The sequence below is a fragment of the Jaculus jaculus genome, chromosome 4 (genome assembly GCF_020740685.1).
Source record: "Jaculus jaculus isolate mJacJac1 chromosome 4, mJacJac1.mat.Y.cur, whole genome shotgun sequence".
Classification (NCBI taxonomy): Eukaryota; Metazoa; Chordata; class Mammalia; order Rodentia; family Dipodidae; genus Jaculus; species Jaculus jaculus.
In genome coordinates this window covers 50,687,338-50,831,516 of record NC_059105.1, presented here as the reverse complement: position 1 = coordinate 50,831,516, position 144,179 = coordinate 50,687,338, and the positions used below count along the sequence as shown (strand labels likewise).

At 36.7% G+C, this 144,179-nt stretch overlaps 1 protein-coding gene across 1 annotated transcript; it reads left to right on the top strand.

The window, feature by feature from the left end:
• The first annotated feature begins 92,116 nt into the window (after nucleotides 1-92,116).
• On the top strand, nucleotides 92,117-130,892 carry Col3a1 (collagen type III alpha 1 chain). The gene is made up of 51 exons (XM_004660266.3): nucleotides 92,117-92,303; nucleotides 102,294-102,493; nucleotides 102,696-102,746; nucleotides 103,159-103,272; nucleotides 104,845-104,925; nucleotides 106,662-106,715; nucleotides 107,144-107,197; nucleotides 107,974-108,027; nucleotides 108,720-108,773; nucleotides 108,938-108,991; nucleotides 109,605-109,658; nucleotides 110,063-110,107; nucleotides 110,245-110,298; nucleotides 110,685-110,729; nucleotides 111,318-111,371; nucleotides 111,743-111,841; nucleotides 112,313-112,357; nucleotides 112,480-112,578; nucleotides 112,769-112,822; nucleotides 112,940-113,047; nucleotides 114,045-114,098; nucleotides 114,618-114,716; nucleotides 115,026-115,079; nucleotides 115,224-115,322; nucleotides 115,606-115,659; nucleotides 115,771-115,824; nucleotides 116,145-116,198; nucleotides 116,828-116,881; nucleotides 117,174-117,218; nucleotides 117,754-117,852; nucleotides 117,930-118,037; nucleotides 118,212-118,265; nucleotides 120,178-120,231; nucleotides 120,325-120,378; nucleotides 121,215-121,268; nucleotides 121,890-121,997; nucleotides 122,244-122,297; nucleotides 122,595-122,648; nucleotides 122,801-122,962; nucleotides 123,074-123,181; nucleotides 124,077-124,184; nucleotides 124,867-124,920; nucleotides 125,006-125,113; nucleotides 125,580-125,633; nucleotides 126,292-126,399; nucleotides 126,672-126,725; nucleotides 126,835-126,942; nucleotides 127,623-127,917; nucleotides 128,795-128,982; nucleotides 129,314-129,556; nucleotides 130,478-130,892. The coding sequence occupies exons 1-51, from the start codon at nucleotides 92,219-92,221 to the stop codon at nucleotides 130,622-130,624; spliced, it is 4,401 nt and encodes a 1,466-aa protein (XP_004660323.2). The 5' UTR covers nucleotides 92,117-92,218; the 3' UTR covers nucleotides 130,625-130,892.
• Nucleotides 130,893-144,179: the final 13,287 nt, after the last annotated feature.

The window sequence follows — 144,179 nt, the reverse complement described above, 5'->3', positions numbered from 1 at the left end:
TGAATTTTTGCTCAAGATTACATATTAACATATAGAATGGGCAATTATGTACCCTAATATAGTTAAAGAACACTGGATAGAAGTTACAACATTAATAAGTTAACTGTGTAATTCTAAACAAAGGACAAATTCTCTGCTTCTATGTTAAAGTTATTTGAAGATACTGAAATATAATAGCATAATGAATAGGTCATTGAAAGGGCAAGTCAAACTTTTCCATAAATTCAAGTATTTTTCCACTTCATCAAAAAGTAAATATTGACCTACATACTTTAATTGTATGATTTTGCCTCAAAAGATTCTCCATCTTGTTAGTTAGATAACACTTGTACAAAAGCAAAAGTCTAAGATCAATGATATATAAGCTTATTTTCATACCTGTTAACCAAAATTCAAGACTAAACTCATTGTTTTGCCTGCATATAAAATAGTCATGGGTGTGGGATACCTACAGAGTTAATTGAAGGAAAATGAGCTAATGTACTCTAGGGAGGCAACCATATTATAATATCTAACATATTTTGGCTTGTGAAATAATGATTGATTTAATAACACAATAAGTGAAGTAACATGAATATAGAAAGCCAATGTCAATCAGAACTTGTTAGCAAGATGTCCGACATGATATCTCTTAGAACAATCATTTGCACGAACAAGCACCATGATTGACAGAGTCAGAATGTAGTCAATATAATCCAGAGATGGTTCAAATGAACAAGTACATCTTAAAAACCAATTTCAATGTGTATTACAGATGATTGGGTGTTTTAGATAACTTCAAACAATTCATGGCTGCCCTGTCTATTTGTAAAACCTCACTGGTCTATTTTGTTACTGCAGCAACTGGGTCCATTGTCACACTCACCTTTGATAGCAGATGATTGTGTTCAATGCAATCATATCTTTTAGATGGAATCTGAGGAAGTCAAGTCAATATATTTGGAACAATACAAAACACTGATCACACATAGGAGGGACAAACAGAGAAAAGAAATAGTCTATAGAGTCTCTGATGACTCAATTGGAACTAATTAAATCCTTAGGGATTACAAGTAAAACTCTTAAAATAGCTTGGTATTTTAATTTGTCAGACATAAGTGAAGTAAATTAACACAATGATGAAATCAGATAGCACTGCCAGTAAAATTACCCACTGCCTGCTCCTACCCTTTATTCAATTCTAAGAAAAAATGTGATAATGTTCAGAGTTGAAAAATAATTATAATACTCTTACCAGTATGGCAAATACACTAAGAAATTAGATGTATTTCTAACAATAATAATAGATCAATTCTTCTTATAAGAATTTATTTATTCTCTTATTCTTCAATAAGAGAATGGTTTTATAATTTAAAACTTCTAAGAGCTAACATAAATGCTTTATAACAGTATAAATAAAAAATATTAAATTTCATTAACTTCTTTTGTCAGAAGTTAGCCACTATTATTACAAAACATTCATGGTTAATTTCAAGTCATTAGCTTTATACTTAAAAAGAATGTAGTATAAAATAATAGCTGAGATGTTTGAAAATATTTTTAAATTAAATGCTATATCTATAAACTAATGATGGTAGGTCTGACTTCCTCTTCTATTGTATTACTTTAGAATTGAGTTGTCTAGTAAAACAAAATCTGTATTTGTGAACACTAAAGATTCTAGTATGTAAAGGGACTTAAAACCATTGTTTAATTTATTTGTAAATTATATTGCCAAATGATAATTTTATTGGGAAAACAAATTTACAAGGTTTACATGTTAAGGCAAAGAAAATGCATGTTCTTTATAAGTTATTTTAGCTAGTAAAAAGAAAGAAAATTGTTGTACTTGTATTTTAGGGTCTCTACAAAGTAACATATAGACCACAGAGTCTATTGCCACAAAAAATTCTCAGAACTAGTCAAAATGCATGAGAATACTGCTATATATATAGTGTATTATATATAAGATCTCAGGATTACTTTAACTAAAAAAAATCTCAAGGCTGGAAAGATGGATCAGAAATTAAGAAAACATGTTTGAACAGCTGATAGCCCTGGTTCAATTCTCTAGTACACATATAAATCCATTTACACAAAGTGGAAGGTGTGTCTGGAGTTCTGTTTGCAGTGGCAAACAGATAGTATGTTTAATGCAACCATTCTCTCTCTCTCTCTCCCAAATAAATAATTTTTTAAAAATCCCAAGTAATATTTTACCTACTCTTTAAGCCATATGTAATGTTCAAATATAGGACTTTAATAGGAAATAACAAATTTTCTCCATCCAGTGATCTAAACTTTGCTTATCGACTGAATTAAGTATTTGTCATTTTATCTAAGTTGATCAAAATCCCCTTACAATAACAGGAGAACCCCTCCAAAAAAGCTTTTTATTTTTATGGATACAGAATCAACTGATGATAAGACATTAGTACAAATAATACATTTGTTTTAGTTCTCTACATGGGAATCACTACTGAACATTACAAATTTTATTCTATCTTAATATGCCCTTTTATACTTGAAATTAAACATCATCTTTGTAATATAGCAATAAAGTAAATATATGTAGAGTAACTAAGCTCATATTCTTCATCCATCTGTTGGGCCACTGGTCAATAAAATACTTCTGTTCACAATCCTGACCCAAGTGCTAGTTATACCAATGCTGTGGAATCAAAGAAGGTCTTTCAAGCTCCACTGGCCAGATCCCTTGCTGAATTCCCTGCTATTTATGTCCTCAGATTTCTCTTGCTTTGTCATAACTCTTCAATCTTTCCTAAGACTATACATAATACCTAAAAACATGTTTTTATAAATTGGATTTTGATTAGGCCAAACTGGGTAGGAGTTTTTTCAGACTAATAACTCTAAGAAAATTACAGCTCCCAGTTTGTATGCACATGAATATACCAGTCTATATACAAGAAATTGATATAGACTACCACAAGATAGTTTTGTTGATTTGAAATAAAGTTACAAAAGCAAGAAGGAAATTAATTTTTATGAAGCTTTTAGCAGACTCTTCAAACATGGGATATGCAGATAATCATGCTTACTTTCTTCCTCTCATTTTTTCTCCTTTCTGTCTTTCTTAAAGAATGTCACTAGATAAATACTCTCCACTGTCCTTAAACTTGTGATTCTTTATGACATATGTACAGTTCATACTGTTTGGAAAAATCTGGGTCAAATATGCATTTGGTACAAAGCCTACTGTTATTTGTTGAACTGATTGCCTAAGGAGTTATTTTTTTTTCTGTAAGAAGGTTTTAATCTTTAGTCTATTTAAATTTTTCCAAATTTCGTAAGTCTAAGACAAGAAATACTAATTACTAATTAAAACCATCACATTCATTACATCTTTGTTTCTGTGTACCATTTTTAAAATCAAATACCAAACACCACTAAAATAAGTTCTGTGTTTAAGCTGCATTCAATGTCCCACCAAATTGCTAGTTGAATAAGAAAGCTAAATATTTAGATTTGTCTTTAAATAATACTTGAGACACATTTTCAAGATTAATGTTATAACAGAATTCATACTAAATTCCAGAAAATAATGCAAGATATAGAAATGTGCAGTCGGGACACATTTAGGTTGTTACTTGACAGTCCTTCTTGGTGGCAATACTACCACCCACAGCCTCTCCCTATCTGATAGCATGATCGGTTTTAAAGAATAGGCTTAAGTTAATATATTCTCAGCCAGCCAAGCATCTAAAAGGTCCAGAAACATTGGCGAACATTTTGCATTTCTGGTTTCTGACCTGGATTGAACTGGACACATTGAAATAATGTGAGAAAGACTGTTTTTGGCCAGAATTGGAAGTAAATCTGCCAGCACTCCAGTGAGCAAGACTCCAGTCTTTTTTCTGTTCCTCTTAAACTGTTTGAGAAGTCATGTTAGACCTAGCCCTTCTGAACTATAGCTGGATTGAATCTTTTCAGAATGATGGAAATATTTAACCCACATTGGGAGGGCAAAGCTCCTAGAAAGGATATGACTGCGGAAAGTCTAAAACATTTAATAAGTGAGAGAAATGAATTGGTAAAACATGATTCTAGAGCAGTTGTACATTCTGGGTAAGGAGCCTTGAGACTGGAATTTCACCTGGCATATAAACCAAACCAGTCCTGGCAGAGGTGCCTTTCAGAGGGTTAGAGATGTTTTAGAGAGTTCCCATAGTCCACATTCGGTGGGAAGAGGAGGGCATACCAATAGTTAAATCTCCACTTAAGCCATAACATACTAAACCTTTATGGATAATCTGAGATGCTCTCATTTTGAAATTTAAACATCCTTACAATTGATCATTTTCAACTTGGTCTCCATGTACCATGCATTCCTTTTCATTTCTAGAATTATAAATTTTCTGAAAAAGAACAAAGAATCATGACGCATCAAAGGTCATATATTATTGTCAACATGCAGAATTTCTTCCCTAGTTTTAATTTGTCTTATTAAAACATAACTTTGTTCTCTTTTGGAATAATGGAATAATAAAGAAAGGCTTCACGAAAGGTCAAACATCCCAGAATATCCTTTTGAGGAAAGGAGTGACGGTGACACATTATCTCCATGTTACACAAACATTAGAGCTTGACTAGGCCTATGTCCACAAATTGAGCTCATTTTTGCCTTTTTGGTCACTGGCAGAGAACAGCTGGAGCCTCTCCTTTGTATACTCAGTTTTTATATACTTAGAGATCAGGCTCATCTCTCAGTGTTTAACCAAGACTAAACAAGATGATTCTTTGGGCTTACTAATCACTTTCATTCCCAGTTCATTAATAATAATGTGTATGACTCCACAAAGTCTTGTAATTGGGTTTTTTCCCTCAAATTATAGAATTACAAGTGGTCAGAGTAGTCCTAAAAGGACTGAACAATCTTTTTATTTAATTTTCTGTTTATTTTTATTGATTTATTTGAAAGTGACAGAGAGAGAAAGAGGGAGGGGGAGAGAGAGAGAGAGAAGGTAGGAGAGAAAGAATGGCACGCCAGGGCCTCCAGCCACTGCAAACGAATTCCAGATGCATGCACCCCCTTGTGCATCTAGCTAACGTGGGTCCTGAAGAACCAAGCCTTGAACTGGGGTCCTTAGGCTTCATAGGCAAGTGCTTAACCACTATGCCATCTCTCCAGCCCAGGACTAGGCATTCTTGACCAACATGGCTGAATGGTTCTCAAAAGGTTTTGTCCACTAACTTTATATCAAAATGACATACACCTGATATATGTGCTCAAAGCTATTTCAAGCAACACTCTTTGAATGTATTGATGGAATATATTTTTCTCCACATCTGTTATTTTCTGCTTGTCAGTCAAAAAGCTAAATATTTATATCTGATTTAAACTGATAATTTATTTACAAATACTTTATATCTATTATCCTGTCTATATGAGGACATTGATAATCATTAGCATTGCTCATCACAAAACTCCTCAAGTTATATACATTATTATTATTTTTGTTTGTTTGTTTTTCAAGGTAGAGTCTCCCTCTGATCCAGGCTGACCTGGAATTAACTATATATTCTCACAGTGTCTTCGAACTCACAGCAATCCTCCTATCTCTGCCTACAAAGGAATGGGATTAAAGGCATGTGCCACCACACCCAGCCATACACATTATTTTTAATTAAAGAGACAGAAAAAATATTTTTAAAGTAAAAGAGTAGGTGCCTCATTAGTGCAGTAAGTAGCAGCTCAGTCTCATAAAGTAAGAAAGCAAGTTGCACAATCAAACATGCAGGGACGACTTACCACATGGCAATTGCTTTGCTTAAATAAAGATTATATGTTTCAGTAGGCTCTATTGCTAGATAAATGCCAGTAACACAGAAGCATCCAAAAGCAACTCCTTAGGGTTGTCCTTGCTCATAAAACCCTTGTGCTTTGCTGTTAAACTGGAACACAAATCATCTCAGGATGCCTAAATTTACCATCCATGAGGAGATATAATAATCAACCTTAAGGTGGAGAGGAGTTTAACATATTTAACATGTCTATATTCTTGTTATATGTTACTTACATGACTATTTGTCAGGAAAAAGTAGTTTGCGATTAAAAGAATTATCTTAAATCATAAAAAAAAACATTTTTGCTTAAATAATAAAATTTCTCTTGACTTGGCAAAGCAGCTTGGAGTTTTCATTTGGAAACTAGTTCATTCCTTGTGTTCTACCATGTTTGCATATTTCCTTTTCATTTTCTGATATAGATGTGTAGATGATAGCCACGGTTTAAGGCATATCATGTGTACCTTCAGAGGAGAAATCAATTTTTGTTCCAGAATCATCTACACTCAAGTTTTTCTTTTTGCTTAATTGGTCATGTCCATCTACAAAAAGTCTAGAAGAAAAAAATTCTCTCAGTTGAGAGTAAAATTAGCATAATTAGAACAAACTAATGCAAGATCATCTTCTAGACTTAGCAGATGTTCTTATCTTCCAGAGATCAAGGGGTTTACCATTCAATAAAATGGACTCAGTAGGAAACTGTGGCATGGGGAGTAGCTGTTTTTAGGCAGCCAGAGTACCCAACATAGACTCTCCCCTGGCTTTTGTGTGCTGAGGTAGGTACCACTTATAACAAACCACAACAAAAGATATAGTTGAGGACTGAACATAAATAATTTTATTGGGGACATTGCAAGCGACCAAACTTACAAGCTGAGAAATGGTTCCTCTGTAGTCTTAAAAAGTCTTACTGGGGCCAGAGAGATGGCTTAGCAGTTACGGAGTTTGCCTGCAAAGCCAAGGTACCCCATGGCAATTCCCCGGGACCCATGTAAAACAGATGCACAAGGGGGTGCATGTGTTTGGAGTTCATTTGCAGTGGCTGAAGGCCCTGATATGCCCCCTTTCTCTCTTTCTTTCTCTCTCTCTCTCTCTCTCTCTCTCTCACTCAAATAAATAAATAAAATATATTTTTAAAAAAGCCTCACTGCATTTTCAGGCCACTTCTCAGTATTTTATCTAAGGAAAGAGCTACTAAAGGACTAATTACATAGGCCCTGCTACTTCCATCTCCCTTCTGGTATCCCTATCCCTCAGTGATCATACTGTCCCCAAATTGAGTTTGGCTTCCTTCTGTCTTGGAACCCATCTTTTCAATCCAGTGAGTTTTGTATGTGATCAAGACTTATCCACCCCCATCCTCAGTAAGACTTTAAAGGCAGGTGAAGACACAGGTGCCCAGAGTACAGTGCTGAGAGCTGTAACAAGGATACAACATTTTTTTGAGCCTTATTTATCTTATATATAGAAAAAAGATAATAGCAGACACTTTATTCATTAAATAGGTACACAGGGTGAGAGATAAATAAGTTTTAATACCACAAAAAGAATTTACTCACATATGAAATACAATTAACTCTAAATGACCACTACTTAGATGCAACTGGTAAATTGTTTGGGGATTAAGAATAAACAATATCAGAAACTCCTCTAAAAAAGAAAAAGCCTGAAACCCAGTCCCCGAGAGATGGTGACAGACACTGCTAATCCAAATCTCATCAAAAGAGAAATCCTGAGGCTACAGAAAATTCAGCAATAAATGAGATTCCTAATATACCTGCCAAGGCTCAGGGGTTGAAAGATGTTAAGAACCTCAGGCTGGTATGATTAGCCCGTGGCATTATCTCTCCTCACAGACACAAACTGAGGCCTTTAGGACACCAGAGTAAATACCAATAATTCCAAGGAGGGGCCTCAGTGGAATGAGGTTGGGGAGAGGGGATATTATTATAACCTTTAAAAAATAGTTTTTAATTTATAGAAAAGTAGATGGTCTTGGTACAGATCATACTCAGTGAACTCACACAAACACAGAAAGACAAATGCAACATATTCTCACTCATCTGTAGTTCCTAACCTGGAGCAGCTTGAATTGCTGGCATACCTGAAAGGCAACTTAAGAGCCAGACAACAGGGATGAAAGGATGGTGGGGGTGGAGATAGGAGGTTGGGAGAAAAGCAAAAAACTAAACCCAAAATGAACTGGTACCATAGAAACCTTTCTTTTGGATAGTAGACTAAAAGATACAAACCTCAACAGGAGTATGAGGAAATCATTTCATAAGAGGATCCCTGAAGAGGTTGGAATGAAGCCTAACCTTAAAATATTTGGCTCTGGCCTGTAACTCCCAGTAAGAATCTATTGCTGAAGACACCATATGCCGCCCACACAGAGCACAGAGAGACTTGACTGGAATCAAGAAGGGAGCCAGTCTCCAGATGGTTAGCCCATTTAATGCTGGAAAGTGCTACATGAGCTACTGGGGGTAAATGGTCAACAATGTTGTGAGCAAGCAGGGGTCACAACTACTCAAAAGCAACTAACCTGACAAGACTTACACTCCTGTGCAATGGTGGCACACAGCCTTTTTTGATTAGCTAAGAGATTTACTCAGTGGAAAGGAACCCATAGATGGAACTGGAAACCAAGTCAGAATACAATGGAGACCAAGTTTATGGTCTCTAAGGACAAGTTCCTGCTAGGCTTTGTCCAAGAAAGGGGATACATCCATCAAAACCTCTCTAACAGTGCTTATCCCATTTAACCTGTGCTGACTTCATTCTCTGTTGGAGAATCTGTTTTTTCTTTTTCAGAAGGTTGTAAAACCTGGGAAGATAAACTACCCTTCACACTTCATCAAAGGCCCATCTGAAACCACAGAGGAATAAGAGAGACCAGCAAGAGTGCTGCTTCCATGGTGAACCTGACAATCAGTATCAGGGTGAAGAAGACAGAAACTAAGGATACTGAACGTGTACCAAAGCAGAAATCCAGAAACCCCTGAGAGCTGAACACTGAAGTAGACTTAAAACACACACCAAGACTTTTCAAAAGAGGGTCAGAAAGATTGCAAGAGCCACAGGTAGAGAGAGCATCCCCATATGAATCCCCAACTCCCCAACCCCATGACTGACTTCTGCTCTCACAAGGCATAACCCACAACCCCATGGGGAATACCAGTAACCCCAAAGAGGTGGGCCCGCAGTGGATTGGGGGCAGGAAGGAGGAAAATGATGGTACCATACAAAGTATATTCTTAATTTAAAAAATTATCAAGAGAAAAAGTAAAATGTAATTACAAGAAGAATTTATTTACAAAAAAAGAAAAATAAGAATCATATTTATTTTCTAATACGTTAAATGCTGGAAGACCCTAGCATATTATCTGCTGAGTTTCTGGGCAAAAATTTAACTCTAAGACACATTTACTCAAGCAATAAAGACAATGGAAATTCAGTTTCAAATACTAAAGACTTAGAGTTCAACCTATATAGCTTTTATGAATAAAATAAAGCTATGTAAAACCTTGTTGAACCAAGAATAGCAGTTGTCACAAGCATCCCTTTTAAAACAAGGTCAAATCATGGCATTTTTTTCCCTACTACTCTCCAGTCATTCTCTACTCACCTAAGCATGAGTGGTCAACAAGACTCAAAATATCTATTCTGTCACTGTTCTAACCTCATATGTAAATACCCTGACCTTTGACCACTGGGCTGCAGTTACAAGGACTTCTTTAGAAAAGTTAGGCACATCTCTACTTCTTAATTTTCTTCACAGACACATTCCTTTACCTAACATTCCTTTTCCCACAGCAATCTGCAAGAAATTCTGTCACTTCACTGCTCAAATACCTGTTATCCTTGTGGTCTCCCCAATTGGTTGTTCATTTGATTTTCTTTATCCTCAATTACATTTTTTTCCCTTCTTGTTACTAGCTTTGATATTTCTTTACTTTTTTCATGTTTTTCCTTACTTTTTATTATAGTTTTATCATTTTCTCAATATTATTTTGAATATGTATATTTATTTTTTAAAATGGCTTTCACCAGGCATGGTGGTGCACACCTTTAGTCCCAGGACTTGGAAGGCAGAGATAGGCAGGTCTCCATGAGTGTGAGTCCAGCCTGAGACTACATAGTGAATTCCAGATCAGCCTGGGCTAGAGTGAGACCCTACCTCAAAAAACCAAAATGGAAAAAAAAAAATGTTTTTCTACTTTTCTTTTCTTCTTGCTCAATAGTTTCAATCTTTAAGAGTCCTATGTTTGCTTTCACTTCCCAAGAACTTGTTTCTGTTTGGGGATATTATACTCTAAAATGTTTCTCAGGATATACTATAATTTCTCGACCATGACATATCCTCTCTACAACTGAGACCTCTAATTTTTGGTTCATATTTATTGAGAGACTATTACTTAATGCAGCATAAATTGCTACCACTTCGTTCTCATTGAGTTGTATGTCTATTCAAATAGGAACTGTTGATTGAGTTAGATCCCCATATAAGTTAATGGAACCAATTGAAATAAGCTTTTCTTTATATTGGGTAACATGGAAATAAGGAAGCTAGGTCAAGAACTCTACAAAATAAGTAATGTGTTACTTTGATACTAAACTGTTCCTTTTCCAAGTCTATCAGTCCCTCACTAAAGAACGTGTGATGCTTAGTTTTCCATCTAGAACAGTACTGCTTACACATGCATGGGAGCAGGGGGGTGGGTGGGCCCCTTCTTACATTACAAAATTTCTGGCAGCTCTTTTGTTCTCTGTCAGCTCCAAACTTGGATTTTTTCTGGGACACCACAAGGAAAATTGTCTTCCTTGTAAAGAGTGTGTGCCTGCACCCTTACCAAGCTGCCACTTGTTTCCCCTACTGTATCTACCAGCAGAACTCCTACAAGAACTCATTTCAAAAGATCTCCAAATCTCTGGTCTACTGGAGGATTCCTTTCTAATGGACAGGACTCACAGGCATTCACTGCCATGCAGTGGTGTGTTTCTATAGATGGGGAGGTGCATGAGCATCCTCAGTTTGCCTTTGCACAGTGAGAATGGTAGAGGGGCTAGTATTCCATTTCAGATAAAGTTAGAAGAAGGACAAAAAGAGCAATCAGCAATCAAACTTTTCCACAAGAAAGGCCACCCTGCTATTGCTGATCATTCAAGTTTTTAGCCCTGGTTTACAATGCATATGTACCCTTAGGGCTGAGCTTTTTTTCTTCTTAAAGCATACTATGAGATATTATGTAATGACCTTCTGGAACCAATGTCTGTTTTTATAATCTAATTCCAGGAATTGTGGAAAAGGTGAATATGGATGTCAGAGAGGAATTCTAGGCTCTAGAAGTAAACTATACAGGAAAGGTAAAAACAATAAGCAACTAATGAAAGGAATGACTCTGTTTACAATCCAATTTGTGAATATGCCATGAATTGTGTCAAACAACCTAGAAAATTTATTGCTGCAAACTTCTCTTAACAAATATTCTCTGATTGCTCTGTCATTGCTGATTTTGTTGATTAGGACTTTTGAATCATTCTTTATTCTTTCCACCCCCACATCTGCAAAGTTTTCAAGAAAATACTTCAAGATGATATAGAAAGCAACATCTTAACTTCATTATGGTTTTCTATTATTCACAATTATTGTGACTAGAGAATGACAGATGCAATTAAGCCAGGAACCTAACACTAAAACCAAGCTCCTCAGAAAAGAGTCAAGACATTAAAGTCAAGACAATGGTAGGCACACACTGAATTCTCAAATTTAAAAGTAGGAGATGAAATAATTTTTTTTTTAAATTGACTCAATACCAGGGAAAAAGAAAGTAGAATGCAATAGATTTTCCATTTTTGTTGTAAAGGTTAATTGCTTGTAAAAGGTCAATGCCATTGTTTTCATTTTTCCCTAACAACACTTGAAAAGTACATGTTTTGATAATGGCTCTCACCTATAATCTGAAGTTTCATTAGATGGTGAAAAACCTCACTTGGGAAGATTTGTCATTAGCAAAGAAACCCATCATCTGTTTCAAATGATATTGGAGACAGAAATTTTAGGATCCTTCCAGCTCTTATTCTGTGTCTGGGTCTAAACAACAACAAAAAAAGTAATTTCCCAGCAATGTCCTCAAGTGCGCACATCAGCACTTCCTGGAGCTTGTGGGAGGCTCCAAGTCAAGCACAGACTGGGAAGCATTCCTCACAGTACTTTATCTCAACCAGCCCAACACTGTTCTTATGGATGCCTTTCCATAGTCAATTGCACACACTTTCTATCTCATTTCAAGCTATCAGCTCAGACTGTCTAGCTGCAAGGAGTGTCATCCAATCACAGTTTGTATAATCTTCCTGTGTGATGCCACTAAATCACTGTTTCCAATGTTATTTTCTCTGGAAAATGCCCTTTCAGTTTAAAAAGAATATATTTTATTTATTTGTTATTTATTTGAAAGAGAGAGAGAGAGAATGGGCGTATTGGGGCCCTATCCACTGAAAATGCGCTCCAGTCCTATGTACCGCTTTGTGCATCTGGCTTACATGGGTACTGAGTAATCAAAACTGGATCTTTAGGCTTCATAGGCAAGGGCCTTAACCACTAAATTCTCTCTCCAGCTCTCCTTTCCATTTTCAAAGACCTACATTTTATACTATCAAGGATTTCACAGTATTAGTGTTGATAGGTAGACAGGTACTCACACTTGTGCATTGAATGTTCCTTCTTTACTAAAAGAAGGAATTCATAAATCTGCCAATTTTCTACCTGGGAAATTTGAACATAAAGTGTCCCTCATCAATTGATGTGTTTTGAATACTTTGTCCCATTTTCAAGCTGGTGGAAATTTAGGAAAATTGTGGGATCTTTGAGAGGTGGAGCTTTGTTAGAGGAGGTGTGTCACTGAGATGAGCCTTGGGACCTTGTAGTCTTGCCCCCTTTCCCAGAGCTAGCTAATTCACTCTTGTTGTTTCCTCCAGCTATGTGACAATATGTGGTGTCCAGCTGGCTGGCTGCTCATCCCATACTTACCTGTCATGATGAAACTGCCCCTCAAAGCTATAAGACGAGATAAACCCTTTCCTTCTATAAGCTGCCTTGGGTGGATATCTTGTTCCAGCAATGAGAAGGCAACTGCATCACTTACTTCTCTCTTTTCTACACAACTCTATCCAGTATATACATATGCCATGATTTCCAAAATATAATAATTTCATGACCTCATTTTTAAAAATTTTTATTCATTTATTTACTTGAGGGAGAGAAAGAGAGATAATGTGCATCCCAGGACCTCTTGCCACTGCAAACAAATTCCAGTCACATGTGCCAACTTGTACATCTGGCTTATGTGGGTTCTGGGGAATCATATCTTGGTCCTTAGGCTTTGCATGCAAGTGCCTTAGCCACTAAGCAATTTCTCCAGCCCATCATGATCTCATTTTTATAGCCAACATTTAGTCCAGATTAAAATCAGTAGCATGAAGAGACAACCTTCAGTACAGAAGAGAATTTCTGCAACCTTTGAATCTAATAAGGGATTGATACTGAAAATATATAAGGAGTTCCAGTCAATAAAATGAAAACAACCACACTTAAAACATAGGCAATAACTTAAATTGGACATTTCTGAAAAGAAGATGTGCAAATGGAAAATTCTATAAAAAGAATCATCATAGATATTAATTAGACATGAACTCACACACATCAGAATGGTTATATCAAAGAAGAAGACAACAATTTTTGAAGAGCATGTGGTAAACATAGAATCCCTTCTCTAATAAATTAGTATAGCACTATGAAAACCAGTAGGGAACTCTCTCAAAAAATAAATAAATAAAAATAGAATGATCAAGAAATACCAGCCTCCTAAGCCACTCCAGCTGTTACTGTCATTTCCTTCTCTACTTCCATTAAAAACTTGTTGCTGTCTGCCATTGCTGCTGTTGGAGATCATGTGTTGTTCCTCTGTCCCTGGATTATTTCACTTACATAATTTCCTTCAGATTTGTCTATGTTGTCACAAAACTGGATTTACTTCTGCGACTGTGTACATATACTTTTACTTTATCCATCCACTAGTCAACACTTTGGTTTTTTTTCTTTTAATTGTTATTTATTTATTTGAGAGCGACAGACAGAGAGAGAGAGAGAGAGAGGCAGAGAGAGAGAGAGGATGGACACACCAGGGCCTCCAGCCACTGTAAACGAACTCCAGATGCATGGGCCCCCTTGTGCATCTGGCTAACGTGGGTCCTGGGGAATCAAGCCTTGAACCGTGATCCTTAGTCTTCACAGGCAAGCGCTTAACCACTAAGCCATCTCTCCAGCCCAGCACTTTTGGTTTTAATATGAAAGTCTTTGAACACATTGTCTGCAGCTGGTGGCACTATTTTGGAAGATTGTGGATCATTTAAGAAGTGGAGCCTGGCTGGATCATTTGTATCATGGGGGTAGATATTCAGGGCTTTTTGTTATCATTGTTGTTGTTGTTTTCTTTTGTTTTATTTATTTGAGAGAAAGATGGAGGCAGAGTACGGGCATACCAGGGCCTCTAGCCACCGCAAATGATATCCAGATGCATGTGTCACTGTGTGCACCTGGCTTACTAGGGAATCGAACCTGTGGCATTAGGCTTCCCAGGGAAATACCTTAACCACTAAGCCATTTCTTCAGCCCCAGTAATGAGGTGTTATAGTCTGGCTCTGCTTCCTGTATGCCCTCTACTTCCTGACTATAGACAAAATGTAACCAGCTCCAGCTGGCCTTGCTTTCCCTGCCAAGGTAGACTACATCCCTTCTTAACCCATGAGTCAGGATAAACCCTTCCCTCCTTCTTTAATTTGCTTCATATCAGAAATTCGGTCATAGCAGTGAAAAAGAAAAAATAAAAGAACTAGCAAAGACACTGAGGCTGATTCTCTATTTTGACTATTGTAAATGAGGCTGCAGTAAATGTCAACATGCAGATGTCTCTTTGCCAGAACACTTCCTATCCTTTGTCTATATAGTTCTGGAAGTACTGATTCCTGCTGCACTTATGACCTCACAATCTGAATGTCTCTTGCAGAAGCTCATCTAAGACTTTTATCACATGAATTCCTCCTTCCTCAGATACATTCAGTTGTGGTTTTCTAGCCTCATCTAAGGAACTAATTCATACATACTTAAAAAATATTTATTTATGAGAGAGAAAGACAGAGAAAGAATGAGAATGGGCAAGCCAGAGCCTCAAGCCACTGCAAAGGAACTTCAGACACATGTGACACCTTGTGCACCTAGCTTACCTGGGAATTGGGGAAATCAAACTTAAATCTTTAGGCTTCATAGGCAAGTGTCTTAATTGCTAAGTGATTTCTCCAGACCTCATACATACTTTTTAAGAGCTCACTTTTCTCTTCAATGATTGAGGCATCACAGTACAATACAAACAGTGATAAATGTTATTGTTATAGATGATTGAAAGCCTCATCCCAATTCTGACATTTGATGGTATTTATCAACTGAAAACTATTTTAGGATTGCAAAAAAATGTTCCTCTACTTTTATTTGAAAAGTTCTGGGAAATGGTATAAGTGAAAAGGTCTTCCAGGTCTTAAGTAGACAAAATGACAAATAAAACTATACAAATCCATAAATAAAAGGTCACTTAGGGTTACCCTGGTTCATCAAATCATCTTTCTTCCCTAAAAGCAAGTACTGACTTTTCAACTTATTCATATGAAATATTTTAAAAGAAAAAATTGTAGAAGCATGATATAACAGAAATATTTATCAGTACCAGGAATTTTTCTAACATTTTCACATGTTTGGCTTGATACAGACTTATGAAAACACATAAACCTACCTACCCACTGCACATACACATGCCACTGTGTGTGTGTGTGTGTGTGTATATATATATATATATATATATATATGATGTCAAGTTATTCATACAAAATATGTACATATACATATACATTATATACTTGATTATGAAATATCATAACCAACATTTCAATCGTCATTTTCATTATTAACCAATGTTCATCACAATAGTCATAAACATTTTAACTATGCATATAACCATGATTTTAAAATCTACATATTATATTAAAATTTTTACTATAATGAGCAGTGAGCTATCATTATCCTATTGATGATATATTACAGCCTATGTTACTCCAAAAACTCCATGATATTACTGTTTTTGTTTTTTTTTTTTTTTGGTTTTCCAAGCTAAGGTCTCACTCTCGTCTAGGCTGACCTGGAGTTTACTATGTAGTCTCAGGGTGGCCTCAAATTCATGGCAATCCTCCTACCTCTGCCTCCCAAGTGTGGGAAATGTGTGCACCACCTCGCCCAGTTTTTATTCACTTCTATATGTTGGTGTTATTTACTGATCTGTGATAATTTTTATTTTGATGTATGACACAACATTTACTCTAGAGGAAAAGAACTGTATTTTGTATATTTGTTTTATATCTGGTTGCCTTATGATATTTATCCTCTTAGACTTAATGATTATTTAGTTGAGTTTCTAGAAGGGAATTTATATTGTCACTTTTTGTGACATTTGGCATAAATAACTATTTGGAATATTGCTTGTGGTACAAATTACAACAAAACTTTGAATAATATCCATGTCAGAATTCATGCAAACTTCTTCCTAGACTAGCACTTAGAATAAAACCTTTTAAATATATGTGAACTGTGTTTTAGTTCTGATTAAGAAGTCCATCCTATTATTAGTTTTTTATTAAGAATGAGTATGCTGATATTTATCAAATGTTGTTTTTTTTGTTTGTTTTAGAGAAGCATTTCTCAATGTAATTACCTAATTGTTCTTCCTTAATTTGTGGTGAATTTTCTAATGTTTAGTTACCTCTTCCTTATTGAAAGAAGGCTTTGTTGGCATTCTATACTATAAATTGAGTTATTCACTTGCTTAAAATCCTGGATAGCTTTAAGAACTTGGACAAATATTTCTCTGTTTCTATTTGGCAAAGTTGGCAAAATAACATATTCATGAATTTATTTCTGTTTAACCAGTTTCACTCCTATACTGATTTAGATATTATTTTACAACAATATTGTATGAGCATATGTTCTTTTCTTACATGTATAAATGTGCCTTGCTCACATTCATCCTCCACTGCCCTCTTGTCTTCTTCATCCCTACTCTGGACCCCTTGTTCATCCCAGTAATCCCTTCTGCTTTCAAAATTGGTTCTTTCCCAAAACTGGATCCTGCATGTGAGAGATAGTACTAAAACTCAATCCTAGTGAATTTGGAAAATTTAACCCCAGGAATTAGTATCTGTGTCTTAGGCAAAATTAAATTTCTGAGTCTCTCATCTCTAGGAAGAAGTATTATGAATAAATTGTTGAAATAAAATTTATAAGGACAGGGCTGCAGGGATTGCTTAGTGGTTAAGGCATTTGCCTGCAAAGCCAAAGGACCAAGGTTTGAGTCCCCAGGACCCATGTTAGCTAGATGCACAAGGGGCCTCATGCATCTGGAGTTTGTTTGTAGTGGCTGGAGGCCCTCATGTGCCCATTCGCCCTCTCTCATTTTCTCTCCCTTTTTCTTGGTCAGATAAATAAGTAAAAATATTTTAAAAAATTATAAGGATGCATTGTAATGACAAATGAAACCTGGCAGAGGCTCTCTCTAAATGTGAATGTACCTGTTTTATTTACTAAGAAATAAAAAACAAGGATAACAAACACATTGCTGTACTTTCTTCTTTTTTTTTTTTCTTGTTTTCTTTTCTTATTTTTTTTTGATAGATAGAGAGAAAGAGAGAGAAAGAATTGGCCCACCAGGGCTTCAGCTACTGCAATAAAACTCTAGATGCTTGTGCACCACCTATTGGGCATGTGCAACCTTGGACTCTTCTCACCTTTGTGCATCTGGCTTAGGTGGGATCTGGAGAGCCAAACATGTGTCTTTAGCCTTTGCAGGCAAGTACTTTAGCTGCTAAGCCATTGCTGTACTTTCAAGTGGATGAAGGTGGCCTCTCTCAGGCCAGCTTTGAAACATTTGACGGTGCAGCGTAAATGACAAGAGTACTACTAACCTTGCACCTAGTGAAGTATTCACAACTACTAGTACTTTAATGGTGTCGCCCGCCAGGGAGAGAATCTCCTGGCTAGGACATGTTTCCAGAAATCTGTCTTTTGCACAATAAAATTATTTGATCCAAGCATGTGTTCTTGTTCAGTGCTGCCCAGGACTCTTTTATAACTACACCACAGCCAGTGTGGTTCTCCTTACATATAATCTTTAAAACATATTTGTAGTCAAATAGTTATTGCTGTTTCCTTCTCTGAATTTCTTTCTAGGACACAAAAAAGGCAGAAAGCCACTGTGTCCACAGCCAAACATCCTCTGTGTCTAGAAACCTCTCTTGGCAGTCTATGCCATCAGTTTCTGTCTGAGCAGCATATATAGTGCGACAGGAAGTACAAAAACAGCTGCCAGCACTCTGCATGGTAGAGACCAAGCTTTAAATAAGTGAAAGCTTAAGAAATCAGTTAAGTTGTAAGTCATTTCTATTAACATAAGGAAAGCTTATTATCTGAAGGATAAAGAAATCTTCCTCAACCAGTCGTGTGTTGATGGTATTACTGGTACTTTTAAGTGTATCTAAAATGAAGTGCATAAGAGAATTTCATTCTTCTAAAGGACGCAATATATGTGTACACATGAGTATGCTGAATGAGCAAAAATAATCATTTATACTTAATTCTAAGAGTCATAGGGAAAAAAGACAAAGGTTGCAATAGAAAATGTAACTACCAGACTGAGGACCAGCATGAAACCTGCATTTGGATCCTGAGGCCCTACATAAAATGCTGGATGTGGTGGTGGATATATATAATCCCACAACTAAGGAAGTGGAGACAGGGAAACCCTGAAGCTCACTGTCTACCTAGTGTAGCGAAATCAGTAATCTCCAGATTCAGAGAGAGATCTTGTCCCAAAGAATAAAGTCAAGAGCAAGTAAGGAAGACACACAGTATTAACCTCTCATGCATGCGTACATACAGGTATCCCCCCCCAAAAAAAAAATACATGTATACACAGACCACACACAAACTTGGACAATTTTCCATCCATGGACAGTCATATATTAAATATTTGTTTGCTATTTCAGATATTGTGTTAGTCAGAGTGAATGTTGTCCTCATTATAGCATTCTGACCCACAAGGACATCAAGAACACATAGTTTAATGGAGAAGTCTAATCTCAATTGCATAGCACAATTGATATATAGAAAAGTTTTAGGTTTCATCTATAAATTATGACTTCATTGCACCTAATCTTCTGGAATGTACACTTACATTATTTAATATTCAAGAATAACAGTTGATTATAAATTTATTATCTACAAATTCAAGAGGTTATCATACATTCAGCAAACAACAGTGAGGGGATGGAGAAAATTCTGAGTAGTTAAGGCACTTGCCTGCAAAGCCTAAGGACTTGGGTTCAATGCCTCAGTATCCACATAAAATTAGATGCACAAAGTGATACATGCATCTGGAGTTTGTTTGCAGTGGCTACAGGCGCTGGCTCACCCATTTTATCTCTCTATGTTTTTCTGTGTCTCTCTTCTTACAAATAAATAAATAAAAATATTAATTAACCAAAAAAAGAAAACAACACTGAATCAACTGTTTGAGCTTAACTAGTGTCTTAGGAGATCTGAATGTTCCAATGCTGTCAGAAATATAGCACAAAAACACTCAAAATTAGACAGCTAGGTGTTTACATGATAATCTGTCACAAGTCATAAAATCCTGCCTGGACGAATATAATAAGGAAAGAGGTGTATGCTGAAGAAACTGAAAAAATATGCATCAGGAAAAGTTACAAATGGATTTCAGAATATCCAGGACCCCCATGGGTGGATAATCCAGGATGGAGCAGCCTTTCAGTCACTGAGAATCAGGCCAGTCTAAGCTTACACCCACGTATGGGTGGCTTTCATTTCTGGCAAAATAAAACAAACCAGTTATCATGCATTGTGCTCACTCTGGCATTAATGAATCAAAACCCTTCTCCATGTTGTCCCCATAACCTGTGGCACTTAACAATCTACCAGATCCCAAAGATCCCTCAGCTTCTCCTCCTCAAAGTTCACTACAGCTACACAAAGAACTCTCAATAAGAGCTGCAAAAGTAACTTGGATCATCCACGTGCAGCTTCCTGGTAGGCTTCCCGCTCTGGCGTCTTGACACCTGCCCTATGCTGACATGACAGGCAGGCTCCACACTCAGCATGGTGTTAGGGATCAGAACTCAGGTCCTCACGCTTCATGGTAAGCACTTTTCCAACCATGCCATCTTCCTTGTCCCAAAACAAGATTTTGTAAGATAGAACTAGTCTTTACCTGAGGTACCAGGTTTCCCCAGTCTTTCTCCCTCCTTAGAAAGGGTCAGGAGTGAGCCTTTTGAGATAAACTCTGAAATTCCAGCTAGTTGTGAGACCATTAATTTTAAGGTCTGTTTTGATTACTTGGTGAGTTCAAGTCTAGATGGAGTAACATAATGACTCCCTGTCTCGAGATGAAATGGAGGGTGGAGGGTAGGACCACAGCACAGTTTTCAAGTGCTTGTCTAGTGGTTACAGGCCCCAGGTTCAATGCCCAATTTGAAAAAAAGAAAAAATGCAATGGGACTGCTCATAAAAACTCATAAAAACATCCCAGTTTTCTCAGAATAGTTTCCTTCTGACTTGGATCTCGCCTGTCAGAATTTTAAGTTCTTAAGTATCCCACATCAACCTAAAAATAAAAATGAAAACTTTCTCACCACCAATTATATCTACTTGACAAATTTCACTGGTATCAGTCATAATTTATTTTTCAGCCTTCTAAGGCATTGGCTTGGTTTTGTAAAGAAATTTTTTTTTCCATATGCATATTTTATGTACCTGTTACCTTATGCATAGCTCTCCTAGTTTTTTCTGCATTCTGCCAAGTAATTCATGCTCTCTTTCCCCATGAGACCTTGATAAAACTATTTCCACTAGGTGTGGTGCTGCACACCTTTAATCCCAGCACTGTGAAGGCAGAGGTAAGGGGATCATTATGAGTCTGAGGCCTACCTGATGCTACATAATGAATTCCAGGTCTGGGTTCCACTGAAAAACCTTGCCTCAGTAAATAAGAGCTATCAAAGGACACACCTGATGTCAACTTCTGGCCTCCTCATACACAAAAGCACATTTATACCACACATACACACACACACACGCACACACGTGTCATACACATGGAAACTTGTGTGCCCACTACACACACATACACATGCCAAAAGAAAAACCAAGAAAAGACTTTTCTTACATGCACATCATGATTGTGATAGTTAAGGTATTGTCAACTTGATCTGTTTAGTAATCCACAGAAATCTCTTTTAGGGGGGGTCCCTGTGGCTGCTTCCAGGAAAGATTAATTGAAGGAGTAAGTAAGTCCTTCCCCCAGAGTGAGCCATTCCCCCAGAGTGGGCTGCCCCTCTCCGATGGAGACTTTATATAAAGAAACTCTAGATGAAAAGAGCCCCCTTACTTCTTCCCACTTGGCTGCCAGAGCTGCTTGCTACCTTCCAATTTGTACTGAAGACCAGCATCAATTGAAGACCCGCGTGGATCGAAACCTAGCAGCTCCTCAGGAAGCCTCCAGGCTTTCCAGCACCATCTGCAGTGCCTGATCGGTACTTCTGAGGCATCTGGCTACATGGACTGAGCAGCTGCCAGATTCCTTGATTCTCGGGCCTACAACTACTATTGAACTACCATAAGCTAACACAATAAATTCCCTTTTTAAAATAATTCATTCTACAGTTCTCTTTCTCTAGAGAACCCTGATTAATACAGATTTTGGTACCAGAAGTGGTTCTAGAGAAATAGGATTGCTAGGATGTATTTCTCTAGTGAGCTTGGTGCTATCTGGGGTTGGCTTTACAACCTCAGTGCTACTAGAGGCCCTACTGCTGACAAGGAGAGTGCTTTTACTGGAAATAAGGAGGGCGCTAGTAATCCATGGTGTGCACTATTTAAAGAACTCTGTGGGATAGATGTATTTGGTGATCCTGTGTCATGTCTTGTGAAGATCAAGGAATTTTGTGACTTTGTATATAAAACATTTGAATATTTGTGGAAAAGTAAGACCAATGATGAGGCTGCTTGGTTGCTTTTAGCATCTCTGGACAAACTAGTGAGGGAACAGCAGAAGCTCAAAAAGGAAGATTCCAAGCTCAACACCCACATACATTATCGGAAGGTTTCTAAGGGTGCCCTGGAGGGGTCTCCTCTCTAGCCAGAACAGGGCTCAGACTGCAGAAAACCAAACCCAAGCTCTCATTGTGAGATTGGCTAATTTGTAAGAAAAACAAGCTATCACAAGTTAAACTGAGGGCATTGATTGGAAAAAAGTGGGATCCTGTGACTTAGGAGGATGATGTGAGGGAAGACCCTAAAGAACCTGGGGCCAAAAAAGTGTCAGATTCTGAAGAAGTTGTTTTGGATGAAGATATGCCCTCCCCTCCCTTAGCAGCAGTTATATCCCCACCTCCTCATCCTGAAGTACTACCATCCCCACCCTTGCCCAAGGGAATTAATCCCTCTTTGTCTGAGGAATCAGCAGGAGGTGCTGGAGCAGAGTAAGAAAGGATAATTACAAGCCTTGTACTTTTTCCTTTCTTCTGTCTTCCCAACATAAAATCTTAGCTCTCACTATGCACCAGTATCTAGAAACATTTTTAGTATAGAGAAATTAAGTCAGATTACAAAATGTTATGAGAAAATATTTATGAAAATTAGATAATCTCTATCCCTCAAAATGAAATTTAGTGTTTTTTTTTCTTTTTTAATGTAGGAAGAGATAAATTTTTTGATGTCAGTGAACACAAAAATGAAAATGGAAATTTTCTGGTCAATGCTTTACTACAAAAGTGAAAATGGATCTGATTTTAATTTCAATTGGTAAATTTTAAAATAGGTAGTGATCTACTAGCCACCATGTTAAAGCGGAGAAAACAGGAAGAGAGCATGATTATTAGAGATTTATGGTTATTATCAGGGTTTATTGTCAAATTTAAGAATTTATAGCACTGAAAAAATTTTAGAGGCCATTGATCAAAAATCAATTCTTTGGAACTTCATCTATAAAATCAATGCATATACAAAATGTGTTAAAATATAAACATTTTAAAATATATTATTTTGAAAATGTGACATCACTTATTTCTTTCTCTGTATCTTTGTGTTTTGAATATAGAAAGGCTAGTGATTTTTCTACATTGATTTTGTATTCTGCTACTTTGCTGAAGGAGTTAATCACCTTTAAGATTTTAAGAGGAAAAAGGAGGTTCACAAAATCTGAACCCAAATGGAACTGGTACCATAGAATCCTATATCTTGGAAACCAGACTGAAAGGTCGAGCTCTCCAGCAGACCTTAGAGGGAGCATCTGCATCAAAGGGCCTTGGAGAGAATAAGATGCACTTAACCTCAAATTTCTTCTGCTTTTCTTTCTTCTCTGGTGCTGAAATTACAGGATGTGGTCTGTATCTACAATGAGCTGTTGATAAAAGAGACCTACTAGATCTCCCAAAACAAACAAGACAGACTTGTGTCACAGCACTTGATTATCCACCAGAGGTTAATGGTAGGACCCTACTGCTGAAGACAGCAAACACTGTTGGCAGGAACCATGGAGAGACCTGGTTGGAATCTGGAGGAGAGCCAGTCCCCAGATAAGTAGTCCATCTGGTGCTGGAAGGTGCTACATGAGCTACCAGGGGAAAATGGCCAACATCTGTCCAAGCAACTCAAAGTCTAAGTGACTCAGAAGCAAACAACCTGACGTGATGATCACACAATGCAATAGTGGCACACAGCTATGGTGGGTAACCAGCTGCCCTTGGATTGGCTAACAGATCCACTCAGTGAAAAGGAAAACATATCTGGAACTGGGAAACAAGTCAGAATCATATACAGATAACAATTCTGCTTTCCATCCTCAAGCTCCCACTAACCTTAGACCATAAAAATATCTAAACCCTTTTAATTCTCTCAAATTAATAATGCTTATTCCATTTATCTGGAACTGACTTCACTCTCCATTGGAGAATCTGCTTCTCCTTTACAGATAAGAACTGGACGTGAGGAGATTAAACGACCCAACACACTCCACCCTTGCCCCAGCTGAAACTGAAGAGGAATTAGGGAAATGAGCAAGAATACTACTAAGTTAAGCTGATGTCATCACAAGGGTGATGAAGAAAGACACTGAGGACACTCAACACCTACCAAATCAGAGATCCCGATGCTCCTAAGTGCCCATTACTGAAGTAGACTTAAAATGCTCCCAGCATGGCTCAGGGAACTTTGCAGAAGAGGGGTGAAAAGATTGTTAGAGCCAGAAGTTGGGATATTTTGTACAGAGACATTGCCTCTTCCCCATAACTGACAGCTGAACCCATAATGCATGACCCACAATTCCCAAGGGGTTGACCTGCATCCCAAATAAGGAAGGTCTCTTCAGAAAAGGAATAGAGAGGAGGGAAAGGATGGTACCAACATGTGATGTTTACATACAAAATATGTCCATATATAATAATATAAAAAGAAAAAAAAGTATTTTGAGATGGAGATTTTCAGTTCTTTTATGTAGAGTCATGTTGTCTGTGAATAAAGATAACTTTACTTCTTCCTTTCCAATTTGTATTCCTTTTAGTTATTTAAGAGGAATTGGGGAAATGAGCAAGCATGCTTCTTTCTTGGTGAACCTGGTAACAGCACAAAGGTGAAGGAGATACACAAAGAGAATACTCAGCTCCTACCAAACCAGATATCCAGAGATACAGAGGTTTCCAAGACCTCATCACTGAAGTAGACCTAAAACAAACCCAACATGGCTCAGGGAAATCTGAAGAAGAGGGTGTGGAATGATTGTTAGAGCTACATGTTGGAACAATATACATAGACATATTGACTCTTACCCATAACTTATGGCTAACCTTACAATGCATAACTCACATTCCCCAACTAAGAGGGTCCTTGCAGAGGGTGGAGGATAGGGAGGAGGCTAATGATGGTACCAACATAGTTGTATACATACTGTGTGCATAAGTAATAAAAAAGGAAAACAATATTTTTATTTATTTATTTGAGGGATAGAAAGTGGGAGAGAGAATGAATGGATATGCTGGGGCCTCCAGCTACTGCAAACAAACTCTAGACAAATGCAACAACTTGTACATCTGGCTTACATGGGTCTTAAAGAATCGAAACTGAGTCCTTGGGCACTTTAGGCAAGTGCTTTAACCAGTAAGCAATCTATCCAGGCCATAAACATGGTTTTAAGTATTCCATATGTAGAGAAAGAGAGAGTGGCCATACCAGAGCCTCTAGTAGCTGCAATTGAAATCCAGATGCATGTGCCACTTAGTGCATCTGGCTTTATGTAGGTATTGGAGAATCAAACCTGAGTCCTTAGTCTTTGCAGGCAAGCACCTTAACCACCAAGCCATCTTTCCAGGCCTATTTTATGCTTTCATTTTAAAATATTTATTTGGTAGCCTATTTTATATGTTTTACTTTGAAATATTTATTCAGATTCATTGACTGCAACATTCACTATTAGTCATAAAATTCTTAGCTGAATGTATCCTAAAATAAATTGCAATGTTCTACATTACCATTAATATCATCAAATCTATGATTATGTGAATCTCCAACTTCCTTTTAAAACATTGTATAAAAACTATTGCACATCAATAAATACCAAGACCAGATAAACGGCAAGTACACATTTAGCTTCCTAACAAAAGACATAGTTTCATTCATTCAGCATGCAAACTGCCAGAGATTACAGTGGGTCACTGAGAATGCTCTCTATCCCACAGAGATTCATTAGCCTTCTCTAAGAGGTTTAATCTGAATTTTAGAGAATATCATCATATATGTATTTAATGCTCTAAACCATATTATATTCAAGTAGTCCCAGAGGTTGTTATTTAATGTTTTTGTAAACAAATAGACAAATTTCCTGCTTTGACTCATTGCCAGTTGATAGTGCCATTTTCCACAAAAAATTTCAAAACTTAACCACATGTGCACAACAAACAGAAAAATACACAGATACTTGTCCTTAAAGTAGATCTATTTTCCAATTTGTTTCTTTACCAAAGACTTAATATTTCAAATTATTCTAGATCATTAATGAAAACCAATACTCTCATCCATTCTTCATCACTATTCATATAGCTTCTAGATCTCACCCCACAGACTGGCAGGAATTTGCATGAGTGTGTTGTTGGAGGGAAGTATTCATGCTGCTGGGAAGGAACATGAATGGAAGGGGTGTGTTGAGAGATTTGCAGAAGTGTTTTTCTTGAATTATGTTAACAGTTCTGTAATGCCAATTGACTCACGAAAGAACACATATTTCCAGTAGAGAGTGGAATAAAGTGCTTATTCCCCACCCATGGTATTTAATTGAATTTGGAAAACCAGCTTGTTCTCTCTATGTACCTATACTTTTATCCAAAATATGTCAACAAATTATTTTTGTAGATTCGTCACAGTAAATAAATGATGGAAGTGGGCAAAATCAGCATGTAAACCTCACGTAAGCATTCTGTCAATTATCTTATAATTGTCAATGACCTGAATGCCTCTGAATCCCACCCCATTGTTGTGATCAGTACATGAAATGCTTCTCTTCCCTAAATCATGTGTTGAAGGTTTAGTCTTCAGTGTAATGTTGAAAGATAGAATTTGAGGAAAATCAGATCATGATGACTCTAAGCAATGGGTTAATCCATTAATTGATTATTAATTTGATGGCAATATTGATAAGTAGTAGACACAAGATGTAAGAACTTATAGGAGAGAGGTAGGCTGCTGGGGGTGTGCCCTTGAAAATATACTTTGTCACTGGTACCTTCCTCACTTTCAGGTTCCTAGTTTCAACAAAGTGAACAGACAAATTTTACTCCACAAAAACCTTCCACCACACAGTACTGCTTCACAACAGGCCCAGAAACAATAAAACCAGTTTATGATAGACTGAAACCTCTGAAACCATGAACCAAAGCAAATCTTTTTTTCTTTCAAATTATTTACCGTGGAAATTTTGTCATGATAAACAAAATGACTGATATACAGTAAGACAAGCTCTTTATCAATAGAGAACATGGATTACTTATAAGCAGAATTGAGCAAACATGTATACATTTATTAGACACTTTAATAAAATTTGTGTTTGTTTGTTGAGGTAGTGTCTCACTCTAGCCTAGACAGACATTGAATTCACTATAAAATCTCAGGCTGGCTTCACTCACAGAAATCCTTCTATCTCTGCCTCCCAAGTTCTGGGATTACAGGTGTGCACCACCACACCCAGGAGAGAGAGAGAGAGAGCACTTTATATGGGTACTGGGGTATCAAACTCTGGTTCTTAGGCTTTAAATCAAACTCCTTAAGGCTCAGCCATCTTTCCAGACCAAGAAATATTTTTAAGAGTAGAAAAATGTTATGATAATTCTCCATATAATGGTCTGATATTTTTAACAGCAGAATTCACATGTGACAGAGGAAAGACATTAGTACTGTATCTCCAAGACAGCAAATGCCTGCTTCCATCTTTGCCTACTGTGTTGAGTATAGGATGTTTTAGTTCAGGCTACAAAATGAAAATACCTAGGCAGTTTTTCCATTTTGTTTAATTTTGTTTTAAATAGTCAACCTAAATCATAATTTAATTAGATAATTTGACATCTGTGGTAGTGATATGTATGTATCTAGATTTATTAAAGCTCCGCTGTTGATTCCAACATGCAACAACGTTTGAAAAACACTTCTTCAAAGAAAACCAAATAATTTATTTTACTGACATGTCTTAAAAGAAAAATCTCAGCTTATTTAAAGAGCTACTAATAATGACGATAGTTAATGTGATCAGTCTTAAAATTTCCTAGAAAATGTTTAGTATTTTGGTTCCTTAATCAAGATACCTTGAAGGATTTTCAAGTCAAAAGTTAAACATACATGTTTTAAAACTTGGAAACAGTAACAGAAAATTTATTCATCCTGAAGGAAGTTTTTTGGGATGTGAAGAACTCCTTCTAAATGTTAAAGTGTGCATCTGTCTCCTCGTCTATTAAAATGACCAGATTAAACCAGATAGTCTGTGGTCTTCTGTCCAGCCCCACAACCAAGCAGTAAATGTTTTAAGCAGTATCCTCAATTATTATTACTTTCAAAATTTTCTATAACATTCAACTTTTCATTTGAAGTAGCACCCTTCATATTTATTATGAAATAGGCCCTTGTAGAGATCAAAATTCTTTGTTTTGCATTGAAGAACTCTATTAAATAAGAAAAATAAATCCAGAGCTTTTGGGTTTGATGAAGGGTTTTTCTTGGCTCAAATTCTTTGACATTGAGTCCAGATACCAAGATTACCGCCCATAGTCTGCAGGAATAATTCCAACAATGTTGGCTACCATGCTCTGTGAATCACAACTAATAAAATAGGTCGTTTTCACTGAGGAACCCTTGAAAACTAAAGAGTACTATAATAATTAATTCTAGTTCTCATTGATCCACAAGGAAATGATATGGGACATCTTTATGTGTCAAAGTTGGTAGAAAATAAAACAAGGAAGTAAATCTGGTCTTGAAAAATCTCCCTCTCAACTTCAAGTCTAATCTTTCACTATACCCTCACATTTGTATAATTGTTGATGGGTTAATTGCCTAGTACTTGTCCAAGATCCTGTTTTGCTTCTCAATATCTTTATTTACATTTCAGTAAAGTCTAAAAACCCTATAGGACTAGTAACTTTAATTTGTCTATTAAAATGAGAAAGTTGATATTACTTGTCCAAATTCAGTCCATTGCTGATCCAAGGCTGCATGAGCATTTCTGACTCCAAGTCTAGGGAGTTCTTCACTATGCTTCCCTGTCATAACCAGGGCTTCAATAGTCATATTGCTTCTTTCATTTGTTCTTTCTTTTAAAAAGTTGATTGCTTCACTTTTTAATTCCTCCATATAGTGACTTCTTACTGAGACTTTTTCATAGCAGAAGTACAATGATGCTTTGAAACTTCTAGAGATGAAGGCATATTGAAGGATGATAGATGTAAGTTATGCCAAGGTGTATCAAAGGAAGCACTGCTCTTGGATCAGAGCTGTGAACTCTAGTCTGAGCTTCTATCTGTAATTGTATCTTCTGAGATAAGCTGTAATTATTTAACAGTTCCATTGTGATATTGACTGAAACTTCTTATGTTTTATTTGTCAATGTGTAAATATAATAGGAATACAATTATCATATTAAAATAGGATAGATGCTATTAAATATGATCAGGTTATTTTAATTAATTTTTATCCATGCATTACCTACTTTTGTCAACACTATTTCTCTGTACTAAATGCAGTATAGGTCACCAAATAAATTCATTCAAGTAATGTTTAATCTAATGATTAAAAGGTCCTCATGTCTTTTAGCATAATACCTAATTGGAATATCCTCTGTGCAGTTTTTGTGAAATTACTATATGTAAATAGCATGTACCTTCTTTATTTATATTTTTACAATATTTCTTTATATATTTAATACTGGAAAATTGAATTTCATATTATTTGATATGAATATTATTAAGTACTAAATAATTTTACGATCTTGTAAAAATCACATTCTAATATTGGTCTAATATTAAATTTTAAATAACTTTACCAGCTTGTAGAAATCATGTTCTACTATTACAATCATCTGGGTATATGTTAACCTACCTATATTTAGAGATCTATAAAAACAATAAAGTAAGTATTATAATAAAATGAATCCCAAATTGTGATATCTGAATCCCTAGGGCATGGATAAAACATAGAATTCTCTTATGATTCAACTGTTATATGGCATGTTTTCTGCAAGAAAAATAAACCACTCAAGAGAATTTGACCTATTCATAAGAAAACTTTGAAATCTCAGAGTTTCTTATGGATGATTACAGAAAAAGTCAGTAACTCAAAGCACAAGAAATATTGCATATTACATTGTATATTTTAAAATGCCAGGGGTCACTTGGCAAAAAGTAGCATGACCTCTTGGAACTGAAACTGACAAGAGGAAAATGGTGACCTCAGTCCTGCACTATAGAAAATAAAGTGACCTTGAACAAAATATTTCCACTGAGCCTCTAGAAAAGAATCAACCTGCCTTCATCTTGATTTCATTCTTGTGGTACTCTGAGTAAATATCTGGGTTGAAATCATGTAACACTTCTGACTGACAAACTGTAATGTGCCAATTACAAATTTTTAAGCATTAAGGCTTTTGTCTATAACTTATTACTTGTTACTTGTTACCCTGGAAAGTAAAAATGAATACAAACCACCTTGGCTTCAATTTTCTTAAGTAAAGTGAGTAGTATGGATGGATCCTAAACAGAAAACTATCATTAAATAAAATTATGTTTTCATGTGAAAGTCTGCTATGGCATTTGTTCAAACTTTCTTTGGATAAGCATAGTCTAACTTATTCCTAAAAAGGATAAACTATTCATTTCTAAGCTATGCCAGAAAGTCCTTTCCCAATGCTGTGCTAAATAGTTCTCATCATTACAAAACTTATTTGGAATCATTACCTCTTTTATGTGGTGGTAATTAGCATGATTGGTGTATTATATGTGCTTCCCTAGCTGTTGTATATTCTTTTTAGTGATAAAATGAACTAACATATTTCTTATTTAAGGTAATATTTCCAGTCCTAATGAGCCAATTATGAGAGATAATCCAATAAATTGTATTATATTTCAATATCATAGGAGAAATTAAATGAACAATGCATGAATGTGATCTTGTCTTTGGATTGTAAATAATTCTTAGATATATTCACATGTGAGAAAGACCCAGCTGAAGGGATGACAATATGTTATGCTTTAGCATGGTGCTTTAGTTTGAATTTGAATGGCTTCACAGCCTTAGTTATGCTTTTTAAATATTTTATTTTTATGTATTTATTTGAGAGAGAGAGAAAGAGGTACAGAGAGGGAGAGGAAGAGGAAGAAAATGGGCATGCCAGGACATCTAGCCATTGCAAACTAGCTCCAGACATATGCACTGCATCTAGCTTAGGTGGGTCCTGGGGAATTGAACCTTTGGCTTTGCAGGTAAGTTTCTTAACCACTATGCAATCTCTCCAGCTCAAAGCCTCAGATATTCTTGCTTAAGCTTCCTACTTAATCTCCAGTGGGTAGAGCTCTGCTGGAGGGGGCGTATCACTGTGGGTGGTTCTTGAGTCCAGCCCTAAGGTATGTAGAGAGCTATCTTGAGCACTGGCTGTTTGTTCTCTCTCTGTTATGGATGTATGATGAAGTGAGCTAGCTTATTCTATGATGATAAATCTTCCTCTGGGATCTACAAGCCTGAAATAAGTCCTTTCTTCCCACAGCTGCATCTTGTTCATGTGTGTCCTAACAATGAGAAGGTAATTACAACACATGGTCATCACTATTTTGGAGCAGAGATATCTATGGTGGTTTACAGAATTTCTTGTCCTTATCCCCACACCTCAGCCACTGCCTTTTGTGAACATCCCAATAACATTTGATGCTATGGGGTTGTAGAGTAATACAAAAAAGAAATTCATATTGGTTACTTTTCTCACTACTATGAAAAAATACCTGTCATAAAACAACTTAAAAGAAGAAGGATTTATTTTGACCTACAGGATAAGAAAAAAATATAGTCCACCTTGATGGCAGGAATGGGAAGCAGGTGGTTACATTGTCTCTTCATTTAGTAAGCAAAGGACAGACTAGATACGGGATCAGGGCCAGACCATAAAACCTTGTAATCTAACTTCTAGCAGGCTACTTCCCCAGGCAAGGCTTCACCTACCAAATGTTTCAAAGCTTCCAAATAGTATCAGTAGTTAGAGACCAACTATTACAACACATGAGTCTATGGGGACCATTTTACATTCAAACCACAAAATTCCACACCTGCAACCCACAGGTTCTCAACTATCTCATAATACAAAATACATTCAGTCTCCCTTCAAAAGCCCACAGTCCATAACAGTATCAACACTATTCCAAAATCTAAAGTTTATTCTGAGGTTCAAGGCAACTTCTTAACTGTGAGCCTTTGTAAATTCAAAACAAGTTACGTGCTTCCAACATAAAATGGCACAGAATCAACATTCTCATTCCAAAAGTGATGAATAGAGGAGTAGGAAGGAAAAAAGTTCACCAAAATAAAGTTAAAATCCAGAAAACCAAACACCAAATCCTGGATTTCCATATCTGGCATCTGGGGCTTGTGTTGGAATCGTCTGAGCCCCAAGGAGATCTAATAGCCCTGCCCCTCCAGCTCTGCCACATAGTGCACACCCAGTCTCTTTTAGGCCAGCTCAGTTCTGAACCTGCAACAATCCTCAGTACATATCTGTTGGTCCTGGCATCTCCAACATCCTGAGGTTGAGTGGAAATTGGGCCTCACCTTTACAGCTTCATGAAGTGCATCTCAAGATTCCTATACAAGGTGTTCAATTTTACCACTCTTTGACTAACTTTAATAGCTTTCAGAAATCTTAGCATAAGCCTCCATAAAACCCCTACTCATATAATTTTCATGCTATTAAGACTTGTGCCATGTAGATGATACCACCAAGGTGTGTTACCCAACCTTCTACCAAAGCTATAGTGATCTCTCTATGCCTTAGTGGATGAATATGAAGAAAACACTTTCTTAGGCAGTTGTTTTCAAGCAGAGATCTCTTCTACAACCTTTGCACTTCAGACTCTCTCCTTTCAAATGAATTCTTTAAAAATTGTAGGTTTGGGCCTCAGGAGATGTCTCAGTGGTTAAAGGCATTGTTTGTAAAATCTGATAGCCTGGGTTTCATTCCCCAGTACCCACATAAAGGCAGATGCACAATCTAGTGCATGCATCTATAGTCAGGAGTACATTTACAATGGTAAGAGTTCCTAGTATGCCCATTCTCTGTCTCTGTCTCTGTCTCTGTCTCTGTCTCTCTCTCTCTCTCTCTTTCTATCTCCATCTTTTTTCTCTTGTTCCACTACTTATCTCTTTCTTCTTTCTCCTTGAATATATAAATAAAAAATGTAGCTTTAAGGTCTGGGAAGATTGCTTAGCAGTTGAAGGCATTTGCTTGCAAAGATTTCTTTTGGTTCAGTTCAACTCCCAAACAACCAACATAAACCAGATACTTAAAGTGGAATGAACATCCCACACATACACACATGAGCAAATAATGGGCATACAAGATGTAGAAAAACTTTAAGTCAGTGGCATAAAATTATTTTAATTATTGTTTATTTATTTATTAGAGAGTGTCAGGCAGAAAGAGGCAAGAGAGAGAAAATGGGCACACCAGGGCCTCCAGCCACTGCAAACAAACTCCAGATGCATATGCCAACTTGTGCATCTGGTTTATGCGGGCACTGGGGAAATCAAGCATCGAACTGGGGTCACTGGGCTTCACAGAAAAGTGCTTAACACTAAGCCATCTCTCCAGCCCCCATATAAAATATTTTTAATAAAACTAGGGAAGAAAATTCCCCAAATTTAGGAAATTTCCATTCAAGTAAAAGAGGCATACAGAACATTAAATTGACAGGAACAGAACAGAAATTTCCTAGATCATGTCATAATCAAATTACTAAATAGGGCTGGAGAGATGGCTTAGCACTTAAAACATTTGCCTGAAAAGCCAAAGAACCCAGTTTCAATTCCCCAGGACCCACTTAAGCCAGATGCACAAGTTGGTGCATGTGTCTGGAGTTTGTTTGCAGTGGCTGAAGGCCCTGCATGCTCAATCTCTCTCTCTCTTTTACTCTCTTTCTCTGTCTCTCCCTCTCTCAAGTAAATAAATAAATTTTATTACTGTGGAAAAATACATAGAACAATGAAAGAGTACTGTTGCAGTTACCTTCTTATTGCTAGGACAATTAAGCAACCAAAAGCAGATGATGGGAACACATTGGTTTATCTTGGTTTACAGACTTGAGGGGAAGCTACATGATAAAAGAAAAAGATGGCATGAGCCAAGGCTGGAAATTACCTCTGTCACAGCAGATATACAACAGCAGCATAAAGTAAGCCAAACACTTCAAAGGGAAGCTAGCTATCACAACTGAAAGCCTGCCCTCATTAGCACACCTCTTCCAACAAGGCTGCCATTCTTAAATTGCCACAGCTGGGAACATTGCATTCAAAGCACATGAGCTTATGAATGACATGGAATTCAAATGACCATAGGTACTGAAAGCTGCATATGTGAATCATCATATCACATATGAAAGCAGACCCTCAGAAGAACAGCAGACTCTTCGGCAAAAACTGAAAGTTAGAAGGTTTTAAGTGATGTATTTTCAGTATTTAAGGACCACAACTGCCAACTCAAAGTATTACAGGCAGCAAAATTATATCTTGTAATTGAAGGAGAGAAAATACTTTCCATGGTAAAAGCAGACTAAAGGAATTCATGAGTACTATGCTAGCCCTACAAAGGTACTGGATATAATACTTCACAATGGAGAGAAGAATAAACATATTGAAGAGGCTATGGGAGGAAAAAGCAATAACTAATGCTAGGTGGGCAAATGAAGGCCAATAAAACATCAAACTCCACAACAGCATCAACATGGCGGGGGCAAACTCACACTTTTCAGTAGTATCTGTGAGCATTAAAGGTCTGAACTCTCCAATCAAAAGACACAGACTAATAGGCTGGATCATAAAACCAAAGTCAGCTTTTGCTGTCTTCAAGAAACTGATCACATTGTCAAAAACAGATACTGTCTTAGAGTGAAAAAGTGGAAAAAGATATTTCCCCCTACAAAGTTTAGCCCATTAACATAAATATGAATGATGGAGGAGGACAAAAAATAAACAAATAAAAATATGAAGGGTTCAGTGGAAGGGTATTTGGAAGGGGCACAAAAGGAGTAATAAGAGAGGATTATTAACAAACTACATTATTGTTATGTATGAAAACTGTGAACAAAATGTTTTTAAAATTACAGCCTTTGTCGAGTAGTGTTCCCATGCATACCACTAGGTTCTATTGATTAGAACTAATCCCTTAGCTACCTTTGGGATGCCTTGGCTGTAACTCATTTATTCTCATTTAAATTAATCTATGTCCCTTTTCAAACCTATCTGCTTATTTTTTTTTTTTTAATCTTTTACTCTATTTACTGAACTCTTTCCCAGTACTCCCTGTAGGACTGGGTAAAAGTGTGAACAAAACCCATGGCACGCAAGTGGGGCGAGTTTAAGGTGTCGGAGAGATGCCTTCCCGTGGAGCACCTGCAGGCAGCCCTGGAGGGCCGCAGAGTGAAGATGTTCGGCGGGCACAGCCTGCGTCGTCTGCCCCGTTTCAGACATATTGTTCCAGGACCAGAAGTTACACATCCCAGCGATGGAGAATGGGTCTAGGCTTGCAAGCTGTATCTTGGGAAAATTGACTGATATCCAGTATGGACTGGAAGAGAGCGACTGGACAATCATTATATCCTGAAGAAAAAATGCTGACCCTCAGCCTTGTGCCACTGAAGACAGACCACCACGATGTTTGAATTGTGACAGATCTCTCTGGTCACCCATAGTACTTGTGACTAATGTAGTTTGTATTACTAGTGTGTTGCCCAGTTCTGTTTTTGTTTTTTTTTCCCCCTTGTGCCACAGAAAATGAGTTGATAACCTTTAAAGGGTGTCCTGTAAACTTGGCAGGATCCGCTAACCTTCCCTGTCCCCAGAAAGATAATAACATAAGCCATAGCACACACATAGACTCCTCCGCAATGACGTGAGTGCCTCTCTTAGGACGCCACACTGTTCCCAAACACTTACTTGTCCGTGGAAGCTATGGGCCCTCCACCAAAGGGGGTGTCTGTGTGTGATCTGGGTGTCACAGGTGACGTTTCCTGGGGCACAGTGTTGTTCTCAGAAACACTCTGAAGGTGGTTGTCACTTATTATTGGTGTGGATTTTTTGTTTGTTTGTTTTGAGATAGGTTTGCCCTGTAGCTTGGCTGGCCTTGGACGCCTTATGTTAGTCCAGGCTGGCCTTTAACTCACACCGATCCTGCTGTCTCATCACCTTCCTAGGTGCTGGGACGACACCCAGCACACTGGGTTGGGTGTTCACCACCATGCCTTGCTTTTTTTTTTTTTTTTTTTAAATTCAAGATTTTGAACAACTGGATCCCTTACCACCACACTTTGGCAGGATTGTGAACCCATGTTAAATAAGTTTTGCCCTTCCTGAGGTCACGGTCTGCTCCAAACTCACGACGTGCATCCGTTAAGACTGACCGCATTGTCCCTGGCCCCCTTTCCACATGGTAACATAACTGGCTGCTCATTGTGCTGCTGTGAGACTGAGGGTCCTCTAAGGTCTTGGCAGGGTCCAGCACGGAGTACGTGCTCTGTAGACGTTTAATGCACTGAGTGGGCGAATGAAACGATGTGTAGCTTGTGTAGAAGTTTACCTTTGATTCTCTATGATGAAACCTCTGTCAGAACTGTGACTGGTTCTCATGGCATTATACCAGTATTTACCTCATGCTGTCTTTATTTTCCATGGACTCCTACGTCCTTAGAGACGCGGTGGCATAGTTAGCTGGAGAAATCATTTTATGTGTCAAGACTGCCTTGGAATTGAATTTGTGATACAGCACAAAACCAATGGAAATAACCAATGTTGTATGTTAAGTGTTAAATGCAAATAAATTACCTGGGGGAGGGGACCTGACCAGACTGAGTCGGGGAGTCCACTTTGGTCTTTTCCTCTTAAAAAAAAAAAAAAAAAAATCATGAGCCGGACGTGGTGGTGCACGCCTTTAATCCCAGCACTTGTGTGGCAGAGGTAGGAGGATGCTGTGAGTTCAAGGCCACCCTGAGACTCCATAGTGAATTCCAGGTTAGCCTGGGCTAGAGTGAGACCCTACCTTAAAAAAAAAAATCATGACAATTACTTCCTCTATTAAGAAAATTTGTCCAAGCTGGATGTGGTGGTGCACACCAAAGCCAAAAACTAAAAAAAATAAAAAATAATTGTTCATTAGTTTTGAATTTAGTTTCCTTCAAGTTCTCAGAACAGAATGCAGAAAGATTCTTTGCCAGAATGTTACAGATGAACTATAACCCAGTCTGCTAAATCTGATCCCCTTTAAAATCTCATGAGCCGCCGGGTATGGTGGCACACGCCTTTAATCCCAGCACTTGGGAGGCAGAGGTAGGAGGATCGCTAAGAGTTCAAGGCCACCCTGAGACTCCATAGTGAATCCCAGGTCAGCCTGGGCTAGAGTGAGACCCTACCTCGAAAAACTGAAAAAAAAATTAAATAAATAAAATAAATAAAATCTCATGAGCCATGCTTCCACTGTCTGTACATCTATTCTGGCCTTCCACATTCCCACTAGAATGCCCCCACTTAATTCTGTTCACAGCATATTAGTGTTTCTCTATGTCACAGCTCCCAACTCTTCAATATTTCCTTTATTAACCAGTACCAAAGACCTGAGAGCCACATGGCCAGGTTCATCAGTTTGGTGCCAATTTTCTTTTTCTTTTTCTTTTTTCTCTTTTCTTTTTGTCTTTCGAGGTAGGGGTATCACTGTAGCTCAGGCTGACCTGAAATTCACTATGTAGTCTCAGGGTGACCTACAACTCACAGCGATCCTTCTACCTCTGTCCCCCAAGTGCTGGGATTAAAGGCATTCTCCACCATGCCAGGATCCCCCAATTTTCTATCTTAATTCCTTTTCTCATTTCTGTGACAAAATATCTGACAAGAACCAGCTTAAGGAAGGAAGAAATATTTTATTTTGATAAGCATGATAGCAGAAGCATGACATAGCAAGTCATATCTGCAGTAGAGAAGCAGAGAGCAGGCCCAAAGTTGGGCAAAGCTGGGCAACCTCAAGTGACCCACTTTCTTAAGGAATATTCCAAGTCTTAAAGGTTCCACATCAGTACAGACAATGCCATGAGCTGGGAACCAGATTTTCAAACACATGAGCCTATGGAGGCCATTTCAAATTCTAAACAAACAAAGGTTAACTGGGGGTAGGACTCCAGTGATGCAGTTTTCCTGAACATTATCCATGCTGTGTTCTGAATTGGCCTTTTCTATAATGAGCTGTTTTTAAGCCACTTATGCTTCTTTAAGTAACCCTCTTCAATGCTCTTGTAAGTCCAACAAAATCATCCAATAGCCAACTTGGACTTGGATGGAATAATTTCTCTGGTCTTTCAGTACTTTGTATAGGTGAATAATGCTGCTTTATGTTTCCCTGAGGTAAGTCAATAACAATATAAGGAAAAAAAATGTCAATGCAAGAATTAACCCCAGTTGACATAAGGTGAAGACATGAAACAAATTAAGAATAAGATATTTAAAAGTTAATTTATTGCAAATTGATAACTCAAGATACAGGAAGTCTGGATAGAAAGATGCACAAGTAAGTGCCTAATAATATTATGAATATAATGCATTCACCAACAATGACTAGCACTTATCCAGGCTTTATTTAATGTTATACCTGGACCTGTTATTTGATGGACAAACTCATAGTTCTCCTAATTGTCATTTCACATGAATGCTATTATCTTGCTCCAATGTATAAAAAATGAGGCAAAGTTATTGACTCACCTAAGTTAAAACATGAATGCAATGCAAAATTCTTTTATATGTTAAAAATCTACCTTTTGTCACTCAATTTACTTTTTTCTCATATTTTCTTTTTCAGGTTTAGAGACATTGCCTACAATATGTTAAAAAACACATTTAAAAAAACCCATGTGTATATGTAGATGAATATGCTACCATATTCTTAAGAGCTAAGAGGACATGAAATTGCCAGTTTGCCTTGAGTTGAACCAGATGCAACCTTCATAAACTAAACATAACATTCATTTTAAAAAATTCAGTTGGGAAACTAATAAACGATGACTGCTTGGTGGACAAATTTGCTTACACGCCATTTAAGACTAGAGGTTGTGTTGTGTATCCAGAGGAACCTCCAATATACTACTTATTTTCAACAAGCATATAGTTTATAACTTTGAGCTAGTGGTTCTTTCTAGCTTCCATAATTTAATTCAGCACTCACAGAACATAAACATGTGTTCTATTTTCAGAATTTATCTGAATTTCACTAGCTTTATAATATTAGATCTTTAATAACTTTATATCAGTTTGTTCTTTTCTAACCAATAATTTGTAAATATATTAACCATAATACATAATTAAACAGACAGTGGTTGTAATAGAGAATTTCATGTGATACTTGCCTACTAATCTTGAAGAAACGGAAAGGGAAAAGTAATCATCAAAGTGATTGTCAATTAGTGATGTTTTCCCTCTAAATTTGTACTTAGTTACTGACATCCATGGAACTTGCTCATCTTGCATCAGGTAAGTCACAGAGCTAGAGAAACCAACTTCCAAAACACTTAATGGACTTTCCACAGGCACAAGATTCATGAATCACTAATAAATTTTATTCAAATGATAGGCTCATGTGTTTGGTTAAAATAATTTTAGTTTCTTAACTCCTTAAGAAAATAAGTAGACTAAGCAGAAAAAAAGATTCCAAAGATGTGGTGGAGCTACTACATCAAAATATCTAGGCACTGACCTCTTTTAATAAGAAAGCTTTTCATTATAAATTATTTATTTGAAAAGAAAATCTATTGAAATAAATAGACTGAGTAATTTGTATGTATTTCTCAAATGATAGTTCTTTGAACATAAAAATGTCTACAACATGGTCAAATGTAATGGTTTTCCTCTGACTCAGGAAACCCCTCATGTGGTCTGTTTGTTTTCATTGTCTCCAAATTCACTTTAGACTTCTAATTAGGCCAAAAAACTCAGAAACTTTAGAAGAAACCATGTTAGGTTTTTATAATTTTATTAGACATTTCTGCAAAGTCATTATGTTTCAACTTTAGCAGTACAAGTCACTCTCAAATGACATATTTATTTTATCCTTTGCTTTCCTCTCAAAAGTCTCAAACTATTTTCTAAGATAAATATCTGATGATTAGATTGTAATCCAATATTTACAAGGAAAGATGAAGACTAATGCTTTACATGTTCACTACCCTATAAAGATCAAAGTTAACCAAGTATATAGATCCTTTACAATAAAATTTGAATGTTGTAAATGCATTGTTTAATAAATTATATCTAAATACCACATCAGCTCTCTGTAAATATGAGTAATGTGATATGACTATTTACTGGTGCTGAACAAATTTCACAACATTATATAGTTTATTCTAGAAGTTTTATAGCTTAATATTTCACATTTACAAATATGATCTATTCTGAGTTAATTTTTTTGCAAAGTATAATATGTTAAGGTCTCCTACTTTTGTGTAAAAATATCTGATTGTAGTTCCTTTTGTTCATATGACTATTTCCATTGAACCATTTTTCTAGTATTATGAAAATCAGTTAACTGTTACCTATATTCATTAACATTGGTGATTCCTATTTTGTTCCAGTAATCCATATGCACACTATTTTGTCTAAACCAGATAATTTTAGTTGTGAGAACTTAGTGGTATATGTTGAATCTTGGAAGTTCTTTAAGGTATTCCTTTACAGAATTTTCTTCATTCTCAGCTCTCTACCTTCCCATAAAAAATTTTAGAGAACCTTCATATGCCTAAAAAATGCTTCTGCACACCAAAAGAAACAGCTACCAGTGTGAGGAGACATCCCACAGAATGAGAAAATATTTACTAGCTATCCATCTGATGGAGTATTAATATATAAAGGATATATATATATACAGAATTTTTAAAACATTGAACATCAGAACACCAAATAATAAAATCAATAAATGGGGAAATTAACCAAATAGTCAGGAGTAAAAAGACATAAAAAGAATGGCCATTAAATGTAAGAAAAACTTATCATCAGTTTTAGCCATGAGGAAAATATAAATCAATGCTACATTGTTTCGTACTCCAGCAAGAATGCCTATCATAATGAAAACAAAAAACCCTAGAGAGGATATTGGGAGTGGGTGGAAGGAATCCTTACAGGATACTGTTGGGATTAGAAATTAGGGGAGTCACTATGGAAACAGTATGGAGGTCTGTAAAAACCAAAACCAGAATTACCATATGATCCATGTTGTAGTTTTCTTTTTGTTGCTGGGACAGACATTTGACCAGAAGTAACTTGTGGGAGGAAAGGATTTATTTCAGGCTTACAGAATCCAGCGGAAGTTCATCATGGCAAAAGAAGCTGGCTCATTTCCTTATATCCATAGCAAAGACTCAATAGTTAATACCCACAAAAACAAACAGCTGGAGTTTAAACTGGCTCTGAAGTGATGTTAGGACAAGACAAGACATGGTTCCCCTCACCCCCACAACAGGAATTTGCCTGCTGGGGACTTAAGTAGGAAATTTAATCTCAATCAAAAATGCCTGAGTCTGTGGGACCATACATTTAAACTGTCACATTCCACACTTGCCCCCCATGCACTCATGACCATCTCAAAATGCAAATTGCTCTCAGTCTAACTTCAGAGGTCCACATAGTCTATACCAACTTTGGCACTATTTGAAAGTTCCATGTTTCTTTTAAGATTTAAGAAAGTGTTTTAAATGTGAACCTTGTATAAATCATGACACACGTTATATTCCAGCAAGACATAATGACACAGGGTAAACACTTTCATTGTTAAAAGGCATAACAAGGAGAGAGACTAGACCAATACAAAATCAATAACCAGCAGATAAACATCTGATATCTCCATTTCCAAGTCAATATCCATAACCAGTGATAAGAAAGGCTTTATGTCAGATTCTCTGAATCCAGGGAAATGGCTTCTATGGTAGAAGAAGCTGACTTACTTCCATAGATTCATAGCATAGAGATAACAGGTAGTTGCCACAGGTACAGAGTCAGAGTTCAAACAGGATCTGCACACACCTGAGGGCTGGACTTAAGATCTGCTCCCAGCGAGATACCCTCTACAGCAGAAATCTTCCTGATGAGGACTTAAGTAGAAAGCTTAATCTTAATCAAAAATTCCCACAATGGGGACATACATTCAAGCCACCACATCCAGTTATACCACTGTCAGATATATGGTCAAGGCAGTCTTCGGGTACTACAGAGACACTTACACATCCATGACTATTGCTGGGCTATTCATAATAACTAAGAAATAGAACAGTCTAGATGTTCACCAATACATACAATGGATGATTACAACTTACAAAATGAACAAAATTTTGTCATTTACAGTAAAATGGATAGAACTAGAGATCATAATGCTAAAGAACATGACCCAGGAAGACAAACATGTTCACATGTTTTCTCTCATATGTGGGATCTATATTTTAAAAATAAGACCTGAAAGTAGAAGGGGGCCTTATGAAGAGGGGGAAATCCAAGCTGAAGGAGAATAGTGGATAAAAGAAAGAAGTGGGGTAAATGTGACCAATGTATTCTATAGTTATATATGAAAGATTCTAATATCTGCTACTTTCTAAAGTTATAAAAACACTATTAAGGTCTTGGTAGATGGCTTGTCACATAAAACACTTGCTATAAGCATGAGGTTTGGAGTTTGGCCCCAAATTAAATACCTGGTGGGTGTGACGACCTGCAATTCCAGTCCTCAGGAGGCAAAGCCAAAGGTTCCCTGCCTCAGTAAATAAATAGGAGAATATGGTGGTTTGAGTCACTTGTCCCCCATAAACTTATGTGTTCTGAATGCTAGGTTCCCAGCTGATTGAGATTTTGGAATTAACTCCTATCCCTGTTGTTTACCTGATGTTGGCCAGGGGGTGATATCCACCCATCATTTTCCCCTTTCATTGTGGAGCTTCTTCCTGAGCCTGTAAACCAAAATAAACCTCTTTTTCACACAAGCTGCTCTTGTCTGGGTGATTTCCACCAGCAATGCAAACCTGACTGCAACAGTAAAGTGGTACCAGGAGTGGGGTTACTGCTAGACACCTGACTGTGTGGAAGGATTTAAAACCTTTGCCTAAGAGATGCCTTGCAGTGCTGTAAGTACAGCTTGTTGGACTACTGTGGTCAGAGTTGAAAGGCTTGAATGCAGTAAGAACTATGGACTGTGAGGTTTGGCTTATGAGGGTGAGAAAAAGCTTTGGTTGGACTGGGCTAGCAGTTTGTGTGAGAAGCTTACTGTTATGCCATGTCCTGAGAAGCTGTGAAGGGTTACTTTGCGTAGAAATGAACTGGTGTGTGCAAAGGGACATGACACAGAAAAAGAAAAAAAAGAAATCTTTGGGTGAACTGCTGCCCGTTCAGCTGCAATTGTGAGATTACAATCTTTGAGATTGCTTTGCTTAGAAATGAACTAGTGTGAGAAGAGGGATATGACACAGGAAGAAATCTTTTGGCTGAAACTGCTGCCTGTTCAGCTGCAATTGAGGGATTATAACCTTTGAGATTAGGCCAGCTGACCTACACTGGGTCAATAGAAAGAATGTAGACACTTCTGAAGGGGACTGAGTGCTCAAGGAGTGCCCTGTTCTTCAAAGTCTGCTTTATTCCCCACTGGATTAACAAATTTAACCCTACCTGGAATTGTGGAGTATAAGAAATGCAGGAAAGAGAGGGTCATTGAGTTTGCAACATGGTCTTGTGTTTTGGAAATGGCCATGGGCAGTGTGAAGAAGGTTTGCTAGATGCCTGCAGGGAGACCCAATGGAACTGTTAGGATGAATTGCAGTGGAGACACAGTGGAGATGCCAGGACCATGAGACAGCTGCCAAGGAGAGCTGCCAGCCCTGGATGAAGTTTTCCAGGACTGTGAGTAGCCTAGCTGGAGGGGTGGAATTGAAACTCCAGAGACATGTTTCTGGTTAGGATTATCAAACTTGGAGACTTGTTACTGACTAGAATTATTGGACTTGAAGCTACAGAGTTTGACATTTGCCCTGGTTGTTTTAAATCTTATATTGGTTGAATATTTCTTTGCTATGCCCAGTGCCATATTTTGCAGTGTGAATGTTTATTCTGTGCCATTATGGGTTTTGGGGGGGATTTTTTGGTATTATGTCTCAGTTAAAAGATTTTGGATTATGGGGATGTTTGAACATCATTAAAATTGATAAAAACTATGGGGACTTTTGACAAAATCTATGGGGACTTTTAAAATTGGATTGAATGCATAGTATTTTACATCATGTATGGATATCAGTTTATGGGGGTCAGGGGTGGAATGTGATGATTTGATTCAGTTGTCCCCCATAAACTTAGCTATTCTGAATGCTAGGTTCCCAGCTAATGTAGATTTGGGAATTAATACATGCTGGAGGCAGTGTGTTGTTGGGGGTAGGCTTATGGGTGTTATATCCAGTTTCCCCATGCCAGTGTGTGGCACAATTCCCTGTTGCTGTTGTCCACCTTATGTTAGCCAAGCAGTGATGTCCACACTATGCTCATGCCATAGTCTTCCCCTGCCATCGTGGAGCTTCCCCTCAATCCTGTAAGCCAAAATAAATCTCTTTTTCCCACAAGCTGCTCATGGTTGGGTGATTTCTACCAGCAATGTGAACCTGACTGCAACAGGGAGTAATGGCAAAAGACACCCTGCATCGGTCCCTAGCCTAGTCCGGGAAAAACTAGCATCTTAACAATACTGAGTTTTCTATGCACATGGAAATCTTTCCTATTTATTTAGAATGTCTATTTCACCCATAATCAATAACTTTTCATGTAGTGATGGACAACTTTGTTACATTTGCAATGTACTATTTAATTTTTCTTTCTGATAATATCATATATGCTTTGTGTAAACTCCAAATTATAATTGTCCATGGCTAGCATATAGGGGAACTAGTGATTGTAACTTTAATCACTGAAATTAGGAGTTAATAACTGACTATCCTGATACATATGAGAAGTGAAACTAAGGCTTGTTGATTCTCTTAAAGAATAACTACTTTGTTATGCTGTCTTTGGCTCTGATAACTCTAGTTAGAAAACTGATATCAGAAACTGAAAACTGTGTTTTAAAACATGGTGATAAGGCATCTATTAGAGCCATAGTCACATGAGGAACAGCTCATGCTCTCTGTGAACTTGCAGCTCTAGAGGAACATGCAGGAAAGCAAAGCTCTGCTTGTGTGGTTTGGTTGCCACTGGATAGTTTTGCAATAAATTTCAACCAACATATGACCTCAGGAAAGAATTATCCAGTTTCCAAAGCATAGGACAAAAGAAAAAGAGTCCAGGAACTGCTTTTCCATCCCAAACAATAAAAGATAATATTAAGCAATTAATTGTGAGACAAAAATCAACCAAAGCCTCTGGGCAAGGAGCAAATTTGGGGTGTAAAGTTAATAATAAACCTGTTCAGCTCATTTAAGCAAAGGACTTGCTAGATCTAGGACCTCAAAGTATCTAATACAGAGAAGAGAATAATAGTGGTGAGGGGGTTAGAGAGAAAATGAAAGAAGCACAAAAAACTGGTATTTGGGGAAAATGTTGCAAAAAAAAAAAAAAATCTGGTTCCTGTCCTAGAAGCTGATTGTAATTTAACAGATAAACATCTTCGACTTTTTGAAATCATAGCCCTTCCCAAAGAACTAGTGGCCTGCTATTTCTGGTCTTTCTAAATCTTCCTGACTTTAAATGATCTTTGCATATCCACCCATATATAAGAAGAAAATGGGTTAATAAACCAACACTGAATATTCCCCAGTACCCACTTAAGATGTGGCCAAGAAGTATATTTGAAAAGAAATATTTTCCCAGAGGGTAGAACTAGTGGTTTGGAAAACAGTGAACAAAGAAGATGTTCCCAAGGACTAGAGACAGGGCATAACTAAAGAACATTCCATAGCTCTGGGGTAGAGAACCTCATAATTTCTTCCCAGTGGTGTTTTAGAATTTCTGTGACTCATAGCCTGTAGGCAATCCCTTGTCCTTCTCCTTCCTTTGAGTGTTTGCTGGCCTGTCACTACACATTGAATGTGTAGCTGGTTGGGTAGGTGACACATCTTAGCTTTTTCTATGTTTCTGTTCTCCAGATCAGAGTCAGCAACATTTAGACAGAAGAGATCTAGTGTGTATTACTCAGACAATTTAGTTCACAAATTCAATACCATGATCGGAATGGACTTTTAGGTTATCTCATGGAAGGGCTGTCTACCTGAAAGAAAAGGATAAGAATAGCAGATGAAAATTAATAGATACAACATCTGTTTCCTGACATAGCTCAGACCCTTCTGCTTTGGGGATTTGCCCTGTATAAGACTACACATAGACCTTTTTCTTGGCCAGTGAAATATGAGAGACAGTGACATGTTACCTAACAAAGTAATGATGAGATTCAACCCCCTATCTCCTTTTATTCTTCTATTGCTAAGCATGACATCTCATGTTGAGATGACAGCAGAATCTCCATCAGGGTTGTCTGAGGAAATGATTTATAGAGAATGACTCAAATATGGAGAAGTCTTGTTTCACAAAATAATCTGCTGCAATTATTATACCAAATAACTGACAATATTCAAAGCATTGTCAGGTGAAAATTCAAACTTTATAAATAAAAAATTCATATTATATATGAAATTTTCAGAGGGAAAATAGTTCTTTCAACATCCTTCCCAAGCATAGAATTCACACACACAAAAACAGAGAGATTGAGAGAAAGAGAGAGAGATCAAACAACTTTATAAGGCTTGATTTCTGAGTCCTTCTACTTCCCTATTCTGTGAATGAGCATTCATGTCTTAAGAGAGCACTAGTTATTCCTCACCAGTCCTGATACCTAAGCACATAGTTGTTTGATTCAACTTAGACCACAATAGTTTAGAAGAATATGTAAATGTGGCAGTCCCATTTGGAATTACTAAAAATTATGTCTTTGGTCTGATTTGGTAACATTGGGGAAAAACAAGCAGGATGTGAAAACTAATGCTTACCCTAGAAATAGCATTCAGTCCTCCTTTCTCTCCTATCTTTCTTTCTGTCATTTTTTTTTCATCTTCTCTTTTCATTTTGCCTCTAACACATTTTTAAATACATTTTACTTATTTATGAGAGAGAGAGAGAGAGAGAGAGAGAGAGAGAGAGAGAGAGAGAGAATAGGCATTCCAGGGCCCCCAGCTACTGCAAATGAACTCCAGACACATGCACCCCATTGTGCATCTGGCTTAAGTGGGACCTGGGGAATCAAACGGAGGCCCTTTTGCTTTGCATACAAAAACCTTAACTGCTAAGCCATCTCTTCACACCTGTTTTTTTTCTTTTTTAAAACATTTTCTAAATTTTTTCAATACATTTTATTTATTTGAGAGAAAGAAGCAGACAACGTATGTTATGCTTTTGAAATGATTTTAAAGTAAATTTAATAAAGATAAGTTCAAATATGTTATGACATCAGAAAAACATATATATATGTGTGCATATATACATGTACATATATATATGTTTAGATATATATCTATATATATATATAACATGTATATATATGTGTGTGTGTGTATGTATGTATGTATGTGTATATATATATATATATCATACATATATTATGTTCTTTTAGGCTATTTCCTCAAAAACCCATATTTCAACATGCCTAATATAGATAATAGATGAGAATCAGAATAAATTTCACTTTTGAACTCAGTGAGTGAAACACAGAGATGATCATTATGATAAATGTCATGTTAACAAGGAAATTCAGATACCTTAGTTGGTAGAAATATTTATGACTAAATGACAACAATATAGGACCTCAAATCTCACCAGCATGGTGTGTCCTAAGATTTATGTTGATAATTTTCACAAATTTTTAAAGTGCATACTATAATTGTATTATAAAATGAAGCAAGATTCTTATATGGAATACATCCTAGTTTTCCTATCCTTAGAAATATAATTCTCCTATAAATCTTTCTTATTAACTTCTTAGCACTAGGACACATTTGATAATCCCTAATGTCCTTTAAGAAGGTAAATGCTCAACATGTTAAACTCCAGTTAAAAGAAATAAATACCTAATTGTGAATATATTTTCTTGTTAGCATTTCATTAAATGCAGTGTATATTAACTGTGATAAAATAAATTTAAATAGTATTAATTTGGGCTGGAGAGATGGCTTAGCAGTTAAGGTGCTTGCCTGCAAAGCCAAAGGACCCAGGTTTGACTCCCAGGACCCACGTAAGCCAGATAAACAAGGGGGCATATGCATCTGGAGTTCATTTGCAGTGGCTGGAGGCCCTGGCATGCCCATTCTCTCTCTCTCTTTCTACCTCTCTCTCTCTCAAATAAATAAATAAAAATAAAAATACTAAAGAATATTAATTTATAAAGATAAAAGGTGTCAACCCCAAACATACAGGGCAAAGTAAATCTGTTCATGTAAAAGGCATTTTGACTCTGGGGAATATGTTCCCAGGATCAGGCCGTTTTCTAAGTTCTTTTTTCCATGGCTGTGATGAAACTCAGCTGGGCTGCTAACAACCTCCTCCAGGGAGCTGGCAAATAGAAAGGGGATTGCTGCAACTGTATTTCTCCTCTCCACCTCCATCCTACTGCTTTCAGTGAAGCAGGCTGTCTGGGAAGACAAGAGTGTACAGACAGAGAGCTCAACATCCAGTCTAAAGCATTGCCAAACCTCACTTTATTTAATGTAGACAGAGAGTTTCCACCCACAGCTTCCATCACCAAATGTTCCAGTCTTGTTGGCTCATGAATAATCTTTTCCTGTGGACAATTGCCAGTTACTTGATTATTATATTTTTTTATAACTTTGAATAGTAATTATATTTTGCTTGTTGAAAACCTTTCAGAAATGAACCCCAATAAATTTTTGCTCTTTTAGTCTTTCCCTTTCCTTGTGGTATCCTTAAGGATATGAGTCTATCTATCAACATTAAACTGAAATTACAAAAATCAAATCGAGGTCATATACCTTCTTGGCCAGGGAAATGTTTGCTGAAGAGGTGATTCATCTTCACTAGTATATGTTTGTTGTTGTTTTCATTACAGACCTCAATCTCCAATGCCAGAACTTTAAAATAAATGTGTCATGGAAGTTCACTTTTAATATGTTCTCGTTCTCATTCTCATTAGTATAACTGAATAGGGGCTGTTTTTTTTTTTCTACCTAGTAAGTTTTCTTGGCATGCATCATTACATGAGAGGAAGACATTACCTGTGACTTTAGATAGATAGATAGATAGATAGATAGATAGATAGATAGATAGATAGATAGACAGACAGATAGATAGATGTTTATAAATATATAATTTAATATGGCTATGATTTGGCAAAATGTAATGACCAAAACCAACCTTCTTTAAATTGTATGGTACTGATAATAAAGAATATGGCAATGGTTGGATAGGGCTCATATATATAACTATTAAGTAAGGAGACAGCATACACACGCTCTTGAATTCTCATCCTCAATCTAAGAGTATAAAAATAGTTTGGGCATGAGGTCTTTGGAACCTAGACCAATTTTTAAAATTTTTTTTGTTTATTTTGATTTATTTATTTGAAAGTGACAGACAGAGAAAGAGGGGGAGAGAGAGAGAGAGAGAGAGAGAGAGAGAGAGAGAGAGAGAGAGAGAGAGAATGGGCATGCCAGGGCTTCCAGCCACTGCAAATGAACTCCAGACATGTGCACCCCTTGTTCTTCTGGCTAACGTGGGTCCTGGGGAATCAAGCCTTGAACTGGGGTCCTTAGGCTTCACAGGTAAGCACTTAACCACAAAGCCATCTCTCCAGCCCTATTTTTTTTTATTGACAACTTCTATAATTACAGACAATAAACCATGTTAATTTCATCCACCTTTTCCTTTCAAACTCCACTCTCCACCATACCCCTTCTCCTTTTTTTTTTTTTTTAGAAGAGCAGCTCTGTCGAACTTAGGTCTACCAGCTTTCTCATTCTTTTTATTTATTTGAGAGCGACAGACATAGAGAGAAAGACAGATAGAGGGAGAGAGAATGGGCACGCCAGGGCTTCCAGCCTCTGCAAACGAACTCCAGACGCGTGCGCCCCCTTGTGCATCTGGCTAATGTGGGACCTGGGGAACCGAGCCTCGAACCTGGGTTCTTAGGCTTCACAGGCAAGCGCTTAACCGCTAAGCCATCTCTCCAGCCCCCCCTTCTCCTTTTTAATCAGTCTTTTTTATTTTGATGTCATCATCTTTTCTTCCTATTATTATGGTCTCATGTAAGTAGTGTCAGGCATTGTGAAGTGATGGATATCCAGGCCATTTTGTGTCAGGAAGAGTGCATTGTAAAGAGACCTACCCTTTATTTGGCTTTTACATTCTTTTTGCCACTTTTTCTGCAATGAACTCTGAGCCTTGGACGGTGTGATAAAGATGGTCCAGTCCTGAACACTTCTCTGTCACTTCTTCTCAGCACTATGGTTCCATCTGAGTCATTCAAAGGTCAAAATCATTTGAAAAGAGAAGCTTCTCTAACCAAATGTCATAGTATCATTAATACATGGGTATGGACATTAATAAAAGGGCTTATTGGACAGTTTGGTGTGCATAGTATATTTAGCCCAACAACAGCAGGCATTACACCCCTAGGGCATATGACTTCCCTTATCATAGGTTTTCAGTATCAGGGATATATTCCTTCCTGGGGAGTGGCCCTGCAGTCCAATGAGAGAGCAGTTGGTTTCCCCCATAATAGATATGCCACTATTGCACCCCTTGGCTCATTTGGCCTGGCTGGCCAAATTTAAGGTTTGCAATGTCCACTGTTGTTTATCTCTACTGGAGATTTCTCTTTCTCTCCCATGCAACTGCATACAACATAGTTTTTTCCAGCTTCCTGACAACTGATCTACATGGAGTAGTTCTTCAGCTCAGCTTCTGCAGGATTTCTCAGTGACCTTGCAGCCCAAGTATGTAGAGTCTTCAGCTATAAAGTCTTACCATCTGTTCCTGGTGGGAAACAAAGAGCCGTGGCAATGGCCTATAAGGAGGCATCAGGGACTAACAAACAACTCACTAAAAGGAATCCCATCCCTGGCACTGAAAATTTTCTAATAACAATCTATGAATTCTGGGTGTGCCATTGTTCAAATAAGTAGGTTTCCATATGACTCGTTCATAACCCCCTTTTAGATTTTGAGTAGTCCTTCCCCAACTTTTCCTTTACTCAATCTCTTCCCCTGACCTCATTTAGGCCTTTCCACCACAATTAATCTGTTCTTCTGCTTACATATATACAATACCATCCTCTTAAGTCCCCCCTCCTCCCTCCTTTTCTATTTCCTGTATAGTCCCTTTCTAGATTATTGGCCTCTGCTACTGACTTTTATACAGAGTAAAGTTTAAAATACTTATAAACTATGTTTCATTAGGAAAGTAATTGTTAAGGCCTAAATTTCATGATGTTAAATTATTCATTTCCGTGTGTGTGTGTGTGTGTGTGTGTGTGTGTGTGTGTGTGCGTGTGTGTGTGTGTGTAATATGAAAAGAAATATAAAGGCTTCTTACTTTTCACATGAGTATGTGTATGTAAGCATGTATACATGAGTGTGGATGCACATGTGAAATTGTGAGTGTGCATGTGTGTGTGCAGGCCACTGGTTGGTGTAGGGTATCTCTCTTCATTATTCTCCACATTATATTTTGAGACATAGTCTCTCATTGAACATAGAGCTCACCAATTAAGCTATTCAAGCTAATCAGATTGCTATAGATCTTCCCCTGTCTCTGCAGTGCTGGGATTACAGCCATGTGCTACCATGCCTAGCATTTTACATGGTGGCTGGAGACCAGATCTCAGGTCCTCACTCCTTGTGGTGGTTTGAGTCAGATATCTCCATAAACTCTTGTGTTCTGAATGCTTACTCCTCCACTGGTGGCAACTTGGGAGGTGGAGCCTTGTTGGCAGAAGTGTGTTGTTCGGGGTGGGCTTAGAGGGGTTATAGTCAGCTCCTCCTTGCTAGAGTTCAGCTCATTTTTCCTGCTGTTGTTTTTCAGTTGTGTCAGAGGTGATGCCTAGCCTTTGCTTATACCCTGCTTCCTCCTGCCAACCTGAAGCTTCCCCTCAAACCTGTAAGCCAAAATGAAAACTTTGCTCCACTCAGCTACTGTTGGTCAGATGCTTTGTTCCAGCATTGAGAAGTTAACTACACTACTTATATTCAGAAAGCCTTATCCACTGTGCCATCTCCTTAGTCCCTGTCTTACCTTTTAAGTAAAAGTTTTGCAATAATTTTATCAACAGTGAATTTTAAGGGAAGAAATATTCTTCCTTCAATCTTGATGTGTCACATCTTAGAGAGACAAACCAGTTTCAGTTCTCAGGCAGCTACTTCTATTCCATTTGAGGACAGGAACAATGTGAGGTACAGAGGGGAATGAAAACATGGAGGACATGTTGGCGGGGGTAGACAGGACTTCTGGATGATCACATGACAAATGAAGTCTTTCTATCAAAACGATACCTAAAAACTCATTATGTGGTGATGATGACATGCACATGGAGAGGGTGTTGTAAGTTTTCTTTCTCTTGTGATTTTCCATAGCATTTCAGAGGTACATACACTCTTTCAAAATAAGCCAGTCTCAAATATAATTAGATAAACTATAAATTTTAATGGTACAGTTTATTTTGAGAAATAAAAAACAGCATATGGGTTTCTATAGGCAATAGTGATAATTTTAAAATAGTAATGACAATGTTCCTTTTGTTGAAAAGAAGCACTTAGAGAAGATGTCAACAAATTACCATTTCTGGGAGAGTAGATTCCTGTACAGCTTTGAGATATCTGGCAGATTTATTTTTCATTATATTTCTGTTAAAACTATTAAGCAGCTATAGTTATAAATCTCCTCACTGCTGAGTAAATTAAAGGGTTTTGAGGTTCCAGAACTATAGAACAGCTGCAAAGAGGAGCAGCCTGCTTAGGATGGAGCTTTCCTGGGATGTGTGCACCCCAACTAGAAAGCTGGGATAAGAATCCCGAAGACTTTCTTATGGGTCCCAGATGACTCAGAACTTTACAATTTGATGTTTTCCCTGTCTGTTTTAGATCTTACATTAGTTCAATCCTTCCTTACAATGCCACTTTTTTTTTTTTTTTTTTTGGTGTGTAAGTTTACTGCACTCTGTGCCATTATATAATTTCAGTTTTACAGGCTCTTGGTTAAGAGACTTTAGGCTGTGGGAAAGTTTGAAGAATGTTGGGATTGATTGATAATAAAACTAGAGACTTTTAAGTTGTATTCAATGCATTCTACTTTGAGATGTTATGCCTTTGGAGGGGGCCAGAGGCAGAATGTGGTGCTTTGAATCTGATGTCCACCATATACCAATGAATTTTTACTGTATGTACCCCAACTTTTCACAATGGAGAAAATTGAGCCTTGTAGAAGAGATATGCTCCTGGGGGTAGGCTTTAGAGCATTATGCCAGCTCCCCTTTGCCAAAGCTCAGCTTACTCTCCTGTTGCTGTCTTTGTTTGTTTTTTGAGAGAGGGTCTCACTCTAGCCCACACTGACCTGGAGTTCAATATGTAGCTTCAAGGTGGCCTTGAATTCACAAATATCCTCCTACCTCTGCCTACCAAGCACTGAGGTTAATGGCATGTGCCATCATGTCTGGCCCTGGTGCTGTTTTCTATCTGATATGGCAAAAGTGATGTGCAGCCTCTGCTCATGTCATACTTTCTGCTGCCATCATGAAGCTTCCCCTTCAGACTATAAACCAAAATAAAGATTACCCTCCTCAGGTGTTTCTGGTGAGATGCTTTTTCCCCAGCAATGGGGAGGTAAGTACAAGAGTAATACAAAAGTTGAGAGAAATATAAGGTAAAGTTATGAAATGTCTAAATTTATGACTGTCACATAAATCAGCAATATTTGCAATAGAGGAAATGAATATTTCATACTGAATATTTGTGAGAAACTTTCTATGTTAGTGCTGGCTTCTTAAAAGCTGTCTTACATACTAAAATATTTCTTACTTTATGTACTAATTCTTTTTAATTTAACCCTGTGCTAAACATGTTAAATTTAGCACACAAGCAGTTGTTTATTGTTTAATATGTTCTAAAATCATTGTACTTTATTTATGTATAATAGGCAAATAATTCTTGCCATATTTCCTTTGAAAATGAAACAAGGGACTCAGATGGATTAAGTGGTTTATCTACCACCACTTTTTTTAGAAAATGGCACAGAGCTCAAACCCCAGATTTCAGTAGCTTGGGGTTAAGGATTCTTCCCACTGTAGCATCTATAACAGGCAAGAATCCAGCCCTCACAGACATAGAAATAACAATGTATTCTAGATTCAATAACAAGAAAACAAATAACCCAGTATAAAAAAAAAAGTACAAAGAACATGAATAGAAAATTCACAACAGGCAAATGCCCAACAGGTATATGAAATAAAGAATGTTCTAAATAACTTATCATTAGGAATATGAAAACCCAAACTACAGTTATGTATGACTTCATTAATGTCGAGTGCATTTTGTCAAGCAGAAAGAAGCAAGTGTTTGAAGAGATATGGAGTCAAGGGAATATTTGTATAATAGCAATAAGAATGTAAATTACTACAGTAATTACAGTTTCTTGAATGCTTTTAAAATAGAACTACAATTTAATGTAGCCATTTTGCTTCTATGTCAAAGAAAATTAACAGTATGTCCAAAAGTCTACCTTTCTATGTTTACAGTAGCATGATTCATATTAGCAAAAACATGAATTCAACTTAAGTGTCCATCAGAGGATGAGTATATAAAGGAAAATCTAGTATATGTGTATGTGATGGTTAATCTTCACTAACAATGTGACTCAACTGAGTATCACCTAAGTCACTGAAAGATGTGTCTACAGATGTTTCCAGAGAGATAACTGAGAGACAAAGATCCACCATGAACGTGGCTGACATCATCACATGGGCTGAAGGCCCCGGGAAGAAGAAAAAGGCTAAAAGGAGAAAGCCAGTGGAATGGCACCATTTCCCAGCCCACCATGAGGTGAATTACTCTGCTTCATCTCACTCTTCAGCCAGAATGGACTAAACCCTCTGAAACCATGAGCCAAACAAATCTTCCCTTTCTTAAGTTATTTTCTTACAATTATGTAGAGGAAGTAGGGCAATGCATAACAGAATACTACCCCCCTTCAAAAAATTAGGAAAATCTATCATTGCAACAACAACAGAAAAAGATAAGCTTAAAGTATATTAAGCTAATTAAGCCAAGCAAAGCCTTTTTGTAAAAAAGTACTCCATGATATCATTATAAGTTAATCTACAGATAGTCAAATTTTTACAAAGACTAAGCAAAGGAAATGGGGAAATGGGGAAGACTGGTTAAATATCATGACATTTCAGTTAAACCAGAGAAATAAATTCATATCTATTTCACAACAAGGTGAATATAGTTAATAATATAGAAAAACTCTCTAAGAGCATGATATAAATGTTCTGTCAGAAGAAATAAGTGTGTGAAGGGAAGCATGTTGATCAGCTTGATTTAATAATTATACATTATATACATGTACCAAATAACCATTTTATTCCATAAATTATGCACACACAATTTTAATTTTTAACTAAACATGAATTTATATCAAAGAGATCAAAATCTATGGTTATAATACAAACAAATTGACATAGGTAGCTTTTTATTTCTATTGAAACAATAAATTTTGGCATTTACTATTAGTTTTATAATTATTTCTTTATTATCACTGAATGATTTGAAATATTGTTAGAAAACTTTCTATTCACATGAATACCCATTTTATATTCATTTGCATACACTTTAGTAAGAATTTAACTAGTGATAACAACAATAACAATAATACCACAAAAATGAGTTGCTGTATTAATATTATTGCCACCAATATGTCTGTTGATGTGACTGAAAATTTGCAAATTAGAATTTGCTATCATATTGACAAACAGAGGCTGAAAGAAAGTAGGTGGAATTCAGTATGAGATTTAAAAGAACTATTTTAATAATGTTACTTTCATCAAGCCATGAACATGGGAAGCATTTCCATCTTCCAATGTCTTCTAAAGTTTTCTTCAGTGCTTTACAGCATAGAACACATTCAGGATTTTTGGCTAGGTTTGTACCTAGGTTTTTGTTTGTTTGATCTGGTTTGGTTTGATTCACAGGAATAATAAACGCATTTCTAAAGTTGATATTGAAAAACAAACCATATAAAAGTCAAAGTAATCTTGCAAAAGGAATAAGGCTAGAGTTACCTCAATTTCTGACTTCAAACTGTACTATAGTGCCATAGCAGCAAAACCAACAACATTGTATTGACACAAAAATAGACATGCAAGCCAATAGAATAAACAATACAGAAATAAACCTGAACAACTACAGCCATTTGATTCTTTAAAAAAAAAAAAACAGTTTTTATTGAAGATTTTCCCTACATAAACATACTATACTTTTATCATAACCGCCTCCCATGACCTTCTTTTTCCTCCCTTCCCTACTCCCATTTCTCTGAAAACCTTCTTTCTACCTAGTTCCTCCTCTATTTTGATGTCTTTATCTTTTGTCCTCCTCCATCATCTTTGTCAAAATATTCATGGGTTCAATATTGGGCAGGTCTGGTAGAGAAAATGACAACTAGCAGCTGCTATGAGGTCATGAATATAATAATTACTTTATTTCTGGAGAACAGTGTCCCAAAGTACTCCTCCCTTTCTGCTGGATCTTCATTTCTCTGTTCTCACTCTTCCGAAGTATTCCCTGAGCCTTGAGAAGAATAAAAGTATGTCACCTTGAGCAATAAGCACTCAACAGTGACTTATTTGCAGCACTTTGATGAAATTTGGGTCTCCTCAGTATCCACTACCTTCATCAAACAGAAGTTTCTTTGATTTAAGGGCAAAATATGTATATATACATATGATTATTTATGTGGGAATTTGATGAGCACAACATATCCATTTAATCCAACAACAATAGTAGCTTCCCCGGCTAGAGTCTATAATTTTGTCTGCCATAAGTAAGCCTTTGACTAGATTTGCTTTACCAGGCTGAATTTCATCCCATGCAGCATGCCTCAAATTCTATCAAAAGAGCAGTTCTTACTACATAACAGTCATGCTACTACTAAACAAGTAGATACATCTTTCCTCACTGGCGAGTTGCATAGTAAACAGCGTGGATCCACCAGTGTTAAGATTGTTGTGTCGTTTTCCCCCACAACACTTTTTGTCACTATGACAGCTTGCCAGGAAGGGAAATATTACCAGCTAATACTTAGTTTGGTTGTTCAGTTTCCTGCAACTGGTGCATGTAGCAGTGTAATAGGGACTAACCATCTAGTTCTGGTGGACAATCAAGAGCCTTGGCAATGGGGTTACTGTTCTGTGGACCTCAGGACTACTTGCCCTCACCAGTCACTGCAAGGTGCTGAGGCTTTCCTTATACAGCCTATCACTGCAAAGAACAGCATTGCTTCCACGGGGAGTTTTTGCCCAAACTCTCTCTTCTTTTACTTTTTAACTCCTAATCATGTTTTTTAATGAGCCAACATTGAAGTTGGTTTTCCCATCACTATTTGATAATGTCTTAGCTTTGTTGAATCCTCCCCCATTCTCTCTCTTTCTGACCCCAATTTAACCCTGCGATTTCCCAGCACTTTACCCTTTACTTGCATATCTACTATCCCTTCCATCTCCTTTCTGGCTTCCTGGCCTCATCTGTCTCTTACTCTAACTTACATCCACATATCCAAATGTCTGTTCTTGTAGATGGGTATTGCTCATATCCTTGAACATGGAGTTTCATGGAAGAGGGGAAAGAAAAATTGTAAGAATAGAAGGTTGGGAAATAGAGCTGAAGAATGTTGTCTTCTGGCTAAAACAAATCTTCAACCCTCATGAAGTTACAGTACATATGGTTTCCTGCAAAAGATTGAGCCTGTCAATATTTAATCATAGATGAAGGAGGGATCCTTGAGACCCCATACCTTCCAGCATAAATAGTGACAACTGATGGTTGCTGAAAAAGGAAGAGCCATGTCTCATTGTGGTATAGTCCCTGGCAGGCTGCCCATTTTAAAGTAATTAAACTCCCACTCATGATCATGCCAGTAACTCTAATTTTAATTAGTGGGTCCATAAAGATGAACAAAACTCCAACTTCAGCAAAGTAGAATAAGGATCTAAGAGGAAGAAGGATTTCAGTGGGAGGGAAAAGGGAAAGAAAAAGAGGGTGCTGAAGGATCAAAAACAAACTACATTATATACATGTATGATAGTGACGAAAATAAAAATAAATTATAAAATTTTGATGTTAGGATCCACATATGAGAGACAACAAATAGTGTCTGCATTTCTGAGCCTGGGTTACCTCACTTTATATATTTTCCAGATCCACTCATTTTCCTGCAAATTTCATTTTCCCTTACTGTTGAATAAAATTCAATTGTGTTTATATACCAACTTGTCATTATCTGGGCCATAATCTTGTCATAATCTAGGCCAACTCCATTTCCTAGCTATTGCAAGTAGAGCAGAAACAAAGATGGATGAGCAAGTATCTTGGCTGCAGGGCTTAGAGTCCTTGAGGTATTTGCCCAGGAGTGGTATATCATCATAAGGTAGATCTAGGTTAAGCTTTTTGAGAAATATCCACACTTATTTTCATAGTGGCTATAATAGTTTACTCACCCACAAACAGGGAATAGGGGTTCCTCTTTCCCTAGTTCATCACCAGCATTTGTTGTCACTTGATTTTTTGATGATAGCCATTCTGACTGGGATGAGATGTAATGTAAAAGTAGTGTGGGGTCTGGGAAGGTTGCTAAGTGATTAAAGATGCTTGCTTACATAGCCTGATGGCCTGAAAATTCCCAAGTTTCCACATAAAGCCAAATGTGCAAAGGGGTGCCTGCATCCACAGTGCATTTGCAGCATCAGTAGGCCCTGGTGTGACCATTCTCTTCCTCTTCCTCCTCTATATCCTTGAAAATAAATAAATAATATTAAAAGATAAAAATAGTGTTAATTTGTATCTTCCTAATGGCTAAGCTATAAAAAAATTTTTTGGGAAAATTTAAAAAAATATTCTTAAAGAAGTGGTCTTGGAAAAACTTGTTATCCACATGTAGATGGCTGAAACTCAATTTTTATCTCTCACCCTTTAAAAAATTAATGTAATATGTACGAAAAACCTTCATATAAGACCGGAACACAGAAAGAACACTGCAAGATCTTGTGAAAGGAATAACATTTTAGTAAGACTCCAGTTGCTCACAAAATGATAAAAGGAATTGACAAATGGGATTTCATCAAATTAAAACTCCTGCACAGAAAAACAAGCAATCCACAAAGTGAAGAAACAACCTATAAAATGGGAGAAAATCTATTCTAGCTATTCAGCTGACAAGGGTTTAGGATCTAGAATATATAAAAGTCCAAAAAATTAAACAACAAAATATAGTAATCCGGAGATTGGAGCTGGAGAGATGGCTTAGCTGTTAAGCACTTGCCTGTGAAGCTTAAGGACCCCAGTTCAAGGCTCAATTCCCCAGGACCCTCGTCAGCCAGATGCACAAGGGGACACATGCGTCTGGAGTCCATTTTAAATTGCCGAAGGCCCTGGCATTCCCATTCTCTCTCTCTCTCTCTCTCTCTCTCTCTCTCTCTCTCTCTCTCTCTCTCTGTGTGTGTGTGTGTGTGCGTGTGTATGTCACTTTCAAATGAATAAATAAGAATAAACATTTTTTTTTAAAAATATAGTCATCCAATGAAAATGTATGATGAAATAGAGCCAAGACTATTCAATGAAAAAGTACATATGGCCAGTAAATACATGAAAATATGGTTACATATTTAGCCATAAGGGAAATATAAATTTAAACTACATTGTGATTCCATTTCATCTCAGTCAGAATGGCTATAATAAAAACAACCAAATGTTGATAAATGGAACTTTTATACATTGTTAGAGGAGTGCAAATTAGTATACTATGGAGGTTTCATAAGCAATTAAAAATGCAACTTCCATGTGAACCAACTATTCTCAACCATAAAGAAGAATGAAATGATGCCCATCTATGGTAAAATGGAGGTCCTCATGTTAAATGAAATAAGCCAGTCTGACAAAGACCAAATATTTTCTTGAATGTGTGGAATCCAAGAACACCAAAAAAGGACATGAAAGTAAAAGAGAAGGCCACTATAGATGTGGAAGAAAAAGAAGAATGTGGTAAGAATGAAAGAAAGACCAACAGGGGGTGAGCATGATATAAGTATATTATAAGCATGCATGGGAATGTCATAATGAAACTTCTCATTCTGTACAATAAGTTATTCTAACAAAAATACCACAAATAAACCAATTTTGAAAGATGTGATAGATTAACTGTAAATTATTTCATGTGATGGAAGAAATCAATTACTCTAAATATCTTAATTTTCTCATATATGAAGCTGAAATAAAGTATTTCATACAAAATCACAGGGAAGTATCTTATTAAAAATAGAACATAATTAAGATATACACAATGAACTCAAGATCTTTCTCTTCATTTAAAAATTTTCTCATTTTAAGGCTGAGAAGCTAACTCAATGAGCAAAATGCTTGTCATATGAGCTGGAGGACCTGAGTTCAGATTCCAAGATTCTATCAATGATACAATATTTTAAGAGAAATGAGTCCTAGATATGGGTATTAGATAATCATATGCTTAGTCTATGATTTTTTTTCCTGTTTTGTTTTTTGTGTGTATGTATGTGTATGTGTGCACATGCACGTATGTGCATATGTATATGCATGTATCTGTGTATGTGTACATGTGTGTTTATGTATATGTAAGTGTGTGTGTGTATGGAGTATGCATATGTGTTGCAGTCCGGATCACATTGCTGGTAGAAATCACCCAACCAAGAGCAGTTTCTGGGAAAAAGAGATTTATTTTGGCTTACAGGCTCGAGGGGAAGCTCCACAATGGCAGGGGAAAACGATGGCATGAGCAGAGGGTGGACATCACCCCCTGGCCAATATAAGGTGGACCACAGCAACAGGAGGGTGTGCCAAACACTGGCAAGGCTTTAATACCCATAAGCTGGCCCCCAACAATACACTCCCTCCAGGAGGCATTAATTCCCAAATCTCCATCAGCTGGGAACCTGTGGGGCTCCTTCCCGCACAGGTAGTGATGAGGGAAGGACCAGGCCTGCTGGTTCCTCCCTAGGGGTTGAGGGGATGATGAACGTAGGATGACTCAGAAACCTCTCCTGGCCACCGGAGAAAAACCACACTGAGTCGGGAGTCTTTGCAATGCAGGAACAACTCGCTTTATTACTCTGAGCAGTTGCTTATATCATGTTGGGGACGAAGGCGGGGATTTTAGGGTGGGAGAAGATGTAAGGGCCAATAGTAAACTTTAACTATTGAAATGATAATTACAATTACCACGAGGAAGTAGCAGGCCAGAAGCCCTTAGGCATCCTGCTGAGTCATAGCTGGCCAGAGACAGGTCGCCAAACTTTAGCTAGGCTCAGGATGTTCCACTAGGCCTCATGCCTGGGCCTTTCAGGGCCCAACATCTCCCCTTTTGTTTTTGTAAGAGCATTAGTCACCGTGGCCCCTGTCTTAGGTTGTCCCCCTCTGGGGATCTTACCCGTCATTGAGTACCAGGTGTTTAGCACACTGAGCCACTCCACGGCCTGTCTTAGGTTGTCCCCTCTGGGGATCTTACCCGTCATTGGTCACATGGAGGGCAGAGGAGGTGGCAGTGGGTCGTCTAAGGAACTTAATTCCTGAGTTGTCAGCCCATGATAATGTATTTCGGCCTGATGAAGTTTTATTGTCTCCAGCCACTGGTGAATAAATTGTGTAATTTTGTTAATTACACAAGGCCCGACATTGAGGAGAAGGAGAAGAAGAAGGAGGAGAAGGATGGGGAGGGGTTCAGGTAGAGGGAGGATGTAGGATAAGAAGTCATGTAAGCCCGTCTGTAGCAGGTTGTCTTGGGGGGTCCCGTCGCCTCCTCTCCATGTCTTCCTGGGGCCTCTTAATCTTGTCCTGGGCGATTCCCGGTTTACTGGCGTAAAAGCAGCATTTTTCCTGTAAAAACAAACATATGCCTCCCTTTCGGCTGTTAGTAGGTCTAGTCCTCTCCTGTTTTGTAGGATTACCTTAGCCAAGGAATCTAGCTTCCAGAAATGATATCTACATCTGCAATTAAGGTGGCTGGGGTACAAAGGCCCATCCAGTTGCTGGGCAGAAAGTTACAGGCCATTTTGCCTCCGCAAACATAAGCCATTCCAGAAAGCGGGCAGCGTTGAGCACTGGGCTCAGTTTTGTTAAAATTACAGAAGGAAGGATGAATGTATCTTACATCTATACTGGAATTATTAGGAGAAGGAAGGGCCCAAATGCCCAGAGGAAACATTGGGAAAAGCTGGACGGGGATGGGGAAGGTGGCTGAGCAGCTTTTTAAGGTCGTATGGACAACTGTACTGCAAGCACCCAGAGAGGCCCAGATCGGAGGCAAAGCCAGCAATCCTCCGCAAGGGAGGGAGTAATTTAGTTTAGCAGGGTAAAGGACCATTTTAGGAACAATCCTCAGGGGTGGGACACTCCCTAGAGAAGTGATTGTCAGAGGCCCCTTGTTCAGACAAATATTTTAGGTCCCTCGCTGGTACCCAAATGGGTCTTTTTTCATCTTGAGGGAAGACACATCCAAACCCTCTCCCTGCTGTGAGGAGCGGATCGGGCCCTCTCCAGGCCCCAGTCAATGGGTCCCTCCATCTTACCCAGATAGAACTATAGGTAACAGATGAGGACCAATGTTTTTGAAAAAGGGATAATTGTTTATTTTCTTTAGAAAAGTTTAAAATGTTTAGGGTAAATAATGCCTTTTTTAGTTGGTCATGTGGGGGTAAGGATTCCCCCTTTTGTTTTTGTAATTGAGACTTGAGAGTTTGATTATATCTTTCAAGTATAGCTTGGCCCTGGGGGTTGTATGGGATGCCTGTGGAATGTGAAATTTTCCAGGTCTGGAGAAAATCTATAAAGGCCTTGCTTATGAAGCAGGGGCCATTATCTGTTTTTATTTGATCAGGTAGCCCAAGAGTGGCAAAACATTGAAGCATATGACTAATGGCATGTTTAGATTTTTCCCCGGCATGTGCTGATGCCCAGCAGGTGTGGGAGAAGGTATCGACTGAAAGAAAGATATATTTAAGCTTTCCAAATGGAGAATAGTGTGTGACATCAACTTGCCAAAGATGATTAGGGCGGAGCCCTCGAGGATTGCTTCCTGTATTTTGAAGGGGGGGTACTTGGAGGAAAGACTGACAGGACTTAAAAGTCCAGACAATTTTTTTAAGGTTCTTGACTGGTACCTGTGGAAACCTGTGCTTGAGACTTCTCCAGTTGACATGGGTCAATAAGTGGAAGCGTGTAGCTTCTGTAATAGTGTTACATTGAGGCATAGAAGCCATTTTATCAGCCAGATTGTTTCCTTGAGAGAGAAATCCCGGTAAGTTTTGATGACCCCTGAGATGTTGAAGAAAAATGGGATTGATTCTTTGTTTGAGTAGGGAATGAGCTTGAATCATCAAAGGAGATATAGGGTTGGAGTCCAATCTAATATGGGCCTCAACCAGGTTGGGTAATAAATTAACAACATAAAGGCTGTCAGAAAATAAGTTAAATGGCTCTTGAATAGTGTCTAAAGCTAGAACGACAGCAAATAGTTCTTTGAATTGTGCTGACCCCTCAACCTCATGGGAGAGTGACTTTATGGAGATAGACTCTTTTTTTCTGTTTTAAAGGAGGGTAAATGACTAGGGAAGCCCCCAGGTGCCCTCCATCGGTAAACACGGTAAGAAAGTCAGGGTTAGGTTGAGACAGAAAAAGCCTGGGGGCTTCCATTCTAACCTGGAGAAAGAACTTATCCATTTGTGGGGGCCATAATGGCAATCAATTTTACCTAGAAACCCCTCAAGAGCCGTAGCAACTCTGTTATTATTTCTCTGAAGCCAGGTGAAATCAGTTATCTTAAAGGGAGTGACAATAAGGTGAGGTTCTGTGCCAAACAACCAGACAGAGGTGTCTCTGCCCTTGATAATGCAATCAGCAACCTGGTTGGTTTTAGAATAAACTCTGGGGATCCCACTGATTGAGAGGTGGATCCATTGGATGGGCTCACCTTCCTGGGCCAACAGTGCAGTACATAATGTTTCCCCAGAGAAAATGTAGAGGGAGATGGGCAAATTAGGCTTGAACCTCTTTAAGGTCGCAGTATTTATAGCCTGTTGTACCTTATAAAAAATTTGTTGATGGGGCTGGAGAGATGGCTTAGCGGTTAAGCGCTTGCCTGTGAAGCCTAAGGACCCCGGTTCAAGGCTCGGTTCCCCAGGTCCCACATTAGCCAGTTGCACAAGGGGGCGCACGCGTCTGGAGTTCGTTTTCAGAGGCTGGAAGCCTTGGCGCGCCCATCCTCTCTCTCTCCCTCTATCTGTCTTTCTCTCTGTGTCTGTCGCTCTCAAATAAATAAATAAATAAAATTAAAAAAAAAATTTGTTGATGACAAGGGGACAAAATTACCTGAGAGGAGAAGTTAAGATCCTTTAGGAGGTCAAACAAAGGGGACAGCTCTTCAGTAGTTATGGGCATCCAAGGCCTCATCCAGTTAATTTCTCCCAAGAGCTTCTGGAGTTGAGGCAAGGTGTAAGAATCCTGAATATAAAGTTGTGGTTTAACAGGTGAAACTGTATCTAGGGTAAGGGTCGAGCCCAAAATCTTAAAGGGAGGCACAGTTTGAACTTTTTCAGGAGCTACTTTAAAGCCGTGAGTATGAAGGATAGTTAGACATTGATGGGTAAGGTCCTGGAGTGTGGAGGAATCTAGGCACCCAAGAATAATATCATCCATGTAGATATAAAACCGGGTATTGGGGAGATTGAAAAGAGAAGAGAAAATGGATGACAGGTAATATTGACAAATGGGTGGGCTGTTAGCCATGCCCTGAGGTAAGACAGTCCATTCAAATCTCCTATCTGGGCCACAAAAGATAATAGCGGGTACAGAAGATGCAAATTTTTCCATGTCTCCTGGATGGAGAGGGATAGAGAAGAAGCAATCTTTAACATCAATGATAGTAATATGGTATATATTGGGAATAGCTGGGGGGTTCCAAAGGGGATCATGCATTCATTGATCTTTCTTAAATCATGTAAAAATCTCCAGGACCCATTAGGCTTTTTTATGACAAAGACAGGAGAGTTCCAGGGACTAGTGGAGGGACGGATATGTCTAGCCTCCAACTGTTGATCAATAAGTATGTGGAGTTGGTGTAACTTAGAAGGAGAGGCCACTGCTCAACCATATAGGGTCCCCCAGTCTCCACTGGATTTTAAATGGGGGGGGCTGGGCAGTGGCCCTTAGAATTGGGGGTATTCATTGGAGTAATTAGGATGACATTCCCTCCCTTCCTTAAACCATTGTTGATATATATATATTTTTTTATTTAACAAATCATTATAAAAGGCCTTATGGTCAGTAGTGATGAAAGCCTTGGCATCTCCAAGGATGTCTTGCCCTAGTAAGTTAGCGGTGAGCCCAGTCATCATGAGAGGGCGGACTTTTCCCTTGTCTCCACCTGGGTCAGTCCGAGGGAGCCACGTGGCAGTCTCCCAGGAGGTGGATTGTCCGCCAACTCCCAGTAGGGGAGGGCCAGGCACAAGCTGCCAGGAGGGGGCCATCTATTTAAATTACCAAATTTCACCCCTGGCTCCCAATATATTTATAACTATCATATATTATAAACTGTACTTAGTTTAATTTTAAAGGTCTCCACAGTCTTGACCAATATAAGATATTGAGATTTGTAAAAGTAAACAAATTAAACACTTAACATATAAAGGCACAGAGTAAACATTTTTATCTGGTATAAGGCATAGCAAAGAGAGACTAAAACAATGTAAACTGAACCATCATAACCTAAAATTTGTCTCAGTGTCTGTAACTTGCTTGAGGTGTTTTAGATTAAAATCTTAAATCTCAGCTGGGCGTGGTGGTATACGCCTTTAATCCCAGCACTCGGGAGGTAGAGGTAGGAGGATTACCATGAGTTTTAGGCCACCCTGAGGCTTCTTAGGGAATTCCAGGTCAGCCTGGGCTAGAGTGAAATCCTACCTCGAAAAACCAAAACAAAGAAAAAACAAATATTTAATTTTTTAATCCAGTATCTCGAGTAAAGCATATCAGTCTATTACAAATTTAAACTTGATTAAACTCGTTGGGCCTGGGCAGCAGGCCGTAGCCAGCCCTTATGCCAGTAGCCCAGTTCCAACGAAGTTCCCTGTAGTCTTTCTTTCCTCTTAGAAAGCTTATAAGCTAAGCCTCAAAGTTTAATGCTGTCTGTACTTAGAATTTTTAAACTTTCATCTGAATAGTCCATAAAATTTGGCTTATCACTCCAGAAGACACATTTAGTTGTAAGCATTAAGTTTATGTCTATTTCTTTAAAATAAAGGTTCCAAAAGATTAACATCCACATGGTCAGGTTCATCTCAGCTCATTAGACAGCTTTAGGTTTGCTGAGATAAACTTCCAGACCAGGTACAGTTATGGAGGAAGGAATATTTACTGAAGCTTATAGATCCAGGGGAAGTCCCATAATGGCAGAAAAAGCTGGCCTGCCTTTACAGGCCCAAGCAGAGAGAGAGAGAGAGAGAGAGAGAGAAGCACGAGCCTTTAGAAATACAAAAGCCACCGGCGAACCGAAGGTGAAGGGAAGAGAAAGGGAACGAAGAGATGTCGACAAGTAAGTACAGGTTGTAGAAGCAAAGTTTAGTGCAGTAAATAGGAAGACTACCTCATAACTTATGAGGGTACGCTCACCCGCAAACACCGATTACCTCCTCAACGACTGCCTCTCATGGGGTGCACTAGTCTGTCAGGGTCCCAGAGCCCCACATTAGGCGCCAGATGCTGGGCTCCTTCCCAGTCAGGTAGTGACGAGGGAAGGACCAGGCCTGCTGGTTCCTCCCTAGGGGTTGAGGGGATGATGAGCGTAGGACGACTCAGAAACCTCTCCTGGCCACCAGAGAAAAACCACACTGAGTCGGGAGTCTTTGCAATGCAGGAACAACTCGCTTTATTACTCTGAGCAGTTGCTTATATCATGTTGGGGACGAAGGCGGGGATTTTAGGGTGGGAGAAGAGGTAAGGGCCAATAGTAAACTTTAACTATTGAAATGGTAATTACAATTACCACGAGGAAGTAGCAGGCCAGAAGCCCTTAGGCATCCTCCTGAGTCATAGCCAGAGACAGGTCGCCAAACTTTAGCTAGGCTCAGGAAGTTCCACTAGGCCTCACACCTGGGCCTTTCAGGGCCCAACAGGAACCTAGCATTCAGAACACCTAAGTTTATGGGGGATACTTGACTCAAACCACCACAATATGTATGTGTCCTTGCAAGGCTCTATGTTTTCACCTGCAGCAGGTTCTTGCCTGTCATGGCTGGATCAGAACTTTGCATGTACAGCTCCATTGCTTTTCTGCCTGTTCATATTTAAGCTGGAGTCACTTACTGATACTGGAGCTTGCTGTTTTCATAAGCATGGAGGTAATTACTGAGATTACAGGCACACATGGCCATGCTCAGCTATTGTAGGAAAAAACCCCCGCAGGGGGTCCCCACGCTCTGCCCGGATAAGGCGACACCCCAAATCACTCACTCACGAGAAGCGGTCTTGATGCAAACTGCAAGAGGATTTTATTCCAAGCGCGCTGGGGCCCACAGTTGTACACCGCACAGGGGTAGAGGACTGCAGAGCCCCGAATGCAGGAACAGGACAGTTTTTATAGGGTTTCTAACAAAGCCTGTGTCTTAGACCAATCATTTTCTAATATTAGGAGCCCCGCAGGGTGTTAGCCAGTCAGTTGGTGCCACCCCATAGTTTCTAAGCCAATTAGTTTATGACCTTGGTGGTCAGCATTTGTGCAGGTCCTTGGGTGGGAGTAGCAGAGTGTGGTACCAGTCTCCTATGACCTTGGAGGTCAGCACTTGTGTAATTCCTTAGGTGGGGGTAGCAGAGTATGGTATCAGCCTCCTATGACCTTGGTGGTCTGAGGCAGGCTGCTACAGCTTATGGTGCGAGCTACTAAGGCTAACAGTGTGGGCTATTAAGGCTTATAGTGTAAGGCTTATAGTGCAGGCTATTTACAGAAACCAAATAAGTGGTTCACTTTATTACTCATTTCCCATCCTTGAGGGCTATTTCATGCCCTTTTACCTAGTTTTATATTAGGAGTGGGCTCTGATATAATGAGAAGAGGGATTCTTTACTTGCTTCCAACATAAAGCCTGGAGTTTGAGGTATGCAGGGAGCCCGCTTAAGCTCCCCTTGGAGTGTGATAGTATTTCTGAGCTTCTGAATTCTCGGGCCTTTCACTATATATGTGGGATCTGGAGATTCAAACTGGGGAAGTTTCAAGCTATCTTAGAGCCTCATGTTTGTGAAGAAAGCACACATAATTGCTGACCCATTAATCCAGCCCCAAATTTGCTCTTTCTTATTTATAATTGAGCACAATTTATATTGTATAACATCAAAAATGTAAACCAAAGTCTAATTATTATAATATAAGAAGTATCCTTTACATTAAAAGTATATTTTAATTTAAACTCATGAATTGTATTCATGCATTTCCCAATGATTATTTTTATAAATTTTCAAAATTTTATATTAGAATGAAAAGGCCAAATAAAAGTATATTATTATTTAAAAAAATCACATAAAAAGTATTTCATTAAAGCTATGGTACTTTGTGAAAAATGAATTGAATTTATCACTTAATGCATCTCTAATTGCCAAGTCAAGGACTGATAACATATATTAAATACATCTAGAATCTGCCCAAAAAGATATAATAAAACTAATGGATTTATTTAAAATCTTCAACTATTCCTCAGCTGCTATAAGCAATATTTGTGAAAACTATCCAAATTAGAGTCTCCCAAACAACATATGTGAACACCAAAATAAGGCAACTAAAATGAATCTGAGTGCCACTAGGAAAGGGTACTACGTCAGCAAGGCGATATGGCTCTTTAAGTAGAGGACATGGCACACTCATTGACTTGATTCTAAACAGCCTGTAGGTATTCATAAACCAGCGTTCAAACATTGAGAGTGGGGTGGCTCTGTTTCCAGAGCTCAGGGCTGCAGAAACAAGGGTTTCCCTGTAATCTGAATGGTCTGCCCTATGGAACCTTAACTAATATACTGCATCACTTTGGGGTGATAAGTGCTAGATCCTGGGGACAGAGAAACACATGTGTTCCTTAACGTACACTGAAGAACTAGCTTGACCCAAAGGAAGGGCTGGTCTGGACTTGGTTCTTACCTGCTAGGAGATGATTGCTAAGCCTCCAGGACTGCCTTATAAGGGTGCCCTTGTTTCCTGAAGGCTTTGTCATCACACAGCTTAACAAATTTACAATGGATGATTTGAAACAGATATCAGTCCTGACCTCTGGAGGAACTGGAGACGAAAGGTAGCAGACGCTAGCAAACCACCATGTGGGAAACACAAGAGAAAGACCCCCAAATTCAAAGCATCAAAGGCTAGGCGAGCTTCCCTAGTTGGCAGTTCCCTTTGGTATTGCCATTCTTCATTGTTAGGAAGGTAACAGGACTCTGACGACAATGGAAGCCTTATGTTAATGTCTAGAACCCTTCTAGGTTTATATTATATATTTTTGAGCAGTTTTAAATTTGTATACTTTTGTTTTAGCAAAGCAATAATTGTAAGTATACTGCTCTGCTAAATTCTTTGAGCTATTCTAGAAAATTATTGAATATCAAGGTGGTAATGGGAACATGCAAATTTGTAGCCAATTGATGCGATGAGATGGTGGGTTTAGAGACCCTCTACAACTTTGAGCTAGTTCCTGAACTGTGTGTGATAAGTACTGTCCTCTCATATTGGGCAGCTAGCCTAAAGCCCATAGCATCTATCACATTAGTTTTTTTGTGGTTTGAGAAACATGAACCTTCTGAAACACTGCCAGTGGCAAGGTTTCTCTGCCCTGATAAAAGTTCAGTTCCACCGCTCAGAATACTGTGGTATTTATTTTGTGCAACCCATAAGTAGTAGTTATCCACATCCCCTCTACAAAGAAGTCCCATATGTACTGATGACAGTACTACCATTTTCCTCAATGCAATCCATTTTCTTTTCCCTTTTAAGCAACTCCATTTAGTTACAATAAATATATAACAAACTACAGGTGCTGGAATTAAATTGATAAAAGTTGAGATATATATGTATATATGACACCATCACCCTAATAAGGTAATGGCTTTGTCACCTATAAAATGCCTTTTAGGGCTGGATGGATGGCTTAGTAGTTAAGGCCCCTGATTGAAAAGGCTAAGGACCTAGATTCAACTCTCCAGAACCCACGGAACCCAGATGCACATGGTGTTGCAAGCATCTGGAGTTCATGTGCAGTGGCTAAAGGCCCTATCATGCCCATCCTCGCTCTCTCTCTCCCCCCTCCATTCATCCCTTCCTCCAATAAATATAAATAAATAAATGTGTAAAAATAAATAAAGTACCCTTGGGGCTGGGACTGGTGGTACACACATATAATCCCAACACTTGCTAAGCTGGAAGATTCCAAATCTTAGGTCAACTTAATCATATAGCATGACCATATTTCAAAAAGCAAGCAGAACAAATATGTTGGGGGTCCTTATGTCTTTCCATCTCAGATACAAATTACTTGGTTTGTAACCCTCCAGTTGAGCTAGTACTTGAAAGAAGTTTAAATAAGTGAAGTAGGTCTAGTATGACTCTACTGGGGTGCATTGAGGCTGGATAGTAACACAATAGCTCAATGGCTTTATGACTGAGTAGCATTCTATTATACACCAAATTCCAAAATTTGTTAGCCACTGACCTATCATTGGAAACACAGATTGCTTCCAGATTTTTTTTTTGTTGTTTGTTTTGTTTTGTTATTATAATCAGAGCTGCCATGGCCAGTTGTGAACTAACATGGGCATATGCTTTCACTGTTATAGAATAATTCACTGGGGCTAGGATTAATGAATCACATTGTATATGTTTGTTTAACTTCTTATGATAATGAAATTTTTTTCAAAGCAGTATACTCACACAGTATGAGCATTCCAGTTCTTATATATCCTTAGGAATCCATAAGATGTTTTCATTCAACACTTTCTCGTCAGTGTACACTGCTATTCAACCACGGTTCTACTTTATATTCTCCAGCCACTAATGGTGCTGTATGCCTCCCTTCATGTACTTACTGCCATTGACAATGTTTTGTGGCAAGCTGCTCAAATATTTGGCTTTTAAAAATTGGTTTCTTGTTGTCCTGTTGAGTTCTGAGTGTTCTGTATTGCATATTTTCCTTATTAGATACGTGGTTTAAAAAATATTTTCTCCCAATGTGTGACTTCTGTTTTCATTTCCTTGACAGTGTTGTTCAAATGTCTAAAGTTCTTAACTTTGATGATTTTCCATTTTGGGTTCTTTCTTTGATGTATTGTGATTCTGGTGTTTCATTTAAGAGGACTTTACACAATACAACATAAAAAATATTTTCCACATTTTCTTCTAGTGATTTTAGTATTTGGTAATTATATTTAAGCTTTACATTAAGATAAAATTAGGTGCATTTTTTTTTAGTGTTGTTTCAGTTATTACTTCCATCTACCCTTTCACATTTATAAGGATTTGTTTTTAAATGTGTAGAATATTACATATTTTCAATGTCAAAATTATACTAAAGTAGTTGTTTTCTTGAGAAAGCCTCATTTTCTTCTTCTCTCTTAAGACTTCTATTCCATTCTCCCCTCAAATTCTCTCACTTTTTTTTTTTTTTGAAGAATGATGAAAATTGGGTTATTGTGAAAAACCACGACAGCATGTGAGTTTAATTAGTGTTCCATGCTACTGGTCTACCCAGAGTGCAAATATGTGAATGTGTGAATGCATGTTTATCATGAAAGAGAAAACACAAAAATTAAGTTTCAAATGGAATTCATGGACTTTTAGGATGTAGGCCACAGATAAAAGTGCAACAGACATGTATGCCTTTCACATAATTTCTGCAGTCATCCCATTGTACATACAAAAGAAGGAAGGAAAGGAGGGAACAGGGGAAATTGAGAAGGAAAAAAAAGAGAACAGATAGAAGGAAAAAGAGGGAAGGAAATTAGGAGTGAAAAGGAAAAAGCAAGGGAAGGGAAGGTAGAAAGAAAATAAAATGGGAGGGAACAAAGAAGGGAAAAGGGGAAAGGAATGGAGGAAAAGCAGTTCATGGGAGGGGAGGGAAGGGTAGTGTTGGCACCCTTGTTAGTTTACATATATAAATCACTGCGTTTTGTTTTCCAACAGTGTATACTTTAATTAGTATATAAAAATTATGTTTTGGGGCTGGACAGATAGCTTAGCAGTTGAGGTGCTTTCCTGCAAAGCCTAAGGAACCATGTTCAATCTCTTTCCAGATCCCACATAAGCCAGACACACAAAGGTGAGGCAAGCGTGCAAGGTCTCACATGCCCACTAGGTGGCACAAGCATCTGGAGAGTGGCTGAGGCCCTGGTGCCCCAGTTTTCTCTCTTTCTCTCTCTAGCCCTCTCTAAAAAGTTTAAAAAATTGAAAATTATGATTTGAAGATAAATAATAAGTACAATGTGCATGAATGTATTCTTCCTAATAGTATTAATGTGACAAAATATAAGAAAAAAATGAAGTCAATTGATAGTTATAGAACTAAATGATAAGATGTCATTCCTAAAGACACCACGTGGTTTGGTGGCAGAACACAGATAAATCAAGCTGAAACCAAGTCTCCTCCTCGCTTTCATCATGCTGGAAGTTGATGTGCAGAATTCTGGGAGAGAATCAGTCTTAGGCAGTGGTGAGCTCTGTGAGCTACCAAATCAACTAGCCTGATAAAATATATGCACTGATACAATTGTGACAATTGCTATGAGGTTAACTAACCACTTTCTGATTGGATTCAAGACTCTCTTTGAAGGAGGGAACTCATGCCTGGTACAGTACACTTGGTCACAGCACATGACTGGAAGGGTCACCAACCCTACAAGGGAACTTATATTCCATTTTGCCTAAATAAGCATGTTGTCAAGCTGCTTCCTAAATATTTAGGTCTATGTCCGTAAATTAGTACTGCTCTCAGTCTTGGTTAGAGAAGCCTCTTTTGCAGTGAGAAGCAGATATTGTACACGCTCTTAACTGCTCCTAGTGTGAAGAATAAACTACCTTTGAGTGCTAAACAGAACACCTATATTACCCCTCCCAGGCTCCGGGAATATCACAAAAGAATAAAAATAGAATAAAAAGAATAGAATATAAGAGCTAGAAGATGCTGTGAAGTGCTGTCTTCTGGAAATGACATGACCATTGTACTCATCAATTCACAGTGACTTAGTTACCTGCATAAGATTTACATAGGATTAGGCCCATCAACATTTCTTCAAGAGTGAAAGAAGGCTTTATGAGACCTATTTGTCTCCTTGAGTAGTTATTGGCAGGTAATGGTTGTCTGGGGAGAAAGAGTCATTTTCTTAATTGGTGTAGACACTGGAAAATTGCTTATGTGCCAATAAATAATTTATATCCTATGATTATGCAACCCTAATTTAGCTCAGTAGGACACACACTACACATACACATGACATGAAAATGGAAGGAGAATTTTGAAGAGGTTCAGCCAGAAGATGAGGATGATAGGAAAGGGTAATGGGGGTGAGTATGATCAAAATACAGTCTAGATGTGTATGAAATTATCAAGTAGAAATGAAAAATAATAAAATTTGAATCTTAGATTCTTTGGCTAGTTTTTTTTTTTAATTTAAGTCTTCTTTTTCATATTTGATTTTATTTTTATTTATTTATTTATTTGATGGAGAAGGAGAGAAAGAGAGAGAGAGAGACAATGGGTGTGTCAGGGCTACCAGCTACGGCAAATGAACTCCAGATGCGTGTGCCCCCTTGTGCATCTAGCTAACATGGGTCCTGGGGAATAGAACCTAGATCCTTTGGCTTTGCAGGCAAATGCCTTAACCACTAAGCAATCCTTCCAGCCCCTTTGTCATATTTTAATATTTTATTCAGTTAGGAAATCATTGTCACAGTCAGAGATTTCATACATAAGCAGAACTAAAGCATTGTACTAAAGTGTGACATGGGATATTCTAATAAATGAAAAAAAATGAAAGCACACTTGATACAAGAATATGTTCCTATGTAAATTTTTCCCTGAATTTTAAAAATTGGTTTTCTATAGTTGTTCCTCTTTTGCTGTGTGTGTGTGTGTGTGTGTGTGTGTGTGTGTGTGTGTGTGTGTAATTTTGGCACTGTGGCATGAGAAAGTTCTAGTGTGTGTGTGTAATTTTGGCACTATGGCATGAGAAAGTTCTTGTCAGTAATATGGAAGCTCCACATCAGCACATTTGTCTGAGGCATGAAGATCATGTTTAGTTCTCTAATGATACCAGATGGTCTACTATCCTGCACCATTAGGTCATGGTCTGAGGAAAGTTGTAACACGTGGCAGCCTTGATAAAGAGACACATTCCAAATCCTTAGCAGAGTTCTGAAAGATGACAAGAATAATTTGACAAAGAAAAATGAGACACATAGTCTTGGCAACCATTTCTCAAAAAGCTCAAACTGGTCCCACCCTTTTTCCTCAGCTACATTCCCAACCCTGTTTCACAAAGATTACTGCAGTTTTAAAGAGACAAACAAAAGAAATCTTATCAGGCTATAAAGGCATGGAAGTGCCACACTTCCTTGTCTTAAACTTCATATCCAGGTCCACACAGATAGATCATTACAAATATTTGCCTATAGGTCCTTGTGAGGACATAGCAGATAAGAAATTACTCAAAATTAGGGGAAGTGACAGGGGGCTACGAATTTGTTTGGGAGGTTTGGACATTTTAGACATCATGGGAATCCCTGAAACCTTGAATAGAAAAGTTGTAGAAAACAAAATTGATAACTCACTTATTACAGAACTAACAAATGGTAGAACTGATTGCCAGAGTTAGTGCTGTGTCACTATATGAGCAATTTAATATGATTTAGCTATAGTTTAAATTTCTGGATTAAAAATTAGTGATATTTTAGAAACACCTAAAAGTTGCTTTTATCCATGGAGGTTTTCCTAGTCTATTTGAGCTGGAGGTGCGATGTGCTGACTTGGAGCCTTTTTGGAAGCTTTCCCTATAATATTGCTCTCTCTCTCTCTCTTTCTCGGTTGGGGATCAAGCTCCATTCCATGCCTCACATATACTAAGCAATTGATTGATCTACCACCGAGCTCCACCTTTGGCCATAAATGTGATAATTTGAGTAAACAAATAATCTGTATATTTTCACAAAGATTATGCCTTAGCTGACTTCAAAAAGAACAGGCATGTTATTATTAATCAGATGTTTCTTCTTTAGTAACTGCTCTGGGAGGAAAAAATACAGAGTTACTATAAGACAGTGATCTAAAGAAAACTACTAAAATATTTTTTGCTTCAGGGGCTGGAGAGATGGCTCATGAGTAAAGGTACTTACTTACAAAAAATGATCGCCTAGGCTTGATTCCCCAGTACCCATGTAAAGCAAATGCACCAGGAGGTGCATGTGTCTGGACTTCATTTGCAGTATCAAGAGACCCTGGCACACTCATTCTTTATCTGCTTCTCTGTCTCTCTACCCCCACTCTCTCCTCTCTGTTTTTAAATAAATAGATAAAATACAAGTATATTTAAAGTATTTTTATCTTTGTATTCTTAAAATATTTTCATTATAGATATTGTTCTATAACCCAACTTAAAATGTCAAGAAAAGATAGTTATGAAGCTATTGGTAATCTTTTGAAAGGAAGATAGGATCAAAATCCACTAGGCTGGGGAGATTGCTCAGCACTTAAAAGTGCTTGCTTGCTCAATTCCCCAGTATCCATGTAAAGTTCTATGCATAAAGTGGCACATGTATCTGGAGTTTGCTTGCAGTGGCAAGAAGCCCTGGTATACCCATAATCTCTCTTTCACTCTCTCTCCTCTTCTTTCTCTCTCCCTCTCTCTTTCCTTGCAAATAAATAAAAATACTTAAAAATAAATCTACCAGCCAATAATCTCCATTTCTACTGATTATTTTTTTTCCTACTTTTATTAACTCTCTAGTAGCATTAACATCCACTAAACCATGGGTTCTGCCTCTGAAAATAAATGGATGGATCAAAAATGGTTTGAAAAATATATCCATGGGCTGGAGAGATGGCTTAGCAGATAAGGCACTTGCGTGCAAAGACAAAGGACCCAGGTTCGACTCTCCAGGTCCCACATAAGCCAGATGCACAAGGGGGCTCATGCATCTAGAGGACGTTTGAAGTGGCTGGAGGCCCGGCTGTGCTCCTTCTCTCTCTCTCCCTGCCTGTTTCTGTATCTCTCAAATAAATAAATAAAAATAAAATATTAAAAAGTATAAATATCCTTATAAAACAAGGATACATTTTCATCATTTTACCCGAAACAAAAATAATCAAAACAATTATTTATATGACATTTATAATGTATTAGGTATTTGATATTTTGATATCCTATAGGTAGTGTGAAATATGTTGTATGGGAAAAGGTTGATTGATGGGTGAGAGCAACATGTTCTAATCTGAACTTAATAATTTTGAGCTACATAAAGTAAATAAATGTGTGGTTCCACTTGTCTTAACATCATCTTGCTGTCTTCTAACTGAATGTAGAAGCACTGTGACAACCCAGTGACATCAGAGCTGTTGGAACTTACTGAACTAATGACTTACAGTAGCTAAAAAAGGAACAAACACAGACAACCATGTCCTGGAACAAAAATCCTAGCCCTTGTTTACTAGCATTTTTACACCGATAGAGAAAATGACTTCTTGGAACAAGCTTTGAGAATTGCACCAACATTTCTTCCCTACCCCCAAAACAACCCTCAACTCATACATAAACTTATCCTCAAATACGAGAATCATACATTCTTCTGGTGCCTTGGACCCACTCTGTAGAGAATGAATAAATCTTTTGCTCATGTCATACTTACACAAATTCTTGCTTTTCATGAATCTGACCTTAGTTTCCATCAGTGTAGATAATCTAAAAGTATTTTTCCATGTTGCCACCATAAGGAAATAATAAATATGTAAGATTATTTAGCTGAATTAAGCATCACACAAAATGTCTCTTATTACCTAATTTATATATAATTTTTATTTTTCTATGTATAAGTCAAGAAAATCATTTTCACAGTATATATGGGATAAGACTAGATTATATATCCATATCACATAATTTTACAGAAGGACTCTTTTGTCACCTTGATCCTGTGATCAATAACCTGCAGATAATGAGAGATTACTCTGTGTAGCATAAGATGATATGGGTTTTATTAAGCTTAAGTATCTAAGTATGATATAAGCAAACAAGGTAACATTATACATGACTTTCAGAACCCAGTAGACTATTTGGAAGAAAAATTAACTTAAATAACCTATGATGACTGGTTTGTGAAGGTGAGAATACTAAGTAGATATTTACAGAAAATACTGATATTATGATGCTTTAGGGAAAACTTATCAGGGCAGGGGCATCTGCCAGCAAAGCGTAGATAATAGTTGGTCTTATAGAGACAGTTGCAAGAAGAGTGTGCCAAGCAGAAATCCTTTGATAATCCAAAAATTAGAAAGAAGTTCCTGAGCGAGAAGAACCTAGGCAGTTCAGGATGGTTAGAGTAAAGACAGGAGTGACAGAAGATGAGACAGGAGAGTAAGTTGAAGAAGGATGCATTGTTATAGGTTTCCATCCTCCTGGTGATAAAATGTCATTGATAATTTTTAAGTTGAGAAGGGAGAGGAATAAATGGATTTGACAATGAGGTCTCAAGAGAGGGTTAAAAGAATAAGCATTAAAAGAGAAACATTAGAATAGAGGCTAAATACTCCAAGGAGATTACATAATTCAGGCAAGTATTGGGCTTTTGTGATCATCTCTGGAGTAGAGATATGAACAGGTTATGATTAATGAATGCAGCTTTGCTAGCATAGCTCTTTGAGATATAGCCCAATGGATACATTTAATAAGTGAATAAATACATGGCTTGGGTTCAAGAAAAGAAATAAGATGTACTAAATGTTTGGTTAACTTGTTCATTCATTAAAAATTATTCATAACCTTTCTATACCACTCAGCACTTGGTACTGAGTAATATGTGCTTGTACTCCACAACAGAACAAAGATAAATCCTTTGTATTCATGTAACATATGACACACTAAAAAGATAAAATTTTAAGGAAATAAATGAATTACATAGTATTTTAGAGGACTCTAATTTGTGAAAAGAATAATAAAACCAGAAAGAAAATATAGAAGACCAGTAATGATATTCAACATAAAATCAAGTACTAGCTAGTGTTGATATTGAGAAAGACCTAACTAAGATGAAAGAGAAAACTCCAGATATCATCCAGATGCAAAGATCTAGTAAGTGCAAGAGCCCCAAGGTACTCTAATGCCCTGTGACTATGTCAATATGTCTTGGTAATTTAAAAAGTTATAGGTTATGCCAAAAGAAAGGTGGAATAATAAAAAAAAAAAAGAATAAAGAAGAGGAGGAAGAGAAAGGACAGAAGGAAAGCATTTTTTTTCTTTTTATCTTTATCTTTGGTAAAAGATACCTATATATAGTAGTCATTTCTTTATCAATCATTGTGTTGTCTGTGATGTAAACTATTTCTGTCAAACCACGGTCTGATAATATCAAATTGGAATTTCCCAAAACAGACAACTGAAAATTTAAAACCTGTTTTACTCTGGATAGCATGATGAATAGTATATCATCCACTCTGTTTTCTCAGGGATGTGTCTCACCTCTTTGTCCAGAATATCCATGCCAACTTCCCATATAGTTATTTTGTAGCTATCTCTCTTCCCACTGAAGCTGGATGTGGTGGTGCACACCTTAATCCCAGCAGTTGGGAGGCATAGGTAGGAGGATCTCCATGAATTCAAGGCCAGCCTGAGACTACATAGTGAATTCAAGGTCAGCATGGGCTAGAGTGTAATGAGATATCATTCCAGGAAAAAAAAATTTCCACTGAAACTGTTAGTCAAGTTAAGACCTTGCCTGCCATTAACTGCTTCTAGTATTGCGTTTTGTCAACAATACATTAACAACAGTAGTCATATTTCTCTTCACCTTCATCTTCCTGTGCAGTTATTTTTATAAATGATTTTATCTTACACAAAAAGACTATGCTAATGTTAGTTCACCATCATGATAGCCTAAGATTTATTCCTAATGCTATCATGCACCATGTAGTTTGTGTCTCCTATAAAATTTATACAAATCTCTATTGTCTTTTATTCAATATGCCATAGGAATATAAATAAAACTGATTTGTGTTTCATTCATTCCACTAGATGATATTTGTTCACTTTTAAAATGATATACTCTGATAAACATTACCAGAATTTATTAGTTGTAGCAGGAACTGACCCAAGCACCTTGTCTTATCCACAAGCACATACTTCAAGGTAGTAATTTTAACATTTATGCTCTATCATTTTTAAACTCATTCACTCTTCTTTACACAACTAAGAGTTCTGTTATTTTCAGGATTTTTCCAACAAATATTAAAAATAAACAGCTTTGCCGGGTGTGGTGGTGCACGCCTTTAATCCCAGCACTCAGGAGGCAGAGGTAGGAGGATCACCATGAGTTCAAGGCCACCCTGAGACTCCGTAGTGAATTCCAGATCAGCCTGGGCTAGAGTGAGACCCTACCTCGAAAAACCAAAAAATAAAATAAAAAAGTAATAAAAAAAAATAGCTTTGATAGCTACATAGACAGGGTACCTGCTATAGCTTAACAAAGCAGTCATGAATATAATGACCTTGCCCACATTATAACTGTTAATAAATCTTATATCTAATAAATTATTAATACAATATTTAATAAAATTTTCATCTTTTGATATTTTTTTCTGTTGGCATAAGATTATTACAGAATATGAAAGCAAGGTATTTACTTATTTTTTCTAAGTTTATTTTACTATATCACACAAAATGGGAGAACACATGGGTAGGTAAGTTTATTGCCTCATTCTAAAACACCCTATTAAAAATAAAAGCAGAAAAAATATCAAATTTCTGTAATAGAAAATTTTTAAAAATGAACTCAAGTTAGCAAAATAAATTACAGAAGTAAATTTATTCAATATACATGATAGATTTTATTGTAGTTAAAACACACACAACATATCTGCTCTCAAAGTTGCTTGTGTGCAGTGTAGTATTGTTACCCACAAGTACAATGCTAGATATCAGAATGCTAGAACTTGTTCGTTTGCTAGTTTAAAGTATAAAAAGAATCCACTTTTAGGTGATAATATCCACATACTAGCATTATGGAGAAAAAAATAAAGCAAGCTAGCTACTTTTTCAATTAAAATGTCTTAACAACCAAGAAAATATTTAGTCATATTTTTAAAGCCAATGTTATTTCACTTTAGATATGTTTCAAAATTGTGTACTCTAAGAAAAATATGACATCATTTTAAATTCAGAGAGCATATACATATGTTATGATGTATGTTGTTCAGGAAATGAATATTTACATGCAGAAATATAATTTATTACAAGAAAGAGAATAACTTTTGAGAAAATAAACTAGTTTTAAGATTAAATTAATTTTTTGCATAGAGACATGTAATTAAATTTCATTATGGCATTTTTTTAAACAAAATTTGTTTTTTTTATTTATCTTCCTTGCTTATCCTCCCTCATTGTGCCTTCTTCCCACTCTAGGCTCCATTCCACTTCCACATGTGTCTTTTTGCCCTCTGCTCCCTTTCACAAAATCTTCTTTCCCTCTCAAGGTCTCTCATTGATTCATAGCCTAAGCCATTCTCACATCCCTTTATTTACATAGGCATCAATATTGAAAGTTGGGATCTACATATGAAACAGAACATATAATTTTGTTTTTCTGAGCATGGGTGACCTCACTTAATATGATCTTCACCAGTTCCATAGATTTTCCTGAAAATTTTATTTTTCTTCGTAGGCAAAAAAAATCCATTGGGTGTCTGTACCACATCTTCATTATCTGGTTATCTGTTGATGGATATCTAGGTTGATTCCATTTCCTGGCTATTGTAAATAAAGCTGCAATGAACATGGATATACAAGTAAATGTATGGTAGGACATAGAGTCCTTTGGGTATTTGCCCAGGATTGGTATACCTAGGTCATAGAGTAATACAAATGCAGCTTTTAGTGAGACAAAAAAATCCAACTAGAAGGGTAGAGAGATGGCTTACACGGTTAAGGTGCTTCAGTTTGAAGCCTAAATGTTCACATCTCCAGGTCTCATGTAGCCAGACACACAGTGACGCAAGCGCACAAGGTTACACATGCGCACAAGGGGGTGCACACGTTTGGAGTTCGTTTGTAGCAGCGAAGGCGCCAGAGTGTTCATTTTCTCTCACTCTGCCTCTTTCTCTCTCTTTCTTCCTCAAAATAAATGATTTTTAAAAATCACTAGAATATCGCCAATATTTAAACTAGAATAAACCATAATCAAATTATATTTAACTTTATCAGTTTATAAATGAGATACTTTAATACAAGTGCTCAAATAAGAGTTTCATATTAAATAGATGATAAACTCTTTAAAACTTCACACTGTGTATGACTTTCTTGTTCTACAATGCCAGGGTGAATGTGGTACTTGAACACGTTGTATACTTGAATGGTATAATTAAGTAACAAAAACTAATTTAAAACAAAAAAAAACTATTCAGTCCTATAAGTTAGGTAGCATTGTTCGCCTAACAGCACTCACATAAACTGTTGGAAAGTAATTTGGTGGCTATATGAGAAAGTGAATAATGCCCTTGTAAAACACATCTCTATACTTTAAGAGCATATGACATCTCTTTCAAATGAGTAATAAGTCATGTGAAAGCATGAATGAAGAAAAACAGAATTTGATTAGCTGCCTTGATTTACTTAGCTGCTAATAACTGAAAATCCCAAAAATTTTAGTCCACTTATTTCAACTGCTTTTTGTCACTGAAAAATGATTTAGATCTAAACAAAAGTGTTGTTTGAAGAAAAAATTATCTTTCTTTGAACGCTAAGCTTACTTATAAAGACGTAATGGAGTGAGAAAGTGATAAAGAAATGACCAAATTTAGAAATGTTCAAAAGTCGAGGGAACAGTGTTATAAAGAAAAATCCATGATCTTCTTGGAAATATTTGCCTAAGTATGTCATTTCAGGGCAGCTCCCTGCCACATATGTAAATTTTGCTGGAATCTGCCTTTGTTTCTGCCGTGTCAGGATAAGCTCATTTTGTACATTTTACAACATGGACAGGCCCTGAGGGAAGGGAAAGCCTAATTTTTCACTTTCTGCTTTTACTTGGCTAATGCAAGCTTAAAACTGACTATGATAGAACTTGGATGTGAGTAACAAAATCTGCAATAGAGTGATAAAGAGGATAACAAGCATAAATTAATAAAATTATGAGACGTACTCACATCAATATCAATTTAATGATATTTTAATTCAAAATAAGAGTTAGAAGAGTCCTCCATTAGCTTAAGCTCTGAGGAATATTGATAGATTTCTATTTAATTTGTTCAATCATAATAGAAATAATGCATCTTTGGTTACATCTCCACATTGGTTTCTCAAAAATATATTTGGATCTATTTTGTGATTTCTTTTAAAATTATTTAAGGAATGCATGAAAATCAGAATCATGTTTTCATTTAATGTCACACAAGTTCTTAATACCATTTATTCACTGGAAATAGCTACAAATTATTATTATTCTGGGATAAAAAATTAAACCTACATTCTCAAAGGAAAGTAAAGCTATTCAGCTATTATTTCAAATATGTATCTGAAAAGGAAGCTGAACTAAATGTGAATGAGTTGAAAGTTGTTTGTTTTTTTTTTTTTCCAGGGTGGCTATCCACCTACCTCTGCCTCCCAAGTGCTGGGATTAAAGGCATGTGCCACCACGCCCAGTTTGAGATGAAAGTTATTTGATTGAAGATGAAAAACTCATTTGAGTATGAAGTTGCTATTATGTTTAAAGTATTTAGACTACTAAATTCAACAAAATCAATGGGAAGGAAAAGAAAAAATTCTAGAACTAGACTTCCTGGATTTTCTTCTTGGTTCTGCCAAACTAATAAACTGTGATCTTCACTTAGCATATTTGTAAAACAAGTATATGTACAGTATATGCTCGTAGGATCATGGTCAAGATTAAGATTAATAATATTTCACCACTTATAAATATATACATATATACATGTTTGTGTCTATGTATGCAGGTGTATGTGTGTGTGTGTGTGTGTGTGTGTATATATATATATATATATATATATATATATATATATATATATATATATGACAAGTATTTAGTATTTAGCTTTATTTTGTTCATATATGCTTTGACTGATATATACATGTGTATACACACACACAGAACTAGCACTTAGTAAATACTACATAATAATTTATTACTATTATTAAGAAAGGCTCTACTTTTTAATTATAAAAATGCCTTATAATCTTCAATGACAACAAACTTGTAGCATACTAATAAATTCAAACCATGTAACCTATTTTATAATTTAACCAGGCATTTTCTGAGTGCTTTACATTCCAGAGACAGCTTTAGAAGTTAAATCAGATTGTATTTTGATGTGGTTAAATGACTTGTTTTTAGGGTTAACTACTTAATTTGCCAAGTCAAAACAAATTTCTAAGACTATTTTAATTGTGGGAGACTCTCTTCCTCTTTCTTACTTAATCCAATTCTTTGCTTTTATCTATGTAAACTAATATCTACAGACCCAGCTTCTTCTTATAAGCTTTTGAGAAAAATAAGTATCTCTTGGATAGTGATCCAAAATAAACAGTTCAAATAAGATATGCTTTGGGAAAACATTAATAAACTTGCCTCTGGCAAGTGATTTGAGTTTCTTTGTATTTCTTTTACTTGGCAAGGTTTTACATAGGGATTTGAAAAAAAAAATCAATGAAGAAAAATGTCCTAAGACTTTACAAGTGATACTTTTATTATTCACTGACAATTCTCTTATAAAATTATACTACAAGATTGAAAATTGGGGGACTTTTAATTTAAATAACACTGGAAATATAGTGAATTTACCAACAAAACTGGAATCCTAAATATTAATTAAAACTCCAACATTTCATTAGTCAAATTTCTATCTTCTGAATATTTGTCCCTTCAGACTATAAGCTGGGTAGTAGAGAAACAGTGCTCACCAAGGTGACACAACATTCTCTCTTAGCACTTGCAGTATTACAGACTATGTAGTGATTGTGAGAAATCAATGTAACTATCATAATATATAAATTCAAGAGAGTAAATAAGGTGATTCTGGAAGGTGGATATTCAATGGGGTTCATATGTTGCCAATGCGCAGAATTTAAAACTCTTTTGTTCCAAACTATTGATGCCCATATTCTCTAAATACAAAGCTGTTACCTAAGAAGAAAGAATGAGAAATATTATCACTATCTCTTTTTTTTATCCAAGGAGGAGAAAAGTTTATTATATCAAAGTAGTGCTGGTTGAAAAAAAAATCAATCAAAAAAAGAAAAAGAAAAATAGAAAGCAAACAAACACCATCGTTGATATGCATAACAACCTGGTATTGATTGGCTATCAGACCAGCTCCTGTTATCTCTGGTTCCCATGTCATCCTACCTTCTTAGTAACAGTTAGGAGGAATTTTGCTAACTAGTATTACAGCATTCATTAATGATTTGGTAACATTCCAAAATCCACAACCCCTAGGAATTTTCCTGGATCCCCTACTTGGAGAAACATTGCAAGCTACTTACAGCATACCAAATGAGCAAGGTTGGCCTGGAAAACCATTTATGTAATTTCTCTGCTTTTGTTTTGGGGAATCTTCCAAAAGAAGTGTCTAGAGAATCAGATATAATTTGAGCAGGGTATGCTAACGTGGCTTCAACAATGATCTTTTCATGTAATTTTGTACTCAATAGTCATTTTTTCCAGTGGTGTGTCATACTGTCCCAGTTGACTGTCTGGCCATTTTTGCTCTGCTGTTTGCTATAGCAAAAAGTGCAGATATAAAATTACCTTCTTCAACTTAGTGTTAATTTCAGTGAAATCTCTCCAGATGCACCTTCTCCCACTTTTTCAGCTCTAGCTCTCTGTGATGAGTTGAAGGATCCATCAATTATTGATCATAGGTTGAGGACAAATAGAATCCATGTTATATCTTAAAATACGTCAAGAGCCTTATTTTAGGTACTAATTTCTTGTTGGTTGGTCTTTATAATAACCACCTAGCAAACACGTTTCCTTTTTATTTATGTATCACTTTAGGGTGAGAAGTTTGATCATATATTGTATCTAACTGCTAACTGCCAGATCCTGACTTCTCCTAATAGCCCCACCCAGAATGACGTGTTTTTTAGGAATAATTGTGTCAGCTGGATACCACACAGTCATCAGAAGAGATATAACCCTGATATTGGATCTAGGTCAATATGTGTGTTCACTTTGAAGCTAACTGCACCTAACAAAGCAAATAAATAAAATGGGTTGCAACCCCTGCTCCCAGAAGACCTCTCGACAATAGTGTTACCTGACTTGCCTACCTTGACATACTCAGCTACACAGACTGAAATGTCCACGGTTCTTCAGGGAATTTAGTCCAACAACGCAAGAAGGGAAACTGAGAGAGGGAGAGGGAAAGTAATTTGAACGGATGTGTGAAAATATCTCTCTGAGTCATTTCATTCTCAAAGCTCTTTCTCATGTGCCACTTTATATTCTATCCTCAGATAAACTAGATTTCTTGATGTACTTCAAGTTAAATTTTTAACTGATTTTGAAATTAACTTATAATCTTTCTATCACATTCACTTTTAATTTTTGATCACTACCTGTGTTGTTTCCATCCTTCAAACTATGCCCTTGTCAGTGGTCCCACATTTGGGAAATGTGTGTGCAGAATTCACTGCTTTCAGTTTGTTTGCTAACCCCGCCTAATGTTTATTTTTTTCATTCAGAAATAAATTTATAACATCTGGAAGTTTTAAAAAAATGCATTATAAACCCAAAGACTTCCTATGCTGGAAAGAGTGGTCTTGCTTTTTTAAAGTGGTGGAAACACTGAGAATAACTAACACATTGAAAAATTTAAAAACTTTGAAGGTTACAAAGGGAAGAGGTTACTTAGATGTGTTCTGCTAGATTAAGTTTTTCAGATATTAAGTTGCATGGTATTTGATATCCATCACATATTACATGCAAGACCATGTAACAACTACCACAGGTAATAAAATAAAGCATAAAGGCCACTTTCACGATGGAGTCTCTTCCACTCCAGTGAATAACTTACTTTTATTTTTTTAAAATATTTTAGTTATTTAAAAGAAAGAGAAAGAGAGAGAGAAATTGTGAGTATGGGCTTACCAGCATCTCCTACCACTGCAAATGAAATCAGAGGCATGTACAACTTTGTGCATCTAGCTTACATGGGTACTGGAATTGTAAGCAAATGTTTCTAACCACTTAGCAATCTCTCTAGCCCCCAGGTTATAAAAACCTGTAAGTTAAAAGAAGCTACAAGGCATGAAAAAGGTAAGGAAGATGAAAGGAGAAGTTCAACAAGGAGAACCAGGATGTCTAGATTCATTAATTTGGAGTTGAGTTTGGCAAAAAAATAAATAAAATAAAATAAAATAAAATAAAATAAAATAAAAAGCAGAATTTGAAGACATAGATGAGAAACAATCATTTCAAACAAAAATGCAACTAAAGCAAAGGTATGGAAACCACTCATGTAGATTAGGTGCTGTCAAAAGAGCACCACCAGATTAAGAACAATGCCCAAATCAGGATTGATACCAGGAACTATCTAAAAGAGCAGTTAACAGTTCAGTGGAGTGGTTGTGGGAAATGGAGAGAATAGCTGGCAATGAAAGAATAAAGTAATATTAATTTATTCAGTGTAATCATCATGATGATTACGATGGCATAATTTTTATTTGTGAATTTCTACTGGGGTTGGTCAATTTTCATTGGAATGTTTTTAGTCAATCACTTCATGAAATGTATATAATATCTGAAAAGTGATGAAGGGAGGGTAGAGAAGTAGTGGCTGATCCATGATATTGGTCAATGAATTTTTAAGAAATACTGATATATAGTACCTAATATTTAAAACATTATCATGCTAATCCATTATCTTTTACATTGATCTGGACCTATATGTATAAATGGCTGTACCTAAAGATGCACATAACTACTATGAGGGGATGAGATAGATAGTATACCACAAAGGACTGTGCATAGGAATAAAATGCATACATAAATAAATATGAATTTAATGTAAAAGAAATGACATGGGCATGGCTCCATGACAAGCAAGACTTCAGAAGATAAGCCTTATATCCATCGATAGCAAAAGGAGCCCATTTGACCTATTTCTTCCCCCAAGAATCTAAAGTTGGTATTATTCCATAGATCAGTAGCAGACCTAGATACACAGCTTCTTTAAACACACTTTAACGTATGCATGTGTGTGTAGCATTAGTTAGGCACTAAAATTAGTTTTCATTTCAAGCATTCAAATTCAGCTAGTTTGGCCTTGGCCTTGGTCTATCTCCTACCTCTATCACCAGATTGAGATTTGGGCCTTCTTTTTATCTTCAGACTTAATTCTGGCTACATTTGGTGAGCTATTGCAGCTGTGTTGGATACTGCAGAAAATTCCAAACTATGACTCAGATGACAAATTATATTTGATAGAGTCCAGTGGGATCCACAGAGAGAAGCTTCATCCTGAGAGTGATTAAGTCAGCTGAAGACCCAATGGGGAATCCTGCACTCTTGCATGATATTGCAACCCAGCCATGTGTCACTCTTATAAAATTTATAAAGCAATCACACTGTTCAAGGATGAGGTGCAGTGTTAGGTAAAGAGATAAATTGCAACTCCTTAGAATTTCAAAAACAAGTTCAGTAATAGCAATGATGGTAGATAAAGCCACCACTGCAGCCTAAGTTTATAGAGACTTCATTCTGAGGACATGCTTTTAACACTGCTGGAAGTTTCATAATTAAAAGTCTAAGTCAATGATTAAATGGCAATGAAGTAAATAACAGGTTATATCTACATAGAAGTCAGATTTTTATTAATTTCTGTGAAGAAAAATTTATGCATAAAATAGAAAATTTCCTTTCATGCAGATAAAGACAGTTTTTAGCAATTTCACCTGAGGAATTTTTTTCATCCTCTAATTTATAGATATGTATGTGTGTGTGTGTGTGTGTGTGTGTGTGTGTGTGTGTGTGTGTATCTTCCTCTCCTTTCCATTCTCAAATAAATAAATAAAATTTAGAAGAAAAAAGTACAAATAATGTGCCAAACTTATATTCACTCAATTCCTAAATTGCATAAATATATCATTGCCACAATCAGTGACTAATCCAAGTGGAAAACATTGTGTAAAAAAAAAAATGTGGAAAGTGTGCAGTTTAATTCCAACTCCAATGAGTAATTTTGAGACACACATAACCTCCTTGAACTTTCTGTGCAAACATGGAGTAAATTTTAGCTGCAGAACACAAAGACAGAAATTGCAACCTTCAGGTTTAACAAGAAAAAAAAAAATGTGAAAAGAATGGATAAGAATAGAGCTAGTTAGTATTTCCAGACTGCATTGTGGAACCAGCACTATTGTGATAGAAGTCATGAAAAGGTGTCTTGACAACAGTGACAATTCTAGGATAGAAGAACTGATTCAAAATGTGAGAAACAGGAGGTGAGGAGAAGTGGGAGAAGACAAAAGGAAACAATATGAAAGTGCAAAGGAAGCTGTAGGGAGGAGGAAATAATGGGGTGCACATCGGAAAAAGAGGGGAGAGGGATGCAAAAATGTTTGAATAAACCTCAATAAAACTAATTCTTTGTATACTAATAATTTTTTAAAGTGAACTATATTAAAAAATTAAAGGGAACAGGGCCACAGAGATCTCTCAGTGGTATGAGTACTTGCTGTGCAAGCATGAGGACCTGAGTTCAATTCCCAGTGCCCACATTGATAAACAATCAATCAATCAAATAAACAAACAAAAAGCAATTGTGACTATGCACATCTATAAATCCATCCCTGAGAGGTACAGAGATAGGAAGATCTCTGGAGCTCCCTAGTCAGTCAGGCAATGAGGTCTAGGCTCAGTGAGAGATGGTCTCAAAGAAATAAGGCAGAAGAGCAATCGGAAAGCAATGGACATCCTCCACTGCCTGCAGCAAAGTTTATTTTAAAGAATGTTACAATGATTATAAATATAAAAAGTCTTCATAAGAGTAAAGCATCTCTTTAGCTAAACCAATCACATAAATAAAGCAATAAAACAAAGTGTGGGGAGAGGAGAAAAGAAGAAGAGGAAGGAAGGCAGGAAGGGAGAAAGGAAGAAATTGAGAGAGGGAGAGAGAGAAAGGAAGGAGGGAGAGATAGATGGAGACATGAGTAGGGAGAAAGAGAGGAAAGGAGAGAGGAAGGAAGGGAGAGAGGCAGAGGGAAGAAGGGAGGGAAGGATGGAGACGTAGCTCCTGTTCCATATGGTTTTTTTATGATAGAGACAATTAATTTTCATATTACTATTATAGGGAACACTGCTGACATTCACTGGCATACGGAGTACATTACAGTTGAGCTTATGAATCTCTCCCAAACTCTACTTTCCACTGACTTTGAAATTAAATTATTGGTTAATAATCTGACACACCCTTGCTTTGCCTCATCTTTCCAGCCATTCCTTGTCAAAAGAGATTAAGCACTGCTTTACTTGGTGCAGGAATTTGTATTTTTGTCAAAGTTCCAGATGCAGCTAAGACAGCAAAATTGCAAGTTTGTACATCCTGATTAATATCAGTGAAGTCAGAAAGGTATAGAAAGAAATGTGTGCATGGGCCACATCAGATGTGGGATTGCATAATAGGGTTCCCCAGTATGTGTTTCATGCAGCTGTGTGTGACACCAACTCAGAGCTACACCCACTTAGATACTGTTCACAGAAATACTTTGACATGAGAAACAGGATTTGGGACATAGGCACAAGCACTGTCATGGGGACCTCCACACACACTCAACATGGGAAAGAATAAGAACTCAGATGAGCTGGAGGATGAGTTCTCGAGGTCTCTCCTGCAGACCTTAAACTAGAACAATGCTCCTATCTGCAAAATATCAGCTAGCTCTATGTAGTGAATGCATCAATCAGGAATATTTCTCATGCATAAAAGGCTTTTATTTGAATGGCCATACAAATTAATAATTTTAGGACAAACTTACAATAGAAATTGTACATAGCCTACTTAAAATAAGGCATGAAATATTTTTAAATTAGCATTCCATTTTTTTACATAGGAAAATAATACCAATATAAATGAGTAAATTTTAATTTTTATCCATCACATAAAATAGTAAGATAAATGTACTTTATATGTTTACATAGGTGTATTTGTATGTAGGTGCTGAAGACACAGTTATAAAAATTCATCCTGTTTCTGTATGTGTTTGAATAGAAGAAAATGCTGTGGGAGACAGTGAGGAACATCCAGTTTTCACTTCCTCAGCTTCTTCTCTCCATGGTCCAGTGAACATTCTAGATAGTTACTTTTTTCCCCCTCTCCTTCAGCAGCAGCTCTCCAATCCCAAATCAGAAGATGCACAGTGGTTTATTCTTGTCCTAGTTTTTAAGCTGTCATCAGATGATGTCATCTCTACTGGAAGATCTTGGTCTGTGCTCCTGTGACTCAGGAACATAAGGAGGCATGCTTACAAAACTGATGTATATATGACACAAATTAATGGGAAGGGTGAAGTAGCATGCATAAATTAAAAGATAAAACAAATTTAAGTGAGAATGCATCCCTAAGAGGAAAGTTTGATAATGAGTCATTCAAATGACCTTAATGAACTATTTTGTTAAGCTGTGGAGAATGTTGTGGGAACAGGCTTAGAAATGGCATGGTTAACATGGAAAAAAAAAAAAAAAACATGTGGCCTAGGTTATAACTGGAAGGCCCAGTGTAGATTACAAGGATGAGTAAAGGACTAATGCCTAATGGCCAAGGTGTCAAAAAGTCTTTTTGTTATTAGAAATATCTCAATATGGTGAATAAATGTATCTTTCCAGCAGGGATCTATCAAAGACGTATTATTTGTCCTTCATTCAAATATGATCTAGGTAGGACTAGTTAGATAGATCTAGAAATGTATTGGAAAGATGAGGCCTTGGAATATATACTTATGAAACTCTAAATCTAAAAAATATTTACACTAGTCTTATTACTAATGAAGATAAAATGAGAATTTCTTCTGGTCCCTTTTTGCTATTCCATGTACTAACTTTTTTTCCCCCAGTTTTGAAAAAACTCAAGATATGAAAATACTAAGATTTTATTTTGAAAAAAAAATCTGTTCCACTTTCTGATAACAATATAACTGGATATCTTACAAGAAGTCATTCAGGCTAGCTCAAGAAATTTGTGAGAAAGGAGTGGAAATAACTATAGATAGGAATCTGTTAGGATTCCATTCAAATATTTTAGCTCTGTGACAATTGCATTAAATTTAACGTCCAGAAAGCAGGGTGGGTGTATTCATAGAAAAGGCAAACAAAGTCTTTGCTTTCGGATTAATCTCTTACACTTCCCTGTTTAAATTGAGTTAGAGTGGATTCTGGCAAGACTCCAATATAAAAATCCTCTAGGAAGATAAAATTTGCAAAATTTGCCATGCTTGAGATTGAGTATCAAGCCCTTTCTGAAAAATCATGCAGTTGTTAATGTTTCAAGAAGAAATTAGAACGTGCACACATTTACTTTTGACACAATACTACCCAGCACAGCATTGCTGTACATGTTCCTAAGTTCCACAAACATTTATTTAAGGCACATATATGTAAGAAACTTATACATGAGAAAATTTACACAAGCTCCAGATGTGCTGTTTTTCTAACTGTGGGTTATGTCCTCTATAAGGGAAAAAGAAATATTAATCATTTCTTTTACTGCTCAAGGGATGGGTGCCGTTCTCATATTTCAGAAAGGGGCTGGAAAGTGAGGGAAGCCAAACTTTTTCCTATTTAAGGCCAAAGCAAAGGAATCTCAGTGGCTGAGTTTTATGACGGGCCCGGTGCTGAAGGGCAGGGACAACTGATGGTGCTGCTTTGAACTGCTTTCCTTTCTCCTTTTTGCACAAAGAGTCTCATGTCTGATATTTAGACATGATGAGCTTTGTGCAAAAGGGGACCTGGTTACTTCTCGCTCTGCTTCATCCCGCTGTTATCTTGGCGCAACAGACCAACGTAGGTAAGTAGGTACTGACTGGGAGAGGGCTTCTGGGTTTTACTTTTTTGTCTTTACTTCTTCCAGTACAGGGGAAAAAGTCAGCCTTCCAAAAGATAGTTTCCTCTATGATATTCTGGTTGTAAAATGTTATACTGACCATCATTTTGCTTCCTACATTTGTTTAAAAGGAATAATGTCTTAAGTGATTTTATAAAACTTCCTTAGTTTTTTTTTTTAAATCAAAAATATTCTTGTATTAACTTGTTTCCATGTTAAACTTCTTAGAAGCGACTTTCAAATGTTCCCCTCCTGGCTTGTTACCATCTTGGAACGCTTCCCTAGGAAGCCTGGAAGTTATTGGTCTCTAATAATTTTTATGTTTTTTGTTGTATGCTGGTCCCTAAGGATAGAAGATTGAGTGTTGTTTTTTGGTAAAATAGTGTATTTCGTAAACAGCCCACTCTAAGAACCATAAGCAGGAAGGCACCATGCAAGACTGGAATCACATTCTAATGTTTGCCTCTGTACAGTGTCAGCAGCATATGCAGCACTGTTCCTGAAATGGGTTCTGACTGCTGAAAGTGTGCCATTGTCTGCGCTTTCCTTGCATTCCAAGAATTTGCATAGTTGATTAATCCATGTTCTCTATTAGCTTGTGGTTAGGAATCTTTTATGTCCACATGCTTGGCTCAGATGTGTTCGCATTAATGAAGAGAACATTTTAAAAATGTTTTCAACAGGAATTTTTAACTTTTCTGCAAACAAGGTAAAAATATTAGTTTTCTTCAAAAAAGAAAAAAAGATTTGGTGCATTTTCTAGTAAGTATATATGATTTTTGCATTTAATCTCCAAATCAAAAGCTTTTGATTCATTTATGTAAAAGTTCTTTTGTAAATGCATATGTTGCTCATAGCCATGAAAATTCTGGACAAGATGAAGTACAAATTTTCATACTAATAAATATTAGAAGGTGAATCTTAAAGCTAAAAGAAGTTAGTCGGTAGGTTTCATTTGCACAAAATCAAACATGTTTGTACAGTTTTTGCAATGTCATATGAAAAATCTTTTTTCTATTGTTTGTAATATCAGATAACTTTGTTATCTTTTCAAACGTGTTCATGGGAGAAATAACTAATGGTATTGTTTTAGTTATGTTCAGTCATGGCTACCAGAGAAAAGAATCACCCATATTCCTTGTTCCTCAGTTTTCTCTCCCCCTTTAGCATTCCCCCTCTTTCTTTCTCCTCCTTATCATCCCACCTCTCTTGGCTCCTTCAACACCACCCCCCTTCCTCCTCACTCACCCCCCACCCACTCACCCCCCCCCCCCCCCCGTCCTAGGCACACCCACCTCCTCTTTGCTCCTCCTCTGCTTTCTCTCATCTTTCCCTCCCTGCTACCCATGTGTGCTCCATCTGTTTTCTTCTCTCCCTTTGCCCCCCCCAACTTTGCCATTTCCTGTGAACACTCAATTCTATGAATTTCTCTTTCCCCTTCCTATCCTGTCCCTCCTCAAAGATGCTAAAGTCCCAGTTCTTCCTTGAGATGATAAATGGTCAGGGAGGGGGAACGAACACAGAATTTGTATTTAGAGAAAAGTCACAAACTTTGGGGGTTTAGTTTCAAATACTCACACTGTATTTGTAGTTTCCTTGTAGTTACAAGTAGTATGAGATATAAACCCTATGGGTATTTTTCTTTTCAATCCAACTTTAGAGAGATAAAGAGGATTTGATGCCTGTATTGTTTTAATGCTCATAAAAAAGATGAAAAGGGTTTTATTTAGTATACTGTTTTCATTTGTCATAAAAAGGAGTGCTTAGATGTTTTGAGACAGTGTATCCTGTCTTCTCCACTGGTTTTATCAGGAACTTCTGCTGGAGGATAAACAGCAGGGAGATTGCAAGAGTAGATGTTGGCATGCTACACACAGGACAATCAGAGAACTCTGGGGTCGGGTGTCTTTTCTGTGCTCTAGCAACCCCAGAAACAGCACAGAACTAAGGAATGCAAACTTGTAGTCTACTTACAGGAGTCTTCTGGAGTTTAAAACATATCTGCACCATGAATTTTGGTCATTTTACAAATTTGTGAATGTTTTATTTTATCCATGTGTTTTATTCCAGCAATGGAAAAACGTGGTCTGTTTTATATTTCCTGTGGTTTATAAACATGCCAACTCTTAAGTGCAAAAACATGCCACCTAGTGGCTGACAGACAGATACCATTTACATAATTTATGCCAACATGAATGTTTTAAAGCAGGATTCTGTATATTAGGATGAGGTTTTTTTTATTAATATATGTAAGAATTTAATCAACTCTGCTTTCCTAAGGAAACAAAAAAATGTCATTGTTGAAATGTCATCAAACATTCCCACACAAATGGCATGGTATTACTGTAAGAATTGCTGAAAATGAATTTAGAAGTCACTTTTAAGCTAGGTCTGGTTACATAGACCTACAGTCCCAGGTACTTGGTGGGATGAGTAACAGAAACAGGAAGATCACAAGTTCAAATACAGCTTGGGCTACCGAGGGAGGCCAAAGTCAACCTGCATACCTTAGTGAAACTCTGCCTCCAACGAAAAATTAAAAAGAGAGCTGAAAGGGTTGCTCCTTATTAGAGTGCTTATCTAGCAGGCATGAGGCCTCAGGCTTAATCCTCACTATCGTAGAAAACATCAGCTGTTTCCAAAATTCCACATGTGACTACTAAAAGATATTTTTATGGTCATTAAATGATGTCATCCTTATGTGACATAAGTACCTCACTCACTACTTATTAGACAGATAAATGTATAGACACATGTCATAAATATTCACAGTTGTAATATTGTATCATTAGGTCAGTTCTAATGTATTCCAATGTTTAAGCTTTGATATTTTTCTATACTAACAATACACAAGAATAAACAATGGGTCTTTAGTTGAGTTTGGATTTAAGAACTGTAAATAAAGTTAAGTTCTGAATACCTATTATATATATATAATTTTTTTTTTTTTGAGGTAGGGTTTCACTCTAGTCCAGGCTGACCTGGAATTCACTATGTAGTCTCAGGGTGGCCTTGAACTCATGGTGATCCTCCTATCTCTGCCTCCTGCATTCTGGGATTAAAGGCATGTGCCACCATACCAGGCTTATGTTTCATATTTTAAGAGTCTATTTTCATCGTATTTAACCAATAAACACATAACTAAAGTTAACATTCTCATTTTCTTTGGTTTGTCTTCTTTTGTCTTGAACTAATGAAAATTACATAGCAGAAAGTCACTGGCAACAACCATGCTTTTCAATAGGGGAGAATTTGTAATCTCAGTCAGTCTGGAAACATGGATTTAGTATGCTAACGGAGTATGCACCAGGACAAAATAGAACTAGGACCGAAGATTTGATATATTAGAGAATTACAGAATACAAAACATAAATTAAGAGTATATGAATTCTTATGTTGTAACTATTTGTCAACAAAAGAAGATAGCAAAAATAATTTATAGTCTTTTAGAAAATACGAACTAATGCATTTATAAATGTGAAAAATCTAGGTATATTTTCTGTTTGGTACCAAAGTTTGAACTGGCAGATTTGTCTTCTTTAAGTGAAAGGCTCAGAAGTTTATGATTTAACCGGAAATTATCATCAGTTCTGTGAAAGTGTACATTGCAAGTAAATAAAATATTGCATATACAAAATTTTGTCATTTGCATTTATGATATCTTGTATTTCTTTACACCTACACTGTATTCAATACCAGGTGACCTAAAAACCTATAAGTAAACAGGCATTCCACTTAAATTTTATTATGAACATCTCAGCATTATAAGAGAAGAGATCAAAGCCACCAGAAAGATGAAGGTAAAGAAAGATTGGGAGTAAATACCTTTTAACCAATTCAGATCCCAGGGTTGATGTCTTATCCATAGGCTTATTTTTAAACACATCTTTTAACAACACTATAGAATAGTTATAAGACACCTATCTTCTCAGGAAAGTGCTGAACCACACCAACAACAGTCCTGGGAAAGAGCTGGAGTGAGAACTTAGAGAACGTTGCCACCTACCCAAACTCGATGGTTTCCCTGTAGAAGATGTGTTGGTAGGACAGAGTTCCAAATATTATGTAGTTCAGCTCATTTATTTTATGACATACAGTGATATCACCACCTTGAAGCCATTAAGACAGATTGCCTGCAAGTCAGAGCTTGAAAGATGAAAAATGTTATTGCTTTTGCTGGACATGGAGAACTGTTGTAAAGTTTCCAGGTCTGCAATAACTTTCTGGAAACGTCCCTGAACTGTTTCTTATAAAGATTTTTTCTTCCATGTCTTAGAAAAGAAGTTTGGTTTCATTGCTTTCCACACTTAGAAAAAAAAAAAAGTCACATCATATATTTTAAAAATCATGACTTTTCAAAGGGGGAAAACTTTGCCCAGTTTATGTCAAGATGGCAATGGAAAGTATGAGATACCTATTCTGACACAATTCATTTGTTAACTACAGTTTGGAGAGCTCCATTAACCACTAGGATTTCTGTCTGCTACTAATGAAAACACAGCAGAAGTGGATTCCTTTCTGATTAACTAAAATAACCCTTGCTTTTTTCCATGACCGAGGCAAGCACAGCCATTTGTAATGTAATCTTAATGAACAAAATAAAAAGTTCAGCAGGAACTGATGGAAAAACTGTCCAAAGATGCAAATTTAGATGATAAAGAATTTAGAAATTATTAAAAGTTAAATTTACCTTGAAAATTAGTATTGAGAAATAACTTCTTCAGTATCATACTCATGAATTTTTTTCTCTTCTGTATTTGATTGTGGAGGTTAACAGAGATCACATTTATCATAGAAATATTCTTAGAAGTTACATAGCATGTTTAGGGTATCCAAGTGTCACTCAAGGGAGAATTTTAGTCAAGAGTTCACTAATGCAATATCATTTAGTAACTAAATGTTCTGAATGTCACTGTCTTAGACAGCCTAAGCACAGTTTTGCATTGTAAGCAGAAATCTTGATGTGCTTGTTATTGCTGATGCTAGAGCCCTGCTTCTCTGCAGGTAGTGATATGTATGCCTGGCTTGTAAATCACGCTCTTATCCTGCTGGTGGTCTGGATGTCATCAGGGTGGACTGGGAAATACAAATCTTTTTCAAAAAGTCAAGAGAAAATAAACCAAAGATACAAGTCCAGATGGTATCTTCTTGTTTTGAGACCAGATACAAGTCCAGATGGTATCTTCTTGTTTTGAGACCAGAAAGAAAAGACATTTTGCAGATCACTGTGATCCCTTGAAAATCTGCCTTTTTGACCCTGTTCTTTTGACCTTGTGGAGTTTCCAAGCCATGTGGGACAGAGTTTGGAAGCTGGCATCTTTCATCCTGTCCAGTCCTTGAAAGCAGAAAGGGAATAGGATGTTGTAGTTAAGAGTATCAAATTTGGGGAAAAGCTTCCTAAATTCATATCTTCCTTTTACCCCTGAGTATATAACCTTGGGAAAGTTACTTAGAGTTTGTCTCAGGGTCTTCACTGTATAATGACTGCTGTAACAGCGCTCAGCAGACAGAGAGGGCCTTTGGAAAGAGGAAGAAAAAGAGGCCAATACAGCCTGGCAAGGTGATACACACTTGTAATCACAACTCTGCAAAAGAGGCAGCAGCATAATGATTTCAAGACCAGACTGGACTATAAAGTGAGACCGTATCTAAAAGAAAAAGTAAGCTACTCAAAATAATGCCTAATAATACAACACTGCCAGTTTTGCTTAGCATTGGTTGTACTAACAGAGCAAATACCATTACTCTAAGGAGGAAACAAAGTACCTAGGGAGAGAGTGATAGGGAAGGTAAGATATAAAATCTGCATCTTCAAGGTATAAACTTAAATTTCAATAAAATAAATTGAATATATTTAGTGTCTTCATATTTTGACATAATTCAATATTAGCCTTGTAATTGTTTATAGCTGTGTATAATAATTTTAATTTTCTATTTCTTTGTCTTTATTTTGGCAAGATAAACAATTAAATTACAGGCATATTTTAACTAGAGACCTAAAATTCATATGTCTATAAGGAATAAAATAATAAATACATAAAATTATGATTCATGCATTTTTCTTCTGGGGGAAAGGAAGACTAAACAGAATGTTCCTGGTCCATACAGAACTGCTATTTTTTTCTCTTCCTTTTATATTATTATTAATAATACATTTTGTATGGGCAGAACAGCATTTTATATTGAAGTTATCCATATGTAGTATCAACAGATTTGTCCATCAAGCTCCTTTTGCTAGGTTATCTAACATGTTTTATGATAGTATGATAAGTATATAGGCAACAGAATAATTCTAGTGCAAAATTTTCTAGATATTAGTATTATCATTGTAAAGCCTAACCAAAAATATCTCAGTTGGAAAGCATATGAACTTAAAATATGTGTACTCATAAAATGTCCCACTTCTGAAATAATAGAGAAAATTGTTATTGTAAATTATGTATACGTTCAAATTTTAATTTTTCCAGATTTAAGAACACTTTTTCCCAAGACATATATTCATTCCATAAGAAGAGCAAAGAAAAAAATTATGCATCATTCAACTAACAATTTAATCAGTTTCTATAAGGAATATTGTTTTTACTATAACAATAATACTAGCACAAGGATAATTTGCATGAGTTTTCAGTCATAGCAATGAGTCTTTAAAATCAGAATGATAACATTAGATAGATGGGAAAATGTATACTTTTAATAAGTCTAAAATAAATAATACTTGGTTTGATTGCTGTAGAGTTCTAAATTGGAATTAGGAAAGAAAAGAAGAATGAATTATCATATGCTGGTTTCTTCTCATTATTATAATTAGGTTTCTAAAAGGGAAATGAGTGCCTAACAGGTTGCTGGTGTGGTTGCAAGTAGAATTATTTGGAACATTTTAAAAATAAAGAACACAGCGAGAGAGATGGCTTAGTGGTTAAGCACTTGCCTGTGAAGCCTAAGGACCCCAGTTGGAGGCTCAATTCCCCAGGACCCACGTCAGCCAGATGCACAAGGGGACGCACGTGTCTGGAGTTCGTTTGCAGTGGCTGGAGGCCCTGGCGCACCCATTCTCCCTCCCTCCTTCCCTCCTTCCCTCCCTCCCTCCCTCCCTCCCTCCCTCCCTCCCTCCCTCCCTCCCTCCCTCCCTCCCTCCCTCCCTCCCTCTCTCTCTCTCTCTCTCTCTCTCTCTCTCTCTCTCTCTTTCTCTCTCTGCCTTTTTCTTTCTCTGTCTGTCACTCTCAAATAAATAAATCAAAAAAAAAAAACAATAAAGAACAGAAACAGCAAATGACAAACTTTGGAATAGCAAGACTAAATTTAAACAACAATAAAGAAAGTCATTGAAAAGTCTATTAGTTTGTGACTAAAAAATGAGGTTCTTTGCCTTTTGTTTAATGATTTAACAAAAAAATATGTAGCTTATTTTTAAAAATACAAATAATCCTGAACTTGGCATTTTCAAAAAGAAAGGAATAGTATGAAATTACTTACTTCTGAAAGTCATTTGTTATTCTATCTCTAAGTGCTGCAAGTGGCTAAAACCCTTCATCTTGAAATCAAAGTATTCTTTGCCTTGGCTTTATCAAGTATAACAGGGCACTTAAACTGAGGGTCATGAGACATCTAAGTCTGAAAGTTAAATTCCAGTAGAACACACTGCTAACTGTATATGGTCATTCACAAAATGATAAATTAGAGGAAGGTAGGCAATACTCCATTCTTTCAGCAAAGGTGACCAAAATACAAAAAAAAAAAAATGCAGAAAAAAATTCGATTTTTAGCCGAAAGGGTCTACATACAACTTTTCAGGAAAGTGACTCCTCAAAACACCATCTTTCTTTTAATTGAATATGAAATAAGCTATGGCAACATGAATCTATTAATTCTTTTATAAGCATCCTATTTTTATTCTTTACATTAGAGCCACATGGACTTCTAAAGCAGAAAATACTAATAATAACATGCATACAACATGTTTGATGTCATGAGCACATCAAAAGAAAAAACATCACACTAGCATTTGACTTCATAATTGACAGTAGCATGGTGGTTACCAGAGGAGTGGTTGGGGAGAAAAGAGGAGTGGGGAACAATGGGAAAAAAGTTCATAAATACATAGTAACGTACAGTTTGGTAGAACCAAGAATATCCGGTGTGGTTTTGCACAGTCTCCTGACTATACACAGTGAAAATGTACTTCTTATTGCAAAAAGCTACAAGAAATGACCATGAAAGTTTTTGTCATGAATAAATGAAATTATAAATGTTTGAAGGGATAGATATAATATGAATTAAGCATTATACAAAATACATCATATGGTATTCTACTAAAGGGTAGAATTTTTATATTTTTGTATTAGTTAAAATAAATTAGTATACTAAAAAGACAAGAATACAGAAACACATTACACCAAGAAAAGTTAATATGTTGGAGCTCCTGTTTTTAAAAATGTTTGAAATAAAATTTAGAAATAAGCTAAATGCAATACATTGATTTAATATAATTCAACTGAATACATTTATCAATTTAATAAGCCAATGTTATGTTCATTTATTTAATAGGTTTGAGTGCCAATGAAAAACTATATTTCTTACAATGTGAGAACATGAGGTATAAACATGGATCATTTTCCCCTATTTAAAATTTCAGTGAAACTATCATTTTTTTTCTTTTATTAACTATTAAATTGGTCAATTACAAAACAAAGAACTGATTTTTGATATTTAGTCAAACAGTAAGTTTTGACAAATTCATATTTGCATCTGTACACATTCATGAAAATGAGTGGTGGAAGCAGCTTCAGGACTCTGCAGAGACTACACATTTTAAATTTCCCTGTTTTGTAATCTTTTTGCTAAACCTTTAAGCTCCGAATTCTTAAATAATATTACTCCAAAAAGGAAGAAAATAGAACAAAGGTTTTAAAAGGTGATCTTTGGGACTTTAAGAAAATAAAAATTTCATTGTCTCACAAAAACAATGAACTAAGCTGATATTATTCCCACAAATGCTCACAGATGTTTAGGAACTTCTTATTTATTTATTCATTACTGGCAAACTATCATAGTAATCTTCAAGACCTAAAGTTGTGTTTAACCACAATCCACAATTAACACTTTCAGAATTGAGGCTAGTTTTTAGTCTGGCATTCCCTACACTGACTCATTGTGAATAGCTGGTGAGTTTTCAATGCCTTGCATATAATTAGGAACCAAGTCTAAAATTTTGGTGGAAACAATTTTAAGCCACAAAGGCACATGGTCATGATTCATATTTTTTCCTATTATTTTTATATAATCCTTGCCAATGTTTGTTTTATAAGCACCTAGTTTTATTTGGAGATTTGGCAACTTCTTTGCATCTACATGGAATATACAAGGCCTTATGCTATATAATGTTAACCAACAGAGCAAGCAGTGACATTCAACCCATACAATGAGTTTGATAAAGATCTCCAAGGAAAATCTGGAAATTTTTTATGTTTATTTAATATTAGCTCAGGATTCCCCTAACTTCTCAATGTGGTTACTAAACTCTACTTCTCCATAGTTAGTAACAGAATCATCCTTTTAGTTGAATTCTCCCATCTACCATTAAAGTAAAGAATAGCAACTGGGCAGAAATGCTTATTTTCAGTTGTACAATTAGTAGATAAGTACTTAAATGTTTCTGTAATGCCCACTAGTGTTAAATTTTAATATATACATGAAATTAAAGCCCTTTAAGTATTTTAAAATTGACTGGAATTTTAAGGAAAATTGACAGGGGTGTAAAAATTTTATGTTAATAAGTAGATTTGATATTTTTAGAATTATTAATACTTAGCAATTAAAGGGTAAAATATGATTTCTCTAATGGAGGAGAAATCAGTTCCAATACATATTCATATAGACTACTGTAGGTAGCCATAACAAGAATCTCTTTATAAGAACACAATAAAATGTCTTATCTTCCCATTTGTTTTCGAACAGGTGAAGTAGGATGTACCTATCTTGGTCAGTCCTATGAGTCTAGAGATGTGTGGAAGCCAGAACCATGCCAAATCTGTGTCTGCGACTCAGGATCCGTTCTCTGCGATGACATAATATGTGACGAAGAGCAACTCGACTGCCCCAACCCAGAAATCCCATTTGGAGAGTGTTGTGCAATATGTCCACAGCCTTCAACGTCTGTGAGTCCACAGAACATGTCTACGCATAGAATGTCCATCATCAGCATCCATATGTAAATAGATAAAAGGAGACACAAGCTTTGTCTGAAGCAGGATTTCAGAGTAATCTGGGTTAAAACATTAACATGAAGATAGTGGCATTCTCTATGGAAACATGTTTCTGTGTTATGTTTAATCTGTGTAACCTTTCCACTTGTTATAGGCTCCAGTCCCTCCTGATGGCCATGGACCTCAAGGCCCCAAGGGAGATCCAGTAAGTAAACATTTCTCAGTGGAGTGAAGCTAATGCTAATGATAGTTCCTGGAATAGATGAGGTTTTCATTTTCTTGTCACATCCTTTCCATGTATGAACCTTCATTATTCATAATATTTTATTAATTTCATATATTTTAATAATGATATCAAATAGAAAGTTCAGAACTATGCATGAAAAGACTCAGATCTGCTAGCCTTCACATGTCTTCATCCCTTACCAACTTGAAAAACAAAATCTAGAACAATTTATAAAGGGATATATTACATATCAATTATTCAAATTAGATAAAAATACTGCTAAGGTAATATTTATTGCTAGCCACATAAAGCAGAGAAACAAAAACATGATAATGATACTGAATCAACAGGTCTCTTCACTGGTTTATTTTTTTACCTCTGATTTTTTTAGGGCCCTCCTGGTATTCCTGGAAGAAATGGTGACCCTGGCACTCCAGGACATCCAGGTCCCCCTGGTCCTCCTGGCTCCCCCGGAATCTGTGAATCATGTCCAACAGGTGGTCAGGTAATAAATTGAAGGATTAAAATATTCCCCTACAAAAAAATAGTTCATCCTTATTTAGCCTATATAACATCTCTCAATTGCAAGTCTTTATATCTGTTCTTCTGTTTTATGTATTTAACAAATCCTTATTTAGTGCTTAAATGTGCTAAGTGCTATTCTAAGAGTTTTACAAGCATTCCTTTGTCTTCACCGTGCTAATGCTTTGCTATAAAATCCTTGCATAATTCCCAATTCTTAGCAAGTATATAGCATACTATGGTAAGAAGTACACTAACAATTCATAAAAGAATTAATTAGGAGCATGTAAGAACTGTTATAATTCAAGATAGCCTTTATTCCTCTCCTGTTAACAGTGATACAGTCTCTGAAAGCATGCACTCAATCTAGTGAAAGAACCATGAGCTTTGTTTGCTCACTTCAAATTAAGAGGATTGTTCATGCTTTAAAAAATGCTTTGTTTTATTTTTATTTATTTGTTTGAGAAAGAGATAAAGAGGCAGATAGATGATAGATGGATGGATGGATAGAAAGAAAGAAAGAAAGAAAGAAAGAAAGAAAGAAAGAAAGAAAGAAAGAAAGAAAGAAAGAAAGAAAGAAAGAAGGCATGGCAGGGCCTCCAACCACTGCAAACGAACTCCAGATGCATGTGCCACCTTATGCATCTGGTTTACATTGCTCCTGGGTAATTGACCTTGGTTCCATTGGCCTTGAGACAAGTGGATGGGGATGGAGAGATGGCTTAGCAGTTAAGGCATTGTTTAGATATCTTTTATTTGGGGCAAGACAATCAATGAACTCTGACCTTAAAGCAAATAACCAAGCAAATAAATATGACAAAATTTCTGGTGAGTGGATTTAGAAGAAATTAGAAGACACATATATGCCAATATCTATGAGTTTAAAAGGAACTTTTTGAACAAAACAATTCAATAGGAAGCAAAAAGAAAAATTTGTAACTTATTCATGGTAACCAAATAAGACATGAATATACCAAGCACTCAAAATAATCTTCAAAGAAATGTAATAAGTATATGACACTTTCTCCTATTTTTTGCTTATTTTCTATTAGGATGTATAATTTGAGGATCATTTTTAATATATAAAATAGAAGCCAGGGATACATATTTTACCTGTTTCATCAGCTGTTTGAAAAAATAATTTTGTTTCTACACTTTTTAGTTGAAAATGAAAAAAATTGGAATTTGTTCACCTCAAGGCTCTTTTGGCTTCAAATAATCAATGAATCTATTTATAGTGTTATAGTTACCATTTAGGCATAGTGATTACAGTAAGAGTACCTAAGACCAAATTTGGAAAAGGTTAACATTGAGTATAAGTAGTTGAAATATTTGTGCATTACACAGACACATATTTATACAGAATGTCTAATACTTAGATTCAAAGAGAGGCAAGATAAGCAAGATTATACACACCACATATGGCAGATGGAAATCATCTATCAGTAGCTAGTATATGTTGCATGTATCACTTCTAAAAACTCCTGAAAATAACTAAGGCCTATATATTAAAATTATCAAATCTATATGTTTGTTTTCTTTTTTTTTGCTACAGAATTATTCTCCTCAGTTTGATTCATATGATGTCAAGTCTGGAGTAGGAGGAGGAGGACTCGGTGGCTATCCTGGGCCTGCAGTATGTGCAAATATTTCTGAGCATATTAGTTTAGCCTTTGATTCTTGAATATTGAACAGTGGTTTTCTAAAAGCCTATATTTTCATGTACTTGTACAAAATGGTTTACTTGCTATTATACTTACCAGAGAACATGTTGATGATATTCTGTCTGTTCTATCACAACCTATTTTTTCCTTGTGGTATGTCAAATGCCAGTTCAGTCACTTCCTAACATGCCTACCTGTGCTGGGAGCTCATTCACTTCATGCTTAGCCCTCACACTTACACATTATTTAATTTCAATGGTATTTTGTTACTTCTTGTGTTTTTTTTTTCTTTTCATCTTTCCCACCCAAGTTGTTACAAATATTCTTTTCATATCTTTCCATTCATTAAATGTTACTTTGTATATGATGATCCCAGTAATAAATGTTCAGAATCACAGTCCATCTTGCCTTCAGTTTGCAAATTATAAGCAAGCATTTCCACAATTCATTGGTTCTTTTAAGTACATCTACTTTAAATAATAGCTATTCACCTTGCCTATGAAGGACCTCGGATTTTGACAGAAGGAAACTATAAAGAACACTGAGATATGAAATTATATGTATAATGACAGGAGCCATGTGAATGACCCTGGCTGTGGAATAGCGCTAGCAATGTTAAGGAAGGCACTTTTCACACATAACAGGATCATTCATGCAAATGCAGTAATGCAGTATGAGTAAATTTTCAGGGATTGTAAAAGATAGATTCCATACTATAAACCTCATATTTGTGATTTCTAAAGTCAGAGGACACAACATTTTGACCAATAGACCCAAACAACTGGTTAAAAGTCTTTGAACTTGTATAAAAGAAAATAAAAAAGAGTGCTTTTTAAAAATATCAATTTATGTAGCTTTAGGAGATATCAATTTTTTGTGTCTTTCAAAGCCACAAGAAAATGTGAAAACTAGATATTAGTTAAATTTATGTAATCAATTTTAATTTTTAATTTTATTTTTAATGAGAAATCAATTTTATTTTTAATGAGATATACAATACTAAATAAAACCAACACTTACTGACATTCTAGAAAATTAATTGCAACATAATTTTATTTATGAGCTATGGTTTACATTTGTTAATGTAAATTCAAAAGCAGTGGACTAATGGTTTTCTAGTTTAATCTGTATTTCTGAAGGATAAAAATCAGTTTGCTGCAATTAAAAATCATCATTATGTCATCTTTGATGAGTCTCTTGTACACACCTAAATCTCCACAACATTGCAACTCTGAAAGCATCAATATCATTATGAGGTTTAGTGTTCATTTATATTACTACTTTAGAAACTTTATTGTAGAATTTATAGTATACAAATAAATAATTTTCCACACTAAGTATAGCTGTGAGTTAAAAAGTAACTTCTGCCCTAATAAGTTATCCACCAAATATTGCACATGGGTTCTCAGTGTATTCTTATACTGAATTTTCTCTTCTACATTCCCTTATTTAAGGACTAAGGTTAGCACTTAAAACATTAAACAATAAATTTAATGGGTTCTAGAGTAATTTCATGTAGAGTGATGTTCTCTTGCTGAGATATTTGTTGCAACTACAAAAAACCAATCATATCCCTGAATCATTGTCAACTGATGAAATATAGTTGCTTGTATTTTTAAAGATGTTAATGTAATATGTAAATGGTTGTCTGTCTGAGGCATAGGTACATTGATTTGTTTTGTGCTGACCATTCAAATTTATATTCCAGGGTCCCCCAGGTCCTCCAGGTCCCCCTGGTACATCTGGTCATCCTGGCTCCCCTGTAAGTATAATTATTAGGGATGTTTTATTCTTAATTAATATTTCAAATCAATTAATGCAGATCCTGGTATAATTTATTCATCACAGCATGAATAAACTCAATTAACTAGAGAGTTCACAAGCCAAGAGCTGATTAATTTTTAATATTGCAATTTCCTATTTATTTCTTTCCTTCAATTATTATTACCAATGAGAACTTTTGTAAAATCAAATTACCTGTCTCATTTACATGTTATCCAGTTTTGTGTTTAAAACCATTCAATTTAATGGGATGAAAGTTATGCAATCAAATATGTTGACAGTAGTCTAATCTAAAAATAAATGGCTTCAGTATTCATAATCTGGAATGAAGTTTTATGACTACACAAATGCTCATTTATAATTATTTGAAGATTGTGTTACAAATATTTACAAAGGATTCTATTGTAGGGTTCTCCAGGATACCAAGGTCCTCCTGGTGAACCTGGACAAGCTGGTCCTGCAGTAAGTAACACTTAAATATGTAATTAGCACACTGACACAGTGATATAGACAAGTCTATTTTTATATAACTTCCCCACAGACTTAACTTGTATTATGTTTGAATTTCTATGTAGTAAAGACAAGCTTTACCTTGTATCAAAAGTCTTAGAAATTACTGGTTAATTAGGTATGAGAAAAATCTAATTCCCAATATTCACAAAGTCCCCTACCTATTATATGTATTTAATGTTTCTGTAGATTCAGGTTACCCTCATATATATTCTACTGCTGGCAGTGTGGGCATACATACATCAAAATTTAGCAGAAATAAACTTGACTCTACCAGAATGGTATACCATGCAAATAAGGAAAATGTAAAATGGAATTATTTTAATAAAATAAATATTTCAAGATATTTAGCAATGCCTATGTATCTTGATATATTCAATGTTTCAAAAATGAAAAAGCAGAGCTGGAGAGATGGCATAGCGGTTAAGCGCTTGCCTGTGAAGCCTAAGGACCCCGGTTCGAGGCTCGGTTCCCCAGGTCCCACGTTAGCCAGATGCACAAGGGGGTGTACGCGTCTGGAGTTCGTTTGCAGAGGCTGGAAGCCCTGGCGCGCCCATTCTCTCTCTCTCCCTCTACCTGTCTTTCTCTCTGTGTCTGTCGCTCTCAAAATAAATAAATAAAATTTTTTTGAAAAATGAGAAAGCACATTCATAAAGACATACATATAGTAATAATAGTATCTAACCAATCATTTACAAATATATTTGTTTTCCCCTTTCTTATTTTAGGGCCCTCCAGGACCGCCTGGTGCTATAGGTCCATCTGGTCCTGCTGGAAAAGATGTAAGTTTTTAAAGATTGAATGAGACTATAGGAAAATTAAACTTGAATACTTTAAGCAACATATGTGGTATGCCCTTATTTCAGAATATCAGAAAGGGGAAAATTCATTCAAAAAAATTTTTAGGTCCTAACAATATTTTAGCTCATACTAATGATTGACAGTCTTTATTGTATTTTCATAGCAATATGTAACATTTGTTGAATTCTAAAATAATAGAACCCTCAAATATGCTTATTTATCTAGAATAATAATAACAACCACAATAAAATATAATGAAAAATATTGGTATTTCACGAGCCTAACGATTTATAAATATTAACTTTATGTTATTTTAAATTTCTAACAGTATTTTTTAGTAGTTTGAGGATGAATCATAATATTTCAGTGATGAGAGGCATGTTTGTTAGTTCTTTATGTTTTTACTAGTGTGGGATACTTCCTCCATCTTTCTGCTAAGAAAACTGGTCAGGTCACCCACATCTGTACTCCTAGCACTCAAGATGTAGAAGAGAAAGGATCATGAGTTTGAGGCCAGTGTGTTCTACTTAAGGATACCTGAATGAATAAATAAATAATAAGCCTCGGTTAACCATTCTACTGAATCCTTCCTGAGGAACAATCAAATTATTTATTGGTTATACTGTATTTCCTCGTACACAAGCTCTTACATATTCTTTATTTCTCTATCTAGGGAGAGTCAGGAAGACCTGGGCGACCTGGTGAACGAGGACTGCCTGGACCTCCAGTAAGTCTTTCCCATTTAAGAAACTACTTGGAAATGTCATAATTATCTTTTGTTGAAAATTATCATTCTCAAATTGCATTAAACTTTAACATAGAAAGCAGTTTACTATTAGATTGTGATTCTATTTGAAATTTTATTAACATCATTCCACTCATTATTTTTAGGGAATCAAAGGCCCAGCTGGCATGCCTGGATTCCCTGGCATGAAAGGACACAGAGTGAGTAAAAGTTGCTAAACTATGAGCTACTCCATTTGGTGACATTTATTTGCTTAATCAATTTGACTCACAATTGAAGATATGACAAAAATAGTTGATTTCATTTATTTTAAATGTCTACCAACTTCAATTGTTGACCAAATTGATTAACTTTGAAAAACAATCAAGTTTATTTAAGTGTGTAAACTCACACAAAAAATTATTTCTGTACATGACCAAAAAGTAAAAAATATGCTGCTGATTAAGCTTTATTCATAGACTTAGTCTACATAATTTACAGAGTGAGATGAATATCTCTATTTCTCTCAGAACACTAGGTAAACTCAGTCAAGTGGAAAAATCTAGCAATGTAATATAAATAAAATCTAGTAAACTAACATTTACTAGTTTAGGGAAACTTTTTAATCTGTCTAAATTGAACTTTGTCATGGTTGCAAATACTTTTTATCCATAAAATCAGTATAAAATGTCTTCTATCCATTTTATGCTTCATTTTATCTAAATTAACATTAAAAATACTTACATGTAGTTAAATCAAATAATAATAATCTAGTGAAAAGTTTACAAACCCTGTGGATTATTCACAGATTTTAATATTTTCACTACTTTTTAGGGCTTTGATGGAAGAAATGGAGAAAAAGGTGAAACGGGTGCTCCGGGATTAAAGGTGAATCTAAATAATTCTTCCATATGTAAATCCACTTAAGTTCTAGAGAACTAACCAAAATTCACATGGTAGAACTTAATTTTTCTGGCATCTGAATTTTTCATATTAAGTATTGAATAAGAACAGCTATGTGAACTAGTCTATTGGAGCCTCTTGAAATCTGATTGAGGGATCAAAATTAGAAATAATAGAACTCAGTGCAACTCATGAGTACTTCATGTCTAGTCCCTGTGCTTTTAAAATACAAAAATTAAGATTCTGATCAGTAAAATTCTAACAGCAATTTGATATATTAATATGCACATTTTCCTTAGGTACCTTAGTATTGTCCATAATATAATGTGTTTTTAATGCTAAAGTATCTTTCGGTTATATACCATATAACATATTTTATATGCCTCTAGGGTGAAAACGGTCTTCCAGGTGACAATGGAGCTCCTGGACCCATGGTAAGTATGTTTATTATCACATGATTTTCAGTCCTACTCTTAGCAATCTAATGCAAAGCTGCCTGCTTTGCTCCTTTCCAACTGTTCTCACACATGTCAAATTCATAGCTTGATTGTTTTTTTGATGTTCTCTCCAGGGTCCAAGAGGTGCTCCTGGAGAGAGAGGACGGCCAGGCCTGCCTGGAGCCGCAGTGAGTATCACTACTGACAGTGCACCACGTAGTGACAGAAATTGTCCTTCCTACAAAAGTGAACATAAAAAAAAATAATAATAATAATACTCAGTCAAATTATGGCTATAATTTGTATAGAAATGAGTTTTCTCTCTGCTGAGAGGTTAGCCATTAGAGCCAAATAACTGCATTCACTGCTGAAAACATAGGATCCTACCCTACAGAAGTTCATCCTTGATGTGTATCTGAATCTTAACACATCCACCAAATATATATAATTAGTCAGTAGATTTTAACATACTTCAGGAAACCTCATTTGAGCTACTTTTAATTGTAACCAAAGTGTTACTTGTGACCAAACTTTCTAAATAAGGAAGTATCTGAGACAAACATCTTTTTTTTAGGGTGCTCGTGGAAATGATGGTGCTCGGGGCAGTGATGGTCAACCAGTAAGTAACTTTGCATCCCAACCTGCTTTTTTCCAAAGTACAGAAAGATTGTACATTATTTTATAGTATTTCTCTCTATATATGCATCATGTTGAATACATGCACTGCTTCTTATTGATTAACATTTAAAATTAAAATTAACTAATTTTAGATCCAATAATGACAATGCATCAAGATCTGATCCAAACAATGACCCTATAAACGGTATCTAGGTTCTGATAGTCCTTATTATTCTTGATCAATTGTTAACATTTTTAAGGTATTTATATTTTACATATTACAATGGAGACAACAACTAAAAGAGATATAAAATATATATAATAACACATCTATTATGTAAATGAGAATAAAAACTCAAGGATAAGTATCCTGCAGGATAACATTATTTATGGCAAAAAGGGAACATCCAGATTTTCTACCCTAAGATTTTATGCTTATTATTATAAAACTTTCTCCACTAATAATCATTCATAAATTATGAACCCCACTTTTGTCTGCATAAGTGTCTTCTACATTTTATATGCTCTCTATTATTTCCTAATTTAATTTAATTTAACTAGTAACTCTATAAAATGTACATTATTTTAGGGCCCCCCTGGTCCTCCTGGAACTGCAGGATTTCCTGGATCTCCTGGTGCTAAGGTAAGGATGGATTTCTCTTGAAGAATATATAAGCATCTTGGAGACAATAACAAAAAAGAATATATAATAGTCCTTACAGTTGACTTTAAGACAATCAAATGTATGTCTATCTTAATTCTAAAAGAAGCGTTATTCTCAGCATCCAGCTATCCTGAAATCTCTTCTTATGCCCCTTGTCTTTTCCCTGACTCTTTCTGAGAAATAATTACAAGTCATACACACAATTACTATTCCTTATGCCTTTATGGTTGGTTCTTTGCTTTAATTGCAGTACACAGATAAAGTACCGTAGCTGTTTAAACTTCAAGCTGAGCAGTAAATTGATTCGAAGCAGGAAGGAAAGCTGACTACTTGGGGGTTTTATCTTACAGGGTGAAGTTGGACCTGCAGGGTCCCCTGGTTCAAATGGATCCCCAGGACAAAGAGGAGAACCTGGACCTCAGGGACATGCTGGTGCTCAAGGTCCTCCCGTAAGTGGCGGCTGTGGGGTTTAACAGGAAGAAAACCACTATCTTTGCTGTAGGAGATCAAATGTGTCAGTATTGCTGTCAATTAAAACTGCTCTACTACTCTACCATGATAAATATGATTTGATTGCTAGTGAACAGAATGTTCATGTAATACAAAGTAGACAATGGATAGATAGCTTATCTGCCGCTTTGAAAAAAATGTTTCCTAAACTAAACACCAATTAGAAAAATTCAAAAAAGTAGCAAAATCCCTCCCCTATTTATGTATTATTTAATAATTAATACCAGAGGCTTATTATGTCTCATTTAAATAATTATATTTATTTTCTCTACTTTTATGTTTTGCTATGTTTAGAGGAATCATGTAATGGCTACCATACATAAATAGATGTCAGTAAATATTTCATAAAGAACTCCAAATATATATTCACTCTTTGCATTGTAATAACGCATGCTTCCCTGTGTACCTAGGGCCCTCCTGGGAATAGTGGCAGTCCTGGTGGGAAAGGAGAAATGGTAAGTTGCCTTTGCATCTCATCCTCAGCTTATTCAGACACATTTAGATTTATTTTTAAGTGAGATACTCAGAAACAAAAGTTCAAGCTTGGCTAATTTTAGCATTCTTGCACTGCTCTTAGGGTCCCGCTGGCATTCCTGGAGCTCCTGGATTGATGGGAGCCCGGGGTCCTCCAGGACCACCTGGCACTAATGGTGCTCCTGGACAGCGAGGGGCTGCAGTAAGTTCACTTTTTCTTTATTGCCCAAAGTTGTTGGTTATCTCAACAAAATATTAATTGCCCCTTTTGGCTTCAATGCCAAATATAAATATAATATTACTCTCATTCTTCTCACTAAGTAATGTCCTGCTTGTGATACTATTAGAGAATTTATCTCCCTCATTTTACATGAATATTTGCTTCATTCTAGGGTGAGCCTGGTAAGAATGGTGCCAAAGGAGAGCCTGGAGCACGTGGTGAACGGGTAAGTGTTGACACATGAATTGGCTTAAGGAGCTGCAACATACTTGGAAGGAAAAGTGGTCAAACTTTTACAGTGAAATTCAGTCATAATTTCTGCTTTTAACTACCAACATTTTAGGGTGAAGCTGGTTCCCCAGGTATTCCAGGACCTAAGGGTGAAGATGGTAAAGATGGATCACCTGGAGAACCTGGTGCAAATGGACTTCCAGGTGCTGCAGGAGAAAGGGTAGGTCATCCAAAGGCAGCTAAATATATATAGAAAGAGATAGATAGAGATATAGATAGATTAGATATAGATATATATATAGATATAGATATGGATATGGTTATGGATATAGATATAGATATATGCAATATAGATTATATAGATAGATATAGATGATATAGATAGATATAGATATAGATATAGCTATATATAGATACAGATAGATATAGATGATATAGATAAAGGTATAGGTATAGATATATCGCCTATTTCACATTTGGGGTGAAGCATCCACTGTTATGTTATTTTTCCTTCATTCAGTTTGTTTAGTCTAGCTGTTTTAAGTTTCCTTAGTTTAACTTAGTTTATAGTTTAGGTTAATTCAGATCACTTTTTTTCAGTTTATTTAGTTCATTTAGTTTGAGATACAGTTTCACTATGTATTCCAGGCTAGCCTGGAACTCAATCTGTAATCAAAACTAGCTTCTAATGCCTGAAAATTCTCCTGCCCCAGCTTTCCAAGAGCTAGGGTTACTGGTGTGAGACACCATGCCTCACTTTAAAAGACATGAAGATCCAATAATACTGAATTGGTTTTTTAGAGACATTGTCCCGCATAGTACTACAGGCAAGCCTACACTTCACAAAACATTTAAATCTGGCGTAAAGCTCACAGAAATCCTCCTACCTTAGCCTCACACATATTGAGATTAGAGGTGTGAATCACTCATTCAACTGTCTACTAATTTTTTTTAAATTGAGTATCCAATTCCAAATGTAATCTGAAGAATTAAAGTTTATTTGCTTCTACTTCTGTTTTTGATATTAAGATTCTGGTGTTTGTTTCTTATGGAGCTGGGGATGGAATATAGGGCCTTAGATTTGCTAAACAAGTATTCTCCCACTGAATTAATTTCCCAAACTACATTTTTGTGACATGAGAAGATCTTTGTTGCTATGCAGGAATTAAGAAAAATTTTAATGTTTTAGACTGAAATACTTGACTTGTTATTTTTAGGGTGCCCCTGGATTCCGAGGACCTGCAGGAGCAAATGGTGTTCCAGGAGAAAAGGTATTAAAATTTTAAATTTCTTCCATTCCACTTACCACTACAATTATGTGTTTCTTTTCTATATCTTTCCATTAATGAAAATCTAAATACTGGACTTAAAATATCCCCCCAGTATAAAACAGTGGTTTTAGTCCCTTTTGAGTTACTTGTCTGGCATTGTAACTAATGAAGCACATATCTCAGCAACACTGTGAGAATCATGCAAACTAAAATACATGAAAGTTCTCTGAAAACTCTAAAGTGATTCCATACCATCAATAGTGCTTGACCTTTAATGTGCACTGTTAAGTCTAGTAAAAGTGCTTGTTTTAACCATGTGATATTCATAATCATTGCTTCAATTTTTTTGCAATATTCGAAAAAATTTAAGGTAACTGATTTTATAGAGCAAAGGTCAACAACCCACCAAGTCTCTGAGAGACCAAATAAGGGCTTCAAAAGCTATAACTCAAATATTATAACAAAAAACACCTAGGTCAATGAAAATTCTTTAAGAGATTTGTTTATTTGACAACTTAGGGTCCTGCTGGAGAACGAGGTGGTCCAGGACCTGCAGGGCCCAGAGGAGTGGCTGGTGAACCTGGTAGAGATGGTGCCCCAGGAAGCCCAGGAATCAGGGTATGGAGACACCTTTGTTAGAATAATACTTTAATTTTGTTACAAGACAGATAATACAAATGAACATCAAGCAAAGGAAGCTTCAATCATACACATTAAGAAGGCTCAAAAGGAAACAAAATGGTTTCAAGAAAACATGGACTAGGATTGATCAATACCAGAAAATTAAATACTTAACTAAGATGCTTTATAGACAGAAAATAAAAGGAATATAAGTACAAGGTATGGGTAAATAGATATCTCAAAATCAGATAAGCAAGATTTATTATATTTCTTAAATTTTCATTTCACATTTTTTTTTTAATTTAGGGTATGCCTGGAAGCCCAGGAGGACCAGGCAATGATGGGAAACCAGGACCTCCCGTATGTGCACTTAAAATATATCATTTTACTCACCTACTAAAAAATAGAATATGCATTTTGTCGTAGACCATGTGTGTGTGTGTTATACATTGATTGGTTGATGTGTATTTGTCAATCATTTACAAACCAAATTCTTTTCATTAGGGAAGTCAAGGAGAAAGTGGTCGCCCAGGCCCCCCTGGTCCATCTGGTCCCAGAGGTCAGCCTGGTGTAATGGGTTTCCCTGGTCCAAAAGGAAATGATGTGAGTTCCTTGTTTACTTTCTTCAATAATTGACAAGTGGCCTTTTACTTTCCAAATGAGAACACAAAGATGCCAAGTCTCAGTGCTTCTTCCAAACATGGAAGAGTGTATTAATATCAAAAAGCATATAAGGAAGAGGATAATATATAATTGGTTATGATTGTATGTTTGTGTGTGTATGAGTGTGTGTTTATTTGTGTGTAGGCAGATCAAAAGTGGGACAAAACCATATGATTGGTGATTTGTTTCCTAGAAGCAGTAAATCCTGGTGTTTGTTTTCTAGGGTGCCCCTGGCAAGAATGGAGAACGGGGTGGCCCTGGAGGACCAGGCCTTCCGGTATGTGGCTTTTGTCTACTTACTTTTAGCCACCTAATCATTTCAGTCTCTTTAACCTCAAAAATTCTTTTTCTATCTGTGTTAATTCTGCTTCTATTGCTGGTGTTTTAGGGACCTGCTGGAAAGAATGGTGAAACTGGACCTCAAGGTCCTCCTGGGCCAACTGTAAGTTGACTTACATTAATGGAAGATGGAAGTAAGGTGGAGATGGGGCAGGGAGGAGGCTGAAGAAATTATAACTCTGACACTGTGGCATACTCTTTCCTGTAGCTGTGACTAAACTAGCTTGTTTAGTTTCTTAGCTAAATGAATAAATTTTGTATCTATTGTGCCTTTCTCTTTGGGTCATTCTGCAGCCATAATTTCAGGTATTTTTCACAATGTTACTTGGTAATTTAAGGATTAGTCCTGCTGAGATGTCAACAGTATGTAAAATAGGAAAGGGCATTTCATGATGGAATATGACACTATATTTTTCACCCTAGGGTCCATCTGGTGACAAAGGAGATTTAGGACCCCCTGGTCCACAAGGAGTACAAGTAAGAATGAATTCCTTAAATGTTATTGGATATTTGATTTTAGCAGACAATTCTGCATTTCATTTTCATAGCTATTTTTGTTGAGTAAATAGATTTCAAATTTCTGGGACCATGCTTATTGCTCCTCTTAAGTTTCTTCCTTTTATCATGAAATAAAATACTAATAAATAGCCATGTTTTCTGTTTATTCTAGAATGAGCAAAGTAAATTATTAACAGTGACAAGTTTTGTCAGCTACATAAGCTTAATTATTTATCCTTCTAATATAAACCCATATAGATAAACTCATGCAATCATATTCATCACTACATTTATACACACACACACACACACACACACAAACACACATTCTGATAGATAGATAAATAGATAGATAGATAGATAGATAGATAGATAGATAGATAGATAGATAGATAGATAGATATCAGAAAAAATAAAGATGAGCACAGGTCATAAGTTATGATTATCACATCTCTATCATTGGATTGTGAGTGTTACAAATTTTATGTTCCTAAAAGACTATGGAAATCATGTCCTCACCACTTCACAGAAATGTTTATATGTGAGGAGCTTTCCTAAAACCATATTTAAAGTGATCACATAATTCCAATTCTGATTTTCTTTTGTAGGGCATTCCTGGTACCAATGGTCCTCCAGGAGAAAATGGAAAACCTGGTGAACCTGTAAGTTGTAATTTATTTTTCGGAATTCTAAAATCAAATTAATAAGTCATAATAATTAATTAGTTACTAACATTTACATGCCTGATACATGAGTTTTGACATTTATTTTTGAAATATTTATTATTAAAACAGAGACAAATCATTTAAAATATAACTATCACCTGGAGTTTGAATTTTACATACAATAAAAACCTAGGGGAACTACACAACTTCAAGCTTGGATCACTTTTACAGTGTACAAGCAAGTCAGCTGAAGATGTCTGATAAAGGCTTGATCCTGTTTACTTTCTAGGGCCCAAAGGGTGACGCTGGATCACCTGGAGCTCCCGGAGGCAAGGTAATTTCCTCTTTATCTTCTCTGGCTCACTGACTGGGGATAGATGTTAGCATATGAAGTCAAAGATTTTTTCTTTAGAAGAGAAACTAACTTTTAAAATGTTTGGTAAATGCACTTATGCAAACTCTAGACAGTCTCAATACATTGAATTTGCTTTGCCTGGAAAATGTGTTTCTCTGACATTAATAAGCACTATAGAAGTAGCCATCCTAAGAGAAGTACTGCTAATCCTTGGATTCTCTAGAAGAAAACTGTCATGGTATAACTTTACCTTTTTATCCTCATGAATATATAATAATAAATGATTTAAAGATAGCTGATACTTAGGCAGATCAAATGGGCAGGGGTTTCAGTTCATTTAAACTTTCAGTTCCCACACAATGGATCAAATATTTCCATGCCCATAAAAATGCCACTTTAAAAAAGCATGTTAAAAGCCCTAGTGAGCCATGTCAGTCTTACCTACTTTGTGGTGGTTTTGTTCTTTTTCTGACAATGGGTTTTTAAAATGGTCCATTATGTTTTCCAATGACAGGGTGATGCTGGTGCTCCAGGTGAACGTGGACCCCCTGGACTAGCAGGGACCCCAGGCATCAGAGGTGGAGCTGGTCCCCCTGGTCCGGAAGGAGGAAAGGTAACTGAACATACATCCAACTCCCTTAGATTTTATATGATGCATTTCCATTTCATTTTTGTCTCTTGCTATTTCAGGGCCCTGCTGGTCCTCCTGGGCCACCTGGTGCTTCTGGTTCTCCTGGTCTACAAGGGATGCCTGGAGAAAGAGGAGGCCCTGGAAGTCCTGGTCCAAAGGGTGAAAAGGTACTGCTCTTTTCTCCTAAATTCTGTAATAAAACTGACATTGTAGATTAAAGAAAAGTCATACTATGTTCAAAATTAATGCTATACTTTTATGCTAAAGGGAATTTAAAATGGCTTCTGAGAGCAACTGTTAATCTAAACACAGAATGCACTGATGCTGTCTTTATTTGGCAGGGTGAGCCAGGTGGTGCTGGAGCTGATGGTGCTCCAGGGAAAGATGGTCCAAGGGTAAGTACTCACATTGGTGAGAAACGAGCCTTGTATATATGTGATATGTAATAGACCCTTTTCCAACTTTTATCATTTTAAAAGAAATTCTCAGGATAAATTTGATGATAGTGTGTCATTGTCTGGCCATTAGCAAGATACAAATCACTTGGTTGATTAAAGTACTAGTTTATTTCTAGTGCTGCATATACGAGTATAGTATACTAAAAATGTAAAGTTCTTAAAATTATGATAAAATGGGTCAAGTTGATGGCTTAGCAGTTAAGGTGCTTTCTTGCAAAGCCAAATGACCAAGGTTTGATTCCCCTGGATCCACATAAGCCAGATGTACAAGGTGTTACATGCATCTGGAATTTGTTTATATTCGCTGGAGGCCATGGTATGCCCAATTCTCTCTCTGCCTCTTTCTCTTTTAAGTGCATAAATAAATGGGAAAATTATGATAAAATATGATTAGTAGTTAATATTGTAATGACTAACTGAAATCTAAAGTAATTAATTTAAAAGTTTTATTTTTAATTATTTTTATTTTTTTTTTTAAAATTTTTCAAGGTAGGGTCTCACTCTAGCTCAGGTTGACCTGAAATTCACTATGTAGTATCTCAGGGTGGCCACAAATGGTGATCCTCCTACTTCTGCCTCCTGAGTGCTGGGATTAAAGGCATACACCACCATGCCCAGTTTTAAAGTTTTATTTTTTTAATTTTTTAAGCATTTTTTTGTTCATATTTATTTATCTGAGAGCAAAAGGTACAGAGAGAAAGAGAGGGGGAGAGAGAGAGAGAGAGAGAGAGAGAGAGAGAGAGAGAGAAGAGGAAGAGAATGGGCGTGCAGGGCCTCCAGCCACTGCAAACAAACTCCAGCCACGTGTGCCTCCTTGTGCATCTAGCTAAAGTGGGTCCTGGGGAATCGAGCCTGGAACCGGGGTCCTTAGGCTTCACAAGCAAGCACTCAACTGCTAAGCCATCTCTCTAGCCCTAAAGTTTTATTTTTAAAACACTATATTACTAGGGTATATATACAGCATTAGATCTACTTAACTATTAAAAGAAATGAATTATAGATACACAGGTTGCAACATTCCAAATGAAGAAAAATTAGTCTCCAAAGGAAATATATTGCATGAGTCCATGCTTGTAATATCAAATAGCATTATCATAAAAATGTAGAACATATTATTAAGAGTTGCTAGGAGTTAGGAATGAGTGACAGAGATGGTAATGGGTCTGAAAAGATGATAGGAAAAGATGCTATGGATGTGCATTTGAGTATCTTGTGGTGTTGATCACATATATCTACACATATGCTAAAATTGTATAGAATTGCACACACTCATATATACATGTTTATATATAACTGGTGGTTATTGTATGAATAGTGCCAATATCATTTTCTTAGTTTTCATTTTGTTCTATAGTAATATAACATGTTAACATTTGGAGAAGATTACAGAAAAGCACTTGGGAATTTCCTTTTATAGATACTTGAAATTTTCATGACTCTATAATACTCATAGAGTTAAAAATAGCAATATGTTCTATATATGACTATAATAAAGAAGCTTAATTGATCAATATCTTACACACCATGTTTATCAAAATTGTCTTAAATTCATTCTTTTTACAAAGTAGTTACGTAAGGTATCCTGCAATTTTAAAAAATAGATGCCTCATTTAGATGCAGCCCCACCTATAATTCCAATTCAGGAGGCTGAGACAGGAGTACTGCTTGCCTGATTACAACAATTGGTGAGCAATCTTGAGCAGAGTATGAGAACTTGTCTAAAAAACCACCTAATGTTTTGTTTACATAATATAGGAAAAATTAATTCTTGCATGGGTCTCCACAGAATGTTGAGTGATATTCCTGTCCTCTGTTGTATTCAATATTAAAAAATTTTCATTTTCTTTAGGGTCCCACTGGTCCTATTGGTCCCCCTGGCCCTGCTGGTCAGCCTGGAGATAAGGTAACAGATAGCACTATTTAGAAATACAAATGTAATATTTTTGATTAAGTAGATGAGGACAGTGATACTATTGTTTGTTTGATCATCTCTCAGGGTGAGGGTGGTGCCCCTGGACTTCCAGGAATAGCTGGACCTCGTGGTGGCCCTGTAAGTATTAAAGGCATTTTTGGTATTCTGCTAGACTTACACACAGCATTGCTAATTATACTATATTTTCACAATTATTCCCTGAGTCTCAATTTTAAGGTTCTGTCTTTATGACAGGAAAGGAAATATTAAATTTCTTAAACTAAAACCCAAAAGAGACTACTTAAAGCATACCTTCTTTCTTGGGTGTCTCTAGACAAAACAGATAAATTGAATAATGTTTTACATTCATCAATGAGTGTTTTCTTCAATTATAATAGCTTTGCTAGAAGCTCCTTCTAAAGTGATAATCCTTGATCTTTAAGGATCAGAACTCAGGACAAATACATAGCAAATGTTTTTGTTTTAATGAATGCATTAGCTGGTGCTTCAGTTAACCTTCTGACATGTTGTTAAATGTTTTTGCTTTTAAAAGTTATCTAATTCAGTATGTTTCAACAATTTAAGCCTCATTCACTTGCAAATAATATAGGAAGAGGCAGAAAGGATTCAATAGTTCTAGTCTGGTCCATTGATCATTTTGTTGAGGTTTTCAGGTTCAACTCTTTGTCATTTTACCACATGCCCAGCTTTAAAAAAAAAGATAAAATGTGCTAAGCGTAGTGGAGCATGCCTTTAATCCCAGCACTCGGGAGGCAGAGGTAGGAGGATCGCCGAGAGTTCGAGGCCACCCTGAGACTACAGAGTGAATTCCAAGTCCGCCTGAACTAGAGTGAGACACTACCTCGAAAAACCAAAAAAAAAAAGATAAAATGATACAGAGTTGATAAGATGGTGCAGTGTTTTGCCTGTGGGGAATGTTTTCACGACAACTAATAGGATGATTCTCTCTTTAGGGTGAGAGAGGTGAACATGGGCCTCCAGGCCCTGCGGGCTTCCCCGGCGCGCCTGTAAGTATGCACATGTAATCATGCATGTCGTGCTGCCCAGGTCACTGTCTTGGTGAAAAATTGTAGAAATTTAAAGTTGTTTGGGGGTCCTAATATTTCTTCAGTCACTTTGCCTTTTACCCACTTTTTGTTTATCCAGTCTTACTTTCAAAAATGAAGATAAAGGGAGGTGGCTCAGCAGTTAAAGTCACTTGCTTATAAAAAGTGGAAGTCTAAAACTGTGCCCTATCTGTATGCCTGATTATGTAACACCATAAATATAAAACTACTGAAGAAATTAAAAGTTTTTCTAGTACAAGTTTATAATAATTACAGTTTTCCATAAGACTAATTTATCTCAAGAGAACCCATCAATGCTCATTTTCAAGTAGTCTTTGGAAAGACTTGCTTCCTATTAAGTAATGTCCTCTTTACGTTTCTTGATAAGTTTCTTTTGTCATGAAAATATCTTGATTGCCTTTACTTTGGCATATCTTCAGAGACCCTTCTATTCCTATGTGACGTCAACAGCTTTCCTACCAAAAATAAAATAAAATAAAATAAAACCTCTACAGAGAAAGAAGGACAAGTGAAAAGTATTGCAAAGGACATCAGTTAACAGACTATTGCTGTTGCATACAGGGACAGAATGGTGAGCCTGGTGCCAAGGGAGAACGAGGAGCCCCTGGTGAGAAGGGTGAAGGAGGCCCTCCTGGAGTTGCTGGACCCCCTGGTGGTTCTGGGCCTGCTGTAAGTCTTATTGCTAAATCTTGCAATAGAAAACATTTTCAGTTTATCAATAATTTGATATTTCATATAAGATTGCATGTGATGGCATAACATTGTTAATTTGAGTTTTGGCTTCAGTAGTCTAGATAGAATGAAACAAGTTATTTTAATCTCTTCATAGAAAAGTTACTAGTTTTCAAAGGCCTAATGCCTCTGTTGATTTTTTGGAAGTGCCATGCTTAAGAAGGCTCTCTCCATTTTACACAGGGTCCTCCTGGTCCCCAAGGTGCTAAAGGTGAACGTGGAAGTCCTGGTGGTCCCGTAAGTACTCATTCTCTGAAGTGACATTTTAAGAAGCACTACTGAAGAGCAGTCATTGATTGATACCACCCTGTACAAAACCATGTTAGTGACATTAGCCATACATAGTGAATGCCAAAGAACGTAATCTTTCATTGTGAGTTATATGTTATTCTTAGGGCAAAAGGCAAACCATAAATAACTTAAATGAAGCACTCAGATCTGTCTTGTTTCTTGTGCTTTGTACTGTACTATTCTTAGTGTGCGCAGATATCCTTTCTACTTTTGCATTCAAAACCATATTATTATTTTTCACAGGGTGCTGCAGGCTTTCCTGGTGGCCGTGGTCTTCCTGGTCCTCCTGGCAATAATGTAAGTTCTTTTCTGTCTTTTCTCAATGTATGTATCAGAAAGGTGTACAGTCCTACTTCTCTAATGAAACCACATGAAATTGAAAGTAGGTAAAGAGGCAAGAAAAACTTCACTACTTTTTCATTATAGATGTTTAAATTTTACCTCTCTAGGGTAACCCAGGGCCCCCAGGTGCCAGTGGTGCTCCCGGCAAGGATGGACCCCCAGGTCCTGCAGGTAACAGTGGTGCTCCTGGCAACCCTGGAGTGGCTGGACCAAAAGGTGATGCTGGCCAACCTGGAGAGAAGGGACCACCTGGTGCCCAGGGTCCTCCGGTTAGTGACTCCATCATTGTATTTATTGGCATTACTACTTTTGATCACAAATTCAGTGAAGGAAAATATAGGCACAGCAAGTTGAGATAAGGCTTTGTTATCTCATAACAGGGATCTCCAGGCCCACTGGGAATTGCAGGGATTACTGGAGCACGAGGTCTTGCAGGACCACCAGGCATGCCAGGTCCAAGAGGAAGCCCTGGCCCCCAAGGCATCAAGGTGGGTATAGCTACTGTTTACTGGATTACTGCTTTCTTTCATAACATTCCAGAGATTTCTGCACCATACCAAGTATGAAAAGGTTACCTGTCATAAGTGCAAATTACCAGAGATGACATTTTTGGTACTTCCAGGTTGGCAGAAATAAATTTTTATTAAATCATTCCAAATCACACAACCAAAATCACAGCCAAACTTTGAATATATATATACACACAGACTGATGTCACAGAAAAATAATCTTGCTCTCTTTAGCATGTTGATTAGGAAATTTGTGAGCATTGTTTGGTTTGCTGACAATCAGTCTTAATGGGGCAATGATGATCTTAGCTAATAAATCTAAAACAGACTTAGCTGATGCCAATATCCCATCCTCTCAAGTCATTATATACTCCTGATTTTCTTTCATTAGTATTACTACATGGTCTACTGCTTAGGATATTAAATATTCATTCAATAAATAATTCAAATTTTTTATGAGGGTTCAGGTTATAACACTTTGAGCTCTGTGTTCAAAAGACATAGGGAAATAATGACATCAAATTAAATTTAAAATTAATTGTACTCAATTTATGTAACATGTCTAGATAGCATGAATTCTTCAGATAGAGATAAATATTCAATAGATACCATAAAACATCATAAAATAAACATCTTTATTTTTTCTTACAATGCTCTTATCTTTTTATATACATCTTATCAGAATTTGTTCTGATGACCCCTCTACTTATTCCAAATCCCGACCAAGCAGGAAAATCAAGAACCCTTGCTATTGCCAATCATAACACATGGAGGGCATAATTTTCAGAAATTGACTAAAATTTCCCTGATTAATAAAAATATGCTAAGATCACATTCATTGATTTAAAAATGGCTTTTATTCCTTCACACACAGGGTGAAAGTGGAAAACCAGGAGCTAGTGGACATAATGGAGAACGAGGTCCTCCTGGGCCCCAAGGTCTTCCTGGTCTGGCTGGTGCAGCTGGTGAACCTGGAAGAGATGTAAGTAGCAATGCTTAGGCACTGTTCAACTAGCCAGGTAAAATCTAACCAGTTGAGCATTAATATCTAAGTACTCATATATGACCAATGTAGCCAAGCTCTCCTTCAGTCCCTAATAACTATATTTCTCTTATAATTTACAATAGTTTTATAGACTTATGGCCAAGAAACAATCATTAAAAGAGGAAATACAATCTCTAGCTAAATTAAGGAATAAAATAGCAGAACCTAAATTACATTGTTTTTAGTATTCTTGCATAAAATGTTCTGTAATTACTTGCCATTAGATTTTCTGATATATTTCTAAATTAATATTGTTTTACATTAATAATTGTATATAATGTGGACTGATTTTAAAAAGCTCATCTGTACGTAGATTTCCATTAGTAGTTTAGATCCAAGTTTCTCAAAAATTATATTTCAGTTCCCTGCAAGTAACTTAATCACTTCTCATCCTACCTTTTGAAATTTTAGCCAAAACTGATGTAATATATATCTGTTCCAGAATAGCAGTTTTTCAAAGAAAAGAATCTCCTTTGTATTCTGTATTATTTCGGGACCACAAGAACCACTTCCATCCCTACTGGGGACATTATTGTCCTGTTAAGAATGAAAGTCTTGTATAATATCTGGATAATTTTCAAGAAGATATTTGATTTCTTTTCTCCTTTTCCTTTACAAGGGAAACCCTGGATCAGATGGCCTACCTGGCCGAGATGGATCTCCTGGTGGCAAGGTATAACAAGCCCACATACTGGAAGCAAGTGCAATTAAATCAGGTGATCATCACACTCATGTGGGATCTGTGAATTTGTTCTTAGGGTGATCGTGGTGAAAATGGCTCTCCTGGTGCCCCTGGTGCTCCTGGCCATCCAGGCCCACCTGGTCCTGTGGGTCCAGCTGGAAAAAGTGGTGACAGAGGAGAAACTGTGAGTTCTTGTGTGCACCTTCTCTCCTTCCTTGACAACTTCCCTCAGTAAAGAGATTTGGGGGTTGGGGATGAAGAATGGATGTCACATCTGCTATCAAAATGTCCACATTCATTTGTGCTATAGTTTATACACTAGTCATTCCTTGCAAAATGTTCTAATATGAATATATATGGAGTTCCTGACAATAATCAGTAAGATATGTATTGCTAAAATCTGTTAGTAAGAACAAGGACTGCTATGTGCTGAGTGAAGTACTGGAATTGTTTCCCCACTTTTCTGCTTATACCTCCCTGTAAAGGCAGAAGTGGGAAAAACTTCAAAGGATAAAACAATATTAGCTTCCAGTAATAGTATGCATACTACAATCCTACTGCAATGCAACTATTGAGTTCTTAACACAAAATTGTACAGATGACCATAAGAATGCCATGTGTAACTACTCATTTGTCTGTTTGCATCTTAGGGCCCTTCTGGTCCTACTGGTCCTCCAGGTCCTGCTGGTTCCCGTGGAGCCCCTGTAAGTCTTGACTTTTTGCTTTGTTTATAAACTCATTTCACAGAATAAGAAATATTTTATTACCTGACATACTCAGAAAATGGCTGAGATTACAAAACACAAAATTATGGAATGTATGGAAACATTCCTTTTTTCATGAAAGAGAGAGAAGGAGAATTGGCATGCCTGGGCCTCCAGCCACTGTAATTGAACTCCAGGTGCATGTGCCACCGTGTGTGTGTGTGTGTGTGTGTGTGTGTGTGTGTGTGTGTGTGTGCGCGCGCGAGCGCGCGTGTGTTACCTTCCGTGCTTATGTGGCCTTGTACATTTGGCTTACATGGAACATGGAGAGTCAAACATGGGTCCTTAGGCTTTGTAGCCAAGTGCCTTAGCTACTAAGCCATCTCTCCAGTCCTTAAAATTTCCTTTTATGAAACAGAAATATTTAGTTCTGAATATTCCATATAGCCATGGATATTGACATTAATTGTTCCATGTAATTAGACATACAAGTTTAAGGCATGTAGAAAAGCAACCTTCAATTGTTACATGTTTGAAGCATTTATGGATGGGGAGTCCTAACTAACTGATTGCTATCGAATAGATTTACTATTATTAATTCTGATTGTCCCAATATGTGTGTTTATAAATGACCTTAATCTGAAATGTATTTCTAAAGGGTCCCCAAGGTCCACGTGGTGACAAAGGTGAAACTGGAGAACGTGGTTCTAATGGCATAAAAGGTCATCGAGGGTTCCCTGGCAATCCTGGTCCCCCAGGTTCTCCAGTAAGTGCATCTCTACTATTATAACTCTCTTTCATTGTGTTTTAAGTTGATACATGAAGAAGACCATAGAGACTCAGAATGATGTTGCATCTCTGAGAGTGGTAAAAGAGATGAGACAAAAAGTCAAGATGATTTGAAATAGAAGTTGGGTGCCAAATAGAAAGTAAATATATATATATATCCTAATGATCACTGCTTGACTAATCTTACATGTCTACTTTCCTGAGCCTTGGCAACATCTTTACTGAGCTAAATCCTTCCTTGCTTTCCAGGGTGCCGCAGGCCACCAGGGTGCAGTTGGTAGTCCAGGACCTGCAGGTCCCAGAGTAAGTACCATAGAAATGCATGGGGAGGTACACATTTCTAAAGTGTCTGCCCTGCAGGCAAATATTCTGAATATATTCTAGCATTGTAATATCATGGTGATTTGTTAAGGGACCCGTTGGACCTCATGGACCTCCTGGCAAAGATGGAACAAGTGGACACCCAGGTCCCATTGGACCCCCAGGGCCTCGTGGTAACAGAGGTGAAAGAGGATCTGAGGTAAGATATCATGTGTATGTGTATTTCATTTGTGATAATGCAAAATTTTAGAAATGATGAAGTATTTTTAAACTGGGATCCAAGTTAAGTATATTTTAATCATTTAATTTGGAAAATGAACAGTGATCTATCAGTATTCATGACACATTAAGTACCACAATAGCAACATGGAGAGAAAAACTTCCTTATAATTTGATAACTATTATAGCCAAATAATGGCATCTACTCAGTTAACCAAATGAATCATGCCAGGGTTGATTTCAGACTTGAGAGCTCACAATTAAAATAAATTTAACCATTTTGTGTAAGGCATTTTTACTGCCCAAGTCAACTCCATGATTCCTATTTTGTTGCTGATAATATCATTCCTAATACACTACTGCCCTACACCAACACAGTAAACGAAATAAAAGCTATTGTATATGCAAGCCTCCCATGCGATAATCACAATAATAATAAGTCACTAGACCCCAAATCATTTTTTCTTCTTACATAGTAGAATAATGTGTTTCTTGGGAACAAATTATGTTTATTATAAATTGATAATCATGACTAAAAGGCATTCACATTTTTATTAAAATAATTATGGCACAATATATAGATTTCCTGCTCTAGTGCCATAGTGTCTCAGTGGAAACTGAACAGCAACACTTCAAAGATTCTTGTTTTCACCACCTCAGGGCTCCCCAGGCCACCCAGGACAACCTGGCCCTCCCGGACCCCCTGGTGCTCCTGGCCCATGCTGCGGTGGTGGGGCTGCAGCCATTGCTGGGGTTGGAGGTGAAAAGTCTGCAGGTTTTGCACCATATTATGGAGATGAACCAATGGATTTCAAAATCAACACTGAAGAAATTATGTCTTCACTCAAGTCTGTTAATGGACAAATAGAAAGCATCATCAGTCCTGATGGCTCCCGCAAAAACCCTGCTCGGAACTGCCGAGACCTCAAGTTCTGCCATCCTGAACTCAAGAGTGGTAGGTTTATTAACACTTATGTCTGCAGGATGATATGAAATCTGCTTATATTAGAAAAAACTTTCACTGTGAATGGAAAACATTTTGTAACCAATATAACACTTACATTTAGGATTGAAAATGCTTGACATTAAAAGAAAAACAAAGTCTTTGACGGAGTTTTTAAAAACTAATGTAGGTAACTTCAAAATATTGTAAGTATAGGAAGATTTAAGAATAGCGTAGCAGAAATAATAGTACATATCATAGTTTGGTGTGTTTCTAAATACCATACCAGAAATTAAGTGGTATGAGTGAGAATGTGTCATATATTATTTTGTCCCCAGGCTTAAATATACACATTTTACTAATGTACTATTTATGTTTTAAAATTTATTTAAAAAAGCTAATTATTAAAGTTTTAAAAATTAGAAGTAACAATTAAAGCTTTCAGTGTACTATGTATAATTAAACAGGATATGATAATAGTGTAGGGTTTTCATTCTAAAACACAAAAGACCTTGGGCTTCAAAATATGGTCACATAAGCCAATGAATAGCTCAAACTCATTTTTGGACATTTCCTGAAAAGTAAGCATTGATTATCTTTATATATATTTGCATAAATCTGGGTTAGACTGTCAATTTAATAAACAGAAAAGATTAATATAAATATGATCAATTAAATGTTCATACTATTAGGCAAAGGCAAGGAATTATGTTTTATTTCAGTGCTCTTACAGTTATAGGTAGTATATTCAGTCAATAAATGTCAAACATGTGCCATATATAAAATTTAAACATATTATCAAGTGACAAAGCAAAACCATTCCAGTCAAAGTTTCATTTCTGAATTTAATAAACAAATTCTTATTTTCTTGTTTTTTGTGACCTCTCAGGAGAATATTGGGTTGATCCTAACCAAGGTTGCAAGATGGATGCTATAAAAGTATTCTGTAATATGGAAACTGGAGAAACATGCATAAATGCCAGTCCTCTGAATGTTCCACGGAAGAACTGGTGGACAGATTCTGGTACAGAGAAGAAATATGTTTGGTTTGGAGAGTCTATGAATGGTGGCTTTCAGGTAAGAAAGGATATAACTTTTAAATTAAGCCACCCCTACTTACCTGGCAGTTCTGTTCCTCCTATCTGTCCATCACACAGATAAGTGGGCAAAAAGATGAGTTCTAGTCCTTAATGTATTCAGGTGAATATTCTTTCATAACTTACCCCTCAAAAAGATAAGCTATAAGAAATTACCTTACTTATATTAAAAATCCTTTCTTTAACTTCAATAGACCTTTTCTTAGGCACACAACACAATATGACCATATAAAATCTACATGAAAATCTATATTGTAATGTCCACATTAATACTACATGGAGTTTTTGCATGAAGTTTGTTTTTATTACAGTTCAGCTATGGCAACCCTGACCTTCCTGAAGATGTCTTGGACGTACAGTTGGCATACCTCCGACTTCTCTCCAGTAGAGCCTCTCAGAACATCACATACCACTGCAAGAATAGCATTGCCTACATGGATCAGGCCACTGGGAATGTAAAGAAAGCTCTCAGGTTGATGGGATCCAATGAAGGAGAATTCAAGGCTGAAGGAAATAGCAAATTCACTTACACAGTCTTGGAAGATGGTTGCACTGTAAGTAATATCACTTTTCCAAACATAAGCCATTCATAATGTACTCAGCATACCTACTTTAATCATGTAAAGCATTTTAAAAATAAAAGGACTGAGTGTGGTGGCATACGCCTTTAATCCCAGCACTCAGGAGGTAGCAGTAGAAGGATTGCTTTGAGTTCAAGGCCACCCTGAGACTCCATAGTGAATTCCAGGCCAGCCTGGGCTAGAGTGAAACCCTCCCTCAAAAAAACAAAATACTACTACAAATAATAATAATATTTTAAAAAATCTAAAATAATCAAACAAAAGCTGTCATTTAGCAACAATGGTATATTATCTACTTATTCGTTCTAAAGAATGCTAAATATTTAAAAAAAATTGAATAGCCCTTCTTAACTTCCAGAGGGAAAACTAGTGAAATGAAACAATTGAAATTTAAATTCATAAAGATAATATAAGGTAATGGGATGGTTACTAGACATTCTGCATAATATTCATTATATAAATTTATTATAAAATGTCTATTTAAAAGTTAAAGGATAATTTCAAATCAATTCTTTATTACCATTATTTATGTATAAAAGGATAACTCAGTTCTAATGTTAGCCAAATCCACTGTGGGTGACCTGCCCACTATTTAGTAAACCAACTGTAAGCCCAATGATGACCAAACCAGAGTTCCTGAGAATGGAATAACCTGTGGCAGTCTCCCTTTTGGTTAGTTCTCAAGTCCCACCAGGCATTTGATTAGGAATATTGCTTATCAATTGCATGATTTGTAACTTGAAATAAAGCAGAAATCATATGTGCAAAAGATGCTACAGCACATGAAATACTCCTTTAGAGTAGAAGATCATCTAATTCGATTAGTCAAGAAAATTATCTGAGTAATTGTGATGTCACTATCTTTTACTTATTTTTTTACTCTTTTCTCCACAGAAACACACTGGGGAATGGAGCAAAACAGTCTTTGAATACCGAACACGCAAGGCCATGAGACTTCCGATCATAGATATTGCACCCTATGATATTGGTGGTCCTGATCAAGAATTTGGTGTGGACATTGGCCCTGTTTGCTTTTTATAAACCAAACTCTATCTGAAACTCCAACCAAAGGAATTCACATTCATGTGTACTTCTTGTTCTAATCTTGTCAACCAGTACAAGTGATCAACTAAATTCCAGTTATTTATTTCCAACAGTTTTGGAAAAAGCATAATTCGACAAAAAGAATACCTTTTTTGCTCTTCCACCTGTTACAGTTCAAATCCTTTTGTTTTATTTTTTTACCAATTCCAATTTCAAAATGTCTCAATGGTGCTATAATAAATAAACTTCAACACTCTTACAATAACACTGTGTTACATTCTTTGAACCCTAACGCTTCTGTAGGGCAATGACTATGCTCACCAATAAAGGAAATTCTTTCTTTCTGAAATGGTCAAACATGAAATGAGAAATGACCTCCCTGTTTCAACTACCTCAACTGGTCAGAAACATAAATTCTATGAGTCCTAGAAGACTACACAATTTTTATAAGTTGGCAAAACTGAATAAATTTTTCTGATTAGTATTCTAGGATACTGGTAAATATAGAGACAATAGAGTGTAGTTCAAAGAATTCAAAGATTCTTCAATCCACAATTATTTAGTCTTAGGTTTCAACTGCTTTTAAAGGTGCATCTCTCTGTTCTTGTCATTGCTGGTGAAGAATCCAGATAGTTGGAAAGGATTGAAAGACACGTGTTATGGTGCTAATATATTTTCACTTTTAGAATTTTAGATCAAATTGTTGACCTGAATTTAAACCATGATGAACAATATCTTTTCCCATGTTCTGTCAGAAAATCAACTGGCATATTACAAAGTTTCCTCTCCTGTCATCCTGTAAAAATCAGCAAAAACAAAAGGATGGGGCTGTTTTTGTCACAATAACATGGAGAATGTTTAAATCTTTTTTCTTTTGTAAGCTTGTATGTGGTTATTGATCTTTTTTTCTTACAGACACCCATAATAAAATATCATAATGAAACATTCCTGGTTCTTATTACTTCTCACAGATATAACAATCTGTTTACATGCAAAAAGTATAGAGATTTTCTAGAAAATTAGTACAAATTCTAACTTTTTAGCTCAGCAATTCAATGGTTAAAGAATATGGAATCATGTGTTCAGAAAAAGATAATGGTCAATAGTGAATATGGCATATTTCTGTATCATACTGGAATCCTTGGAACATATTTAAAATAAATTTGCTTTTTATTTGGTATGAAAGGGCTGACCACTGTAAATGGTACTATAGAAAATCGGCATGTCCCCAAAGTGGGAGTAATCAGGGAGGAAGATGCAAGTAACTTATTAAACAGTAAGATAAGCCCAGAAAAACACATTTATATTAAGAACAATTAACAAGTACCAGATGGCTTTACCTACTTGTGGAATCTAACAATGTAAAAATCCACAGAACAGTAAAATAGAGGTTATCAAGGGCTATGGGTAATTTGTGTTGGGACATGTTGCTCAAAGGACATAAAATATTCCATACCAAGAAAAAGGTTTTTAAAAATCTATTGTATAACATAGTGAGGACAGTTAAAAATATGTTGAAAGCTTGAAAATTACAGAGAATAGGTTGTAAATGTTACCACAAAAAATAAGTTTGTGAGCAAATACATATGTTAATCAGCTCAATTTTCAGTTCTACAGTATATGTATTTCAAAACATCATGTTACATATGACAGATGAATAGAAATTTTCTCTATTAAAAATAGACAGCTTTTAAAAAAAATATTCAAATAATTAAAAGATTAGGCCCCTTTACCTATGTTTGCTAGATAAGTGCTCTACCACTAAGTGATGTCCCCAGCCATCTAATTACTTTTTATTTTGAGACAGGCTGTCACTAACTATTCAGGCTGGTCTTGAGCTCATTACTAGCCCAGATTTACCTTCAACTTGTTATCCTCCCATGTCAGCTGCCTGGGTAGCTAGGATTACAAACCTACACCACAGGGCCAGGCTGAATTAGGCATTTTCTTCCATCTCTATACACTGCCTCATTGCCTACTCAGCCACTTCTCTACATCAATTTCTAAAATGCTTTTTTTGTAAGATTTTTTTTTAATTTATATTTTCAAAGACAGAAAGAGAATGAGAATGGGCATGCCAGGAGCACTAGCCAAATGAACTCCAGATACATGTGCCACCACACGCATCTGGCTTATGTGGGACCTAGAGAATTGAACCTGGGTCCTTAGGCTACACAGGCATGCACCTTAACTGCTAAGCCAGCTCTCTAGCCCTACATCAATTTTTTTTTTTATCATTTTAATATATTAGTTAGCACATGTAAAAATAGTATGGTCTTGGAGACAATGTGTATGTGGGGTGTGTGTGTGTGTGTGTGTGTGTGTGTGTGTGTGTGTATATATATATATGTAATTAGAAATTTACTCACTTTATATGGCTAAGATAGACATTATTTTCAAACTGAATATTTCAATCACCCAAATAAACTATTTAACTGTGTTGCTGTTAGCTTCTTCATGTTGCTGGCAGAAAGGACCCAACAAAGAGCAGCTTTTAAAAGGAAAGGGTTTATTTTGCCTTGTGAATTTGAGGAGAAGCTCCATGATGGCAGGGGAAAACAATGGCGAAAGAAGAGAGTGGCTGGACATTATATCCTGACCAAGAATAGGTGGACAACAGCAGCAGAAGAGCATGCCCAACACTGGCAAGGGGAAGCTGACTATAACACCCATAGGCCCTTACTCAAAAGTACACTCCCTCCAAGAGGATTCAATTCCCAAATTCACACCGGCTGAGGTCCTATTATTCGGAACACATAAGTTTATGGGTGATACCTGAATCAAACCACCACATTTCACCCCTGGCCCCCATAAACTGATAGCCATACATGATGTAAAATGTAATGTATTAAACCCAATTTTTAAAGTCCCCATAGTTTTCATAAATCCCAGTAATGTTCAAACATCCCCATAGTCCAAGGTCTTTTATCTGAGCCATTAAACAAAACAAAACAATAAAACCTATAATGGCACAGAATAAACACACTGCAAATGATTGGGCTTAGAAAAAAAAATTCAACCAATACAAGATTTAAAATGAATAGGGGAAACATCAAACTCTGTACCTCCAAGTCTGACAACTCTAATCAGTGGCAAGTCTTCAAGAACCTTAACTCCAATGAGTGACAAAGAGTCTCAGGGTTTGCAATTCCACACCCCCGCTAGGCTACTCACACTTCCAGAAAACTTCACCCAGTGCTGGCAGCTCTCCTCTGCAGCCATCACATAGCCCTGGCCTGTCCACTGGGTCTCCACTGAAACCCATGGTCTATCCACATGGCTCTATGGGCCTCCAAGCATGTAATCCAATAAGCCAGCTTCACACTGCCCATGGCCATTTCCAAGAAACAAAACCACATTGCAAATTCAGTGACCCTCTCTTTCGTGAATTTGTTATACTTCATAATACCAGGTGGGCTACCAATTTGTTAATCCAGGGGGAATAAAACAGACTTTGAAGAATAGGGCACTCCTTCAGCATTCAGTCCCCTTGTAAAGAGTCTACATTCTTCTTGTTGTCCCAATGCAGATCAACTGGCCCACTCTAATGGTTGTAATCTGACAAACAGTTGCAGCTGAATGGGCAGCAGTTTTGGCCCAAACTTTTTTCTGTGCCTTATACTTCTGCTCTCATCAGTCCATTTCTACAAAATGGAACCCTACACAAGTTTTCAGGACATGGGCACAACAGCAAGCCTCTCATAAAAATGCTTTATGCTCAGTCCAGATATAACTCTTTTTTCACCTTATAAGCCAAATCTCACATTCCATAGTTCTTACTGCATCCAGGTTTTTCAACTCTAACCAGAATAGTCCAACAAGCTGTACTTACAACACTGCAAGGAGTCTCTTAGGCCAAGGTTTCAAATCCTTCCACATCCATCTCTTAAATCAACTCCAAAAGGTTAAAAGCCACACAGTCAGATTTCTAGAAGCAATGGCACCACTTCTCATTACCAGTTTTACTGTTGGAGTTAGCTTCTTTGTGTTGCTGGCAGAAAATACCCAAGAGCAGCTTGTGGAAGGAAAGGGTTTATTTTGGCTTACAATCTCAAGGGAAAGCTTCACAATGGCAGTAGAAAATGCTGACATGAGCAGAAGGTGGACATCACCTCCTGGCCAATATCAGGTGGACAACAGCAACAGGAGAGTGTGCCAAAAACTGGCAAGGGGAAACTGGCTATAACACCCATAAGCCCGCCCCTAACAATACACTGCCTCCAGGAAGCTTTAACTCCAAAATTGCCAACATCCAAGGACCTAGCCTTCAGAATACATAAGCTTATGGGGAACACCTGAACCAAAGCACCACACAGCGCATGCAGATCTCATAATAACACCCATTATTAGTTCAGCATGGTGGCCCTGCCTATCAGCTACACAGGAGGCTGAAACAGGAGGACCATAAGTTCACAGCTAGCAAAAGGTCCATATGAGTTCAAGATTATCCTAGGAATTATAGCAAGACTCTAGCCTTGTGTTCAATCCCCAGTAACAGAGAGAGAGGGAAACATCATATTACATAATTAAGAACTCAAGAAAAGTCTAAAGAAAATTCTACCAGTCAAACATCAACTAAGAGATAACTAGTGCTAACAGACTCTTGATATATTATGCCAAACATATTTGATTTCCACATTTACTATATAATTAATATATCCTAAACATGACTGTCATATAAATTATATATGCATGGTAATTATGCATATATGCACATTAGTGAAAGGTAAGTGCAAGAGTATGAATTTAAAAATAAAATATTTTGGAGTTTTATTTTAAAGAGAAGTACATGAAATATACCATTCTGCCTTCTTTATTTGTAATCATATATAATGGATGATACTTCACATTGCTATATGAAGTTTAACACATTATGTGTTACTGATACTTCATATTCAGTTTAATGCAAATTGTGTGTGGTGGGGGAGGGTAGTAGACCACAGGAGCCATGATGCAAAGGGTCTTAATAGTAGGAGGAAAAGATTTACGCAGAAATAGGGGTGATAAAAGAAGAAGGTGGTGAAAGGATGAATCAAACTAAGGATATGTAAATAAGCCATATGAAAACTGGTGGTTTGAGTTAGATATCTCCCATAGAGTTGTGTGGTTTGAATTATTGCCTCCCACCTGGTGGCAATTTGGAAGGTAGACTTTTGTTCGTGAAAGGGTTGGGCTTAGGAGTATTATAGCCAGTTTTCCCCTTGACAGAATTTAAATCATTCACTTGTATACTTTTCCCAGCTTCTATGACAAAAAGTAATGTTCAGCCTCTATCATCCTTTCACTGCCATGATGAAATTTGCTCTTGAGACTGTAAGCCAAAATAAATGCTTTTCTCCTATCAGCTGTTTTTGGTGAGGTAGTATAATAGTCAGCTCCACATTGCTGTGATAAACTTCCAAATTAGACATGGTTTATGGAAGGGATTTATTTGAAGCTTACAGATCCAGGAGAAGTTCCACTGACATCAGAAGAAACTTGACCACTTTACACAGATCCAAGACACAACCACCAAGGAGCACCACATGCAATAACAAAGCCAATAGCCAAAACAGCAGGGAACCCCAGCAGAGCTCAAGAACTCTGCATATCTTTAGGCTGGAATTCAAATCCACCCTCAGTAACTCCAGCTAAATCCAGGATCTATCCTCAATGACACCTTCCCAGCCTGGAGACTGGAGATGAGTTTATTAATAAAAACACCTGAGTCTACTGGGGACATACATTCAAAATACCATAGGTGGTTTCTTCCAGAAATGTGCCACTAACTGCAATATAGACCCACTAGTAGATAAGCTAACTAAAATATAATTTATAAAAGTATTTGAATGAAGGTTCCCTACATGTGGTGATAAAGCTGCTCTCAGAGACCATAGTTTATTCATCATAAATTCAGTGTGATGGATGAGATACCTCCCCATGAGTTGATGCTCAAGGAGGTTACAGAAACCCTTACAACAGTGTAAGTTATTGCCATTGATCTAGGTTACCCACAAAATTAAATGGTAAGTCCTTATTGCTGAATGCACAACACATTTGAGCTGCAGGACATAGAGAAAATGAGCTGAAACTGGAAGTTTCCTCCATTTTGGCTATCTTATCTTTCTTTGTACCCAAAGATGCTACACAAGCTCTTGGAGAGAAAAACCATCAAAAGTTCTACCCATGGGCTGGAGAGATGGCTCAATAGCTAAGGCACTTGCCTGAGAAGTCTAAGGACCCAGGTTCAATTCCCCATGCCCCACATAAAGCCAGATACACATGATGGAGCATGCATCTGGAGATTATATGCAGTGGCTAGAGGCCCTGGTGTGACAATTCTTTCTATTGCCCTGTGTGTGTCTCTCTGTCTGGTCTCTCTCTGTGTTTGTAAATGAATAAATAAATAAAAATATTTTTAAAAGTCCTACCCAACTGTGGACTGTATATTCCACAATTGACCTGCCAGGAAATATGTGCTTGATGGTGCAATAGTGGTATGAATGGTATGAGAGGGAGCAACTGCTTTCTGACTAGTATTGAGACCCACTCCACTGGAGGGATTTTATGTCTGGTACTGTAAACCTGGACAAAGCCTATGGCTAGGGACATAGATAATAGGAGGGAACCTACTACCATGGTTATGGTAAATGGACAGGATGTCAAGCTATCTTATAAATATCTATATTTGTTCCCATAGATAAGTAATACTTGAAACTGTGATCATAGATATTCCTTATGTCAAAGTGATACAAGGCACTAGTTTTTGTGTTGCCATCAAAATTGCTGAAAATAAGTAACTACTATGATCTCAATATTAAACATGACATCTAAACTACACCATCCATGGTTGATTGGACCTTGTAGAAGAGGGAACTAAAGAATAAAAGAGAGGTAAACCTGGTACCAGCATAAGGGTGAAGGAGATAGACATGGAGAATACTCAACTCCCACCAAACCAGATATCCAGAGACACAGAGCATACCAAGACCTCATCACTGAAGCAGACCTAAAATGAAAGCAGCATGACTCAGGGAAATTCTCGTAAGAGGGGTGGAAAGAATGTTAGAGCCACACATTGGGTCATTATGCACAGAGACATTGCCTCTTACCCATAACTGATGGCTAACCCTTCAATGCATATCTCATATTCCCCAACAAGGAGGGTCCCTGTGGAGGGGGGAGGGCAGCAAGGAGGCTAACGATGATACCAACATGACTGTATACACTGTGTACATTACTAATAAAAAAAAAAACCATGCAACACAAAAAGAATATAAGAAAGTGGATGGAGAGATTGCTGAGTGGTTAAGGTGCTTGCTGCAAAGCCCAAAGACCTGGGTGCGATTCCCCAGTACCCATATAGAGCCAGATACACAGCACTGCAGGTATCTGGAGTTTGCAATGGTGGATGTCCTGACACACCCATTCTCTGGGTATATCTTCTTTCTATCTCTCTCTTCTTGCAAATATATAAATAAAAATAGAAAATAAATTTAAAAACAGAATATAAGACAGGAGAATGGGCAGGAAGGCTAGAAATGCTTTCTTCATTACAAGACATGGCTGTCATGAATTCACAGCATCTGTGACTTCCTGCACAAGACTGAGCCTATCAATATATCACAATTCATAGGAGAAGGATATATGAGAGCCCACACCTCCGAGAATAACTAATGGCATCTAATGGTTGTTGGGAGAAGAAGAGTTAGGTTCATCAGTGATGTAGCCATTCCACATGAAGTAACATTCTAACCATGTTCATGTAAATGAGCCTAATTCAACTCAATAGATTAAAAATGGTCTTAAAGTAAGATGGGGGAAAACGACACACTGCTCCTTACACGTCCTGGAGTGGTCACTCTCTCTCAAGAATCCTGTACCAGGATTTCTGGATAAGATGGTGGCAAAGGTACCACGCCAAAGCAGCCTAGGGAGGAAAAAGCCCCCAAAAAGCCTTAGCAAAATACACGCTTTTACTAAAATGTGAAGTGTATAGGAAATTGAAACTGCAGCAGAGAAGTAGGAGAAATCCAGAGCATCCAGAGCCCACACGAGCGGGCAGAAGCAGCTCTGGCAGGTCCATCAATTGCTGCAGCAGTACCGGCACACCCAAAAGCTGTCAGGCTCGGCTTGATCCACAGGAAAAGCCAGGTGAGGGGAGTTTCCACTCACACCGGTGCTCTCTGCAAACTCAAGAAACATGAAGGGAGAGTGTCAGTGAAAAACAGAGGAGCAGATCACAAGGTAGAAGAACATGTGGACCAGCGAGAGAACTAGAACAACATCGGCAGCCTCTCCTCCCCCACTGCTAGTGCCCAGCTCCAGCAAACAGAGCAGCAGTCCAGGGACCTGGCCACAGCAACTTGAACCTACAGGGGGACTCAAGCCAAAGCAGAGGTAACTGCGATTACACAAGGGAAGGAAGGATCTCACCTGGTCACAAGCTGACTTAGAACCCTTAACAGATCATAAATCTTAACCTCCTTGTTGTCAGGATTAAGGGTGTGGGTGGGGGCACCACACACCCTAAGGGACAGTTAGAGGATCAAGTTGTCAAATACCTACTCGTGGATAAATACTCTGAGAGTCTTGAGAGCCACACATAATGTTTAAGCTCCTACCCTGAAGTTATATAACATCAAATTATCTGATAAATCTAATAATACCCAGCTAACTAGAAAATCCAATCCTTAAATAATCCAGGATGCAAAAATATATACATTATAACACAAGAAACACCAAAAATCAAGACAATATAAATCCACCAAACAGTATTAATACATCAGAAATGACCTCCAGTGAGAACGAGTTAGAAGAAATACCTGAGAAAGATTTCAAAAGAATGATTATCAATATGTTCAAAGAAGTCAAAGAAGAAACCAAGGGAATCAAAGAAAACATAGGACACCAATTTAATGAATAAAGAAGTCAATACTAGACATAAATAAGGAAATAGAAATAATAAAGAAAAATCAGTCAGAATTACTAGTAATGAAGAACACAGTTAATGAAATAACAAACTCTGTAGAAAATCTCACCAGTAGAATGGATGAAGGAGAGGACAGAATATCTAAGTTAGAAGATCAGGTGGCAGATCTAATACAGTCCAACAAAGAGAAATACAAACTAATAGAAAAGTATGAGTGGGAATTTCAAGATATTCAGGACACTATGAAAAGATCAAACATAAGAATTCAGGGCAGAGTACAAAGAGAAGAATTTCACTCCAAAGGCATAGTAGGTGTCTTCAACAAAATCATAGAAGAAAATGTCCCCCAAATTGGGAAAGAGGTGCCAATGCAGATATAGGAATCCTTGAGAACAACACCCATACAAAACCTGGAAAAAACCTCTCCTTGCCATATTATAATCAAACTACCAAGCACACACACCAAAGGAAAACTATTGAAAGCAGTCAGAGAGAAAAATCAAGTTACCTACAAAGGCAAGCCTATCAGGATTATAGCAGATTACTTAACACAAACTTTAAAAGCCAGAAGGGCATGGGGTGATGTATTCCAAGTCCTGAAAGATAACAACTGTCAACCAAGGTTACTTTATCTTGCAAAACTATTCATTCAAATAGATGGAGAAATAAGGACATTCCACAACAAAAGCAAGCTAAAGGAGTATTTGAAGACAAAACCAGCTCTACAGAAAATACTTGAAAGAATCCTCCATGCTGAAAAAAAAGAAAAGCACACTTATAAGGAACTGGGAAAAAACAAACAATACTCAAATACTAGTTAACAAAAGAGAGCAAAGGTAAAACCAGAAGAACTACAAAAAATGGCCCAAACGAATACACACCTTTCAATATTATCTCTTAATATCAATGGCCTCAATGCCCCAAACAAAAGGCGTAAGTTCATAGACTAGGTTAAAAAGCAGGATCCCTCAATTTGTTGCCTTCACGAAAACCGTCTTTCTACAAAGCATGGACACTATCTTAGGGTGAAAGGTTGAAAAACGGTGTTTTAAGCAAAAGGACCTAGAAAACAAGCAGGGGTTGCTATCTTAACATCTGACAAGATATACTTCAGTCCAATATTAGTTAAGAAACATAAGCAAGGTTACCATATGTTGACTAAAGGCACCCTCCAACAGGAGGACATTATAATCCTAAAAATATATGCACCTAACATAGGAGTCCCCAAATACATCAAATAAATGCTACTAGAATTAAGGTCACAGATAACACAAAACACAGTGGTAGTTGGTGACTTCAACACTCCACTCTTATCAATTGACAGGTCATCCTGGGAAAAAGTAAACAGAGAGGCATCTGGACTAAATGAGGTCATAGAAGGAATGGAAGTAACTGATATCTATAGGACATATCATCCAAATGCTGCAGAATATACCTTCAGCAGCACATGGAACATTCTCTAAAATAGATCATCTGCTAGGACACAAACCAAATATGAACAAATACAGGAAAATTGAAATAATTCCCTGCATTCTACCTGACCACAATGGAATCAAACTACAAATCAATAGCAAGAAAAGCTATAGAGCATACACAAAATCATGGAAATTAAACAACACACTACTAAATGATGAATGGGCCAATGAAGAAATCAAGAAGGAAATCAAAAAAATTTATAGAGTCAAACAATAATGAGAAAACAACATACCAAAATCTCTGGGGCACAATGAAGGCAGTCATAACAGGTAAATTTACAACTTTAAGTGCCTATATTAAGAAATTTTTAGAAAGGTTGCAAGTAAACGACCTAATGCTTAACCTTAAAGGCTTGGAAAAAGAAGAACAAGGCAAACCAAAATCAGTAGATGGGGAGAAATAACAAAGATTATGGCAGAAATTAATGAAATAGAAACAAACAAAAAAAAAGCAATGCAAAGAATCAATGAAACCAAGAGTTGGTTCTTTGAAAAGATAAACAAGACTGATAAACCCTTAGCAAATCTGATCAAAAGAAAGAGAGAAGACACAAACTAATAAAATTAGAGATGAAAAAGGTAAACATCACAGCAGATGCCAGAGGAATTAAAAAAATCCTAGGGACATACTATAAAAGCATATACTCCACAAAGTATGAAAATCTGAAAGAATGGATGATTTCCTTGATTTATATGACCTACCTAAACTAAATCAAAATGAGATTGATCACTTATATAGACCTATAACAAGCATGGAGATACATACAGTTATCAAAAATCTCCCAACTAAAAAAAGCCCAGGCCCAGATGGATTTACTGCTGAATTTTACCAGACCTTCAGGGAAGAACTAACACTATTGCTTCTTAAGCTTTTCCATAAATTAGAAAAAGAAGGAATCCTACCAAATTCCTTCTATGAAACCAGCATCACCCTGATACCAAAACCAGGCAAAGATAGAACAAAAAAAGAAAATTACAGACCAATCTGCCTCATGAACATAGATGCAAAAATTCCCAACAAATTATTGGCAAACAGAATACAAGAATATATCAGAAAGATCATTCACCCTGACCAAGTAGGCTTTATCCCAGAGATGCAGAGATGGTTCAACATACACAAATCTATAAATGTAATACACTATATAAATGGACTGAAGGACAAAAATCATGTGATCATCTCATTAGATGCAGAGAAAGCATTTGACAAAATCCAACATCCCTTCATGATAAAAGTCCTACAGAGACTGAGAATAGAAGGAACATATCTCAATATAATTAAGGCTGTTTATGACAAGCCTACAGCCAACATATTACTAAATGGGGAAAAACTGGAAGCTTTTCCACTAAAATCAGGAACAAGACAAGGTTGTTCACTGTCCCCACATTTATTTAATATAGTACTGGAACTCTTAGCCATAGCAATAAGGCGAGAGATGCACATAAAAGGGACACAAATTGGAAAGGAAGAAATCAAATTATCATTATTTGCAAAGGACATGATTCTATATATAAAGGACATTAAAGACTACCAGCAAACTGTTAGAGCTGATAAACACCTACAGCCATGTAGCAGGATACAAAATAAATACACAGAAATCAGTAGCATTCCTATATGCTAACAACAAACACAGAGGATGAAATCAGAGAATCCCTCCCATTCACAATTGCATCAAAGAAAATAAAGTACCTTGGAATAAACCTAACCAAGGAAGTAAAGGATCTCTACAATGAAAACTGTAAAACACTCAAATGAGAAATTGCAAGGAATTCAAAGAGAGCTAAGAGAGTTGAGGGAGAGTGAAAAGAAAGAGGACCTTAAAAATCAGCTGGCCACACTAAATGAAAACATGAAATGCAAGGATGATTTCCAAGAATCATCAAGAAAATCAGAAAATGAGGTGAAAAGGGAGCCGGACAAAGCAATGGAAGTGATACATAGGAAAGTAGTAGAAAATGCAAACTTAATTGAACAAGTACAAAACTCGCTAGAGGCTCTCAAGAATAGAGTCAGTGAAGTGGAGGGTAGAAACTCTGATCTGGAAGACAGAATGGAAGAAACACTTTGAGAGTCCAAATATTTCAGTAAGTTTAAAAGTTCCTGAGAACAAAACATGAGGGAATTGTGGGATACACTTAAACGTCTGAATATCAAAATCATTGGAATACCAGAAGGAGAAGAATTTCAGACCAAAGGCATAGAGAACTTATTTAACACAATAATTGAAGAAAACTTCCCCCGCCTCTTAAAAGAAAGGCCCATCAAGATACGAGAAGCAAACAGAACTCCTAACTGACTAGACCAAAGGAGAAACTCCCCAAGACACATTATCATTAAGACTCTAAACATTGACACCAAAGAGAAAATCCTAAAAGCAGCTAGGGAAAAACAGCACACCACTTTCAAAGGAAACCCCATCAGAATTACTTCAGACTTCTCAATGGAAACCCTGAAATCTAGAAGGGCCTGGAATGAAACTCTCCAAATTATAAGAAACTATGGCTTCCAACCCAAACTACTCTACCCGGTAAAAGTCTCCCTTATAATAGATGGTGAAAGGAAATCTTTCCATGACAAAACTCAGCTTTACAATTATATGAACACAAAACCAAACCTACAGAAAGTATTCCAGGAAATTCTCCACAGAGAAGAAACAAATAACCAAACACAAATGCCTACAAGAAGCAGATCACAACAACCAAACCTAGAGTAGATGCAAAAAATTTCAAATTCCATGAAAATACCAACACATCTCTACCACCACAACATGGCAGGGATCAAATCAAATCTCACAGTCATCACCCTAAATATTAATGGCCTTAATTCACCCACCAAGAGACACAAGCTAACAGGATGGATCAAAATTTAGACCCATCAATCTGCTACCTTCAAGAAACCCAACTTACCACTAAAGACAGAAACCTCCTCAGGGTGAAAGGGTGGAAAACAATATTCCAAGCAAATGGCAATAAGAAACAAGCAGGTGTAGCTATATTAATATCAGATAAAATTGACTTCAAACCAAAAACAATCAAAAAAGACAAAGAAGGCTACTTCCTACTTATCAAGGGAACAATCCATCAAGAGGATATTACAATCATAAATCTGTATGCACCAAACCCAGGGGCATCACAGTTCATAAAACAAAACCTACTTGACAATAAAACA

Excerpts from the sequence above, each read along its gene's own strand:
- Col3a1 (XM_004660266.3), top strand. The coding sequence starts at position 92,219 with ATGATGAGCTTTGTGCAAAAGGGGACCTGGTTACTTCTCGCTCTGCTT. Across the intron at positions 102,494-102,695 it reads GTCCACAGCCTTCAACGTCT|GCTCCAGTCCCTCCTGATGG; the intron begins GTGAGTCCACAG and ends CACTTGTTATAG. Across the intron at positions 110,299-110,684 it reads CAGGCCTGCCTGGAGCCGCA|GGTGCTCGTGGAAATGATGG; the intron begins GTGAGTATCACT and ends TCTTTTTTTTAG.